Below are 139,002 nucleotides of genomic sequence, written 5' to 3' on the forward strand. Positions count from 1 at the left end.
TTTTCGATTTAATATGATCATATGAAAGTCGAATGCATGTAGGTCTCAGGAAGACAGCATGTGTAGTGTTTGATTTACTGCTTGGGTGCTTGCAGAAGTAATACGTTCAGGTGTTATGTTTAACTGTTGGTGTGATGTATTGTGGAAGGTGTTTTTTTCTTCAATGTACAGTCACATTGTAGCATGCAGAAGATGTTTATGTGTATTGATTTAAACTTTTTTATGTCTGGCTCTGAAGATTTGCCATCCATTACTGAACCACAGTAATGTCATGATATCCTTATATTATTACAACATTTGTGTAAATGGCAAGCTAATCTGTTAGCTGACATTCGCTTTTGTAATGCTATCTGCATTGCAAGACTAAATGAATCGTGCAAAGTGTGCACTGACTTTATTTAATGTAAAAGAGGGAAGCTTTACTAGTTTAGTTACTGCTTTGCCTGTTATGCTCGCATATGGAAACAATACTGACATTAGTGTGGCTGAAGAATGTACATCGCAACCACCTTTGCTGCCTCCTTAGTGCATCTCCAACTCCAATGTATGGCTATCATTTCCGTGGGGTGAGCTTTTATTGCGTTCTGTCTGCATGCACTTTGTCTTGTAGCGGCATCTAATGATGAGTTTGTTTTGTCTAATTTTCTCCTTGATCCAGGCGGAGATAGCACTGAACTTAATCTACCTGCTGTACAGGATCTAACATTGCTTCTGCTGACTGCTTGGGATCGGATGGCTCTTTTTGTGGGCAAAGAGCCTGAGACTACTATGTGCCTTTGTTAACCAGATATTTCTGTTAGAACTTAGAAGCAACCTGCATAATACGTAAGCAAATAAGCAATGGTAGGGTTTTGATATTTGCCATTGTGGTAGGCCCAACTGCCCAAGGATAATGAAATATACAGGGCAGGGCATGTGTTTGGCACTGGATGGCCTGGCCTATAGATAGCCATCATGTGTTTGGTGTTGCTTGTGGCATACTGTTCTTTTTTTCAGTTGAGAAGTTATCGTGTGACATGAGAATATTATTGATCTCTTTTGTGTTTGCCCCTACTGATCTTGATTGGTGTTCACATGAAGGTTTTATATAACCCGCTTTTTCTTTCATTCTTTCTTTCAGAACCAAGGTTTCCAAATGTTGAAAATATATATCTGGCTGAAATCAATTCAATCTTTCCATGCGAAGTGGGCAAAATTGGTGTTGCAGGGCAAGGGGACAAATGTGGATGGGAATAAGAGCAGGAGCAAAGGGCAAAGGCAGATAGAAAAGGCTTATAGGCAAGGAGGAAGAACAGAGCAAGCAAGGTATATGCATTCAACAACTCTTACGGGCAGCAGGTGGTATTGGTTTCTGGATCTACCTCATTGGTGGTTATGGAACACCCACATGGGTAGAGTAATGTATGATTTGGTAATCATCATGAATTTTAGTTTGTTTTTTGGTATGGAGCATGTTGTGCACGTAGAGCCATCAGTAAATACTCTAAAGAGAACAGATATGATCTCTGCTGGGCATAAAAGGAATCCCCTATTGCATGACACCTGTTTTGACTTTTGACTAGCATACATCACAGGGAATGGGCTTAAGCTTTTGTGATGAGGTGAGGTGAGGGACCCAAGAAAAGGCCACTGCAAAGAGCAGAAGAAAATCGGCCAGCTGTATTTGCTATGGAGCTGAAGCAGGAGCACTTGCACTGCACATGGTAGGTTGCCTTGGGTTGAAGCCAGAGACAGAGACCTTACCTGTGTCTGTGTGGTACACATGCGTGTAGCATGACCGTCCAGCAAGCAAAGCAAATGCAAATGCAAATGCAAAGAGTGTCACCTACTCAGCAGCTCCACTGAATGTCCAGCGGGTGCGGTGCAGGAGTACATTTCCTCCGTTCGCCTCCCAAGGGTCCAAGGACTTGTTGTTCAATATATATATATAAACCAGAAGAGAAGCTGCAGGCAGGCGTCTCCACTCCGTCTGATCTCAGTGACCTACCTCTGTCTCCACTACAACGAGTGCAGTGTCCACCCAGCCCAGCTCTAGCCTGCTGCAGTGCAAGAGCAAGATGGTCAGCAGAGGTGCTCGTCGGCCATCGGCGCGGCTCCTGCTCCTCTCCCTGGGGCTTGTGCTCCTCTACTTCACCTCAGGTAATTTCACTGCCGCTGCTGGTTACTAGTACCGATTCTGATTTCTTTTCCTCTGCTCTTCTCCTTGTTCCGTTTCATTTCATTCATACTAAAAGAGTAAAGGTTTCCCTTTTTGCATGGGGATTGCCGTGCCGTTGATTGGTAGTGCTCCAGTACCCTTGTGCTGCCTTTTGGGGGGGCTGGGAATTGCTTGATTGGAACTGTTTTGATTTTGTAGTAAGCAGCGTCGGCGTTGCTGCGGCCCAGAAAACGTGGTGCGTGGCCAAGCCGTCCGCGTCCAACGACATCCTGTCTCTGAACCTCAACTACGCGTGCTCCCAGGTGAGCTGCGCCGTGATCCAGAAGGGCGGACCGTGCTACTACCCGGACAACCTGGTGTCGCGTGCCGCCGTCGCCATGAACCTCTACTACGCCTCCAATGGCAGGCACCCCTGGAACTGCTACTTCAACAACTCGGCGCTCGTGGTGCAGTCCGATCCCAGCTATGGCTCCTGCACCTACTACTGATCGATTCGATTATATATATATATATATAGCCCTCCCTCTCTGATCGAATGGAAATCTAATCCCTGTGTTGTGTTGCGTAATAATTGTGTCGCGTCGTCCTAGCAAAAGTTACTCTCCCTTGTATTGTTCCATTCCATGCATCCAGTTGATATGGATGATGTTGAGTGCGCCATAGAGGATATATATAAGTATCACACCAGCTTACTGCTTACGTTTGGAGATGCATGCATGTGATTGTGTGTCCAAGGACAGGGTGATTGCAAATGAAAGAAAAAGAGTTTTTTCCAACCTTCTTGGCCTTGTTTAGTTTGAAAAAATGTTTGGTTTTGGCTACTGTAGCACTTTTGTTTTTATTTGAAAAACCTTGTCCAAATATAGAGTAACTAGCTTTAAAAAATTCATCTCGTGATTTACAGACAAACTGTACAATTAGTTTTTGTTTTTATCTATATTTAAATTTTGAAAAATTTTGGGATCTAAACAAAGCCTTAGCGAGATTGATGGTAATATGGTACATTGAGCAAAAGTGATGCATGGGCTAGCTTGTTTCTTTCTGCCATCTCAGATTGATCATGATACCAGACCAACCGCTGGCTGTAGCGTCCAGACAGATCACTGCCAAGCCAATAGTTATCCACAACAACGCATGGCATCCTAGAAGTGCAATAGATCGTATAATTTGACTGCAGAGTGGCAATCGCAATCGCAACAACGAGGAAGATTTTTCTTGGCTCGATCATATTTCTCTCTCTCTCTCTCTATATATATATATATATATATAGAGATAGAGAGCTCCATTGAGCAGTAGTCGATCTCAGCACTCCATGTTTCAAGCTTCTTCTCACTATGGTGGTTTATTTTTTAACATAAATAATAACCTGCTTCAATCTGCTCATCATCGTCCTATGGGGGCGTTTATGAGGATGGCTCAGCTGGGCTGTGCGCTCTCGGGCTGCAAGTGCACGTGTTTGCACACTTGGTTCAGCGCGCAGCCCAGCCACCCCGCAGCCAAAACAACCCTCTCAACCTGGCTCTAGAGATACGCTGGAGATAGGTGTTGTTTTGGAGCCGGGCTCCTTGCGGCGCACAGCGGGGGCAAGTGGGGGGGGAGGGGGCGAGATAGTTGTATTTGGTGGTTTAGCCCGGTCCTAACACAACCATTTCTGGATCGAACTGGAAGACGAACGTAGTCTGTTGCAGCATTTGGGGCTGGTCTAGCGTGACCTGAGCCTAACGAGCAAGCCAGACTAACCACAGTCACCCTCACAAACGCCCCCTATATATCTCCTCAGTAGCTCATCCGATGCCATCTCTGGAGGGTAACAAACAGATCCATGCCTAATTTCATAACACTACGACAGTACGTATGTAGCTCATCCGATGTACGTTTTTGTTCTGGAGCTAGCTAGTGCCAAACACACTACAACAGTACGCATGTAGTAGTAGACTGAAATCGTGTGGGTGTGGGTCTCACTCTCACCCTGTTAACTAGTCCCCTTTTTTTTTTGCACAATAGTTGGAGAAGCAAGTGCAGATGTTCCCAGCCCAATGGAGTCCCCATCATCATATGCATGGCCATGGCCCATGGGAGTCAGCCAACGATGCGATGCCAGCCATGTGCAATGCAAGTGGAGAGGAGAGGAGAGGAGAGGAGAGGAGAGGAGAAGAGACGGATGGAGGGCGGCGAAACGAACGAGAGATGCCGAAGGGTAGGGTAGGTAGGCCCCACCCCACACGCTCCGGCTCTCCGGGTTGTCTCTCTCTTTCTTTCTTGATCCAGATCCGGACCGGACCGATCGGGCACCGATCCATCCATTCCAATCCAAACCACCCTTCCTCTTCCTCCTCTCTTCCACCACCACCAGCAGCAGGCGGCAGCAGCAGCGACCTCGTCGTCGTCGTCCTCAATTCGATCAAATTCAAAATCCCCCCCGTGCTTGCTGACTGCTGTATTGGACTCCTTGCCTGCCGCCCCGCCGTGGTTGCTCTGTACTGAACTCGATTCCTCACTCCTGCCCCGTGCTGTGCTTGTCGACCAGACGGACCGCAGGAGATCCATCCGCTTCTCCTTGTGCTGCTCTGGTAAGCAACCGCCCTACGTCTGCTTGCAGCTTGCTTGTTATTCCTGTATACTGTATGAGCAAGCCCTCCTCACGCCAAATCTCCGATTTCAATCAAGCGGATGGAATATGGATGGATGGATGGATGGATGGATTACTTTGCTGCGTGGCATCCACGTTATGAGAACCAACAATTTCGCTGTGGACACCCAAACCCAACCGCGATTGGATAGATCCCCTTGTTAAATTTAACTTATTACTCTCACATGTGTAATATAATTGGGTTGGATTGGATCCCCCTGTTTTAACTAACCAAGCTCTTTCTGCCTGCTACTGCTAGCTTCCCCCTGCTTCCAGATTCAACAGCAGGCACCTGTTTGACTTCACATGCATCATGCATACATACTACTGGATCTGTATGCTCCAAGTCACCTTTCAAAGTCATGTCATACCAGTTTCCTTTACCACTTGTTACTAGTTGGTGTACTACTATCGATCGTACTGACTGATGAGTCAACATCATATATCTCCTTGAAACATCCACCACGGCCATGGCTAATAACTAATGCAACACACAGCCTGAGGCCTGAGGGGTGGGGGGGGGGGGGGGGGGGGGGGGGCATTCAAGAGCTCAAATAATGATACAGGATCTGCTTCTTCACTACTACTAGGCTAATAGCTCCTAGGAAAGAGAAGCCATCACACCAGAACTCAGAAAGCACCACTTAGTTTGCCTTTCTGTTCTAAGCCATACTGCATTGACATCATTGCACAATTGTTTCCTCCATCAGCTTCTTCGTCCTGTCTTGAGTTATGTATGTGTCCACAGCTTTATGTGAACGTTGACATGATAGCATTTGCTTCCTGCTTTTTTATAAAACAAAAACAAAATTAGCATCATGTCGGATATGAAGGACTCCAATGCGCCTGCTGCACTTGATGGAAATCCTCAACCTATGGACCAAACTGAAGACAATTCTATGCCCTCAGCTCAGCAACAGGTTATTTCCTGCACTAGTCCTGGAGATTATACAGTATTATTACACACAGTAATTTCAATGGCACTCCTGCACTCTTTTGGTGATGGAATAACCATCCATCCAAATTTCTTTAAGTAAGTGGCATGATAGGTTGTACTGAACATACTAATGTTTCTGTGGGCAGGAAGAAGCAATCAAGAAGAAGTTTGGAGGACTAATGCCCAAAAAGCCACCACTCATCTCAAAGGTTCCTTGCTCATTTTTTTTTCGCGTTATCCCAAGATAGATGAAATAGGGGTGGGGGAGCAGAACCAGATAATATCCACATAAGTGCTGTGATGAGTAATTAAATTCTCTTCTGTAATTGTAGGATCATGAGCGGGCCTACTTTGATTCTGCTGACTGGGCTCTAGGAAAGGTATTGCTGTTACCCTTCTTCTCTTTGATTTATGTGGCTTCAGTAAATTTAATCTAGTGATGAGTTGAGGGCGCAATTCTGAAACTTGCATGAATTAGTACCATGCATAACACTTTGGTTGTGTACAGCAAGGTGTGGCCAAACCCAAAGGACCGCTGGAGGCACTTAGGCCAAAGCTTCAGGTATCACTCTGCTATCTATGTGTAATGTACATATACACGGTCAGCACCCTAGCCTAAGTGATGCTAAACCAAAGCCAAAATTACTGACTCCGATCCGCTGAACACCACACTGCTGTACAGTACATGACATTATGTTGCTTCTTTTTTTCTGGTTTATTATTGTTTCAGCCAACACGCCAACAGCAGCAACAACGCGCAAGGCGCTCCATTTACACTTCGTCAGAAAACGAGGGTATGTACCTTAATTTGTTGACGACTCCTTAGCTTTTGATTCTGGTCCTTGTGCACATGAAAAGCAGAGCTAAGCAAGTATATGTGGGTGTAGTTCTCTGTATGTATTGTCCTTGGAGTTTTTTTTTAATTAAGTCTTCCATTATTAAAAAAAAAAAGGTTCTCTGTATCGTTTGTAACATAGTAACATACATGGTTGCAGACGGAGATGGTGCTGGTGCTGAGGAGATGAGCATCAACTGAAGTGGAGTGGAATCTGTAGGACGTGGGTACGGTTGTTGCAGAATCGCAGCTTGCTTTGGCCATTGCCAGAATTGATTGCTGAGTAAGTCGTCAGTATATGTCAAGTGTTGTATTTTGCTTTGCAATTGAAGGGCAGAGAGTGATTCATGTCTATACAGTTTCATGTATGACTGCTGGGTTATTGAGTTCAACATTGGATATGCATGATGGGATGGCCTATTATGTAGTGTATATATATAAATTACTGCATAGTACGTGTTCGCGTGAACTTATGAGCACTACTTTTCAGTTTCAGAATAGTGTTTTTTTTTCTCTCACAATGTATTGTTGAACATCTATTTGTTATTAGTGATTATTATGGATGGTGTTGCGTTGGTTAATTGAGTAGGATGGCGCGCGGCGCGGCCTGTTGCCTACCTGTACATTGGAACCAATCTCAACCGGTTTCGGACTCCTAATATATCGGATCGAAGCAGCACGTAGAAACCAAAACCCAGAGGACATCTGTAGCGGCGGTCGGAGAGAGAGAGAGAGGCATGCCGATGCGCAAGGCCAGCTTTGCATCCACCTGCCCTTGACGGCGATGTTGAGGGCGAGAAGAAATCCAAATCCCTTGGGTGCTCCTCGAAGACACCGCCTACGTTGCAGACCGCCGCAACGCAACGCCAGCACCATGCAAAATTTAAAGGACGACGAGGTCCGCCACCTCTCCTGCCATGGTGGATTTGTCGAGGGCGACTACTATGGCGACGCACGCCCATGGCTTATCGGGACATTGCTGCCGTTGAAGATCGCATCATGTACGTCGAGCACGACCTTCACCTGGAGCCTTGCATTGCCCAGCCCGTTAACCTGGTGGGATGCCTCGACCTCGAAGATGGATGGACATGGAGCAGGCTGATCATTACCAGTCCCGTGGATGCTCCTTGCATTGGGAGAAGCACCACCAAATCGAGTCATCCAACATGGAACAGGTGCTGCCGCTGCCACTCGGTTCCTCATCCTCCAACAGCCGCAGGAAGCATATCATCATCCCGGACCCGGAATCCTCAAGCCAAATGCCATCAGGCGCAGGATCCTGATATGGATGGAGATGATGATGATGATGATATGCTGCTGGACGACCTTTGATTTTTCTTCTTCTTCTTCCTTCTTACAAATGAAAAAGATCGATCTTTATATAGAAGAAGAAATGATCACCACCCTCTTCATCAACAAATTAAAGCAAGACTCCACCCAGGTGGTGTGCTCTGATGATCTTGTGGTTCATATTGGTACTAGTTGGAAATTCCGGTGGCTGTTGCTGTACGTGTTCGTGAATACCGGCATCCCATGGCATTGCCAACATGCATTGTGTGATGGTTGTTGTCTGTCCAGAGCAACAGCTGCTCGCTTAGGTGAGGTAGCATCCTGTCAGCGGCATCGCTGTTGCAGCCTCCACAACAGGCGACTCCACTGTAACTGTAGCGGAACCGGCAACAGATGAAGACGCTGAAGCTACTGAACTCAAGTTGGGCCTCCTCGGTCTGCTAGAGCTACGCACCCCGAGCACAGATTACGTGGGCCCTGAGTGACTTGTATTAGGCCCAAATTGCTAAGTGTATATATAGTATAACACAACACATATATGAGCATATATATAGCAGTGTAATAATACACACGTCGCCACAATCTGAACCATAATTAGCACGCAGATGTATTATTTAGGAAAAGATACAAAGCAAGTTCAAACATTTACTTGTGTTCTCATCTTGAATCTTGATGTGTTAGCAGCAGGCCAATGCAATGCAAGACTGCATTCCTCTTAACATATGGTTCTGTGATTGCCACCACCAAGTAGCACATACATAATGCACTTTAATTTCTTTCTTACACTGTATTATTCTTTCAGGGTGACCATGGATCAACCATACAAATTTAGATCCAATATGAGCACCAAAGAATAGAGTGGGCATGACTACACAAGTGTCACCACCAAATAATGGGGGCGACAAGGAATCCTACTTTGCCGCACCAAAACCAAATTGCTTACTCACGCAGGTGTTGCTGCCTTGCCGACTTCTGGCCCATGGACCCTTTTCAAGTTCAAGATTCCTGTCAAGCCTCGCCCTTTAGCAAGCCGCTCAATTTCACTAAGCCTCACTTTAAGATCTTCCAGTTCTTTAGCTAAACTCTCTTCCCTTAGTTTCAATTCCTTGATATCAGTTAAAAAAAAACAATTGTTAAACTAAAATAGCACTTGTAACATTGGAAACAAAGCTAACAAACAATCGATGTCTCTCAGCATGTGCATATGTCAATTTTCCAGAGGATATATATGATGAACCAATTCTTTTCTGCAGGCACTGAACCATACAAAAACGGTTCTCCACTCTATCACCTAATAATTCAGCTAGGAGCATTGCATTCATAAAAAACTTGAGTTGAAGACTTGCTGTTGGAAATGCCATCAATACCCAGTTTTAGGCAGTTATTAGTAATTCTCTATGGTTATGTGAATTCCCAGGCTATTAGAAACTGTGTTCCACAGGCAAAGCAGTGGTGACATACTTTGACTTGCTTTCGCACGAGCAGCATCTAACTTATTACCAACATTTCTGAACATGCACATATGAGTCATAATGTGTTCCTCTGAAAAAGGCCTGAATCCATAATAAATGTTCATAGTACTGAAGCATGTGTTGTGCACACCATCACACGATATATCAGTATAGATTTCGACCAATTGGCAGGCGAGCTGCACTCAGGATGTCAATTATTTCCTTCTGTAATAAATACTTATGACACTGCATATATCCTGATATCTCTGTATAAGTTTAGAAAACAAACTAGGATTATCAGAATATTTCTATTCCTGTGCTACATGGTAGGGAGACAGGTTATGTTTCACGTTTATCCTGTCTTGTGGAGGGGGGAAATAATCTTCATGATAGGATGAATGGAGTAGTGAATAAGTCAGGTAAAGAGCAGTTAGCATGGCACATTTGTGTGAGCTCAAACTCTTAAGGCACAGGAGAGAAATGGCATACCTCAAGTTCCTGTTTACGAGCTTCCTCCTTTCTAGCCTCAGACCTTGCACTTCTCTGTACCTCAAAAATTAGAGCAGCAACAGCAACCTATGATATAACAACAAGTAAACAGTGTACCATTAACTGAGAGTTAAAGACAGAGCATCCCTGTGGGGGAGCTGCAGATGTAATAGTAGCACAGATGATTTATGAATGGTTTAGACTTTAGAGAAGCACCGAAAAGATAAAGGCTTCCCCGATGAGATCTGTAGCAGCTTGAACAGCTTTCTGCTCGTCTAAAGGCCTGATCTCCACATCTGTAGCGTGCCCGTAAATGCGCCTTTGTATCTTGGTGGTGATACGATGGTTTATCTGTAACAAATGCGTATACCGTCAATATGTATGAACCGCTAGAGGAGGAGCAAGGATCTTCATTGAGTAGCATAGAATGCTCCCACGTAGTAGCTTATATTCTGCTAATAAAGCATTAAAGCAGAAGTTGAACAAGAAGTCGGACAGTGAGTTGTGCATATTATATTACAATTTATTTATGGGCAGGGATGTCCTCAGATCCCTCCCTCCCCATCGAGTTGTAAGATTTGGCAGACATTGGCAAGAAATGGAAGCGGGCTAGCCCTAATCGAATGGAAGGGGACGGAAGGCATCTCCATTTGAGTAGTTGATAATCTAGATACTTCCCCCAGAGAAGAGGACAGAGGAGAAGAGGAGGTAACGGCGGTAAATTTGATACCTGGGCGATGGCGATGATGAAGTTGCGGAATTTGGGGTGGACGGCGGCCTGGCTCTTGAGGCGGCTGGCGATGGGCTTGGACAGCGTCCGCAGCGCCAGGGTCCCCAGCTTCGCCACCGGCAGCGCCATTCACGGCGCCCCTCCTCCTCCTGCTGCTGCTGCTGCTGAGTGCTCCTACCTTTCCTCGCGAGGGCCAGAGAGGGAATGGAACCGAATCGAATCGAATCGAATCGAATCGAGTGGAATCGTGCGGGATCTCGCTTGGTCGATGCGAATGCGATGCCACCAATCCGATCGAATCGAAGCGATGATGAAGAGGAACTGTTGAGGGCCGGAGCCCGGAGAGGGGAGGGAAGGGAATTGAGTCCGTAGAACGCGTAAAAAAAAAAAGGCTTCAGCTGAAAACGGAACAGGGGATTTTGTTCCTGCTGAGTTTCATTGGCTATTACAATACTATACTACTCTTCTCCTTCTCTTGTTATATTATTATACTAGTACGTATAATCACAACATCCCTCCCTCTCCATAGAAAAGATGAAAAAAAAAATCTTCTTCTTGCCAGACAAGGCTACTCTTCTTCTTGGCACCCAAGGATTTGACCAACTACTACTTCTAGCCACAAACAACTCTTCCCAATAGTTTGACTTAATTTCATCGTCCATTGCTCCAAATTGTTGGCTGCCCTTCAAGGGGGATTACTTCTAGACCTCAATCCTCACTAAACGGAGATGAGGACCAATATGAGTTGAACATACAAACCAACCACAAGGATGTGACTATCTACCTCAGATTATTAGTTAATTTGATAGCAAATCAAATTGATGTTAGTAGAAGCTAACCTAAATACTCCCTCCATCCCAAATTGTAAGTCATTCAAGAATCTTGGAGAGTCAAACTTTTCTAAGTTTGACCAAATTTATATTATAAAATAATTATTATTATGGTACTAACTAAGTATCATTAGATTCTTTCTTAATTATATTTTCATAGTATACTCACTTTACGTTACAAATCTTAGTATTTTTCTCTATAATTTTGGTCAAACGTGAAAATACTTTGACTCTCCAAAATTCTTGGAATGACTTACAATTTGGGATGGAGGGAGTAGTTTTTTTCTAGTGCATACAAATTGTGGCAAATAAATCCTTATGGCAAATAAAAACCAATGATAGGTGTGTCCATGTCAATAGCCATTAAAGCACTCACATGAATCAAAAGTGTCCACTTTTATGATATCGCGATCCAAAGAAAACAAGTCAAGATGTCTCTAAGGCCATCTTAACTAGGTTTTCATGAGAATTTCATGGGCAATGAATATATTAACTTGTTGATGAAAAGAGATGATGAAAGTTCCGTGAGAGTAGAGAGAATTTTATGGAGTAAGACTTTTTTACACTGTTTTTAAAATATGAGTATTTTAAAAACTAGGACATGAAACTCCTATTTGGAGACTGGCATAAGAGCAACTTATGCAATTCTATATTTGCCCTTAAAAAAAACCGATTTAGTGATTATGGGCCATAATAAGACGCGTCCAATAGCTTCTCTTTCTCGTCTTTCCTTCTTTCGCTCACTCGACGAAATCTCGAGCATCATCGCTAGCCACATGGAGTACATGCTTTTAAGATATCTGTGAAAATATTTATATACACGGTTGTTAGGATTACTCCCATGACATGCAGGTTGTTATCCTAAGCGCGTGTAGAGGAGTACCTAGTTTGTAGCTTAAGTTGTTTAGAGTAGATATTATCTCAAGTTTGTTGTAATCTTCTTCATGTTGTGAGCATCTTCAACAGTTTTGTATTTGAGGTTTGCATTATTGTAATTTGCCAAAATTATCAAAATAAGGTATCCAACAGTTTTGCATTTGTGTTTTGTAATTTGGGCAACTTGGCAATTGAGGGAGAAAACTTGGCATAAATAAAATGTCGCGGGCCGCTTGGCAAACGCTGATCGGGCGCTCCTCCCGTGCTACTCCCGCGTGTGGGGGACTCTTCGCGCGTGGTGACGAACCTTGGAGATCGATGACGACCTGCAGTCCACGGCAGCAGGACGAAGGACTCTATGGCAGGAAGCTCTCGATGACGACCTGCAGCGTCTCGTATACAGATACCAGGAAACAGCGGCGACCTGGATGCTCGCGAACTGGTGGCGCGGCGACGAGAAAATGCCACGAAGAAGAAATGCGCGCGACCAAAAGTGCGGGACTAGATACGGCGCAGAAGAAAAGTCGCGGCAAATACGGTTGGGTCCACAATTTTGATTTTCGCCAAGTCAATTATGTCAAACACTTGGAGATGGCATTTTTCCACTTGCCATATCGTTTTGAGAGTTGACAAACTACAACAAATGACAAACAAAAAAATACCAAACGGTTGGAGATGCTCACGCAGGGTGCTATTCCCCGCTCCATATAACACGTAACTGAGTGCCCAGGGGGGTATTTTGCACTAGTACAGAAATCAATTTCAGCAACGCCTCCCGTTTTCATCAAAGGCGGCCCACATAGGAAACCGTTTCTAACCATATCGTTGTGCACTATAGCTTATGAACTGCCTCTGATGCAACCGTTTTAGAGGCGGTTCACTTAAGGAAACGACCTCTAAATTCTTAGAGTCGGTTCCTTTAAGTGAACTGCCTCTGAAGCTCTATTTTGAGGAGCGGTTGTCCTTAGTGAGTTGACGCTGAAGATCCATAATTTCCAGAGGCGGTTCACTTAACAGAACCGCACCAACAAATGAATAGCGCTCCCTTCATCCTCCACAGTTTATGTTGATACTTTTCTTGGTCTCGTGTTCATCCAAGTGACCGAGAAGCTCAACCACAACAACTTCTAGTCGTGGAAGTCACAAGTTATCTCGGCGATCAAGGGAGCCCATGCTGCAAAGTACATCTAGCCGAGGGCCAAGCCGCCACCAGAGTTCCTGGAACCCAAGTCCGGTGACAAGGAGCCACTAGTGACAAACTCAGAGTACGACATCTAGGTGCCCAAAGATCAGCAGGTTCTAAGCTACCTACTACCTCACTCTACAAGGAGATTCTCGACCACGTCTCTCACCATGTGACGACGTTGGTGGCTTGGGCCACCATCGAAGGCATGAACGCATCCTAGTCAAGGGCGCGGGTCATCGCCACCCACATGGCGTTGTCCACTGCATCCAAGGGATCTTCCTCCATTAATGAATATTTCGCTAAGATGAAAGGCCTGGCCGATGCATGGCATCGACAGGCAAGAAGATTGAAGACAAGAAGCTAGTCTCCTACATCTTGACCAGGCTAGACCTGGATTATAATCCAGTCGTGTCGGTGGTGGCAATGCGCGTCGAGCCCATCTCTGTCAGTGAGCTTTTCACATAGCTTGTGAGCTATGAGGAGTGCATAGATCTGTGCAAAGGGGGATAGCAGTCCTCTGCCAATATGGCGGCCAAGGGCGGTCATGGTGGTGGCAACACATCATACGATCGTCGTGGTGGAGGCCACAATGGTGGTGGTCGCGGCGGATGTGGTAGCTCTGGCCATGGCAGCAGTGGTGGCCGTGGCTAAGGATCATGCTAGCAAGGTGCCTTCTGATCTCTGCAGTAATGAAAGGCACATTGTTGTGCACTGCTTCAAAAGATTTGACGCCACCTTCACTAGACCCCCACACAAGAGCGCTACCTCAGCAACCAGCTCGTATGGTGTAGATACAAACTAGTACATGGACTCAGATGTAACCGACAACATCACCAGAGATCTAGAGAGGCCGACCATCCACGACAAGTATGGTGATGGTGAGCAAGTCCACACTGCAAAAGGCATAGGTATGGAAATTACACATGTTGGTCAGACAAGTTTGCATTCCCCTAGTAGAGAGATTCATCTTAAAAATGTGTTACGTGTTCCACAAGCACATAAGAATCTAGTTTTTGTGAATCATCTCACAAGAGATAATAATGTTTTTCTTGAATTTCATCTCGGTCACTTTTCCATCAAGGAACAGGTGACGAAGAGAACCCTCCACATAGGCAGATGTGAAGGAGGGCTCTACCCTTTGCGGTCATCTTTGAATAAACAAGTTCTTGGTGCCATCAAGTGGCCAGCTTCTTTGTGGCACTCTAGTCTAGGGCATACATCTACTCGCGTAGTTTAGCAAATACTTAGCTGCCACAAGCTTCCATTTCTTAGTGATTCGATCAATAACTTGGTTTGTGATGCTTGTCAACAAGGCAAAAGTCATCAATTGTCCTACCCTAAGTCAACTAGTGTGTCTGCTAGTCCTTTAGACTTAATTTTTTTCCGATGTATGGGGACCTATGCCAATTTCTGTTGGGTGCCATAATTGCTATGTCAGCTTCATCAATGATCATTCCAAATTTACTTGACTTTATTTATTGTGTTAAAAATTTGAAGTTTTTCAATGCTTTCGTAACTTCAAGAATTTGGTTTAACAACAATTTGATCATAAAATCCTCGCTCTGCAAACCAATTGGCAGAGAATATCAAGCACTTCATTCTTTCTTCCAACGTGTAGGTATAGCACATCATGTTTCATGTCCCCATGTACACCAGCAAAATGGTCTACTGAGCACAAGCATCGCCACATCATTGAAATGGGTTTATCCTTGTTGGCTCATGCATCAGTGCCACTTAAATTTTGGGATGAAGCTATCTCTATAGCTGTGTTTATCATTAATTGTCCTACTTCTAAACACTAAAACCAAAAAAATTTGGTGTCAGGTTTTTGGTGGGTTGTTTAGGATTTGGGGGGGGTTTGAGGTTTTTTGCAAATTTTTTCATAAACTAAACATATTCAAAGTAAAGAAAGAAAAGGAAGAAAAACCAAATCTACAACGGAACTTGAGTAGGCATTCACAACATTCTGGCTTGCTACATGATGTCACCTACAAAACAACTATTGTCGCCACACTTTAGGTGAAAATATATCCAAAGCGTGGGCTAAATCAAAGATAGGTGAAATAACAAACTCTGCCTACTAAACAAAACTATGACCAGCAAATTGAGGATTTGCTACCAAAACCTATCTACAACCCATGAGGATGAGAGTCTGTAGGACATCCTGCCACTATTGAAGACTCTAGATATTGAGCATGGCAATGTCACCAAGGCCTTGGTGAGCAAGGCAACCTCCATAAAAGTGACATAAAAAACCCTATGCCACCGATAACTCAGGGGTCTTCCAACATGACATCGATAAAGGGAGAACGACGTCCAAAGACAATGCCATCGCATGACTAGATGACCAGTATTGGGTTTTCAACCAAATAGGACCCTGCAAGAGAATTAAAAAAGGTAGTTTTGATGGCGCCTCCGGTGGAAGTGGCATCCATAGGCACCACCATCAACGAGATGGAACAACTAGCAACCCGATCGATCATTGCCAAAACTGTAAACCACCAGTCACCAGGAATATCATTGTTACACAACACTTCCAACAATGAGGCAACAAAATTACCCAAACATGTAGTACTAAGCATCCTTGATTGAGCTATCTTTTACCCATGACTCGAAGTGCATCAATTCTAATGTGCAAATTAGAAGTACTGAAACAATTACCCAAACATGTAGTACTAAAGATCAGGTATAGGTTGTTACTTATTCCTATCTATGAGGATATGTATATATCAAGGAAAGTAAGCTGATTCTGCTTTATTTCTAATAGCACTCCTGACAAAAGTTAATCGAAATATCTCTAGACAGGATCCTGGATTGTGTGTTTCAGCTCGCGCACACCTTTCATAACAACCAAAATGCACTGAGCATCCAATTAAGTTAACTAGCACTAAGCAGCAATGCAAATGTGTGTGGTAGTGTGGATGTGCATCGTCATTAATCAATATGTAATATTTGAGAGAAATATTATTTGTGGAAGGCCAAAACCACTGGTCGCGTCATCTTAATTGGATAGCCACCTCCATACCCTCCCATGTTGATGCTGGTAGGTTATTGGGCACCCCATTGTCCTGCTGCAACCTCCCATTAACCTACTCCAACCTTAGACCATCTGACATTTGGACAAGCACATGAAGACAGCTACTTCATTTTTTTCCTTAAATATTGGGAGCAAAGATCCTCCTTTATTGAATAGCACTATGTGTGTTAAATAAAGATAGATCAAGCTGCACTGAAAAGGTAATAATTAACTAATTATAAGTGTATTGGTTTAATTGGACAATAATAGAGTAGTAAAGTGCCCCCTCTTCCCATACTTTATTTTGTTATTAAGAGCACATAAAAAGTACTAGTAGACTAAATTAAGGGGGCTAGTCTTTCATCAGTGGTTCTTGCATCGAGACTATATGCATGGATATCTCTCCTTTTTACTTTGCTTGCCGTTGCCTCGCCTCCCCTTCTCCTTGCTCCACACATCTCTATATATCCCATTGCATCTATATACTTACTCCTCCAGCATGCCTGTCGCCAAGTTTTAACTCCCTGGTAAAGGAAATCTAAGAAAACATAACACAACAAGGCATGCAAGAAATGACAAAAAAAAAATATAGATAGTTGTTGTACGTGAACTTGCAAGCATCGATCCGTTTAAAATTGTTGCTCACTTTGCAACTTACAGTGCTTCAAATTCACACTAGCTGATCGCTAATCAATAATAATCCTCCATCTCTTAGTGGTGGCTCTTACTCAATGCGTGAATGTCATGAAGTTACTACTAATAAGGAAAGCTCATCATATCATATTCATCATGAACTAGGTAGTAGCTAGCTAAATCCAGCCATTCAACGACGATGAGCACAGCGCTTGCACGCCAACGCCCAAGAAATCCCTGGTCTCCTCCCTCCCGACGGCGACGGCAGCATCCTTGAGGCCGGCATGGCGCACAGCAGAGAGCACGTCGTACGGCATGTTCCCGGCGGCCGCCGCTGTGAGGTGGCTCATTATTAGTGTAGTATCTGTTCCCCTGAGCCTGAGATTAGTAGCGTTCTGCTGGCTTGATGCGCTAAACAGCAGACCTCCAGCACCGTCCGACGACTGATGATGACCAATATCGGCCGGCTCCAAGGCCCCCGGCGGCATCGACATCGCATTGCCGGACCCGGACGTGACAGCACCCATCTGCGCGGCCTTCTGCAGCAGCGCCGTCGCGGACATGTCGGCGGCCGGCGCCGTGGGCTTGGCGTGGTGCTGCCCGCTGAAGACGCTGTCCGTGTCCTGCTTCCCCGACGCAGCGGCGGCGCTCGTCAGCTCGCTGGCGTTCGACGACGCGAGCTTGCTGCCGTTCCCGCACAGCCAGCCCAGCTGCGGCGGTGCGGGCGAGAAGAGATCCGCGTACAGCTGCGGGGGCACCGCTGGCTCACCACCGGGCAGCAGGATACCACCAGTAGCACCAATGTGGCCCACCATGGACGGCAGCGCGTCCCCGCCCCCCCACAGCGAGAGGCCGCCGACGACATGCGGACCGAGCGGCTTGAGGTGCGGGCCCGGGGCCGGGGCCGGGGCCGGGGCCGGTGGCAGCATCATGTTGGGGTGCAGCCCCGGCGGCGAGCCCGCGAAGAGGTAGGACGTGGCGGCGCCGGCGCTGGAGGCGGCGTTGAGCCTGGCCGTCTCCTCGGCGAGCGCGTCGCAGAAGGCGCGGTGGGTGATGAAGCTGTCCCGCCTGTATTTTTACAGACCGATCGACGTGGTCAGTCAGCAACGACGCAGTGTGGACAAGCAGGAACAACAAACCAACAAGGAAGGAACTGGGAACGAACGACGACGACGTGCCTTGAGAATAGCGTGCCGCAGTCGCATCTGTACTCCCTGGTGCCGCATGTCTTGGCGTGCGCCTTCCAGTCGGACTGCACGGCGTAGCGCTTGTTGCACTTGTCGCACTTCCACTTCTTCTCGCCGTGCTTGCGGCAGAAGTGCTTCTTGATGCCGGTGAGGTCGCCCAGCGCGCGGGACGGGTTGTGGTGGACGCACGTCTTCTCCGGGCACACGTACACGCGCTTCCGGGGCTCCTTGCCGCTGCGCTGCCGGAGCTTCCAGGGGAGGTTGTGGCCGCGCCGGTGCAGCTGCAGGTTCTGGTCGCGCTGGAACCCCTTGCCGCAGATCTCGCACACGAACCGGTTCGTCGCCAGCAGCGTCCGCGGCGAGAGCGCGATCACCTCCGCGTCAGGGTCTGTAGTAACCAATATTGCAACCAATTAATCGATTATATATCGCCATGACTGGGCATGAGCGAGCTTGCTACCAACTTATTAACGACGATGACCAAGAAGAAGCAGCTAATTAACTAGATCGTCGAGCTAGAAGAGACACATACACTACTATATTATACTAGTACTTGCCTGGTGTGCCCGGGAGGCTGCGCTTCTTCTTGGCGGGAGGAGGGAGTGCCAGCTGCTGCTGCTGCTGCTGGTGGTTGGTGAGAGGAGCAGCGAATAAGCAGGGGTTGTTGTTGGAGATGATGGATGCCGCCGCCGCCGGTGCTGCTTCACTTGCCATTGTTACTTACAGTATCTTGTTGCCCTAACGTACCTTAATTAGCTTGTTGCTGTGCTTGGGATTGATCTGATGATCTGACTAGTTGCAGTTGCACTCCTGTCCTTGATCGATCTCTCGTTTGACCTAATTACCTAGCTTCTATATATATATCATCTGCCGATCGGTCTCTTCTCTACCAAAGCAATTAAATGAGCTACAACGAGTTGCTACCTCTCGATCGACCTTAGTCTCTGGTTGTGGACACAAGTTGTTCTTCTTCGGTACTATGCTATCTATGGTTAAGTTCCCTCTCTGTAACCAAGGCAATTATATATATTGGACAACTGAACTGGCTGTGGTTCTCTCTCTCTCTCTCTAGCTAGTGACTAGTGAGACAGTGATGCAGGCAGCGATAGGTGAGAGAGAATGAAGCAAGGCAAGGGAAAAGGGATCGCATCGGAGGAATAAATAAAAAATTGGAGATAGAGGTACGGTAAAAAAAGGAGTAGCGTTTGGCTTGGTGTTCGTGCATGCAGACGACAGCACAGAGACACAGAGATTGTGGCCTGCGTGTGCAATCTGCAATACTACCAACACTACTGCAAGTCTGCAACTGCAATGGAAATGGAATCAAACCATGCATGCATGATGACACATATGATGAGGGGAAAGGTAAAAAAGCTGTGGCTTGTTGCCTTTGCAATTGGCATCATTAGCCCATAATGTGATGCTGCCCCGGTAGATCGATCCATGAGTGTCATGCAGAGCATCCCACATTCTGCTCTGCTTCTCTTTGCAGGGTCTGCTACTCTGACCAGTAGGGCCCAAACCCACAGCTAGTAGGCACAGGCATGCTTGCTTACCACATGCAAACTCGGTCGGTCGGTCATTGTATACCGAGGCCGTTCACCTCAAAATTCAAAAACTTTTCAAGAATTTTCGTCACATTAAATCTTGTGGCACTTGCATGAAGCGCTAAATATAAACGAAAACAAAAACTAATTGCACAGTTTGTCTGTAAATTACGAGATGAATCTTTTAAGTCTAGTTAATTCATAATTAGATAATGTTTATCAAATAAAAACAAAAATGCTACAGTACCGAAATCTGAAATCTTTTCGGAACTGAACGTGGCCCTAGGTGTCCACTCCACTCCGTGCGTCAACTCAACTGAGCTTCCTCCCAAAACTAGCTACACTATATGAGATAAATAAATAATATATGTAATACATTGTGCAAATAATATATATATAGCAGATCCTAAGTCATAATTAATTAGATAGATCACTATATGCAGAGCTCCCCAATTTTTTTGACCCTGTCATTTTGATGGTTTTTAGCTTGCACGTATTAATCAGTTCGATCCAGAAAAAAGTACCTAGCTTGCACGTATTAATCAGTTCGATCCAGAAAAAAGTTAAGCCGATAAAAAAAAAGCCAAGGACTCTCTAAAAAAAACACCAAGGACGAGCAGTTACAGTTTCAACATGCATATCGTGATGCGTGGTTTGAATCTGCCCGTTTCTTCCTAGGGAAATGGTCCATGGCTCAAATTATTTTTTTTTCATAATAATAGTAGGTGGTAGATAGAATCACTGCACGGCCGGGCAGAGGTCAAAATCTACATAGGCCGGGCAGGCAGGTGCCCTATACTATTATCATATTATAGCATACGCGTTGCCGGCCTTGGATACCACCATCCAGCTCGTCCTCTCGATGCATACTATCGACCTCATGGACGACGACATAGTATGTTTCTCAAATCAATCAAATAATAATATACCTTAAGCTAGCTAGCTACGTAAACAGGGCCGAGCGGGCGAATTACAATGCGGCCGAGATAGATCGATATATATGTGGTGCATTTTTTTCGTACTTTCGAGAGTACGTAGTTACTCCTATCTTCAATAAACCATATTATATATATATATTTATATTTATTTATCAATTTTTTATGTTTATATACTTATATTAAGATACTCTTGATCTTATCATGTGAAAATTTTTCAAAAAAAAATCATATTTTTAATATATTACTAATATATTACTACTGTAGTATATATAATAAATATAACCATATACTCTATGTATGCATACATACTTAACATACATACTATCCTAGATGGTCTAGTATGATCATATACTTCGTCTATATCTATTTCATGGAGCCATATACATCCTAAATCTAGAGATATACACATAAAAATAACTACTACTAAGAATAAAAAAGAATTATATATATATATATATATTAACATATTCACATTACTAAAAAATCATCTAGCACTACCGCCTATATATATAACCATCAGGTGATCTAAAACTGGCAGTGACAAGATATCAACATTAAATAAAAATTGAAACCGGTTGTAGATAGATATAGGGGATGTTTGGTTGCTAGCTATAGTCTACCACAACTAACTTTAGGCAAGTATGGCAACCCACAAAAAGTATGGCTAGCAAATTGGTTGTCATACTTTGTCATATCTAAAGGAATCTTGCCACACTTTTTTACTCTATGATATAGTTGTCAGCCAAACATTTGCCAACTTGGTCAAACTTGTCTAAGATAAAGTGTGGCAAACTATGGCTAGCAACCAAACAGCTCCACAGTTAGAATCGGCAGTTGAAATATCACTGTCTGTTGAGAATACAACTTACATTGATAACTGGTATAGACAGTCTCTCTATTATCAACCGGCAGTTAATAATGCAAACTCGCTTGCCGGTCCCAGATTTGGACCTAAAACTGATAGTTTAGTTACTAATAAAAATTCAGTTAAGCCCTAGACCTAGGGTCCACACATATTTCTCATTCTTCTAGATAATTCTCGCATCCCTCTTCCATCTCTCCTGCTGGCCTCTCCCTCTTCTTCTAATCTACTCATCTTTCCCTCTCAGTGATTTGCTCATCCCTCTCTCTGAGGTGCCCGTTCTCCCCTTGGCTCCCTCTCATATACACTCTTCCCTTCTTCTCTACTTGGCCCTCACTCAAAGCGCTCGAGCCATCTTGGACGTGCAAGGCTATCGCTGAGGAGAGGAGCGCGAGGTTGAAACGGCCTAGTCGACCAGCGACCACCTTGCTCAGGTGAGAGCCAACAACGTCAATGTCTCGTGGGACGGTTCCCTAAACCAACTAAGATGGTTTTTTATAACTTAGTCAAAATGCATAACAGACTCCACCATTGCATTCGTCTTTTTGAGATCATAAAAAATTATATATAGAACACCCAATTTAGAGTTCAAATGAAGAAAGATGAGACTTTGGGGGGGGGGGGACCACACCCAGTGAAACCAATGTTCCAAACTGGCTAAGCTAGTTTTGTAAACTTCTCTAAATTGCATAATGGACTTCATCAGTGCACTCCTCCTGTCGAGATGGTCGAAATGCACATACATAATATAAGATTTAAAGTCTAGATGAACAAATTATATGCTCTTAGGAAGATTTCACCACACAGAACTAGCTTGGTTTTGGCACTCTAGATCCATTGAGTTGTTCTGGTATGATTTGTAAGGAATCTTGACCCGCGCGGATAAGTCCACCGCACTATATAAATATAAAAGACGACAACCAATTGAGGCATTCAATCAATGAAAACCCCAATATATTATTTTTTTACTCTTTTTGTCATAATCCCTTCAATGTCCAAACTTGTTCTATGACGAGATTTATAGACGTTTTAGGTGGCCATACCGGCCTAGAACAACCCTAGGTCTATCTCCCCCAATGGATATCTTCTCGGGAGGGGTTTTCATGTTTTCGCCAAGGTTGACCTATCAAAAGAAATCGGCTAAGAGCGGGTTTTCTCTAGCGATCCTAGCATGCCCTTTGGGTGTAGGACCATATTTACATAAACAAGATACATCCAAAATGGATTGGAGTAGTATAATATTGTTAGCTGCATCAAGCGAAATTACAGATTGGGCCTATTCGCTTGGCTGAAAAGTCATGGATAAAAGTATTATGCGTTGATTTATTGTAAGAGAAAAACACTGCTAAATGGCTGGCAGATTCAACAGATAAGTTCAAGCAAACAGGATCTTAATTGATTATAATAGTAAGGGACTAGCTAATGTAGTGTGTACTGGCTTCGTTCACAAAAGAATACAATTATGGTTTCTGTGCTGGTCAATCGAGTTCAACTTTGACTAAATGTATAGTAAATAATATTATTATTTATATTTCTAAATAATTTTATTATAAAAATATATTCTATAATTAATCTTATGATATTTATTTTGTACCATGAATGTTTGTACTATTTATATAAATTTAGACAAAGTTCAGATCGTTTTACTCTTCGAAATCCGAGAATTATATTTTCTTTTGTGGGCGGAGGTAGCACAATAATTAACGCGATAATAAATTGATCAATGTGCGCGATCATATCGCTGCCCAATGATACAGCCAAACAACCAAAACTTTTGGAGAAATAGGCACTTTTTGGAAGAATGGACCTAAACAGAGGTTTGTAAAACTTGGGTTGTAAAGATTTGAAATTTAACTGTGTAAACTTGCTTAGGGGCCGTGTGTTGTGTGTTGCAAACCAAAAAAATTGGGAAGCATCTAAGGCCTTGTTCAGTTCCCAAAATTTTGGGTTTTTTTTGCACTGTAGCAATTTCATTTTTATTTGACAAATATTATCCAATCATGGACTAACTAAGCTCAAAAAATTCACCTCGCGATTTACAGACAAACTATGTAATAAGTTTTTATGTTTATCTATATTTAATGCTTCATGCATGTGCCGCAAGATTTAATGTGACGGGAAATTTTGAAATATTTCGGAAACTAAACAAGGCCTAAACACCTATTTAAAATATAAAATTTACAACCAAAAATATTGAGATGTAAAGATTTGGGATGTAAACAAGCTAGCCGTGCTCCGATCCGGCGGGGGCACGTGTATGCATGCATGTGTTCTGGAGATGCACGCACCTCTGCATGCATGCAAGTTGCAAAAACAAGTTAGACCGACGCAATCGCAATGCTTGGGGAGTTGGGGACGGCCGGCCGGGGCGCGAGCGCGCGCGGGAAGCACGCACGCAGCAGAGCTAGCTAGCGGCCATTTAGATATAGACGACGCAAGAAACGACAGGCCCCGCATAATGCATGTAAGACGAGTCTCAATGCATAGTTTCATGGCACAGTTATCAAAACTATAAACTAGGTAACCGAGCCACGTAAGTTTCATGGGGATGAAACTCCTCTCTCATCTAATGAAACTCTTTCATTTAATGACTCTGCTAAGTCATCAATTTTACTTATGTGACACCCTATTTAAAGTGCATGCATGATTATATTATCGTCTGTCTGAATTACTATTCGTGTCGTCGTCGACGGCCTCTAGAATACGTAGTGACTCATGTACTCCCTCCATATCGTAATTAGATGACGTTTAGAACATGAGTACGATTACCAAGGGGTGATTAATTAGGGGTTAGATTTCCTGTTTTGCCCTTATTAAATACAGCTCAGGGTGCTGTCTGTACAACAATCCAATGTAGATCAATTGCCCAACACTTCAAGTCTTGAGACGTGAGCTCCATGGTTCAATCCCGGGTAGCTGTGGTGTTTTTTTTTTGTTGTCGCCATAATTTTTGCATGGCGCTGTGCGCACTCATGTTTGGGTGAGTTTTTTCAAGCGATCGTAATGCATTACTTAGCACTTGTTTGTTTGTTTTTTTTTTGCAGTTTTTTTTTCAGTTCTCATCACTTACGAGCCACAATATCATTGTTTTTTTTCACACGGTCCGCAAACAAAAGTGCCTGACGGCAAGTACCCCGTCACCACCTCCATGGCGTCCAGCGCGAGCTCCAGCAACTTCGGCGTGATGGAGTCCGGTGGCATATGCGACTTCAGCACCACCTCGTCCGGCTCCTATGAACCCTGTGCGGCAGAGAGCAGCGGGTCGGAGTCCACGGACAGCAGCAGGCGGCGACCTCCTCTGACTCCGGCCCGATGTCGTCCGCGGCGAGCGCCTCCGACTCCGGCGCCACTCCGTCCGCGACAACCAGCACCTGCGCGCCGCCGATCTCCATAGCGATGAAACGAACCAATACAGCAATGCGAACAGGCGGTGCGCGTGCCTGGGTGCTCTGCGAGCGTGCTGACCGCGACAATCTCTTCAGCCGAGGAGTCCGCGATTAATTACGAGGAGACCATGCGAACGTGTGGCGTGTGTGCGTGGCTAGGGGTATTCGCGTCCAAAGTCAGCCTCGATTCCGTGAACGACATGTTTTGCCGCACATAGCTGGACCTCCAGAACGTCATCAATTTACGATACGGAGGGAGTATATATGTATCATGCACATGGACCTTAGGTGTAGAATACTATTCTGCACGAAACTATTGTATTGAACAAAATTCAATATTGTTCAGTACTTGCGTTTCAGTATTTCAGTGTCCTAGGTGTAGTCATGAATGATACTGAACATTGTTCAGTACTGCTTAGTATTTTTTCTTTTTAGTTTTGACTTGCGATGTTGAATAATATTCTACACCTAGGGTGTAGAATAGCGCTACCGTGTGTATATATATATATATATATATATATATATATATATATATATATATATATATATATATATGTGTGTGTGTGTGTGTGTGTGTGTGTGTGTGTGTGTGTGTGAAACTTTTTTTCTACATTTCTACGCGTAATATAGTAGTGCTATTTTAGTAATATATTAAAAATATAAATTTCTTTAAAAAAATCGCGTGGTAAGATCTAGAGTATTTTAATATAAGTATATAAAATTCAAACCAATAAACAAGTATGAACACATACACAATGTAATTTATATATATAACTAGCAGCGCTACAGTTCATCACGGTCGCAGGCTCGCAGCAGTGTGGCTACCGTACTGTAAGTACTTCCTACATTCTAAATTATAAGTCATTCCAAGAGTCAAAACATTTAAAGTTTAACCAAAATTATAGAAAAAATTACAAAGATTTATGATCATAAATAGGTATAATATGACAATATATACCACTACTATATTACTATATTTACAAAGCATTCAATAATTAATATATGAATGTACTTTGTCACTAGTTGTCAGTACCTATCGGATTAAGATTTTATTTGGATCGATCGGTTAGAGCTGGATGAAAACTGTTAGAAAAGCCGTTCGTCTAGCGGCTGATCTAACAAATTAAATAGAGCAGGGCTCACAATGGGATTTTATAAGAAGTTTCATGTACATTAAATGAAATGCCACATCAGCTAAAAGAGAATCTTTGTATGAAACTGGGAGGAGAGAAGAAGAAGAAAGTTTCATGGGAATGAAACGTATCCGTGTTGTTTCCAACACCTTGGAAACAGCAAGAAACCCCATTGAGGCCCTCGGTCATTTCATGCCGAGCAGCGAGCACTGCAAAATCCTCTGCCGCGAAATCCTCCGCCGCGCAGTTCCAGCTGTTGTGCCTCGGTCATAGGCTCCGACCGCCCTGGGTGCGGTTCCGCCGCTCGCCGCAGTCGCGGCCCGCTCGCCGCTGTTCGGAAATCGATCCATCGCGAGCTCCGGCCGTTGTGCCCCGGTCGAGAGCTCCGGCCTCCGCGGGTGTTGCTCTGTCGGCCATCGCGGTCGCAGGCTCCGCCCATCGCTGGTGCTGCTCCGATGGCCGCCGCGGTCATGGCCCTCCCGCCATTGTCGTGGAATCTTCCCGAGCTCCGGTCGCCCTGCCCCGATCGAGAGCTCCGACCTCCGCAGGTGCTACTCCGTAGGGCATCGCGGACGCTGGCTCCGCCCATCACGGGTGCTTCCCCGCCAGCCGCCGCGGTCACGGCCCGCCCACCATGGTCGGCATCCTCGCGGTCGCGAAATCATCCGTCACGTGTGCGGTTACGGTAGGGAGGAGAGAGAAGAGAGCGGTGGGACCCATAGAAAGGATAAAATAATCTATAAAATTATGGCATGAAACTGTGCATTGAGAGAGAGACTCATTTTATATTTTGTTTCATGTTTTGGAAACTGGGAAGTAAAACTTTATATGAAGACTAGCCTAAGATCCCTGCAGGCATATGAATTGAATGCAATGATTCCTTCCATTGATGAATAACAAGCTAATTAAGCTATAGCTAGCCCTGAAGAGCATGATCGATGAGCTCATCAGCGCGCGTACTTCGTCGTCCATGAACTGAAGCCTGCATACATAACAGTCATGCGCGTAGGAGGACAGCGTCGTCGTTCCAGCGGGCACTGTAAATTACGCGCGCATATATATGCATGCATGCAGTTTTGTATATGTATCGTCGCGTGTATACGTGTTTTGGCTGCAGTGCCTGACATGCATGGATCATCAATCGGACTTCACTTAAGGCCATGCATCGATATACTAGAATTGAAAAGGCATGAATAAAGAGGGAACACGTATGCAAAAATGCTCTTTAATTTGAAAAACGAAGGCAATGGACAGAGATTGAAAAGTCAAGAATAAAATTATTGTTGGCTGATTTATTATGAGAGAAAATACTGCTGTGAAAAAATACCGCTAACGTGTAGCCGATGCATGCATGGGAAGTAGGTGGTGATAGGAACATGTCATGTCAGTGTGGCAACGTGTATTTGTTGACGATTGCAGGCGCAGCCGGAGAGATGCGATGCGATGCGAAATCCAAAGCGAGAGCGAGAATCAATCGGCTGGCCGAGGCCTGTTTAGATAGCGAAAAAATTTATATATGACTACTACGGTATTTTTGTTTTTAATAGTTATTGTCTAGTTATAAATTAATTAGATTCAAAAATTTTATCTCATAAATTATAATTAAACTATACTATTAATTATTTTATTTATTTATATTTAATGTTTTATATATGTCTAAAAATTTAATGTTACCGAAAATCTTAAAAAGTTTTTGAGATTTTGAGGCCTGAATGGATCGATCGAATCGCGAGCAATGCATGGCAGTTGGCAGGTGAATATTTGGAAGTGTGGGAAGGCGTCTGCTTGAGAGCTGACTTTAGTCAGCCCAGCCCTAGCTAATTAATTAGTACTAGCATAAACCAGCTGAGATGATTATATTGATCGATATTCTAATCTAATTGTTATTTATTATAAGTATGTATACTATATAAAAAGCTATGATCGAGCTGAGAGGGGTCCGGTGGTTTCCGGTCCGTGATAATTGGCCTTTTTGCCTTTGAGCATTGTTTAGCGCTAATCCCTTGGATTCTAGCGTATGAACTCTAGTAGGCCCTAGGATATTCTCCTCTCCTCTCCTCGTGCTCGTGCATGCATTTTCCATTGCAGCGTGCAGTGTGCATGCACACCCCTAGAGGACTAGAGGAGGCCAGGCTAGCCTCAGCCGGCCAGCCCCTCTCTCTCTACACACACAGCCTTTCTAAAGGGACACAAGATTCCTTTCCAAAGTCCACAGAAAAATATTTCGCTTTCTTTACCTCTCTCTCTCTCTCTCTAATTTGGTCCCCTTGTGCGGCCCTGCTAGCTAGGGAAGAGAGAAGTGAGATATGATACTTTGGGAAAAGAAATTTAAACTAACACATGGTGGTGGTTTGGGAAAAAGAGAAGCCTTGTCAACATGGGTATGTTTGCTTTTGCTTGAATTGCTTGGATTGACCTTGGCCGCTCCATGCATGGACCATGGGTGTTTCTTCTAGGACGACTAGGCTGCCACAACCACACACACATGGGTATATATATAAGTCATTGAGGAAGCAATACGGTTTTCAAAGTCTAACTTTGACTTTTTGTTTTTATAAAAAATATTTATCAGAAAGTGACATATGTAAATTTTTATAAAAATATTTTTCAAGACAAATCTATTCATATGGTTTTTACATTTCTAAAATCAGTAACTTAAAAATTATTTATGATTTATATTACCAAAAGCTTGTCTAAAACGACTTTCTTTGTGAGTACGGGAGTACATAATAAATTTTTTATTTCATTTCATATTAAACTAGGAGCAATTCTAGTGTCCCCTACCTAACTGGATCTATCCTATCTTTCCATAATCTTATGACTTAATTAAAAACTAAGGGTGTCTATGTACATATGTGTGGAACTGCAACACAGCTAGCTAGTAGTTTTGTTCTCATTTTTTTGTAACTGTTGTGCACCCCCCCCACTCCAGTGTTAAATGGTTGTCTCTTAAGTCTACTATCCAACTTGGTTCTTTGGAGGTGTTCATAGAGATAGAGCATACGTGCATTCATAGAGGTGAGTCTGTGCTCGTGTATATGAGTGTCTGTGTCTATAACTGGGTCTTGAAAAAAAAACCTACTATTACTAATTGGAGAACTCTTTTGCAGCCCAAACATGCTACAGAAAAATAGAGATATCCTTTTAGAAAAAAGAACAAAACAGTCTACCGTCGAGTCCGGCCCACAGATTCAAATATTGTCCACAGCCATTGTATTTTATTTGCTTCTAACTATCCACCTTTGATATGATGTTTTTCAAATAAACACTCAAATTTACATTAAGAAATCTCCCAAATCCGAGTATAAAAATAACGTGATGACAGGGTTCGAGACAAAGAAAGATCAAGGCAGCACGCCAGCACGTAATTTTGAAACCGTAAGTTGATAGCTAGGTCTGAGGACGCAGAGATACAACAGGGGGTTGTTCACAAATCCCAAAAATAGTCTTATTTTTTTGCAGGTAACATAAACTTAAGATTATTTATGAATTCATTGGCAACCTACTTTGCATCACTATGAGAGCATCATTTACTAGTTTCTGCACTGCAGTCCTAGGTCTGTACGGATGCCTCAGCTGGATCATTTTGGCATATAATATAGCAAGAATTTCAAAAAAATTTTATATGTGAAGGTCCTGTAGCTCAGTTGGTCAGAGCGTTGGTCTTATGAGCCGAAGGTCGCGGGTTCAAGCCCCGCCAGGACCATTTTTTGTAAATATTTTATGTTTTTTTTTGCATTTTTAAACATTTTTATACTTTTTTACCTCACTTATTCTCAGGCAAGTTTTTTTTTGAATTTTTACCTCTCTTATTCTCAGCCAGGACTATTTTTTCAATATTTTAATTTTTTTGCATTATATATTTTTTTACCTCACTTATTCTTAGGCAAGTTCTTTTTTCTTTTTTGCATTTTTACCTCCCTTATTCTCAGCCAGGTTCTTTTGTTCTTTTTTGCAAAAAGAGAACAAATGCATAGTGATCATCTTTTAACCTTTATACTCCTCTATATTTTACTCAAGTTTACTTTTTACCTTTTTTAAGCATCAGTTTAGCATTTTTTCTTTGCCATTTGTTGGAGTTTACCAACTCTGGAAAGCAAATGGTAGGAGAAAAATAAGACATCTCCAAGAGTTTTGTAAATTGTTGGCAAATCTTAACGCACACTGGCTAGAGTAAGATGTGACAAGTATCTAAAAATGATGGCGCCTAACCAGCACTGCTTAAATGCAAGCCTGAGTTGTTACTAGGATAGGTTGTCAGGCTACCCTGAGCAACGGCTCCAGAAATGCTAAGCAACACTAAGCTCTAGCGATGACGCAAGATGTACCAGGGGTAACTCTGCAAGCGCATAGATACCGATGTAGCACTTCGATCGTGGTGAGTATCCACGGTGTCGTGATTTATAATTTGTCCAAAGGAAAGCGTGCTAGAGGAGATAGCAAGGAAGAGAAATTCTATCCCAGCTAGGATCAACTAAGGTAGTGAGGTAACGAAGACGTAGAGGAAGGTTGATGTGGTTCTGGATAACTCTAAGATAACTAGTGTAGTGTAGCTAGGTGGGAGGACAACGAGTGAGAAAAGACTCATATGACTCTAACTTTACTCCTGTGAACCAATCTAATCTAGTAGCGGACACACACTAACGTCGTTAAACTTAACTGCTTGTTTGTTGGAAGTCGACTGCAATAGGAGGACGAAACTCCTATCCAAGCGGACTCGTTTCTTATGGGCGCCTACAGACCGTACTCGGCGTAAATAGAACCTACTGGAAAGCAAAGGCCTGTCACGCTTCGCCGCAGCCCGCTATCACGTTTGATACGGTGGTATTCAAGGGCGGGCTTTAGTCTAAGCACCACGCTTATGCTAACTCTTACTACTCAAACTAAGTATACAACCTAGTCCAAGCATCGTGTTACCGGTAGAGAAAATAACCCAAACACTTAAGACTAACTTAGCTAGTATATAACTACTATAAGACACATTAGGACACTACAATAGAATATTGCACTAAGTAAATACTTAGAAAAGTAATTATATTAAATACTCAAAGTCTTACAAGAGAAAAGATAAAGAGGAATATCAGACTCTCCAGAAGACGACTCCGGAGACTCCAAGCTTCGCTCGACTCAACTCTAACTCCCACACTAGACTAACACTCACACTTACAACTGGAAAGCTAGAGCTACATTGGAACACACCTTCCCTTTAGAGAGGGTGGATGCAGCCTCTATTTATAGGGGGAGTAGAGGGGGTGCTACGTCAGCGTTTCGTGTGCTTCCCGCTTTTCCACCCTTGGATAAACCGTTATTGGAACCACCTTAGATGGACGTCTAAGATCATCTACATGTGTTGCCAAAGTCGGTGGAGTGTAACCGACCTTAGGTGGGCCCACATCATAGGTCGGTCGACCTGATATTTTGTGAGGTGGGGCCACCCTGAGCCTTCTAGAAGGTCCTAGAAGTCGGTGGAGTGGAGCTAGCAGGTGGGACCCACCAAAGGCTGGTCGGCCGACTGAGATTTGGTGAGGTGGGCCCACCAGCCTTGCTCCATTGCTGTCCCCATCTGTCATGGAGTGTGTCTTGTGTTCATCTTCGGTCTAGTTCTTCTGGTGGGTTCATGGATCCTTGTACCTCCATCTTTCACCCTTGAATAGAAATACAAGTGTGATCTGAGGGTCGAGATGGACTTGAGTGTGTTGCCTTAGGCCTTGTTTAGTTCCAAAAAATTTTGGGAAATTAGCACTTTCGTTTGTATTTGACAAATATTGTCCAATCATGGAGTAACTAGGCTTAAAAGATTCGTCTCGTCAATTCCGACCAAACTGTGCAATTAGTTTTTATTTTTGTCTATATTTGATACTCCATGCATGCGTCTAAAGATTCGATGTGATGGGGAATCTGAAAAATTTTGCAAATTTTTTTGGAAACTAAACAAGGCCTTAGGATCCTGGAATTGAGCCAGCACCTGAACCACCCCAAGTGTAGGTCGGCCGACCATGACTTGGTGAGTCTAGGAGCTCATTTTCCCCCAAATGTAAATGTACCTCCATCCAAATACTTAGAGCACAAGTGGAACTTCTTAGTGATAAAAGATGGCTATGCTATGCCATTCTTTCACTATTTCCAGCCTGTTGACGGTGTTTTCATGTGTGGATTTTATAGCTTATCCATCGTCAACACAAATCTGACTTGCCATTTACCAAAATGTGGACCCAACTGCCGAAAGTTTTCACGCGCGGTCTCGGTTCGTTCGTGGGCTTTCTTCGTGTGTTGAGGAAGTCTGCCGCCACTCGTGTTGAGGCGCTCGAAGAGGATGAGAAAGAAGAAGGAGACGAGCCAACGGAGGAGGTGCGGGAACGCCGACATGTCTGGGAGCGGGCAGCGCAGGAGCGCAGCGCGTGCGTCAGCGAGCGTGGCGGTCGAGGACTAGAGCGCGGCGAGCGGCAACGCAAGCAGCAGGTAGAGGCCGTAGAGCACGAGCAGCGCGGTGGCGAGGCCCGCGTGCACCATGGCGATGTAGAGAGACGCGCCAGATTGGTGTTTGCCAAGTCGCGGACGGACTTGCATAAATGCCAAGCTTCCCCTAGAATTTGCCGAGTTTCCAAAAATGCAAAACGAATATGCAAAACTGTTGGAGAGATATTTTTGTGAGTTTTGACAAAGATCAAGAATGCAAAAGCAATATGCAAAACTATTGGAGATGCTCGTATTCTCAGCCAGGTTCTTTTGTTCTTTTTCCAAAAAAAAACACAGTGATCAAGTTTTCATCTTTATACTCCTCTGTATTTTACTCAAGTTTGTGCTTTTGCAAAAAAAAATATTAAAGGAAAAACATAGAAATGCACATTGGTCAGTTTTTTTATCCTTTCGACTCATATACATTTTACTCAAGTTTCTTCTTTTTGAAAAAAAAGAATATTAGATAAAAGGCATTGCCATCGAGGGGTATGCAGAACACTTGCATCCGGGACAGCAGGCGTAAGTTGCATTGATTGACACACGAAAAAAATAAAGAACTAGCATTTGGTTTTGACATAAAAAATTTACTTATCACTTTTCTCCTTACCTTCTCATTTCTCAACAATAGTTTACTGTGTTCTGAAACAAAAATGATATTGTTAACTTGTAAGCAATGAAAATCGTGTCATACTAGAAATGAGGTAGCAAATTAATTAGGGCTATGAGCCATAATTAGCAACTCATAAACAATTTAGATGTTGTACAAACCACCATCAAATTAAAGGAAGTTGATTGAAATACTCCACCTAGCATGAATGGCATGTCATAGTGTAAATGGTGTTATTACCTTCTGCAAGTTTAATAATGCAAGGGTAATTTGGAGTAAATTTTCAAAAAATATGTGGATACCGAGGCAATGAATTTGGTGTTACTCCTCTCTCTCTCTCTCTCTCTCTCTCTCTATATATATATATATATATATATATATATATATATATATAACTCGTGCTCATACGAGTTAGAATAGCCCGCGTCTAGACCATTATGGAGTAGAATCCTAATCTAAATATATTTGTTTCATCCTTAAGTACTCTAAATAGAACTCTTAATAATCAAATGGAAATGGATAAGAGTTGGGTTCTTTATTTTGCTCCCCTTTCTATATTTAGTTAATGCCTGTATAGTTGGAATTTTAATCAAATACAAATCTAAACACAAAAGGCTAAAAGTTTTATTCACGTAAAAGATTAGGAGTATGAGAGTGAAATAAAAATAGAAAAAGTAACAAAGAGTGACTTGTTGAGGTAGAAATATCACAAAGTGGAATATGGACATGTTGTGGTGCATTGTTAGGGCGTCCGTATTGGTAGGTCTCTCACCATTCTTGTGCAGCCCCTTGCAGTGGACCGGAGGCGTATAACACTTTCTCCACTTCATTGCACCGGGCATTGTTTAGTTGTTTCTCCACAACTATTAACTAGTCATCGCCTTCTAATGGGTTAGAAGTATGTATAAATACTATGGGACGTCCCTTTATGAACTCTCCCCTTTTATCATGAACCTGAATAAGGGGTGGTACGACCGTAGGTTGATTATCTAGGTGGTCCATCATGGCTTGCATCAACTGGGTTTGCATCCCTATGAGCTGCTCTACTGTCACCGGTTGTATGAGTGGTGGTGGCGGCGGGTCAATTGGTGCACCACGGACACGTCCACGACCACAACCACGACCACGTCCACAACCTCTTTCTCCTTCATCAACCATCTGTTTCCAACAAAGAAACAAGCTTTTTAGAGACCTTTCAATATTTATAAACCGCTTACAATATTAAATAAGCATTGCTGAAATTTTCTGGACAGGATGCAAAAACAGCAATGCAGTATTTAATTCATAATCGAGTTTCTGAGATCCAATAGAGGCATACCATACATCATTGGAAAGCGTATGAAATCTGTTACAACTTTTATTCTAACCGGAAAGCGTATGAAATCTGTCACAACTTTTATTCAGATTATTTTTACAGATTCAGACATTATCTTAATAAAAAACAGAGTTTAAGCGAATCTGTTATGAGTTTCAGTCTGTGCAGCAGTCTCAAATTGTAACAAGGATATCTCCTAGATCCGAGCAGGTATTGACATGGCTCTAGTTGCAAATGAGAGATACACCAGTCTAGTTTTCCCCACAAAAATTTCAGAATTTTTGGACATACAAATTTAAATATATGAGACAAACATCACATGCTGCTCTAGAAGACAGCACAACAACAACAGGATAGAACCAACCCTTATTCATTAATTAAAACTTAAAATCTAAGACAACAGAAGTTTGTGGATAAGTCCACAACCTTCCAACAGCCATTACAAAGATCTAACTCATACAATAAAATAAATAAGTTCAACTGACACATCAAATTGTTCAAAAACACATAAGACACAACAAGACTACAAAATAGAACTCATATGGCATCCTACTCCTATGGTGTGTTGTCGGAGATGCTAGGTGGCACAGTCTTGTTATTGTAGAGCAGTGGCAATCCAAGCTGCTCTCTAAGGTTATCGGTCATTTCCTAGAAATGATCTAGGGACTTTTGCTTGTTGTGTAGCTCCTCCTATAGGTCCTCATTGGCCATCTATAAGACATGCATATGCCTAACAGTGACATCCAGGGGCGTGTCAACCTCCTGCGTGTTCTCAATGGACCAAGTACCAATGGTGGAGTCATGGTGAGGGAGAAACTTGTACTGATCTGCTCTCATGGCCTCATAGCGAAGGCCATGGTAGTGAGTGTAAGCACTCTGAGCGGCGTCCTCCATGTTGTCTTGAACCTCAGCACGACTGACAACTTGACCATGGATGCTCTCTATCCTCTGGTTATCATGTGTCTCATTCCATACAGTGATGGTAATATCAAACCTCCTATAGGTGGCCTCATATGGATGTATATACTTTGCACAATAGTATCTTATGTCAGTCTCCTGATCTGCATAGTAGGTGTCCAGCATCTCCCAAAGTAGGTTGTGGTAGTAAACTGTCTAAGAAGGGTACTTATAGTGAATAGTGGTGGTCCATCCTAGGTCTTCCTCCTCATGACCATCAGGGGAGACAATATCTACCACCACAGTAGGAGCAGGTGCAGCTGGTGAAGCAGGTGGAGTCGGTGCAACAGGTGTTGCTGGAACAACAGGTGGAGGAGGTGCAACTAGTGCGGGAGAGTCCATCCAGTTCTCATCATCCTCATCAACCTCCTCCACAATCACCGGACCTTCTTCCTCATCCATGGGGACAATCTTGTCGTTAGAGATATCCACCACCGACTGGGACGACTGGGGAGTGAACTGGGAGAGGTAACCTCTAGTGCTGGTGTGGCGAGACCTCATGACAGTCGGCATCTATAAATTTTATTTTGAGATTAGATTAGAATCAACATTTTGACAATAGAATAAGTGACATCTGCATACTATTTTTTTTATAAAATAACAAAAGTAAGGTAGAAAGAATTAAATAAATAAAACAAAGGTACTAAATCGACCATCGCTATCTAGGCTTGCGTCCTACAGTCAACATGGCTTTGATACCAATTTATCACACCCAATTTCAAGGATGAAATTGAATGCATAAACTCTCATGTGTTCCCAGGGATCAATCACACACATAAGTCATAAATTACATATCATCATTGCAATGTTTATAACAAACATAGTCATAACAACACATAGTCTGGTACAACAGCGGAATATAAATAAGACAACTCTCTCGACCCTCACACAGGGAAGGTTGACTGGTGAAGCTGAAAGCCCAAGTTTGGTTTTGGTAATTAATGACACCAAGTTGCTAATGCCTTGTGTTTAAGTGATTTGAGTTAGACATAGCAACACATGTGATGAAGGTGCATGGTGGCATGGAAAGGTGGCCACATGATCACAAAGGGATGAAGCATGAAGTGTAGATCATGGTGATAGACGAGGAGCGAAGTTATCAAGGCAAAGGTATAAACATAGGATTTTACTTTTGCCGGTCAAAGATGAGTAGAGAAGTGATTGACCGGGTTTAGGATAGATAGCCGACTATCAAGAGGAGAAATCACGGTCATCTCTTGAATCAAGTGCTACTAGGTCTATATCTTGAACATATGCATTAGGATCTAGTAAAGTGCTAACTTAACTCCTTTGGGAAAATGTTTGTGAAAAGCTAACACAGATGCACTTTAGTGGTGGACACTTGTTGGTGTTAGCACTTTTGCAAAGGAGGTGGTTTTCCTAGGGTTGAGAGGGGTGTGGGTTCCTCTCATTCGGCGCTTTTGAGAAAAATAAGTGTACATTCTCTATTGTGCCGATGGGAAATTTGGAGAAGTCGTGAGAGTGTTTCCTCCCTGAGAAACACTCACCGGACGCTGAGTGCAGAGGCACCTGACGCTGGCCTCAGAGTTCGGTGTGCTTGACCCTGCTAGGGTTGAGCACCGGGCGCTCTCTGAGTGCGTCCGGTGGTGTGCGTCCGGTGTGAGGAGGTTTTGCAACCCTTTCTGCGCTTTAGTCCGGTGAGCACCAGACGCTACCGGTGCTGAGCGTCCGGTGACCCTGCAGCCTGCAGGTTTGCGGAACTCTCTGCGCATGAGTCCGGTGTAGACTTGTAGAGCGTCCGGTGTTCCGCAGGTAGCCGTCAGAAACTGACACGCGAGATTCAAGAAGGACACGTGGCCAACCCCTAAGCACCGGACGCTGGGGGTCGAGCGTCCGGTGATCACTTGGTAGCGTCCGCTGCCCCCGTTTTCTGCCCAATGAAGGTAGCCAACGGCTAGTTCCTTGAGGGGGCTTATAAATAGTTGGTGGCCGGCTTGGGGGGTTAACTCTTGCACATTTGATTACTTGAGACATATATTGAGCTAGAGAACACTCCCTCCACTCATCTCCTTGCATGATTGCTAATCCTAGTGAGATTGAGTGAGATTCAAGTGCATTGCTTTGAGAGTTGCATTTAGTGGCACTTGATTCTTGAGTTTGCTGCAGATTTCTTGTTACTCTTGGGTGTTTCCCGACGCCCTAGACGGCTTGGAGCAGCGGTGGTGTTGAGCTCGTGATTGAAGATTGTTTCGAGCCTCACCAAGTGATTTGTGAGGGGTTCTTGAGCCTTCTCCGCGGGAGATCGCAATTGGCTACTCTAGTGGATTGCTCGTGGCTTGGAGGATCCCCATCTTGTGAGTGGATGTGTGGCATCCGCTGAGGGTTTGGCATTGGATTGCCAATTAGCTCGTGATCCATCAAGTGGGTGTATCGCCACAACGAGGAGTAGCTTGCCGGGAAGCAAGTGAACCTCGGTAAAAAATCTTGTGTCATCTCTTGCCGAAGATTCTCTTGTGATTGTGAGTGATTGGTTGGATATATCTCTACTCTATAATGTTGGTATATCAATCACTCTCCACTCCTTTACTTACTTGTATACCTTGCTAGTTGTTTAGCTTGTTTAGTTTAGTCTTCTCGTTTAGGAGTGTAACTAGCCTTCTCTTGTTGTTGTGCTTTAGTGTTTAGCCTTGTACTAGTTTGTATAGGTGGCTTGCATAGCTTAGTTGAGCTAGTGCTAGAATTGCTTCGCCATTTGTTTTACTAACTCACTTGTTTAGTAAAGTTTGTAGAATTTTTAAATAGGCTATTCACCCCTCCTCTAGCCATTTGGACCTTACAGAAGCACAAGCCTAAAAGTCCTCTGGATAGTCCTCATAGCTACATCATCTGTTACCCATCCAAAGTTTTTATCCCAAAAAAATATAAACAAACGTGAGTACATATCGTACTCCACAAGCATAGCATGAGGATTCATGAAGCTCAAAAGGCTAGACTAGGTTTAGTGCATTAGCATTTTAGTAGGGCAATATTTTAACATTAATCAATACCAAGTTATGCTTAAGCTCCCAAATAACCCATGATCAGTTGTCAAAATCATAACGAATCATTAAGTCACAATATAACATATTTATGAATCATCAAGTACAACATCATTTTAAGTAACCAATTATTCTATGAGTTTTTCAGGCCACTCGTGATCATGAGCACAACTGTTATAACAGTTTTACACTCTGTAGAGGTGGTGCACTTTCACCGTGAGTCATGTTGCCTATATGTCCGAGGTCCATCAACCCCCAAACACTACCAAGGTGAGCGGGTAGGGTGCTATGAAGTCTTTTATAGGCCTATTCTAACGAGTTAGGGCTACGAGGTTTCCTCGACAGGCAGATATAGAAAACCCTCTTTTCTATGGCACAAATCCATCGCGACTATACTCATAAAAACAGGGGCAACACTACACCCAAAGTGGCAAGCTCCTCTTGCACCCTTTCGGGTAACCTCTAACGAGTTAGAAAAAACCCTATTTCTGAGTCAAAGTCAGAGCCATGTGACTCTCCCGATTACACTGTAAATCCCACCTTTTATTGATAGATAAGTCCTTATAGAGGGTCTAGGACAACATGACCAATAGTCATCTGTACCATAGCCCTAGGTTCCATTTATCATAATCATGTTTTATCAAATAATCCATGGTTCAGTATGTACAGATCATATATATAGAGAGAGAGAGTTAGAGCACTAGCATTTCTATCCATATGCAATAAATCCCTTTAGGAGTCAAGGTGTTATGTCAACAACAACTAGAATGTCCTTATAGTTGACAATATTAGACACATGCAGTATGAAATATTTAAAGTGAGTAGGACATAAAGATAAGCCCATGCTATACTTGTCTTGGTTCATAAAATCGTACTAGTCCTGTTGCTCTTCGTAGAACTCCGGATTCTCGTAGAACTCCTCACCGTCTGGACTCAATCAATGTTGGTATAAATTAACTGCACCCTATATAATAATTATAATCAGATTATCTGCAAGCGTATAGATATTTACTGATTAGCACTTCACCAAGATCAACCCGGTTTTAATATTGAACCTAAAGGAACAGTAGGTGATTTATGACCTAGCCTATGACTCTTAATCCAAGGGGGTTACAAACAATCTAGAAAACTATTGAGAATGAGGAAATAACTAATGTACTCTGGTTCTAATAACTGGTAACTTTGTATAATATTGTCTTATCGGACAAGTAACCCGAATAGGAGAAGAAATAGTGTAATCTCCTACCAGGAACCTATAATCCTATCAATCCTATCAATGGGAAGTGGACTAAAGAGGATTCAACGTAGCTATAAAATCACCTACGTGAGCTACCACTGTCCGGTAGATTAGGGACATCTACAAGCAACCATAGCCTAGACACCACGTCTATGCTACGAATCACTACCCAACCTAGAAGCTACCTAAATCGAAGTACTCAATATAGTATGAGTTGCAAACCAAAGAACGAATAAAAATAAATTGTTTATTTGAATCAGAATGGTAAATACAAAAGTACCTCAGAACGCAGCTCTGAGTGAGGGAGCCGAATCCAGTTGAATACAGCTCCTGAGGAAGCTCCGATAGGCCGGGACTCCTCTGAATCTCTACTCCTCTACTCTATCTCTCTAATCTCTATCTTGATTGCTAGCCTAGATCTAGTGGATCTCTATCTAATGCTCTGACTCTTCATCTCTTGATCTGGCCTCCACTAGGGGGGTCTGGCCCTTTATTTGTAGCCCAGTAGGATGGATACGCGTCGTTGGATCAAACCGACGTAGCAAGCGGCCAAGATGGCTCCTTGAAGGCGGTGGAGGAAGACTCCAGAAGGGGGGGGCAACCCTAACCCTAGGGGCCGCCCGGCGTAGGGGTGGGGTTGGCCAGCCCTACTTGGCGGCTGCTGGCTCCCATGTTACTTCAGGTGTCTTCTAGAGTATTCTTGATCCCTCTGGTGATATCCTTTCATCGTGGATAAGTTTCATGGTAGATTAGCACTTAAATCCCTCTTTTTAGGCTTTTCTAAATAATTTCCTGAAAATACACAAATCACCAAAACTCGTGGAAATTGTGAGTGATAACCCCATTGTAGTAGATATTCATATATGGTGGAGAGATAATTGCTAACAAACATTGTGGGTTAACTGGTGTCAACAATCAACACGTCACAACAACACACACTCCAATGCCTGACATGCAAGCAAAATATTCCTAAAGTTAGAACAACACACTAGTAGTAAATAAATATAAATAAATGGTTCTCCACAATCATCTACTCGCTGCAACGATCACGTCAACGCAAAATTCATGAAAAATAGAGTTACAGCGCGAAAACTATGCATTAAACTAGACCTCAAAGGCAATCTATGGACTTGTAATTTCCTTAAAAATCTAACAGTGTAAAACCTATACAAAAGTGGTGCCAACGCGAAGCTTACGAAAATACAAAACTAACACAAGTTGAATGGATCAAAATGGAGCTAAAACGACACTTTTATAAGTGAAACAATGCAATGACAATGTTGTAAATACTATAAAGAATAAACAACTTTAAATAAATCAAGAAAATCCTAGAAATCCCCTCGACCAGGGACTGCGCATGTGATTATTCAAAAGTCGGGGGTCTCTAGCAAATCGACCCACGAAGGGGTACGGGGTGATATCGGCCGTCGATTTGGCGATGAGTTTCGACCGGGATTAAAAGAAAGGGGGAGAGAGGGGGCTGGCGGCCGGAGTTGAGGGAGAGGCTGTGGCGCTCCATGGCTGGCGCGATGGAGCTTACCGAAGTTGGCGGTTTGGGCGCTGCGCCGTGGATACCGAAAGAGAGAGGGAGTGCAGGCGAGTTCATCCGTGCCCTCTACGTGGCTGGGGATAAGCCTGTGCGGTCTGCGCCATGGCCGACGACCATGGACTTCACCAGAGCTCGTGGCCAGGGCACTAGGAGGCACAAAAACGCGTGGGATTTGATCGAGAAGAAAGCAGGGAAGGAGGAGAGCTCACCAGCGTGAAGAATGGGAGTGGAGACGACATGGTTCGATGGCGCGGTGCACGGCGGATCGTGGCAGCTTCGGTGTCCACGAAGTGCTCGCGGGGGAAACTGAGGCAAAGAAAAGGCAAAATGAGAGCGAGGCAGTAGGTTCGACTCAGGCACGTCCAAATGAGAGCGAGGCGCGCGGGGGTGTGGGGACATGGGGAAGTGCGGAGCGGAGCGCGCTGTTGCGGCACCAGCGAGAGAGGAGGCAATTGGTGGAGGTGGGGGATGATACGCGGGCCCCGCCTGTCATCGAGCCAGGCGAAAAGGGAGGGCGTGGCCTCCTGTCCACCCGAGTTGGGCCGGCCCAGAGGAGGGAGAGGAAAGCGCGCGGGCCTACGGAGTGATGGACCAAGGAGGCCAAAACTAGAGAGGAGAGAAGTTTTCCTTTTTTTAACACTATTTTCAAATTGAATTTGAATTTAAATCTCTTTTGCACAATACCACACATCACATAAATAAAATGCTACATCATGTATGCATCAATATATATTTAAAATTATAGTAAATTTTATTTTTAAAATGTATTTATTTTTCCTGTATTTTAATGATTACAAAATTGACTCAATAAATCAAATTCAACTATTTTTCAAAGAAAGAATTTTTAGGGTGTTACAAACGTAAATATAAAAAATATAGAACATCACTTATATACACATGAACATCAAAAAACAACATAAAACATCACAAAAATAATAAAAAACAAATAACTTTTAAATAATAATAGTAAAAACACATAAAACAAATAAAATGAAGGATGCACAAAAATAAAAAAAGAAAAGGAAAAAATAAGAAAGCTTAAAAATATGAAATACATGAACAAAAGGAAAACAAAATTAGAAAAAGTAAATAAAAAACAAAAAGTAATTTAGAAAATCACATTTATAATGCGCGAATATAAAAAATATTAAGAAAAAAGGAAATAAAAAGGTGACATAAATCTAAAAATTAAAAGAATAACAAAAATCACATAAAACAAAAATAAATAGTTCGTATAGTAAGTGAAAAAGAAAAATAAAAATAGAAAATAAAAGGAAAAATAAATAGAAAAAATAAAGAAATAAAAGAAGAAAAAATATGAGTAAAGAACAGAAAAAAATATGAGAAAGGAAAGAAAACGATAAACACACCAACCTATGGGTGAACAGAGGAAAAAATAGAATAAAAAATATTTAGAGAAATAAAAAATTAAAAAGATAAAATAAAATGAAGATAAAAAGGATAGCATAGAAAACGAAAAAGAAATATTAGAAAAAAGAAAAGAAAGAAATATACGTAGCCTCTGGTTTGTTTAGTTTTGAAATTTTTTTTGTTTGGAACAATGTAGCAGTTTTGTTTTTATTTGGTAATTATTGTTTAATCATGGATTAACTAGACTCAAAAAATTTATCTTGTGATTTACAGATAAACTATATAATTAGTTTATGTTTTCGTATATATTTAATGCTTTATGCATATACCGTAAGATTCGATTTGACGGAAAATTTTATAATTTTTTTTATGTGAACTCAACAAGGCGAACTGTAAAAGCTGACACGCACAAGGAAACGTGTGGAAACACATCAGACGGGAAAAATCTATCTCCACGGGACAATCTATCAGCGCAACCTTGGACGGCAAGATTTCCAGATGAAATCGGCGGCGTCCACCGTCGACCATGGTTAGAGCAACTACTTGACTATTCTTGTTGTGAAGGTTATTTTAAAATTTGCATAACAAAAGATGGACTTCAACAGATGTGCTATCTAGTTTTATAAAATAAAAAGTTGGCTATTCCTTGATTTTCGTTGGCCATATATAGCCAACCACTGACACAAGCTATATGATTTTATAAAATAGCAAGACTGTTGTGGATCTCTTCTTTTTAAAAAATTTTCTACTTCACAAAATAGCTAAACAATAGAATTTAGCTACTAAGAGCAACTCCAACAGATATACTATCCATGTTGTCTAGGCTATTTTTACATTTTTAAAGCAAAAGTTAAACTCCAACAAATGTGCTATCTGGTTTGCTAAAATAACAAGTTTGCTATTCCTAAACTTTCGCTTGTCATATATAGCATGTCGTCCTCACTAGCTATCCTATACAAAGACTGTTGTGGAACTCTATGCTTTGAGTGAGTTTTTCATTTTATACAATGGCTAAATCTTGTAATTTAGAATATAATTTTAGCTAGTCTCTTGGAGATGCTCTAATTTAGCCCAGTCTGTTAGAGTTGCTCTTAACATTGAACCCGCTCGGCTCGTCTCGTGTCCTCGCTATTTTTATTTTAGGGGGTCACCCGCTGCTTAATTTGGCCCTGATCGTCCCGTCACTATAATCTAAGCAGGGGCAGGCCGCAAAGCCAGAAAAGGCCAGTGGCGTGGCCCAGCCCACTAGCCTAGGCCGCGCCCTTTGGTCGCCTTCAGCTTTAGCTTTAGCGCCGCGCCGCCCGCCGGCTAAAACCTTTCCGGTCCTCAAACCTCCCGCCCGCCCCCGCCCTCCGGCGCCGCGCCGCCACACGACCTACTCCTACCTCCAGGCCAGGCAGTCTCCAGAGATGGTGAGGGACGAGCCCCTAGACTTCGAGAACGAGGACGATCCCCTCATCCCCACACGGCGCCCCGCCAAGAGGTACACAGATCCACCTGCTCCGCTCTTTTCCCCCTCCCCTCCCCTCCCCTCCCCTCTCCGTCCCCATCGGGCGCGGGCGGAGCCATGCGGATGGCGATGTTCGATTAGATGCCGTGCTTTTAGGTGCCCGGCGCTGGAGCAATCGCGCTGTTCGCCAAGTGTCAACTCCACCCCCATCGTCTAGCTGCTGCGCTTTAGGGTTTTACTGCCCCGCGGAATGATTGATAACTGCCATTGCCGTCCAACTAGTAGCGATTTTATTTTATGTGGTGACATGTAGCGGGAACCTGTCTAATCACCGTGCCGGACCAAATGCCAAATATCGGTTTGGATGATTTACCGATTCCCCCCCAATACTTTCAGGAGCAAGGTTATCGGCTTGGATGATCTCCTACATGATTACTTGCAATCTAGTAAAAAGGACAAGCTCAAAGTTAAGGCCGCCAAGTCTAAGCATGGCCCCGAAGGAGGATATGATTCAGCTGAGGAAGACGACAAGGCTACACAGCAAGAGAATGTGGTTTGCAAAATATTGGAGGAAGTTAAGGAAAAGGTTATTCATCGTCTTCCTCAACCTCTACTACTACCGGTTCTGTCCTGCCTTTTTCTTATTTGATTGATTGATGTTTCTTCTCCATCTTCATGAGTTTGCAGGGCAAAGTGATGGATGCTAGAGATGATGTACCCCCATGGGGTCAACAAATTTTTGGATGCCAGGTCCAATGACCCTAACTGTTTGTTATTTTCAGTTCTCCAGATACTTTCACTTTTGATTACCAACCGCTAAATTATTTATCCTTACAGAAGCCCCCCTCAAATCTTACCAATGTCGGAGTTGAAAATTGTCAGCTATTTCAATCATTCTCTGCGATTGAAGATCTAGGTTTTGATCTAGAGATGCATCAAGGTTCGTTCTGTTCCCACTTCCCACTGTGAAATGTTCTGATTTTTAACTAAATAAAACTCATCAGTGTTTGAATTGGTTCAGCCTTTTGTTTTGTTTCACTGCGCCATATTGTTATATCTGTTAGTCAACATTAATGGCTGTCTTCTGTCTCTATTCATCTCCTGTTCCAGGTTTTTGCTTTGTCGCTTGCAGCTAATTTCAGTGTCTTCCTCATATTATTTGTGCAGGAGAGGGTTTTCTCGAAGGCATGCTATTGGATGGATGGCTTCTGAATTTGGTTCGCATATGTGGTTTTGTTGAAGACTCTATAGCATCGTGGACGCTGACCAACTGTAAGTATTGGTTTCTGTACTCTGTTTAGACCGGTGATCTGTTCTCTCATTATGCTGTATCCTTATGCCACTACATGTCAGTGTTGCATTCATCCAATGAGAAGTTACAAGTTTCTGCAGCCGACTTTTGGGATGGCATTCTTTCCTTGGATGAGGTAATATAATTATAGAAACATGTTCTCCTTTTGCTCTTTCATTGAACCTTCAGCAAACAGATCTTCCTTTTACTGATTGCAGGCTGGTAAACTGCTGGTCAACCTTGGGTATTTTCCAAGTTACTCTGTTCTAAAACGTGCTATGCTGAGCTATGGGTATCTGTTTGATACTCCAGGCACTGAAGCTTCAACCTCTGGAAGTCCTGCTGCAGGTTGTTTCCATAGAAGTTTTCTCCCTTTTCTAATTAGCTGTCAGCCTGTCACTCCATTTCGGAATTGTCACCCTCAAGATGTTGAAGGTTCTAAAATATTTGGCTCATTTTTAAATAAAATATTGTGCAGTAGCTTGCATATTTCCAATTAAGGTTATGTCAATTCATTACCAGGTAGAACTGATGATGGTCCACCTCATAACATCATTGCTTGGTTAAGAGTTGTATCTGCTTGTTGCAAAATCAGGTATGAAAACTTAACACACTGGATATTTTTATCAAGTATTTCAGCATGCATGCTTACACAAGCCTAAACTGGTAGACACCACTGTAAAATCAACCTTTAATTATTTTGTTATGAAATTCAATGTATACTCTTTGGTGATTTGTTTGTCAAGTTCTGTCTACAATAGAATGTCCAGGGTGATACTTTTATTTGTGCTTTTGTTTTTTGTCAGACATTTTTTTATGTTGTATTAATACTAGTAATTTGTGCGCGTAAGGACGCTTCATTTGATTTGGATTTCCAGGGTAAATAGTTGTATTAGAATGAAATAGCAATATAAAGAGAAAGACCATGTAGTACTAAGGTTTGAATGGTTCAAGTTGTTGAGTGGAAGATATGTGGTAGCTGGTTGTCACATTGATCTGAATTCCTGTATATATACTTTAGGTGGCACAATCAGTTTAGCAAAACATTGTTGCCGTGGCTGTTTCAGATAAAATTACATCTGCATAGGTAGCCGCGCCCCAAAGAAACTTGATGTTTAGTTGAAGACCAAAGCAGAAGAAATCTTCAAGCTACAATACTGCTCCATTTCATTTCTTACAATTACAAAATCTGTCTTTCCTTGGTCCAAATCGCAGAATACTCTGAATAGTGTTTAGGACATCCCTACTCTTCTTTCCATATGCTGATCCAGAAACCTTAGCTGGTACTTGCTTGAATTATCAGATAATCAGCAGATTAATATTTCACAAGTCACCCAGACCTGATTAAATATTGGAATTGGCGACATAGTTGAGCTCACCATTTCATCTGGATATAGGATTATTGCCCAAAAGACATCCTAGGCCAAACATCCTGCAATAATATGTAAGTTCAGAACAATATATTATAAAATGCAAGCCTGAACTCAACATTTATTTTTGCCTTTTCAGTAGAGGGATGTTACCTTTGAGCTAGAAACATACTGACATTCAATGTACTCTCCATGGCGGATTCAATAAGGAACTTTGCCATCCCAATTTGTAGTGGGGTTTCTCTATGGTGTAGGGGATGAAAAAAAAGGAAGAATTAGGCACATTTACTATCTGTTCCTGGAAAGCAATGGCAAATTCAAAGATCCAAACCACTTAGACCAGATATGCATGTCTATTGAAACAAATTAAGTATTCTGTGTGACTGGATTCAGTAGGACATCACCATCTTGCATCTAAGCTTGCTCTCCTCCCACCAGTCCTCCATTTGGTAGTGGTATATATTGATCTGTATGTACCTAATCAAGTAAGAAAATAAACAACGGGCCAGAAATCAATCAATCAAACAAGCAAATAAACAGCAGGCCCCAAAAACTGACTATAGTCACTGAATCACTGGGATACTAATCAAATTTCTGGCATGCATGTGTAACTGGTCGAATCAAGCAATATGCTAGAACAGGCAGGGGGTAGATATTTGTAAACTGGTCCAATCAGATATCTAGAAAGGCATGAGCATATGCATTAATCTTGCTATATTTCTGTGACTCCATAGTTGTTTGTCAACTCTAGAACATTTATGTTGTCCCCATCAGCATAGCGAACATGGCAGCAGCATATCAGACAAAGCTAAAGTGTTCAATCTACTAACCTGAAAGAATGTTGTCATATCTCTCAACACTATGAAATATAACAACATTCTTCCACTACCGGAAATCCGGAATCCCGGCCTTTGCCGAGCGCTGGATGCTTTGCCTAGTGCCAAGCATCAGGTACTCGGCAAAGAGACCCTTTGCCGAGAGCATGCCCTGAAACAACACATGTCATGTCAAAGTAGCACATACTTTTTTTTTTGTAAATTGATAATGCAGTAAATAACATCTGTATTTCACCATGTATAGTCTTGTTTTTTTAAGGAGAAAAATCTCAGCTCTTATTGAAAGGTAATAACAGTCTGCGTCATACAACTGGGTAAACCACTTTACAAGAAGAGCGAAAAACCCGACCCACTCAAACCAACAAGGAACAAGAGTCTACAACGCGCAAGGTAAACTATCATCAGAGCTCTTCTATGTCCGTTGGCGTCGCCATCATGGGGTGGGAATCATGCAACCACTTGCATGGTGTCAACATCACAGACTCTAGCCAATCACGGTCCGAGAATGTTTCCCTAAAAGCACTGAAAGGAAGCAGAGTGATTCGCTGCCGTAGGACTCCAATCGAAGGGCACGTAGCTTCTTTTTTTTTTTAATGTGTCGATATGTTCTATGGTAAATGCTAGGATTGTCCCAGTTGTATCAATCCTAGTGGACATTTTCAAGTTTTATTCTTTATTCCATAACCTGTGATAACGATTTATCCTTGAGATATATGGTAAATATTGTGATATTAAGAAAGGCTCATTTTTTCTTACCAAGTTAACTCTAATTCATTGTTCTATTCGTTTAATGTGCAGAAAAGTGTGTTCCATCTTCTCGCCCTCTGAGGCTGAAGAACTCCTTGTTATTGTCATTTTCCTCTTTTTGGACCGTCGTCTTGAAGGGTTGCTGCTTGTTTTGGGAGACTGCCTGAATTCACTTATATTATATTTCGATACGAGTGAGTGGGAAACTAGTTGTGTGATGGTGGCTGAATCAGTCGCCCGGAGGTAATACTTTTCTGTAGATGCCTGAATGCCTGATTGTCTGTTATAAAGTAGTATATTATTTGCAACTCAGGAAGTGGGCTGTAACTAAATTAGGCATGAAAGCTGGGTAGGACTTATTGTTTGTCTGCAACTTATTCCACCAAAGAATTTCATTAGCTCACAAATAAGCCTATAATAAGGATTTAAGCTACCACATTACATAGGTTGGGGGGCATCAAGAAGTTGCATACATACACAGTATGAAATACTGATACTTTGTTCAAGAGGCTGCCTGAAAGTTTCCCCATGGCTTTCTCCTTATTTTCTCTACTGTATGGCCGATGTAAAGTGAATTTCATAACATTGCAGGGTCACAGTGGATCTCAATTGTTTAAGGATTGTCGACTGCATTACTGGTATGAATAAGCGCAGCAAATTCCTAAGGAGTCAGGTGGCACTTCAGTTGCTGAAGATCAGCTTTGGCCTTAAGGTAAGCATGGGAATGCCTGCTTGTGTTGTGTTTAAGAAATGTGCTTCCTTGTGCCCCTTTTGGTTGGGTTGGTGGCGTGACTGTTTGTGTTGTATGTTTGTTATATAGGTGGCAAACGTTGAGAAGATGTTGAAGCTAGTCACATCCATCAACGTGAAGGAGAAAGAATGTGACTTTTTCAGGCTCTATGTGTATCTAGTATTGATGGACAACCTGCTCTTCTCAAGCGATGCATTCAGAGAGAAGACTGCGATCGTTGATGCTTGGCGGAATTATCTGCGCAACTGTTCCACACAAATTGGGTGCACGGACTGGAGATTCTATGCTCCAAAGGTAGAGAAAAAAAAAATAGATGATGTGAGTTTTTACATGCCATCTTCCTTCACTTTGTGTTTTGAGCTTGTTGTTTGATGCAGGCCCGAAACAAGGCTTCGTATCTTCTGCAAGGTCCAATCCTGAAAAAAACCAGTGGCGATGCTAAAGGTTGTGCCCGGTAATCCAAACGATGAATGTCTGCAGCAGAAGTAGCAGGACCTAGTTCTGGTGCCATTCGATGGGCAACGGCGAAGTGCTCATAGCTTTTGTTTACGGTACTATTCCAGGTTTTTGTATAGTATATATATGGCCCTTGGCCCCCTTGCCTTGTTATGGAAGATGCTTGCCTTGTTTTATTAAATGAACTTGTTCTTCAGCGAGCGGAGCACTCCTTGCTATTCAGCTAAGCTAGTACTGCTTCCGCAACTTGTGTGTGTTCAGCTTCCAGTGGTTGCGTAGGTGTTTATGTCTGGCAGTTATTAGTACATGATGTTAGCCTGTTCGCCATCCACCATTTAACAATGTTTTTCTCTTACAACAAATCAGTGAACAGCTATCATGGTTTATCAGTCAAACGAACAATGTGCGTGGTGGATTTACATCCCCAAATACTATCCAATTAGCCATGGCAGAAACAAAAACAGAGCAGCAGCAAGTCGTCGGCCGCAATCAGCGCCGAGGATAGGAATAGTGGAATAGAGGATGGCTGCTGCTGGACTGGATCTATTGTTTATGATCGCATCGCATGGCATGGCATGTTAGGTTTCTGGCGCCCAACTGGCCAGATTCCGAGCATCGTTTTCCGACTTGTCTGCTGGTGACTGGTATGCACATGGGCTGGCCTGGACCTGGAGTCCGGACAGATAGCCAGGCATCCCCCTATATCTATCTATCTCTAGCTCTTGCTCTTGCGTCCCCATTCTCGATTCGATTGACACTCACATATACTGCTGCTGCAGGCCAAGAATAGAATAAAAAATGTATTGCATGCTCTATCTTCACGAATAGAATCTTTACATTGTGTTGGATTCATGGCTGTAGCTCAAGCAAGTGTATGTGTACCCGATGATGCTCTATGTATATTACTATATATTGTATTATTATCTTTATTATAATCCATGAATGAATGAATATATATATATATATATATATATATATATATATATATATATATATATATATATATATATATATATATATATATATATATATATATATATATATATATATATATATATATATATAGCATGAAATTTGAGAGGAAAAGTTGATCGATCAGGGTCCGGTGTAACAACAACAAAATTGGCATATACTACTGTTTATACTGTATGTATGTGTAACAAAGAAGCTTTCATCTGGTTGCTCTTGTGGTGTGTGCGTTCTGGTGCGACTGTCTCTGTTTTCTTCCTTTTTTTTTTCCTAATATAATAATAATAAATAAATAAATAATGTACTAACTAGCACTCCTGTCGCACGTTGCACGCGACGGCCTGCGCCCACATCCTGAGCTGGTCCTTCATCTCCGCCGCCGACTGCACCCTCGCCAGCGCCGGCCGCCGCACCTGCTGCCACGCCTCTGACAGGTAAGGCCGCGGGCGGGGGCTGGTGCTGGTGCTCTTGGTCTGCTGCTTGAGGCCCGGGAGCACGTCGGCCAGGCTCTCCCTCAGCTCCTCGTGTTCGAAGACGAAGCCAAGGTCCCTGAACCCCTGCACCTCGATGGACTCCAGGTCGCTGGAGCTCTTCCACTTCTTGTCCTGCAACTGCAACTGATGGAAGCCGCCGCTCGTCTGCTTCTTGCTGCTGCACCGGGCCACCGCGCTGTGCTCAGCCTGGAATCGTCTTGTCAGTCGTGCAGGCAGCCTGGAGCTATGGAAGGTCGGAAGGAACAAGCTACGAACCTTGGGCGGCGTGTGCCTCCCCAGCGTGCTGTGCGAGTGCCGGAGCAGCCTGGGCATGCTGGGCGTCGACTTGGTCTGCCGCTGCCCGTCTCCGTCTCCGTCTCCGTGGTGGTGGTGGTCCGTGGCCGTGGCGGACGAGGGGACGACGGGCATGGACGGCGCCCGCCGCAGCGCCGACGACCTGCCGGCTCCCTCCGCCATCCGTGTTCGCAGGACGCCCTCGTAGATGGAGCTCCAGTTGAGGTCATCGTCGTCCACCTCATCCGCTGCTACAACTTGTAGTTGCCGTCGATGGGGCTGTTGATTGGCACCGGCAGCGGCAGCAGCACCTGCTCCGTCCTGATGCACCTGCTCCATCGTCATCCCGACGCGAGACGTCGGGAGCGACGGCGTCCGGAGCAGCCTCCGGCCCCCTATCCTGGACGGCGGCCCAGCCGAGCCCGAGGCCTTCTCCCCTGTGCTTGTGGCTGAGGTGGAGGTGGACGGCGACCTGGGCAGGTGTGGCGGCTTCTTCTTGGCGCTGTTATTGGTGACGAGGGTGTTGCTGAAGAACCAGTACTCGTCCAGCAGGTCCAGCGCTGGGGCTCTCGTCCGGCCATCGTCGTGAGCGTGATGCTCGAGCGGCGGCGGCGGCGGCGGCGAGCTGCAGCTCATGCTGATGGTCGTCAACTCAGATGGCTTGGGGTCGCCGCGCCGGCGGGCGGATACGATGGTCTCTCTGTCTTGTCCACCAGCTTAGCTGAACCTGGCCGTATGGTATGGTATAGCCTACAGGAAGGCAGGCAGCTGCTGCTTGTTTTCTTGTGGCAACGCAAAGCAACAGCAAGAGCAGGAACAGGATGGGCAGGTCTCTCCTCCTCTGGTTTTGTTCTGCAACCAAACCAACTGGTCCCCTGGAGGCCTGGACGGAGCCAAGGCCAAGCCATGCATGCCACATGGGATTCCTTCATTGCTGCACCGGACCGGATCATTGCGTGCTCGCTCGCACATGATTGATTGCTACTCCTGCTACGATGCTGATCTGATGACGAGGCATCCATCTATCTATTACCATGCATCATGTGTCCTGATTCCCTGATGCAACTCTCAATTATTATACACTAGTGAAAGGCACGCGCCCTCGCGCGGATGGATAAGTGTATATAAGTTTTTGAAGGCGGGCAAAATGTGTTGGATTTGGATATATAAATTGAAATATAAGTAAAAACGGTGGTAAATACACATTCAAACTGTATATTTACATGTATATACTGGTGCATAGGTATATACTACATGTGGTTGTTGACACAATAGAGTAACCTGCAGTTTCTATGCGGTCTTTGGTAATTGAAGGTTACTGGCATTGGCCATCTAAAATACTGAAAGATCCTAATATGGTTAGAGGGGAGGGTGAATAGCCTATTTAAAAATTCTACAAATTCACTAGAGCAAGAAGTTAGTAAAAAACAAAGCGAAGCTTTTTACTCTACACTACTACAAAAAAGATTAACCGTGACCTTTTGAAAACAGGCTCGGAGGCAAGCAGGATTTTAAACCGCCTCGGTTAATGGTCTAGATTAATCGTGGCGGTCACTTTTTATTAACCGTGACGTTCGCAAACAACCGTCTCGCAAAATCGATTTATCGAGACGGTCGTCTTAATTCATCCGCCTCCAAAATAGTCTATTTTCGGAGGCGGTTACACTATAACAACCGTCGCTGTAAATCAATTTCTGGAAGCGGTTACACTATAGAGCCCGCCTCGATAAATGATGGCCCAATGGCCCAAAAGGCAGCCCATCTCGGCCCGATAACCAACTGATTGTATATATACTGGATTTTAGGGTTCCTTGGCACTCCCCCAGCCCCCCCCCGACTCGTGACCCTGCCCCACTCCTCTCTCTCGCACAACCGCGCCCTCCCCACTCTCATCTCGCACGATCCGGCAGCAGTGGCGGCGACGTCCTTCCTCCCTCCCAAAGCAGTGGCGGCCTCGCACACCGGCAGCGGCGCCCTCCCTCCCAAAGCAGTGGCGGCGACGTCCTTCCTCCCAAAGCAGAGGCGGCGGCTCCCTGCCAACCGAGTCGCGGCGGTGGCTCCCTCCCTCCCGAGCAGCAGCACAGTGGCGTCTCCTCCCCCCTTCGACGAGCTCTAGATCCGATTGGTGGGAGGCGGATCCACCGAGGGATGACGACGGCGTGGTCAGATCCGGCGAGGGCTACCTCTACTTCAACAGCCTCTTCCTCTCCCCTTCAACGAGCTCTTCCCCTCCTCTCTGATGCGGTGGAGGTAGATCCGGTCTCAGCAGGCAAGCGGATGGCCTCATCGGCGAGCAGTAGCGGCGGCGGCGGCGCGTTGATGGGCTCGGTGGGCCCGTGGATGGGCTCGGCGGGCTTGTTTATTGATTTTTTTCTTTTTTTGTTTGATTAACGGAGGCGGGCAGCAAACCGCCTTAGAAAATAGATCATTTATCGTGACCTTTGATCCGAGGCGGTTATGAAAACCGTCTCGGTTAATCGTTTTTGACCGCTTCCAATAAAGATTATTGTAGTAGTGCTAGCCCTAAAGGGGTGTTTGCAAGCCACCTACTCAACAATTCTAGTTGCTATGATCACTATGCACACAAGAACTAAGTCTCTACAAGGAACACTAGTGAACTAGGCTACACAAGACTAAGTAAGCAACTAAACTAATTACACTACTTTGCGGTAAGTAAAGGATGGGATGAGATATCTATACCGCTGTGTAGAGGGGATGAACCAATCAGTAATATGACGTCCAATCACCGTGAGAAATCCACAGAACAAGCACAATGGAGACAAACAATTTTCTCCCGACCCGAGGTTCACGTGCTTGCCGGCACGCTACGTCCCCGTTGTGTCGACCAACACTTGGTGGTTCGGTGGCTAAGAGGTGTAGCACGAACCTCGTCCTCACTAGGACACCACAAGAACCTGCCCATAAGTGAGGTAACTCAATGACACGAGCACTTTACTAGAGTTACCTTTCGGCTCTCCACCGGGGAAGGTACAAGACCCCTCACAATCACTGGGAGATGGCCACGAACAATCACCAACTCGTGTCAATGCTCCTCCGCTGCTCCAAGCCGTCTAGGTGGCGGCAACCACCAAGAGTAACAAGAAAACCGCAGCCAAATTGATCCCTAAGTGCCACTAGATGCAATCACTCAAGCAAATGCACTTGGAATCACTCCCAATCTCACAAAGATGAATAATCTATGAAGGAGATGAGTGGAAGGTGTTTGCTTAGGCTCACGAGGATGTCAAGTATGCTAGAATGCCAAGTGTGTGAGCCCCAAGCTGGCCAACAACTATTTATAGACCTCTCAAAGAAATAGAGCCGTTGGCTCTTTCACTAGGCAAAACTCGGGGTCACCGGACGCTCAACACCTGCGTCCGGTGCTCCAAAGTCAGCCACGTGTCAGCTTCTGAATTTCTCGCGTCAGAGTCTAACGGTAACCTGTAGAGCACCGGACGCGTCCGGTGCACACCGGTCTTAAACGCAGGGAGGTTCGCAAAACGCGCAGGGCACCGGACGCTGAGCACCGGACCGTCTGGTGCTCATCGGACTTAAACCCAGGGAGGTCTGCAAACGGACCTCACACCGGACACGTACCACCGGACGCACAAGCCTGCGTCCGGTGCCTGTCGTCCGGTGCCTTACCCTAGCTGGGCTAGACACTGACTACACCGGACGCACAGACTCAGCGTCTGGTGCCTCAGTGACCAGCGTCCGGTGAGTGTTTCTCAGCGTCCCGTGACTTCTCTAAATTTTCCCACCGGCGCAATAAAAGATATGCACTTCAATTTCTCAAAAAGCGCCGAATCATATATACCCATCCTCTCTCTACCCTTCAAACTCCACCTCCTTCTCAAAGCGTGCCAACACCACAAAGTGTAAACCAACATGTGCATGTGTGTTAGCATTTTCACAATCATTTTCTTTGAAGGAGTTAAGTTAGCTCACTAGGTTCTAAATGCATGCACATAAACAATGACACCTAGTGGCACTTGATAACCGCTTAGCCAAAGAATTCCCCTCTTTATAGTACGACTATCTATCCTAAATGTGATCACACCCTCTATGGTGTCTTGATCACCAAAACCAAAACCCAAAGCAATACCTTTGCCTTGATCTCCATAGGGTTTTGTTGTTCTCTTTCTTCTTTTCCAAGTTGAGCACTTGATCATCTTGTGGTCATCACCATCATCACCATGATCATCACTTGCTCCATCACTTGGCATGTACCAACCTCATTAAGTCTACACATACTTAGTATAGAGGTTAGTACTAGGGTTTCATCAATTATCCAAAACCAAACTAGGGCTTCCAAATACAAACTACAATATCAATGCACAGTGGAAGCAAAAATACTTCATCAAAGTCGGAGAAATCATTTGAATCTTCCTAGTATTATCTAGAGATGGCAACCTCAGCTCTGCAGGTTACAATAACAATTGTTTAGAAAAGATTAGTATCATAATTAGAGTCTTGCATGGAGGAAAAAAATCTAGGCAAGGTAGCAAATGATCTAGGTGAATAACCTTAAAATTCTCATAGCATGAGTCAAGGTGATCATTAACCAAAACATGACTGAAGAGACCAAGTTCATTGAATTGATGAAGTTTAGCCCTAGAATTTGAGTTGTTTCTCTTATGTGGTCCTCTGTTATTTTTTTAGCTGAACAAATTGCAGTGATTAGTTGCAATTGAATTATTACATTATTTATACCGGATGATGCTTTACATATTACGTAAATCTTAAGCATGTAAGAAGTAATAGATAGAAATGGACATTGTACTTCTCAGATCATGGCAGTGCTTAATTACATGTGTGATTTCTTGTTTCAGTATGTAGAAAGAGGGAACACCTAGGTTGCGTAGCTGATTTTTCCATTGCCAGTAGCATATTCAATGCAAGTTTTTTTGGAACTCTTGGATCATAACACTGAAGCAACATTTTCCAGGTGAAATTTAGTATAAAAGAAGCAGCATGTCAAAAATAGAAAGAGTTCCTTACTGGCTTAGGCTAAACCACATTTGATAAGAAGCAAGCAACCACTAGTGCCACCTAAGCAGGATTTTAACCCAACAAGCAGCTGATGCATGGTATTTTTTTAGGAAATGACCGGATACCAATAGAACATTTGAAAATAACTTATAATTATATGCTGTTCTTGATGCAACCCACGACACTATATGGCAAAAGTATTTTGAATTGATTCCTGCTTGATTGCCAAGGACCAAAAAATGGAGCTGCACTAAGTTAAAAATATCGAGCAAATAAATGACCTTCTAGCCAATGTGAGCCTAGGAATGCTTAAGGCCAACTTGGTGCGGCATGTAAGTTAAGGTCAATTTTAAAATTGGGTTTTGGTCCACCATTTGATGGGACTTTTAATGACTCGTCAAAATGGTCATGTAAAACTGCTAACCACACAGAACTATGAAGCATAACACACTGCAATCCGTCTGTAGTTTTAGCACAAATCCGAGGAATTATCTCACAACCTTGTTCCGCCATGGAACACCAAATTAAAAAAAATATTTGAGTCGAGTGAGTAAGATAGCGTTTAAGATTAATGGGATAGGCATCAGAGTGAATTTTCACCTATCTGATTAGGCATCATGAATATTCTTAGAAAATGCATGGAACCAAACTAAAATTGCAAATAACAAAGTAAAGAAGGATCTTACAAAGATATTGGGCAAGCACATGCAACTATTAGTACAGTCTTGCTACTATTTATTTATTACTTACAGTTTCTATATAAAGTGTGAACAACAAAGTTATACTCAGTTACTAAGTGGTATTTATAGAATAGGAATCAAAGAAGGAAACCAATAATAGTTATAGTTTAGAAATTAAAAAACAAGCAAATAAAAATACATTGATATTGAAAAAGATCCATGTAATAGCTTCCTTGCTTACCTCTCCTACAGCCATGAAACCCTGGGTGCCTAGACGTGAGCGTAGTGACCTTGTTCATCCACGTCACCTGCCCTAGGGCCACCACACCGGTAGTCGGGCCGCGTCGAGGCTGCCGCCGCCACCTCTATGCCGCCTCTGTATAAAAGGGGAAGGGTTTTTTTCATTGCAACAGTGAACCGGTGATGAGGTTGCTAGCGTCTCCTGCTGGAGAATGTCCCAGGATAGAAGAGGACCATTCATCATCCATTAATCAACTTGGAGCCTGAAGACATGCTTAGAAAATGTGTAGTACCTCACAAGCGAATGGATATCAGACCACATCCTTTAGCAATGGGTATAAATTTTTCATCATAGATTGAAGAAGGGAAGGAAGAATAAATAAAAAAAATTTATTGAAGATAGGATTTATTTTTGATGCCTCGGAAACATACCATTCATCATCTGTTTATCAACTTGGAGCCTTAAGACATGCTTAGTACATGCCCAGTACCTCACAAGCGAACATATATCAGATCATATTGTTAGCAATGAATATAAACTTTTCATCATAGGCTGAACAAGGGAAGGAAAAATAAATCAAAGGTTTTCATCGAAGGTAGGATTCTTTTAAGCCTCAAAAACATACCATTCATCATCTATTTATTTATCAACTTGGAGCCTCAATACATGGTTAGCACATGCCCAGTATCTCACAAGCGAATAGATATCAGATCATATCGTGTAGCAACGTGCATAAATTTATCATCATAGGCTAAAGAGAATAAAGAATAAATTTAAAAGGTTTTACCTTTTTTAAGTGGAAATATTTTTTTAAGCCTCAAAAACATATGAATCATCATTTGTCTATCAACTCTGAGCTTCTATGCATAGCGGCAATGGAGTTATTCTCAGAAATTGAGCCAGATCCATATGTCCAAGACATGAACGAACGGGGCATACCAGTTTTGCTAAAGTGGGCAGAAGGAGAGGCTGCAGAATAACATAGGATTAGAGAGGATATTGGGTGCTAGAAACAGTTGCTAGAACCAGATTCGGACATCGAAGCCATGGTCGAGCGGACCAAAACATTTTACATTTTTGCTGACGTGTCCATTGTGAGCTCCCAGAAAATTCCTGCAGATTGGCGGAGAATAAAAATAATATAATAATATAAAGCGCGAGCAGGATACACATCCAGGTGTCTTCCCCTTTACTACCTATATTCCTGTAACTATGTACACAAATCAGAGAAGAGCAAGATGCATTTGACAAGCACGGATCTGCAGCTGAGCAAGCAAGACTAAATGAAAACTTCACACATCACTACCAAAGTTTATCTGCAGGTAGGGAAGATGAAAAGATGAGAAACAAAGGAAACTTGAGTGTAGGGTACACGTCCGACGCTGCTATTCCAAAATCAAAGGCTAGAACCGCGGCCGTCGCTGGTACGGCTGCGGCGGAGGCCTGCTCGTGTTGGGGCTCTCGCCGTCATCGACGGGACTACCACACCTGAGCCCAACACCGACGGCCGTGTCTGTGAGAACAGAAACCTAGGGTTTCGAGGAGCCTGCGTTGGAGAGCACCCGCGGCGCCAGCCACCGGAGGGCCCTGCTCGGAGAGCCCTGCTAACGCCATGCCGTGGCCGGGGACGGCAACCGGCAGGTCGCACGGGCGGCGCTCCACCATAGCCTGAGGACACCGTCGCACCACAAGGATGCCCCGCGGTCAGGCGGTGCCGTTGGGGCCCGGCCTCCAAGCCACCACAGGGGAGAGAGGGGAAGGAAAGGGCGACGGGAGCACGGGTCACGGGAGGATGTTCGTCGCCGCGGCCGCCGCGTCGGGAGAGATCGGCATCGGGAGAGACGAAGAGACCGAGGGGAGGCCGTGAGTCTGTGTCCTCTTTTTTTTTTGCCAGGATGTGGGGCAGGGGCTGATATATATCTAGTGTTGTCCACAGTAGCTCGAACCAGATCGGAACGTCCAAACTGCGATCCAACGGCCGAAAATATTTTGGGTGACGTGTCCATCGTGAGCTTCCGGAGAATACCATAGAAATTATGTGTAGAATACTATATGTGTATATCTGGTTGCTGTGGCATCTGTTAATATCAGCCTTAGCCCGTTCGCTTGGTAGGAAAACCATGGCTGAAAGCACAGTTCGCTGATTTGTTGCGAGAGTAAAACACTGTACAGATAACCTCAAGTGAACAAACAAGGCTGCTTGGCTGAAAAATTATGGCTGACAGTATTGTTCGCTAATTGGTTATGAGAGAAAAATATTGTTGGATGGCTGACAAATTCGACAGATAAGCTGAAACGAACGTTCTTACCAAGTGACCGGAAATAGTAGTAGTATATACTCCATCGGAATATACCCTTTCCAAATTACAAATCGATTTAACTTTTCTTTAGATACATCATAAGTTTTTGGACATCTAATAACTTAGGGTGTTTCTTGATGGTTCATCGTTAGGGACACTATATCATGTCGGTTTTTGGTCATCGGAATTAAATAGTTTCCCAGTAATGTGAGTGAAAGAAAAAAAAAGGGAAGTTTGTCTTCTTGAGCAAAGGCCTATACATGTCCCAACAACCCAATTGACATACCTTCAAAATGAGCAAAGCCCAAGATGCAACCCAAGACATGCCAGTTGACTTGACTTGATCGATGCCACTTTCATCATCTTCCTCTTCTCCACATGTCTCTTGCAACATCAATGTGAGGGTGTTGATTGCGTATAGCTTCGCTCTTTTGGATTTAGTTGTTCTTAGCCATTATATATCCAGTTAAATTTAAATAAATCCTAAGTCTGATAATAAATCTATACGCTATGCTCCGTCGTTGAGGCTGTGCATATCACCTCCCCACCTGCCTGTGCGGCCGCGTTGTGCTGCCGAGAAGCCACAATGCTCTACTCAACAACCGTTCACACCGTACTGGCAACCACTTGTGTAGGTGCGTCTATGCCACCTTGCTCGGATGCTTGCCCCCTACCGGCCATGGTGGCCAAGGATGTCATGGTCATCATAACATAAATTATATATTTAATAAAATATAAATAAATATGCATCATTCCTATAATGTTTTATGAACGTTCAATAGCTTTTTATCTCCCGTTGCAACGCACGGGCATTTTTGCTAGTATAATATTAAAGAGGTAAAATTTTTCTTCACCTATTTTTTCTTTTCGTCTGGTCCTTCTTTAACTAACTCTGTGAATATAGAAACTATCATCTACGACCCTCCTATCTTATATGAAATATATGTTAGGCTTCTTAAGTACTTCCTCTGTCCTCAAATAAATAAATTCTTATAATCCGTGCAAGTCAGGCTTTTTTAAATTTGACTAACTTTATAAAAAAGAGTACCAACATATATGACATAAAATGAGCACAATATTAAAATAGATTCTATGGTGTATCTAATGATATTAGTTTGATGTCACAAATATTCATGTTTTTTTTAAATTCAGTTAAAGTTTTAAAAAATGTTTTAATAATACAACTCTAGAAATTTATTTATTTAGAAACAAAGCGAGTAACCTGAATAAGAATTCTAATCATAATCCATTTTTCGAACCCTAAATGTCTAAATAGGAATCCTAATCATAATATTGATGGGTGAACGTGGAGACTGGAAAAAACCAATGCGCTTGTATGCACCACCGAATTCTGAACGGCCTCGGACAGTCCACCAAACAGAAATGAACCGGACTCTGGGACGGTCGATCGAACAGAAAAAATAGAGGTATGCACACGGCGCGACCAAACAGAACAAGGACGTACGGGCACGACGCAATGGAAAATTGCGAATGTGACTCTTGAGGCTGCACGGATATGGTAAATTTAGATGACTTTTTTGTCATGGTTTACACAGGTTTTCACGAAGGTTGTGGTTTGCAATATATATATATATATATAAAAGTAACACTCATAACCCACATACACTCATCTCCTACAGAAACCCTACCTTATGAGCACCTACAAACGACTAAGCCGACAGACCACGAGAGATTCAAGTACGGTAATGATAGCTATAAGGCGTCCGTCCGTCCGGACGTTGCTGTCCACTCATTTTGTTGCTCCCCCACACCTTCTTATCCACTCATTTTTTTCATCTCCACTTTTCTCTCACATCTCGCTGCCACTTCCACCGCTCGCACCATGCGGCCGCACTTTCTGCCATGCGCGAGCCGCTCCTCCCTCTTTTTTCTCCCTCCCTCCCCGCTGCGACCCACACGCCCTCCATGCCGCCGGAGTAGAGCACGACGGTGACAGCTTTCAGTGAGCGGGGCAACTCCCTTCCTCCCTGCTCTTTTCTCTCTCGCTCTCGTGACCTCCATGCATCTGGAGATGGAGACAACGACGCGGCTCCTACGACGACGAGGTAGGTGGAGAGGGATTTGGATCCGAAGCCTTTCTCTCCCTTTTCCCTCTCTCCTCTTGTGGATCTGGATCTGAGCCCTCCTCTGCTCCTCCTCCACCTCTTGCTCCTCCTGCTCTTCCTATGGATCTAGATCTATGGGATATTGTGTTGGTTAGGGTTTCGGTGAGCTCTTGGAATTCAGTGCTCGTACGTGTTGTAATGGTGTTCTCTGGTTTTTTGCAGTATGTTTTTCAGGTGATGTTGCAGTAGGATAGGGTTCCGGCGAGCTCTCGGGTTCAGATCTCGTCATTGTTGCAATGGTTCTATCTAGACGTTGCAGTAGGTTTTAGTCGTTGTTGCAGTTTTGTGTTTTGAGATGTTGTTTCAGTTGCTTCAGTCTGCATATTGTAGTAGTTTGTTTTATGTTGTTACAACATTTGTTCGGTGTTGTTGTAGTACTATGTCCATGGTGTTTTAGTTGCTCCATCCAATGCTTTAATCTGCACTGTTGTATTAGTTGTTGCAACAGTTGGTCGATGTTGTTGTAATACTATGTCTATGGTGTTTCGGTTGCTCCATCCAATGCTTCAACCTACGTTGTTGTATTAGTTGTTACATGTTGTTGCAACAGCCGTTTTTTGTTGTTGTAATACTATATTTATGGTGTTTCAGCTATTCTATCCAATAATTCAATCTGTATGTTGTAGCAGTTGTTTGCATGTTGTTGCAGCAGTTGTTCTTGTTTGTTGTAATACGATGTTTATGATGTTTCAGCTACTTCAACTTGTTTGTTGTAGCAGTATGTCAGATATTGTTGTACTATTATACATATTGTGTTGCAGCGTCAAGTGTGGGGATAGGTTGTAGGGACGAGTTAGCGGCAGGCAGATCTGTTAGGGGCCGACAAAGCGAGGGGCAGGGCGGATCCCATGCTCATGGGGGCGGAGGATGGGCTCCTTGCGCGGGGAACGGACGAAGTGCTGTCCTCTGCGCGGGGCGAGCGGGGTAGGGGTAAGTTGGTTGGGAGAGAGCGGATAAGAAACGGTCTTCCAGACGGGGCGAGTGGGGCAGAGGTGAGTTGGTTAGAGACGGATGGGGGGGTTTTTTTTTTCTTTTCGGTAGCGCGGGTGGGGGGCTCGGCGTCCGGACGCGTCGTTGGCGTCGGACGTCCGGACGCTAGCAGTACCCATTGAAGTAGTAACTAGAGGCGCCTCGTTGTCGACGAAGACATCATTTATCACTGAAAGCATACCACCGTTAAATCTTAAAATAAATTCAAAAATATAAAAACTAAAAAAATATATAATATCTATCTATATCTACTCGTTCATACAAGATTTGATTTCTATATGTTTTGGATTTCATTGCAACACACGGATATGATTTATCTATAATACCTAATGTTAATTTAGTTCTTCGTCCGTTCACTGGTTTTGCTTTTTCTCTGTAAAAATAAAACTGCCTCCATACTATCATTCTCTATTTTTGTGTTTTCTATTCAGAATTTTTATATCTGTGTCTTCTCTTTTTTTCTATTTTTCCTCCGTTTTCATCTTTTAGTTCTGAGATGTTATCCGCAAGTTACCTAGAGTAGCAAAGGATCCAACTAACCTAATTGCAGGCTTTAATTAAGTAATAGAACCATGGATTTTTATAGGTCCTCAAGGCACTTATAATGCAAGATTCTATCACAGAGTCCAAGACAATTAGTTACATATTATTTATGGTATTTTGCTAATGTGGCAGCATATTTATTGCAGAAAGAGGTAGAAAAAATAAGACTTCAAGTCTTATTTAGACTCTAAGTCCACATTGTTCGAGGTAATAAATAACTTTAGACTCTATGATAGAGTCTGCATTGTGAGTGCCCTCATGGTATTTAACATAACACATAGGTAGTATAAAAATTAAAGTTAATAAGTTATGATATATCTAAATATTTCCATGCTTTGTAAATATATCAAAATTGTATTTGATATATGTTAGTAGGATATTGATATATTGTTACAATTATTAACTTATATTGTTGTGTGTGTGAGCGCGTGCGTGTATACTGTTTGTGGTCGTTTTCGTAAACATATAATAGTTTTTGTCATTGCAATGCACATGCATGTTTTGCTACTTAATTAATTATTATGTGCAATAAAAGTGGATTTCTGTACCAAAAATTGATAAGAGGTTGACTGAACCTAAATAGATGACTATTATGTGTATTTGCTGTCAAGCCGTGGTGTGTGTGTGTGTGTCATGTCGAGCACGAAAACTGCCACGATATATGGTGTGGTGCCGCGCTTCCGTGATGTCCAGATTCATTCTCTTCTATTTGTCTTCCTCCTCTAGCGTCTACAAGAAAGACACCATCATCCCACCTCCCATGCACAACCAGACACTTTAATCTTGTGCGTGCAGGTGTTAATTAGAAGAGCTAGCCTCTAGAACCACCATCCCCTTTGATGGCATCTTTGTCTTCACTGCAACGACCAATCAACTATATTGAACAACCCACTACGTTGACTAATGAAAATAATATCAATGGGCTGCCCACGGTACGAAATCCTTCTTATTTTTTCTCTAACTTTGTCCCTAACTGTGGAGATGGTGGTGAGGGAGAGAGCATACATCGGCGACACGTGTGCGAGAACAAGGACCTATCTGGTAGGGTTCATTCTTAGCTCCGGCTCTATCTTTTCTAGATGAGCCATACTAAACATTTTGTAGGAGAGACTAGTTTTCCAATAAAAAACAAAGGAGCCAGGAACATTTTAGAGGAGCCACGGTGGCTCCTTCAAAATGGTTATAACTCCTCAAAAAAGCCCTGCCAAATACCCTTTAAGTAAATCAGCTCATCGAGAGGAAAAAAAATTGAGACCTTGAAATATATCCCTCATCCATCCATTAGTGTGATACCCGATCGATGCAAGCAACCATAATTTTCAATCGTCTATTCGTGTAGAGAACTAGGAGGATTCTCCGTGTGTTGCCGCGGATATAAAGAAAGAATATAAATATATTAGAGTGTTAATCAATAAGAATTAGGAGATGTATATATATGTTGTTAGTAATGCAGTAATATATGTCGATAAATAATATGGTTTGTTAATATGAATAGCTTGAATGCACACATAATGTCATGTGTTAGTGGATGCTGATGTGGACACTTTGCATGACGAAATAGTTGAATGTGCTATGTACTAGTGGAATGTTCTAATAGATGCTGATGTGGACACTTTACATGTCAAGAAAAATAGCTAGTGGAGTTTATCTTTATAGATAGATGTAGTTCTAACAATAATGATATATATTGCAGCGTCAATCAAACCATGACAGCGAAGATAATTAATCGTCACCAATAAAACTAAGCGGCACAATTTAAGAATCGATGCCTAACTCGTGGCTAGGTAGCTACAACTGCAAGTCGTCTTTAACTTCAACGCTCTGGCGGAGGAGCTGCATTATAAAAAAAAATGAGAAAGAAATAAGAAAAACGCTCGGATGCTGCTGCTACCGGTTTGCAGTTGCAGGCTGCATTTTTTTTTTTTTGAGAACACAGGTTGCATTGTTTAGCCTGCTGCTGACATGGATGCACCTTCTCACCTCTCACATGGTGAGTTACCATACCTAGCTAGGCGTTGTCTTACAGAATTACCAATCACAGATTAACGTTAACACATCTAAAAAAATATATCGATAGAGAATGTTATAATGTGACATCGAATAACACAAGAAATGCATTCAGGGATTCCGTCTACTGATTTTGCCCCGATGTGACGTGACCATGTGTTGCAAGACTCTAGTCTAGTTACTGGGCTGGTTTTTCAAGCTCACTGCAAATCCTTGATTGTCTTTCTTCTTGGGCTTTCTTTATCCATGGGCCGACCGCGCGAGGTGGGCCTCGTCGGTAAGTACAGACCTCCCTCTCTCTACTATCTATCTACCCTACTAATGCACCAACATTTTCTTTCCTACATCCACACCAACAAATGTCCCCCGCTGAGAAGTTCTCCTTCCATCCACCCCAAAAATTGTATCTATCTACCCTACTAATGCACCAACATTTTCTTTCCTACATCCACACCAACAAATGTCCCCCGCTGAGAAGTTCTCCTTCCATCCACCCCAAAAATTGTACCCAATAAAATGACTCTATAGAAATCAACCATCCAGATTACTTTTTAATCTTCTCTCTCCTCACTCACTCAAATCTAACGTACAGAATTGTGCGTATGGTCCTCAGCCTGCCCATCTCTCACCACGCGCACCATCCCTCTCCATCGCTTCCCACGCCTGCGCCAAACGGCCAGGGGGGTTCGAGCCCTGTTCTCTTTTTTTTTAAAAAAAGAAAATATCATCCCCGCGGCCACCATGACCTCTAACCTGATCCGTCTGCGTGAGCGCGACCGAGCAAGCAGCGAGGCAGAGAACCTGCCCCCGCCCCAACCGGCTGACGGGCACCACTGCGCCGCATTCCCGCACGCCGGGCGCCCGCACCACCATCGTGTGCATGGACCCGCCAGGCACTGGTGTAGGTGTGCCAACGCTGGCATCCAGTTGGACTTGCCGACGAGTGGCCGTCTAGGACTCCAGGTCCTGTCCGTCATGCGCCGCCCTGCTCTCTTCCCTTTGGTGGCCTAGGGTTTGAATATTGGAGAATGGACGACGATTAGTTAGGCTCAGGGGATTGTCGATTTGTGAGGCTACAATTTAGTGAAATTTCTTCATTTTCCAGGAAGCTGTGCGAGGAGATGGACTGGGCCGGTGGAGCTATGTGGTCAACGCTGCCGGTGCCGCGGTCAAGCCAAGGGAAGGGTGTCGGTCGGCGGCGCCTTCAAGGCTGTCCCGCTCCAGTACCCGGTGCCGCCCATCGATCGAGGTGAGGCCAACTAGAAATTCCCCAGTGCAGTTCCTTGCGTGCGGTTTGATCTCGTCGAGGCAGGTCAAGTCCTGGCCGCGGTTCTCCAAGTTGCCATCCAATTCAATGGTGGCCAACGTGGGGAACAAGCTCCGCAAAGGCCAAGCTGGTGCGAATTCCTGTCCCGAGCACTCGATTTCATTTATGGGTTTCGCCACAGATCGAATTGCAGCCAGCAGGATCTTGATCACTATTCACCAGTACTTATTGGCTGCGATCGTATTCTTTCTTTGACTTTGGATTATTGCCCCCGGACAAATAGATAGGGTCCTTGCGTTTACGGTTGTTGGTAGAAGTTTTTAATAATTTATTTATGCGAGCTCTCCAATTTATGTTTTTGGATAAGTGTCTTGGCTTCTTGTTAATTTATGCACAGAGAAACAGTAATCATAATTTTAGCTGGTAATTCAAATGTAGAGTGATCATTTTAGTTGACCTTCGATGTTAGTGGTAATTGAACTGTTAAATGATCCCTTTTCCATTATATTTTGATTTGTCAGGTTCTTCTTGGAGATGTGGTTGCTAGCAAATATAGCTTGGTTCTTCGGTTTGTTAAGGGACAGTTTGGTGAATTTCAGGTGAACCTATAGAAATACTTGTGCTGAGAGACAAAGACTAGATCATTAGCTTTTGGCGTCGTCAACTGACGACCAGCCTGAGCATCCCTCGCACGACAACGATGACGACAAAGACGATTCAGCGGCGGCGGTATCCCCATGACAATCTGAGGATGACGAGCACCAATACTTGAGATCCATGGCGCTCGCAGTGTAAGCTCTTCTGCAGCTGTGCAACGTTCAGGTATAGCTGCTTTTGATGCCATGCCAGCGTGTATATGTGCTTCTGGGTTCCTTGTGGCAGCATGTTATTTGTATCAATAATGGTTGTCAGGTAACCTGCTTGTTATAAATTGCACTAAAGCTGCTATGTGGTGGTTTGTTTATCTTGGGGTTCCTTCTATTATATGGCCGCAAATTCAGATAAAGTTAAAATGGTTAACTGCACATTCTTAGGTTCTGTAAGAGCTCTATGCATATGTCATTCTTGGAATTGTTGCCTTTTCAGTTATATTTTGAGCTTGATGACACAAATGAATTTAGCCTTTTATTGTCTGGTTACATACTACCGTAGCGTTAGCACGGGCACTATACTAGTAGTACTAAATTGTCGACGTGATCTGATTTTACTTCATGAACTTAAAACTAGACATTTGCCCTGAACTCTCAAAACCATCCAAACTACATCCACCCCTGTTTTGAAGTGGTTTTGATGGCGATATTCTTCCAATTCATATAGAGTTACATGCATGCTTTGGTCTGTTAATACGCAAATATGAGATTGCTGGCATTATTATGTGTACTGAAAATAGACCAAAATCAGACAGTGGTGGATTTAGGATTTTAATTGTAGGGGTACGGACAAAAATGATATAGTTCATCAATATGGATATAACATAATTAGATCACTAAACGGTGATAAAATAGTTGTCAATGTAAAATGTTAAGGTTATTGTATGAGCTGAAGAGATTAGCAGTTATATATAACAATGTATTACACATGTATATATTATTAAGGCAACATATCAAGTGCAAACTAAGTAAGCTGTGCAAACTTGCAAACTCTCAATCGAGACCACTAGATCCCCATCCGATGGCTAGCAACAGAGGTGGGCTATTTTTATAAAAAAACACCCACTAGCCATCATTGCTAATTACTTCTTGGCAACTGCTTCGGTACTCCTTGTGAAAAATACACGAATCTCAAAACAGTCAATTAAAAAAATTAATTATTTTCTATTTTGATTTGTTGTCTGAATCACGGCTGGGCTTAGCCTGTCCAACCCACACCCTGCCCCGAGTCCAGCCCGTCCACCCTGCACCCCTGCTTTGTTAATTCATCAGAGATGGCGAGCAGCTGCGGCTGGTGGACACTCTCTACTTCTCCCCTCCCCTGATCCCGTCGTGCTGCTCCAAGGAGCTTCGGCGGTGGCGGCGGCGCCGGCGCAGTTGAGGAAGAAGAAGCCCCTGCGAACCACCGAACGTGCCGGACGCGCCGCACCCATCAAGCAAGGGTCGTACCAGACTACCAGGCTATCGCTGAAGACGACGACGCTGGCGAGTCCGGCAACGCCGAATACCAGCACTATGTGTGATGCGCTGAGGAAGAGCATTACGCCTCATCAACTTGGCCACCGCTGCCAACGTCCGGCACGTGATCCTCGAGCTGCTTGCCAAGAACCTGGTGTACCGGCGTGTACTGCTCTACCGCGCCCTCCTCATGCCCTTCGCAACGTTCGCGGCGGTCGTGAACAATAGGCTTCCATGTGTCGGCCGGCTCCGCGTCAGGTGCGCCCATGCTAGTGGCAACACTCACCAACTGGCAGCCACGACCGCGTTCATGGCGCACCTGGTGAACCAAGGCGTGGCGCACAACCTACTGGCACTCGAGCTCTTGCTTCTTGACCGGCTGACGGACGTTGTCGTGGGCTTCGCATGGGAGTGCGGCACGGGCACGCCGCACTCGATGCCGCCTCCGATGAATTAACGGAGCAGAGCGGGCGTGCTGGACTCGGGGCTAGGTTGGACAGGCTAAGCCCAACAGCGACCCATGCAACAAATCAATAGAAAATAATTATTTTTTTCATCAGCTGCTTTGAGATTCGTGCCATTTTTAGAAGAGGGAGTACTGGAGCAGTTCTCTTACTTCTTTTGTAATTGACCCATCCCCAATCTCCCGTAGCTGATTATCCTGTCGCTTGGTTCCTCCTCCTCGGTTTCCCTTTTACCGTGACTAGCCGCTGCCGCACATCCCCACACGCGCCATGGACTTTGACGCCCATCCCCATCGAGAAGGAAGCCACGAAGCTCGTCAGGAAGGAGAGCCCTACGTCGACGCCGCCCGTCAGCGCGCTGCACTTGAGCAACGACAGCGACACGACCAGCAAGGTGAGGCACGTCGTCGTGCCGACTGTGCAAATGTACAGATGCTGCTTCCGAACGACGCGGCTGATGAGCCGCCGGATCCGGGAGGGCGGGCGCTATGGTTGCCGGGAAGCGCAGAGGGACTCCAAGGACCGGCCTCCACAAGTCGTGGCCGTCCACGAGCACGAGCTCGAGTGCCGGCTGGATGGGAGGCTCGGCGGCCGGCTGGCTTGGCAGCTGCCCAAGGGATGGGCGAACCTAGTGCGACTGGGCCGACGACAGAGGAGAAAAGAATGAGGAGATTGACTGGAGGGCACGAAGGGGTCTTTTTTGCAAAATGGATAGAGGGGTGGGGGGCGGTTGTAAAATTGACCCACCTCTGTTGCTAGCCATCGGATCGGGATCTAGTGATCTAGATTGAGAGTTTGCAAGTTTGCACAGCTTGCTTGGTTTGCACTTAATATGTTGCCTATTATTAAAGGGTATTATATATACTAGATATTTTTCAAGAAATTTTGGGGAGACAGCTGTACCCCATGTTACTACTCTACATCCGCTTGTGACCATAAGCACTGTGGTTTATGGTCTATATGAACCATTTATGCAACCAAAAAAATCCAATGGCTGGTTGAATATTTATGTATTTCTACGCCCGCTATCAAAGACCCAAGGTCACTATTTTCGTGTACCCTAGAAGCTGGTTACATGGCTTCTAGTCATTTTCACACGGAAAAAGTCTACTTCTCCTCCCCAATTTTCACGAAAGTCTATTTTTTCTCCCTTAACTCCAAAACTAAACAAACCAACTTTGTTAACTTTTTAAACCGTGTATTTTACCTCCCTAGAGCGGTTTCGAAGGTAGTTTTGCTACAGCGAATGGTGGTTTTGCTACGGTGATGATGGTTTTGTCTTTGTCTTTTTCTCAATTATTTTGGCTGAATCTTTAAAACATCATAGTAAATCATAGAAAAATTATAAAATAGAAAATCTAATTTTGTTGGACTCTACATAAGTAGATCTACACAATGAACATATAATATGGTATGCTTTAGTATAAAGTTTTTGCTATAAAGGTTTTGTCTTTTTTTTTACTTATTTTGGATAAATATTTGAAAAATCATAGTAAATTATAGAAAAAATCATGAAATAGAAACCCTAATTTTGTTAGACTCCACATGAGCATATCTATATAGTAAATATATAATATGATATGCTTTACTACATTTTTTGTTGTAGCTTTATATCTACGCTTTTTCTGTAATTAATTGAAATAATTCATAGTTGTAGCTTCTATAATTATTTTGTTAGACTAAAGCATACATATATTTTATGTTCATTGTGTATATATACTCATGTGGAATCTAACAAAATTAGATTTTCAATTTTATGATTTTTCTATGATTTACTATGATTTTTAAAAGATTCAACCAAATAAATAAAAAGAAGAAAAGGATAAAACCTTTATAGCAAAAACTTTGTACTAAAGCATACTATATTATATGTTTACTATGTTGATATACTTATGTGGAGTCCAAAAAATTAGATTTTTCATTTTATGATTTTCTTGTGATTTGCTATGATTTTTCAAAGATTCCAGCTGAAATAATTAAAAAAGAAAAAATATAAAACCACCATCACTGTAGTAAAATCACTATTTATTGTAGCAAAAGCCGCCTTCAAAACCACTCTAGTGAGGTAAAATACACGGTTTGAAAAGTTGAAGGAGGCTGCCCAGTTTTGAAGTTGAGGGAGGAAAAGCAAAGTTTTGTGAAAGTTGGGAAAGAAAAATAGAGTTTTCATTTTCACACGTCTACTATTTCTAGGCACTCTGTGGTCTCAAGTAGTTTTAAACCATCTGACTCTCCATCGTGGATTTTCACAATTCTACGTCTTTTTTTGATCCACAGCTCAAAATTTTCAAGCATTTTAGGGATAAGGAATAGCGGGATGCTAGACAATTCAGATGCACTTTTTGTACGACCAAGATGTTTAATAACTGGGAGAAGATTTTTAAGCAAGTTTCAAGTGCCATATAACAAGTTTGAGGGTTTCTATGCCACCAGCCTCTCGAAATCCCATGGTCATGAATTTTCGCCATTTCTACTTTCTAGGTCGTTGTTTCGATGGCTTATATATTACTAGGTGGCGTGCCCGTGCGTTGCTACGGGATACCTAACATCTTATATTTAAAATACACGGATCGCATGATAAAATAACAATACCGTAAAAATTAAATATTAACATTAAAAACTAATATTTAATTAAAAACAAAGTTTGTGAAATTAACACATAGTATCCTGCCAGCAATAACTCAACTCAAATCATCTTACAAATAGTAGCATGTAGAATCATTGTAACACGCAGACTGCTAGTATTTCTTGGATGCACAGGAAAATTATGCATCATTATATTAAAGTTGGTTGGGTGTTTCTGGTCTACATAGTCAACATTACAATGCCCGCCATCCACTAAATAATACTTAAGAGTGAGTATTGCAATAACAAAATCACATAACACAAAATGTGAGCCTACTCTCCCAACACATTGAATAATATATGTTCTAAATTACAGTGAGATACCACCAAAATACCAAATAATTACATGTGCTTGTCAGGTACATACAGTGCCTCCTCGCTGTTGTAGCAAATATCTATCATTGCGGCCAACTTTTCCTTTGAAGTGCTAGCACATCTGTGGAGAAATACATTACGAATTGAAGTGCTTATTTACTCATATCATACTCCATAAGTTAGAGAGCAGTAAATGACTTACTCTGAACTATTGGAAGTATTCATTTTTGCTGTTGCTAGAACTGTTTTGCGTTTTAGTTTGCATTTCAGACAGTAATAATCTGTCTTTTCTAAATCCTATGACACAATGCCAAGTTAAGAAAAGGTATTTATCAAATAGTTGCATATAGATATCAAGCAATAAGGACATCAAAATGTCATCATACAATAGTAAGGAAATAACCTCCACGTTGTTGCATGTCAGGTCACATTCAATGTGAACCCAAATGTGGCACTCATCATAACAAACCCGGGACAAAGTGCCTTTCAAGCCAGTACCCAGAATATTCAAGAGGATATACAACCAAAGCATGTATTCTTCTAAGCTCTTACCCAGTTTCCACCATCTGTGTGGTGCTAAATTTTCTTACATATGCCATAGTATTATTTCAACTACAATAACTACAGAGTAATTCTTATAGACATGGGTCATCAAAAGGAAGAAAGGATGTGTAAAGAATACCTGAGATGAAGTATCTCACAACTCAAAAGGTTAGCCACAAACCTTTTCGTAGTGCCGAGCACCTGCTCATCCCTTGCTTCCTTTTTTTCGGAACCTTGGATGGTAGGCGATTATCACAGCTATCACAAGACAGTGCCAATTTTCGAACAACCTACAATTTAGCGAATTAAATTGAGGCCAGCTCAAAAGATGTATCAAGGGAAGTAGCTCCAGACTGGACTTGTACATTTTCACCATATCAGGTTACCTGAGAATCGGATTGGCACTCTTGCTCGTTATTTGAATTCGCCTCTTCCTGAAAGCTATTAGGATCAGACTGCTTATTTACAGACTTCCGCAGTGAGCATACCCCATCCATTTTTTGATAAAAAATCACGTTCAGTGAGAAAAGCTGCCTCAATTGCTGCACGGAATTTGCTTGGTCTGAGCTTATACAGCGGCTACCTTTAAAAGCTGACAGAACAAAAGAAGCATATAGATACCAAATTAGAAACATAATGTCTTCTAGAATTTGAGTCTACATAGCCTAAGCAAAAGAACCAAACGGCCCCCAAATCAATAGCACTGCTCCGCACTAACTACACATGAAACTTGGGCATTTGACGATTGAACATTTGTCTGCATTCGAATCCACAGTGTGATCACCTTTTTTGACAAACGGAATTGCATTCGAGACTCATCGATCACCCAAAAACCATTACAAGATCAGTGCCAATTTAGCAGCTAAAGCAACCATCAGAGCATCGAATACACAGAATGAATGAAAATAATCTAAAGCAGAGTGCAGCGCTGCTTACAATCTAGTTCCTGGTTTTGGCTTGTCGCGCCGGGCAAGCGCATGGATGCAGTACGCGACATCCGCCCGTGGCTCGCGATGGACGTTGCTGCCACAATCTCTGCAACACCGACACCAACAAACCCATCAGACAAAAACTCAAACTGAGAAATGCTAGAAAAACCACAACACGCGACAATCCGACTATACAAATGCCCAATCTTGAAATTCAAAATGCATAAGAAGGGAGAGGGAGCTAGGAGATGAACACATATGCCAATGTGGTGGCGTGTCGATGGGAGGGCGGCCAAGGCATCGATTTGACTGGCGACGACATCGATCTGATCGCCACAACGCAGATCTAGTTGGGGGAGACAAAGGAGGGGGCACATCAACTGGAGGGCGACTATGTTGATGTGGCTGGGGGCGGCGCCAATCCATGTGCCCCAACACTGGTCAAGTTAGGGGAGACGAAGGGGCGCAACACATCGATGGGGTGGCGCCCATGATGTCGATCCGGTTGGAGACGACGTCGATCTAACCGCCCCAACGTTGATCTAGCCAAGGGAGATAGAGCGAGAGATCGGGGCGTAGGGGTTCATCTTGTTGTCGAGCCGGCGATGCTCGTTGACGTTGGCCGCAGCTCCTGCGGTAGCAGTTTGATGATCGAAGGCAGGGGCAGTCTGACTTGGCGAGGTGCTCGGTGCAGGTGCGGAGTGGTCTCTGATGGCGACCTCTACTTATCCCACGCGACGGCATCTCCGACGGCAACCTCCATGTATCCCACGCAGTGGGCACGTGCATTGGGCCCGGCCACCGGCGAGCGCAGGCAACGAGCGCGTGCGGTGCGAGCTGCACGTGCAGAGGTGTTGGGCGGAGGAGGAGGCACGAGCGGGCGCGGCGAGCCACCTACGAGCAGGCGCGGGCGTTGGGCATGGCCACCTGCGAGCGCAGGCAGCGGCGTTGGGCGGGAGGAGGAGGCGCGAGCGGCCATCTAGGAGCGGGCGTGTGTGGCGTAGCGAGCAGGAAGGGGATCGCGAGCGTGTGTGGCGGCGCGAGCAGGGAGAGGATCGCAACGATTGCGGGATGGAATTGTTGTTTCCTAATACGGGTCATGGTCGCACGCGCGAGCAGGCAGGACGAAAGAAGATTGTTAGTCTTTTTAGTTGTATATATAGGAGATTATCCAACACGTCCCACAGAGCTTTCTTGGTGCTATCTAGTCTTTGTTGTTTTTGGACTGTCTACTGCACTAGTGCTGGCACTGGATCCTTCCTCTAGACGCTCAGAGTAGTACACGGGCGATATGCCATAACTCCCTTTCCTACCGCTTATTCCCTAGATCCTTGATTCCCCTTTCCTTTAATCCATCTTTTTCCATTCGATCTTTGCTACGTCCGCTGGTTTGCCTTCGATCTGTGCTGTGTTATTTTCTTCCGCTGATTTTTTCAGTGCGTTTCTCTTTGGTGTCTTGCCCCTTTTCCCCCAAATCTCCATTTCCCATTCATTCAATTCGCTCCCATCTTCTATCTGTCCGAGTTTCTGCTCCAGTTCTGGGGAATTTATTCTTCTGAGGCCTTTTTCCTCTCCGATCCATCTTCCTTTCTTGCTTGGTTCGTCGTTCTCATCTGACCTTCCTTCATGCTTTATCCTCTGGATGAAGCACCTGGTTCCAGTTTCTTCTCTGGTTCCAGTTTCTTCTCTTCGACTGTTCGTTTCCTTCTGCCGATTCCTGCCATGGCTAGCGACAACCCTGAAGTTCCGATCCCCTCTGCCATGGAGGATGTGCCCCCTGACCCACCACCACCCATCATTCCACCAGATCCACCTCATCCCACTACTCCTCCTGATATGCTGTGTAGATCTCCAATCATGCATGCCCCTGCTGCTCCGATTGGACCGCCTGACCGAACTAGCGCTTGGTCCAACCGCTCCGATTTGGATCGAACCAACATCTCCACCACCATGCCGCGGTGTTATCAACTCCCCCATGCCCAGCCGGCTCTGCCTGCTGATGACAATCTTCCTCGACACCATCATCAAGCTACAGGACAATCTATGGGGCCAGGCGTTTTGACACACCTGGCGTGGAATTGCAGAGGCTCGGGTGGAAACCTTGGCAGTTCAACCATGAACCATCTCGGCCGTCTCCTGATGTCTACCCGAGCACAGGTATGTTTTCTATCAGAAACTAGAAATTCTTCTATCAATAAAACTGCCATTAAAAATCGTTTTAATTACTATGATGCCTTTGTTGTCCCCGCTCAAGGCCAATCTGGTGGCCTCTGGCTTTTATGGAATGATGATGTTGATCTGAATGTTGTAGACCATAGCCACCACTTCATCTTTGCCTTGTGTAACAATAAAATTACCTCTTCACAGTATGGTCTAGTGTGTTTGTATGGAGACCCTCATCATCGTACCACCAGTTCTATCTGGGCCCAAGTGCTTGACTTTGTTGGTCTTAATACCAACCTGCCTATTATTTGTATGGGTGATCTTAATGAACTGATGCATGCTAAGGAGAAATTAGGTCCTAATTCGGCTGACTTGAATCGTATTAATGAATTTTGTGCGCTTGTTAAACAGTGCGGGTTTATTGATCTTGGTTACAATGGGCCTGCCTATACTTGGACTAATAAGCATTTTTCCTCTGTTCCCACTTATGAGAGACTTGATCGTTGTTTAGGCAATGCAGGATGGTGTCTGATGTTTCCTGCGACCACAGTCTACCATCTCCCTATGATGTACAGCGACCATGCGCCCATCCTTGCGGTTCTCAACTCCCAGCGCCCTCGTATTACTAAACCTTTTTGATTTGAAAATTGGTGGTTAATGGATAATGATTACCATGACATAGCCAGGCAGAGTTGGCATCGCTCTTCTACACGTGATTTCTCTCAAAAAACAAAATTTCTTGCTGCAGATCTCAGGAAATGGAGGAAGAAAAAACCCAACAATAATGACCTGATTGCTCAAATTGAGAATCAAATTCTTGTTCAGCAAAGTCTGCCCCCATCCCAACAAGACCACAATCTGCAGCAGCACCTTCATGATAAACACTAAGATCTCATGGGCAAAGAAGAACAGTACCACATCCAAAGGGCCAAAAAGAATTGGGCGCTCGCAGGTGATAGAAACACTTCCTTCTTTCACCATGCTATTATCAAGAGAAATAGGAAGAACAGAATCTCCCACCTCATCAATCCTGACGGTTCTCACTCCACCACCCCTCAGCAACTGGCTGACAGTTTCATCACCTACTTTACTAATATTTTCTCGTCTCATAAGAACAGTCAGCAGCCTACTGATCACACCCACTCTAATATTTTCAATAATAATTGTGCTTCCTCATTGCATCTGCATTCTCGCCCTCATGATTGCGCAACCAACTTTCTTATGATTAACCGAAGCTTGCAGGAAGAGGAGGCAGTCAACAACAATGACACATTCAGGTACACTTATTCCACTCCTACCTTAAATGAAGTATATGACATCATTAAGCAGATGTGGAGCAATGCAGCCCCTGGCCCTGATGGTCTCAATGCAGCGTTTTACAAATCTACCTAGCACTAGGCTAAGGAGGATATTTATAAAGTGGTAAAAGATTTTTATACACATGCTTATTTGCCGACTGATTTCAACCAAACTTTCATTTCTCTTATTCCGAAAAAGACTAATCCGGTTGCTCCTCAGGATTACAGGCCGATAAGCCTATGTAATGTTATTTATAAAATTATCACCAAGTCTTTGGCTAACAGAATCAAGAATCACTTGCCTAATTATGTTTGCCACTCTCAATCTGCTTTTATTGCTAACAGGCATATTTCATCCAACATCATCATTACACAGAAAATCATCCATTCCTTCAACCTGACTAGTTGGAAGGATAAAGCCTTCATTCTCAAAATTGACTTAGCCAAGGCTTTTGATAGATTAGAATGGGGTTTCATTTTTGAGGCTCTCTGCAGATTGGGCCTCACTGAAAATTTTATTAATCTCATCAAAGTCTGCATCTCTTCTCCTACATTTGCAGTGCTAGTCAATGATGAGCCTACTGCACACTTTAACTCTCAACGAGGTTTAAGACAAGGTTGTCCCCTATCCCCTTACCTCTTTGTTATTGCGATTAATGAGCTTTCAATAAGATTGCAGGCAGCGCTTCACAACAGTAACCTTGCGGGTATATCACTTGGGCCCAATGCTCCTAGCATCCATTCCCTTTTATTTGCAGATGATCTTATCCTTTGTGGCAAGGCAACCTTACAAGAAGCCCAAGTGATCAAGACCATTCTTTTTGATTTCTGCCAACAATCTAGTCAGACTCCTAATCTCCAAAAGTCCTCCATTTATTTTAGCAAAAATGTTTCTAATCATGTTAGAAATCAAATTAAAAATATCTTTCCTGTTCCTGACCTGCAACCTAACACTATGCACTTAGGCCATCCCCTGATTTTTAGTCATAGAGATAAGAACAGAGCCTACAGTTTCATATTTAACAAGTTCTTTGCAAAATTTGGAACCCTAAAAGCCAATAAACTTAACCATGCTGGTAGGTTACAGTATATTAAGTCTGTGCTTTCTTCTATACCTATTTATTATATGTCCACTGTCCTCTTCTCCAAATCTTTCATTGAGAAAATTAATACTATCATTAAAAGATTTTGGTGGGCAGGTGTTCAAGAGGAGCAACACACCAATCCAATAGCTTATCGCTCTTGGGATGACATTTGCAAGCCTACTGAACAAGGTGGTCTTGGCATTAGAGATATGGAATTGATCAACAAAAGTCTCATCATTCATTCTGCTTGGAACATAGCCACTAATAAGAATCCCCTCCTATCTGATATTCTTAAAGCCAAATACCACCCTTCTGATTCCTTCTGGAATTCTCCTGCCAAGGGCCCCAGATCCATCTATTGGTCTTCTATTATGCAAATTAAACATCACCTGAACTCCAGTTCTATCTACCAAATACATTCTGGCAATTCCTCCATTTGGTCTGACCCTTGGTCTTCTGTGTCGAATCAAGTCTATGATCACCTCCTCATGCCAGTGGTTAATTCCCCTTTGCCTGCCAAAGTCTCTGATCTTTGGGTTCCTGGCAGACTTCGAACCACCAACTTCTCTCCACCACCTTCAGTGCTCAAGCTGTTCATTCTATAGAAGCCACTCCTGTTGTCAATTCTAATTGTAATGATATTCTCAGATGGACTCCTGCAAAAAATGGAATCTGCACTTCTAAATCTGTTTACCCTTATCTTGCTCATCAGCAGGTACATTACCTCCCTAGTCATGGATCCAGAAGTATAACTGATGATGCAAGAATTATTCTACACAAATGCTGGAAAAGTAAGTCTATTCCTCCTCTTCTCAAAACCTTCGCTTGGAGGCTCCTTAGACGAGCAGTTGCTACTGGTGAGAGAGCTGGGAGGTATTCTGTCCATATAGACAAGCATTGCTCTTATTATGGGGCTATTGAAACTGACCAACATTTGTTTTTTAAGTGCACTTTACCTACTGAGATCTGGTCCACAGCTAACCCTCCCCTCATAACTAATAACATTCCTGCAGAAGAAGACGGAGTCCAATTGTCCCTACCTCTACTAATTACCCCTAACCCAACTGATGAAACTTTATATAAATCTCTATTCATTCTCTGGTATATTTGGAAGGCTCGCAATGATAATATGTTCCAAAGGAGAACATGGACTTCTTCCCAGATTCATCAAGCCGCAAATGCCCACATGAACACTCATCTTGCTGCTCTCAATGAGCAAGATCAGAATCAGCCAGGTACAATTCTACTTTCTGCAGGTCCTAGTCGACTCCGTCAACAGCAGCAGGATGCTCCAAGTGGGACAGAAGCACACACATCATCACCAGTTCAGCCACGAAACAATGAAGCCTCACATCAGGACAACAGTTGTTCCAGAAACTTGCTGGAAAGGTTTTTAGTTCCTTTTCCAACTTTGATTCATGGGACGCGATGTTACACGGATGCCTCAACACAGCCAGACCTAGCTGTCTCTCTTCCCAGAGATGCTGGGATAGGTGTTTTCATTATCAATACTCAAATGTCCCCTCCATTAAGCATTTTCATCAAGGCGGCAATGCAAGATTCCACTTCAGTTCTGATGGCGGAATCAGCAGCTCTTGCTTTGGCAACTGTCCTGCTGGAAAAATTGGAGCTACAGGATGCAATCTTTTTATCAGATAACCAACAGTTGGTCCATTTCTTAAATGGAGCAGATCTCTCTAACCCCCCTGATTGGAGAATTAAACCATATACGCAAATGATCAGTCCCCTCTTGGCAGGCACAAGCTCTTCCATCTGTAAGATCAGCAGATCTCAAAATCAAATGGCAGATTCGCTGGCTCGACAGGCACTTACTGTTTTTCATTCCAATTTCCATAGTTTCTCAGGTGTTTGTTCTAATCCAGAACATGTTCAAGAGTGCCCATTACTTGTGGCACTCCAATCTGTAAACATTAAGTCTGTAATGATTCTAACAACTTCTTGCTGTTAATCAATTATTGAAGTTTCTTGTCAAAAAAATGTTTTGTCAACAATAGCTCGTGATTTCTAACTTTTTTTTGGGGGGGGGGGGGGGGGGGGGGTTCGAAGAACTGTTGAGCCACACGAGATGTTCTAGAGGCTCGATTTAGGCAACCAATATGTCCACTGGTTGATACATTTTTATTCCAATTATAGCTCCCAGATGATGAGTTCTTTTGGTTTCTCACCCACTTGTCACAAAAAGTCGAGGTCACGAATTTGTGGTGTTTATTGGTGTTTATATGGCTATATAAGGTATTATTTTTTATAAAATCTACAACAAAAAATTTATACTAAAGTATGTCATATTATATATATTCATTGTGTAGATCTACTTATATGGAGTCGAACAAAATTAGATTTTTTATTTTATGATTTTCTATGATTTACTATGATTTTTCAATGATTCAGCTAGAATAAATAAAAATGAAAAAGACAAAACCTCTATCACTCTAGCAAAATCATGGTTATTGTAGCGAAACCACCATCGAAAACCGTCTAAGAGGGTTATTTCAACGGTTTTAGAAATTTCAAAAAATAAAATGTCCGATTTCAAAGTTGAGAGGGTTAAGTAGTCCACTTCCATAGTTGAGGGAGGGGGTGAAGTAGACTTTTTCTCATATAGTTTAACCCTTTGAGATGATTTTCTTGTTTCTACCATGTTTTGAGCTATAATTCACCAAGGGTCCAGGAACAACTAGATTCTAGATGACCTGTATGCACCATGATGTCATGTGTCTGGCAGAACATTCTTCAATCCAGTCTCAACTCCCATATAACGAGTTTCTTTTGGGATTTAGAGCACTCCCAATGCAGAAACTATTGTGGTTTCTATAGACATTAATTGCAATGCCACCTAAGCATTTTGCTGATGTGACAATGTAGTTATTGAAGAGAGAGTAAAAATCATAGAAACTGGGTCTAAGTTAGAAACCATGTCTACACAAAATCCAAAATATGAAGTGATATGATTGGCTAAAAATAGAGAGAGAATGCTTGTGATTGGATATAAAAATATTTTATAGAAACTATCCATTGGGACTATAGTTTCTATATATAGTGTCTATATAAAAATTAATGAGTATAGAAACTATATATTGCTCCATCGCCTGTCGTCGTCGTGAACGTGGACTCGCCAGCCATTCCTATCTGTCCTGCTAGCTCTCTATCATCTCAGTCATCATCGATCATCCTATATATATGACCTATTATTTCTATATATGTGGCCAATTATTCAGGTCGTTGGTTGGAACAATGTGACACGGTGTTCTTGCTTACTACTCCAGCTTGTTAACTACTGGCCTGGGGGACAGCAGGGGTAACTTTTCTTGTATTGTGGACCAACACTTCTACTTTCTGATATCAACCGCTTCCCCTCGTCATCTCTTTCCTTTCAGCCCTGTTCCTTTGATCATTCCAAAACCATGGGCATTGGGAGGGACCTCAAATCCCCTTCATTCCCTTCGAATTTTTTTCTCGAATACGCAAAAGGCTTGCGTATCTTTTGTATTAAGTAGAAGCAATTGTTTTTACAGGCGTGCAGGGGCGCGAGGTGGGGCACTGTCCAAAGTTTTTACAAGGATTGCAGCCTCGCCCCCCTTTTCATGCGCAACCTATTACTCCCGAATGAGACAACCCAAATTCCTTGCCGCGGCCTCGATCCATTGATCAGCAGTGTGCTTGATGGTGGACAGGAGCTGGCTGACGGTGGAGGAAGCGCTTCGGAAACAACATGCATTCCGTTCCTTCCAAATTTCCCACACGGCCAAGGCGAAGAGAGTGTCGGCTCCTTTTTGCTTGTCTCCGTGCCATGCCTCCGCCATTGGTCCCACCAGGCTAGCAAGGACGTGCCACCCACATGGGATGCGTCTGCTCCGAGAACCGCTAGCATGGTCCACTAGACCTGGCGCGAGTACGAGCACGAGGCGACGATGTGGTCAATGGTTTCGGGGTCTTGGTCGCAGAGGTAGCAGTGGTCGTATGCGTGTAGCCCATGTCGTCTCCTCCTATCCGCGGTCCAGTGGCGTCCCCGGATGGCAAGCCATAAGAAGATTTTGACTCGAAGGTGGGCCCATGTCTTCCATATCCTGGAGCATCCAGGGATCGAGTGTGAGGCTGTGAGCAGCACCTGGTATGCTGACCTAGGGGTGTACTTGCCATCCGCTGTCCAACGCCATATCAGGCTGTCCTCGCTGTCGCCTAGCTGAATTTGGGACACTAGGTCCCACAGTCTGTGGTAGTCTAGGATGGCCGGGGTAGTGATCCCTCTGGAGATCTGGCGTACCCAAGCTCTTCCAGCCAATCCTTCGGCGACGGTCGTCGTCTTGATGTCCCTTTGGCTGACGAACTCCAGGAGTGAGGGCGCAACATCCTTCACCGCCTGGCCCTGGATCCATCTCCCTGTCCAGAATGTCGTGGAGCGGCCGTTCCCGAGTATCGTGTATGTGAATTATACAACAACGACTGAACGAGTTGATAAAATGCTTTAAGAGTGGAAGAATTATTAGCTCTGAACACAATTATTATGAGATTGAATTTCTCCAGGGGACATAAGTTTTAGGAACTCCTGTTTAATTAGTACCTATAACTAATCAAAATTACTTCTCTTTCCGCTTGCCTCTTTGTTCATTCTGAACGCAATTCCCATGTAGATACCATGTAATCTTATTTTTTCTGGCTGTGATTGAACTTATCGATCATTGTATATGTTTTTTTTCCATCTATATATGCATATATAGTTGTAGGAATTTCCAGTTTTTTTTTCTCTAGCGCATCTTATGTGGAGTCGTAAAAATAAGAGTCTTAGTTTTGATGAAACACTGAAAAAAACAAGTCTTAGTTGAGATCTCCAATCAGTAATAACTAACAAAAGTGCCAGTGCGTTGCAACCCGGGATCATTATCGATTTCTAACTTTTGTCCGTCTCATTGTTTACATTTAGCGGTGGTGGCCTTGATCTCATCGTACGGTAGGCAGAGACAACCATCTCTGAATGTAGACATTTTCTTCCTTAAGAATTATATCCTAAGTCTTAGTTGAGATCTCCAATCAGTAATAACTAACAAAAGTGCCAGTGCGTTGCAACCCGGGATCATTATCGATTTCTAACTTTTGTCCGTCTCATTGTTTACATTTAGCGGTGGTGGCCTTGATCTTATCGTACGGTAGGCAGAGACAACCATCTCTGAATGTAGACATTTTCTTCCTTAAGAATTATATCCTAATCTAAATAGATACCTCTTCTCTAAGTACTCTAAATAAGAATCCAAATATAAAATGATAAGATATAAATGTAAAAAAGTTGACGAGGCCTTTGTATTTGGATCTGAAAGAGTAGCCAAACATGTCTTCTATTTGGATTGAAAAAGCACTTGTGGTTAGTTAGTTATAATAGAAGACAAATTATTGGGCACAAGAAGATACTACGATCATGAGCCATGATAGACCTATATATACTTGTTTTTTTTCAAAAGACAAAATAACCATTAATTAAGTTCTCAATAATATATGATGTATCTGAAGTATTTCTAGCTATTAGTCTATGTAATATATGTATGCCCCGCCACTTCGCCACCACATATAAATATCTATTTAGATAAAAATATTTAAAAACGATATATGTATACTTTTATGAAAGTATTTTTAAGACAAATCTATTCATATAATTTTCACATCTGCAAACTCAACAATTTAAAAGTTATTGATGATTTATATTTCCAATGTTTGACCCAAACCTTGTTCAAAACGATTTCTAAATCCTATACGGAGAGAGTAGTGTTTTGAAATTCTAAAATAAATTTTAGAAAATATGATAGATTGAGAATTTTTAAATTTAGGTGGTTACATAAGAAACTAACCAGTGCATCTACGATGAGTTCGCATCGGGCCTTATTTTTGTTAACAGAGATACACATTTGTTTTTAAAAATATTGTTGGAGGCGTTGATTCCAATGCGATTGTGACTGAGATCCGCGTGGCATACACACAGGACTAAAAAAAATATGTCGGGATAAAGAAGGTCTGGTTGCGCGGCTGAAAGAGGAAAACCGAAAACACAAGGCGATCCGGCCCACCCAACATAGAAAGACGGTCCGAACCGAGGAGCACCCGCTGCCACGCTGCCAATCCTACTCCAATCTCAAGTGAATTGGCCAAAACCGAGTCAATTTATGATTATAGGTTGGATGAAAATTTAAGATGGACTGAAATTTTACTTCTTTATTATTAGGTGTAGATAATAAGATATAAAAAAACCAATGAAAGAAAAATAGTTTGTTATGTTGGCCGGCAGGGCAAATACCAAACGTGTGAGAATCTACCTCCACATGTAAAAGGAAGTAAGGAAGATGCTATATGTTCACATCGCTCTCACCGTCAGGAGTAAACCTGAATCTCGTCTCACACTCGGCGTGTGGCCTCATTGAAGCCACCCGCGATGTTCGTTTGTTTATAACAGATAACAACTTAGTCCCCCATCTGCTATGACCTAGCTACCTCAGCCGGATTTTTCTGATGTCAAAACTTTTCAGTCTGATTTCCTCTACTAGCTAGCTTAGCTAGTTATGGAAGTACATTAATTTTATATTATTCGGCAGATATATCAAGAGATGGACATGCACATGTTCCTGAACGCAGAAGCAATGTTGTGGCTAAGATCAGAAGAGCGACTGCATACATATATATACCGGTTGGCGGTCGCTGTCCATCAGGTGTCTTGTTTTCTGCAGAGATACGATTATATTATATATTGATTTGATTTGATTGGATAACTATGGTGAGAGGAAGCTAAGGGTGTTTCCTACATGGAAGTATCATGTAATAATATATAATCACAGCTGCAGGGTTAATCAGTTTGGATAAACTGCGGGTCCCGTCCGGTCCCATATCATTTGCGCTGTACCTGTAGTATGGAATTGAACTGAAGCAGGTGAGGAGAAGTTTGTGATGACCAAACAAGTGAGAGAAATCAGAAAAGGTCTGCTGGTAGAGATCATGCAGACTTTCATACCTAGACAGGGACAGACACATTTCAGTACATATTATTGGCGAAAGAATTTTAACTACAGAGTGCAAAATGATGCTCAAGCAGTCTATAATAATCATATGATTAAACGGATTTGGATACAGTTGTAATTTAATTACTTGTAGAAAAAGATGCTATATATTATTAGGACATTTCATTATGTACTCGTCATGCTTCATGCTTGAAAGAAAAGAAAAACTAGTATGCTTTAAAAAAAGAAAATCACATATATAAATTGGACAGGGTCTCCCAGCTAGAACATTGTTGTTCGTTGTTGGGCATGAGATAGAGTTTTAGTTGCCCAATTATTGCTTTTATTACCAGGTCATGCATGGCCATGCATGAACGACGAAGTAATGCAAAACAAGTACGTCCGTCCAGGCGTCCACGCAGGTGGTTCCACGTGTTGGGCAAGGAGTATACATACATACACATATACAGACAAATTAACAAACAACATGGAAGGTTCCTAGCTATGAATGCAATGCAATGCGTCAATGGGAAACGAATACTTGGGCAAACAATACAACTCGTTTTCATCCCGTGGATATATATATATATATATATATATACCAAACTTTTCGACGAAGTCATCCCGTGCGTAACTCTGCAACAACGACCCTCGCACACGTATCTTTCATATAGCAGCTAGCTAGCTAGTACCTGTCGCCTGCTTGGCAATATTACCGCAGTATATCCGTCCGATCCTGCATAGACTCTCTGCAGTTACCGTGCATTATTCAGAGTGAGTCAATATAATTAATGTTTCTAATATACGAGTAAGTTATATTATTACTAGCTAGGATTTGAACATAACCAACGCATATATACTAGCTTGATCTGCCATTATCGTTTGTTCTTGCTTGCTCTACTGTCGACGACTGCACAGATCTGGACTGAGCTAGCTAGCTACAGAGATCCTCGATCTTTCGCGGAAAATAGAAGCGTCTCTGTACTGTTCTTGCTCAGTACTTGCCGCCCGGCATGCTAGTTTTTCTCAGTACTAAGGCTTCAAATTAGTCGACAACTAAAGCATGCATGGCAATGTGTATTATTGTGGCATGTTGGTGCATCATCATCTTGCGTTCCATTGTTAACTACTCCCTCTATCCCTATAAGCTGCAACTTCTAAAGTTGTCCTAAATCAAATTTTTAAAACTTTAACCAAATTTATAGAAAAAATGTTATGATTTATAGTACCAAATTAATACCATTAGATTTATTATAGAATATATTTTCATAATTAAGATACTCATTTATCATAGATATTGATACTCTTTTCTATAAAGTTGGCCAAAGTTAAAAAAGTTTAACTGACACGGATTCTAGGAGTTTAAGCTTTCAGGGACAGAGGGTACCGAATTGCACTATAAAGTTTTTATTTTTGACGTAATAATGGAGTAACATGTTTCGCAAAATAAAATAAAATAAAATAAAATAAAATAAAATAAAATAAAATAAAATGGAATAGCATTATATATATCGGCCTCATCATCACAGCTAGCTGTGCACACACATATTAGGTTCCTCCTATATTCAGGTTCAGCATCTTATTGCATTCCATTATTGCTACTATTCAGTGTGTCTAGCTGAACCAGAGAATCAAGCAAAATTCATGGACTGCCGGAGCTTTGACGACATTTTGCATGCAGCTGAGGATCGGATGAATGCGTGTATGCGGTGTGTCGATCGTCATGCATTCATATATTGCCACTGGAGCGAGGTATAGTAGTACACCTCTTGTTCTGTTTTTCCTCAGCTAGAAATACCATACAGTAGGGGAGATTCCTAAACTGTGTAGACGTCCGTCGTTACGACTGCATCAGACAGTATTTTATATATAAGATACACGAGCTAGAACCTGTTATCTGTATCTCATTAGTAGTATATATACAAAAAAGGACCAAATGACAAGCTCGTTACTAGCTTTTTAAACATTTTCCAAATGACGAAACCCATCAGATTGATGTCCCAAATGAAAGCACATCATATTTATTTGGAAAATTTTTTTGTTGCTAATATAGCAAAACTAACAAATCAAATAATGCACTAGTATCATACTCCCCCTTTTCAAATTATATAGCACTTTATGGTTGTCCTAAGCAGGGTTCTCAATTCTGGTATTAACAAATTTTGGGCCACCCCAAAATTACCAAAATTCGTAAAATCCGGCCGAAATTTCACAAACTTTTTTTATTAGACTTACACATGAAGTATACATTTTTTAAAAAAAAATAGATCTAAATAAATATTAGCATGATTTATGACTACACATCTACTAACTACAAGAATATGCAATATAAACAATAAAAAATATGAGTTTAGAGTTATATAGCACAAGAATTAGTGTATTACAATTTTTTTTCTTTCAGCCACCACCAAAATTCACTAAATAATTTGGCAGAGTTAATTAGAGAAGTTTAAATTAGAACAAAACTATAAGGTGACTTGTGATTTGGAACCGATCAGTACTAATATAATTTGCTTGGTGGAATTATATATCACCGGTTATATATATGTGATCCGATGAGATTAAGACCTGAGACCAATCCAGCAGTTTATATATGTATTTAAAAGACCGAGAGGCTTTGTTTGCATCGTCTAGGTAATACACGCTGATGCCATATCGGATCTTTCTCTGCTAGCTAACAACTGAGATGTGGGGATCACTCTGTACAGTGACAGTCCGAAATCAACAAAACAAAGCAATGTTTTTGTCCCTATAAAAAAGAATGGTTTTTGTCGCCGGTGGCTCAGCTCATCGTTTGCAGTTCATATATGCATGTATGCTAGCTGCGATTAGTTACCTATTAATTTAGTCATCACCAAAGCTAGCTATATATATAGTACTACTACTCTATGGAGTGTGGTAGCAGAGAAAATGCCTGCTGGGAACATTATTTGAAGGCCTGCGGATATATGTATTTTGTGCAAATACTAAGGTTTCATTAGTGTACCGAATTTATGGTTTGATGCTTATTATGTTTTAATGAAAATATCAAGAATTATTTGTTTGCTAATGCGTCTTCAGAGAATTAATCATACTTGATGCAGCTGCAGGTCAATCAACCATGGCCAACCATCAGGGACATTGTTTTCAGTCAAAAAAAAAAACCATCAGGGACATAAAGTGTTGACGCTAAAGCACACCGTTACACAAGCACATCCATGTGCACTCACAAAGGTGCACCTCAGCCTCTACTGAAATCACTTTTGGCAAACGTACAAAAACCAAAGAGAGATCGCCTAGGAGTGACCCCGTCAAGACAAGCACACCTTGGGGTTCCCTATAGCGGCGGCAAGCTAGCTAGAACACATTCCATCATTGTTTAGACAAAGCAACCACAACAAATAGGAGATTGGAAGAGATTAGGGCTTGAGAGGTTAAGCATGTAAATCGTATTGTTTTTTGATTGATTGTATATGTCCTTAACCGGCCATATGACCCTTTAATTTATATTTACACGGTGGGAAGTTCTTGCCCTATTTGGATTAGAAACTCTTACAATTTTCTGTTATAACAGAACTATTAACAGGTTGTCAATACTGGCTTGGCCAGTTTCCACAAGTGTGGATCTTCCCGAAGTTATAATTCTAGACTCCAAATTAGATGTTCCATGTATGCATTTCAATCGTCTCGATGACATCTACTCAATGGTGAAGTACAATTGTTGATTTGACTAGTCTTGAAAAATGGGAAACCAGCTATTCTGATTTTACAGAACACTCAAGGTTGGCTAACTTTGGGTCTGAATGTGTATATATGTCCCCTAGTTTTTTCAAATTATTAACTCCTAGAGTAGAATTGCTTAAGGGTCATGATTAATTATAATTCATCGGCCATATTTGTTCTAAGGTTAATAAACATCTCATCAGCCATAACATCTGATCAAGCTTCAACAGATGTACAAATAACTTTTTTTGGTTTCTATACTTGCTTGGTATATATAGATTTTGTAGGAATCAACTCTACTTGTTTCTCCATTGATCCTTCCTTGTGCATTTGCTACAATCTTCTTTTTTTCTTTTTTTTTGTGTGTGCATGAGATAAGCCTAACAGGCACCACCTTGGTTGTATATACGTAAACACCTCTTTGTTGCACAATCTTCTCAGTCCTTTTGTCATCAGTAAATGCAATCATGTTCAGATTATTGTCAACAACAATCAGTCATGGCTACCTTATAGCGATAGAGGACCAAAGGTAGTGTGCTGCTTGGCCGATTGTTGTTGATCCACATGAATAGTAGCCATATCTTAACAACAACAATAGTGGCTACCTCATCGCTACAATGGTTGATGATCCAATTATCTTCATGTCTTGATGGTCAGTTTGAGTTCTTTGCCAATTCATTTGCTTCTAAGTATCTGCGAACACAAGGTTGAAATGTGCCCTTGTGGTTCGATTTGTGATGAGTGATTGTCAACGTGATCCACGACCTAGGTTGAGTTAGTGACTAACCATTAGCGTGAGTTGGATCGTGCGACGTGTCTCTTGGCTTGTGATGTGCAGGTGTGGAGCTCGGAGGTGGTGGTCGACGGTGAGGAGAAAATCAAGTAGAGACATGTTGTGCCGAGGACCTGAAGCGGTGAAGGGAGGACATGAGGATTGGATTGGCGGACCAGGAGGCCGGGTGACCAGCTGCAGTGGCTGACATCTGGGACATCGACAAGTGCAACTGTACCTGGGAATGACCGTGTTGACCAAGTCAAGACGGCGGACGTGCGAGTCGGGCGAGGCTCAGGAGGACTTGGTGGGCGTGCTGGCCGGTCGAGGATGGCGGTGACACATGTCGAGTGGCGGGAAAAGCATATGGAGTACGCTACTCGCGGCGGGTTTCACGGGTTTGGGCCTCAAAACCCGGGCGGAGGTTCCGAAGAACAGACGGCACATGGCGACATCGAGGAGTTAGCATCGAGGCTAAGATACCTCATGAAGGGCGCGGTGGCCGTCGGATCTAGGTTATATTGAGTTGGACTAAAATGTTCTTGTGGCTAGCTAGTTCGCTCAAAAATATCTAGGGGCATTTGGGAATGTTCCAGTCATCCTTTCTAGGTTTTTTCCCCTCCCCTTAGTCTTCTACTTGTGAGAGAGGTCCATAAATCCAAGAATTTGTGTAAGCACTGAGATTTGCTGCGGGAATGGAGGCCTTCACCTCCTTGTGTCCTTTGGGATTTGATTTATGAGTTGATTGTGTTCTTTGCGTTTGTGTTCTTCGCGTTCTTGTTTTCCTCCTTCTCGTTCTAGCCTCGATTCGCTGTTTTGAGACCGATTTGATTCATTCTTTTTGTGTTGGCTTGAGCTATGACATGAGTTGAGCCTTTCCACTGAAGGAAAATCAACTAATTCCTCACGAGCTCATAGATCAGGTCGATTTTGTGGCTAGGTTTTAAGAAACCCTATTTTCCCTTCTCTTTTGATTTCTCGTTGATTGGCTTCAAATTAGACGATGATCTCCTAGAAGTAGCCTACCTATTGCCTCGTGACCATATCTTTAAAATTTTGTGGCAATTGGTTTTGATTTGATAGCCTAACAATCGGATTTTTGGTTGGAGGTGATTTTCATACCTCTCTGTTCTTGCTGATTCGCGATTCGCGGACAATCCGCCAGTGAACCGCGGACAGTATAGGTGTCGGGGACACTTTTGTGTCGTTTCGGGTGTTTCTAAATATTTGAACTGTGGATAGTCCGCGAATTATTCGTGGATAGTCCACTGTTTATTTTTCCGCCAAGACTCAGAACCGGTCCAGCAAGTTTGCGTTTCTGATTTTTGAACTGCAAATAGTCCACAGCACTGTAGCAGCAGTCCGCGGTACTGTAACAGACAGTCCGGGATATTGTAGCGGACTGTCCGAGAGGTACTGTAGCAGACAGTTCGCCACCTCCAGTTTTATGCAATTCGATCTCTTTATTTGGGAGTTTGTTTCCATCGGTGTTCGAGTATTTTTTGGTGTGCCTAAAACATTACGTGTGGTATTTTGCTACCCGTTAGCACGAATATCTCACGTCTTTGGTGAGTTTTTGTTTTGGGTTGTTTGTGTGCCAAGGATCAAAAGTTTCGAAAGAAATTTGAGGCTGCCCCTCTGATCATCATTTTGGGTCCTTCAGTATCCCCTCATTTATTCTTGTATTTTGCATAAAGTTCTTCGAAGCTTGGCTTTCCCTTAACCATTTTAGAAACTATAACTTTGCTGTATCCAAAACACCTAGCGGATTTTGGAAACTGAAGTATTTTGCAAACCCACATTATAAGTCATTCCAAGATTAATACTCTAAAAATTTGCAAGCCCACATTATACTCTAAAAATTAATACTCCCTCCGTCCCAAATTATAAGTCATTCCAAGATTCTTGGAGAGTCAAAGTTTTTCAAGTTTGACCAAATTTATATAGCAAAATAATAACATTTTTTGTACCAACTATGTATCATTAGATTATTTGTTAGTTATATTTTCATAGTGTACCTATTTTATGATATAAATCTTTATATTTCTCTCTATATTTTTTGTCAAACTTTAAAATGCTTTAACTATCTAAGATTCTTGGAATGACTTATAATTTAGAACGGAGGGAGTAGTTTGCATCCAAACGGGACCTTAACCTTTACGGTAACTCGAGATATGATGTTTTGAGTTGACGAGAGATGAGCATGCATGCAGGTGAGGCGAGGTGGCCACAATGTTGCTATTTGTATATCATCCCTTGTTGAGAGGTTGAGACGACCACGCATATATATGGATGCATGATCATATATGATGTATCATCGATCAAGCATCTTGAGCTTCAGGTGCGGATCGTCTACACACGTACATACCGTCGTTGTTCTCTTCGGTGATGAGCATGAGATGGAAACTTTTAAATTAATTTAACAGTACGGCGCTGTCACACATTGGCACATACTTCATTATATATAAGTAAATAAATGACAACATATATACATGTATAAATTTGTGGACGGCGTCCGTACTGTTGGCGCTGCACATAGGAACTGGGGGTAACGAGGCACCTTTTATGGAAAGCTGACGAACGGTTGGGCATCAGCAAAATTGGATCTGCTGCTGCTTGCGATATATAGATGCAGGGAAGCCCCAAATCCGAACCGGATCCAATATCATGAAATGGATCCGATCCTTTATCGGCACCCGGCCGGCCGGTCGATGAATGGATGATGTGCACGTGTACATGTGTTGCCCCCGGCCGGCGGTAACGTATGTGGTAGGAATCTCGGGGACACACGCCACGGGCAGGCCTATATATATCACTTGCTCTTAGCTTACTGAGCTCAAAAGTTTGCAGCTGGCTTATTGTAGCTAGTGCCATAGAAAGCTAGCTATAGTTGTTGGAGCAAAAACGCTAGCAAAGCTAGCTTGCTCCTTTTTCTTTTTTGCATCCTCAACAATAATCCTGATAGATAGACAGAGACAGATATATATTGATAGTTATGGAAGGCGCAGCAGCAGGGTCAGGGTCGGGGGGTTCGTCGTCGTCGTTGGTGTTCCGTGGGTGTCATCTGCCGCCGGGCTTCCGATTCCAACCCACCGATCAGGAGATCATCGTCTGCTACCTGAAGAAGAAGATCGCCGGCACCGCCACCTCCGTCACCTCCATCATCGCCGACGTCGACATCTACAAGTTCGACCCATGGGACCTCCCTGGTGAGTCCAGTCGTCCGTCCTGATCTAGCTGCTCACAGCATCCAACAATCCATGCCGGCCGGCCGCATCATCATCCTAATTAACTTCCATATGTATACTCAAAAAATCGATCGCAAATGTATCGATCCGGGTGGCCGTCAGCAGATGGATCATATCATTCGCCTGTCTTTTCGTTCCCGGTTCGTCAGTGAAATTAGCTAGCTAGCCGATCGATGCATGTACACTCGATATCCTTTTATTAATATTGGACGATCTCTTATGGAAATTTCTCGCCCTCGCTCATCAAGCTAAGCTAGCAACGGCACCGGTGGTGGTCGTTGAGAACAAGGCCGACGGGAAGCACCGGCAGCAGCTAGCGTCTCTTCTCTTTGTCTTGTCCGCTAGATACAAACTATGCAAGGACAGGCTGGTGATACGGTGACAGATGAGGCCGCCCGCCGTCGATGACTTTTGTTTAGTCGCCAAATTTATCAGCCATTCAGCAGTGCATATATGATGATATATATGTTTCTTTGATAAACACAGCATGCATTATATATATATATATATATATATATATATATATATATATATATATATATATATATATATATATATATATATATATATATATATATATATATATATATATGACTGATATATCAATCGTTGGGAGCAACTCCAATAGTTTGCTAAAACTCACTTGGCAAATCTATATTTTTGCCAAGTCTCAAAACCAAATGCTAAGTGAAAAAAGAAGTCTTCTCCAATAATTTGTTATTTGGACTTGGCAAAAGAACTTGACATCCTAGTATTTTTGCCAAAATCACAAAATTGAGGCTCCAACAAGTTGGCAAAACTAGTTGGCAAATTGTGATACACATAATGCCAAGTGATGGAGGACTTGGCATATTTGCCAAGTGAAGGGAAAATTTTGTCAAGCTCACAAAATTGCCAAGTAGTTTTGCCAACTTGTTGGAGGCTGTTTTTTATAGTTTTGGCAAAAATCCTAGAATGCCAAGTACTTTTGGCAAATTGTTGGAGTTGCTCTAATATAATATAATTGCAGACAAGGCTATGTTCGGCGAGGGCGAGTGGTTCTTCTTCAGCCCTCGTGACCGCAAGTACCCGAACGGCGCCCGGCCAAACCGCACGGCGGGGTCGGGCTACTGGAAGGCGACGGGAACGGACAAGCCCATCCTGGCGGCCGGCGGCGCGCACTGCCTGGGCGTGAAGAAGGCGCTCGTCTTCTACCAGGGGCGGTCCCCCAAGGGCAGCAAGACGGAGTGGGTGATGCACGAGTACAGACTCCTCGACACAGACGCCGCCAGCAGGCCAACCACCGCCGCCGCCAACTCCATGAGGCTTGACGACTGGGTCCTCTGCCGCGTCCGCAAGAAGGGCGTCTCCTTGGGCCCGGCGGCGGACATGGAAGACACCACCGACTACCACCAGCAACATCATCATCAGCTGGTGCCCGAGCCCGAGCCTGACGCCGGCGTGTTTGGCGACGTCGTCATCGACGACGACTGGAACAACAGCGACGACCTGCTGCAGTACTTTATAGCCAGCGGCGCGGGGTCCCCGTCCGCCCACCATATGCCGCAGCAGCAGCATGATGATCAGGGGCCCGGACACGGACACGCCGCCGCCGAAAGCGCCGCGCCGCCGCACGCCCACCACCACCACCATGCTGGGCTGGTCTCCGTGCTGGAGTCCATCAAGAGGAACCTGTCGTTCCAGGCCATCGACGAGCTCTACCTCCTGCAGCCCAGCAGCAAGCGTGCCAACTACATGACGGCGATGCTCGACGCCGCCGCCGCCGCCGCCCACGAAAACCAACGTCGACACAGCAGCATGTCGTCGTCGCCCTCGCCCACGTGCTTCTCCATATCCGACGACACCGACGAGGTGTTCTAGCTAGCTAGCTACTCCTATATATAGCTATATATAGGTCCTGGCCTTAATTTCTACACCACGCTGCATTCTTGCTCTGGAGGGGAGGCGCTCTATGTTCGTTGACGCTCGCTACGTACCTAGCAGCGGACCGTACGTTGCCATACATCGATCCTACGTGTCTAACTACTCCGCCGGATTGATATCGGGTCTAAATTAAATGATTAGCTATAGCTTGGTACTACAACAAAGTATATTATTATATATATTTATAATTAAACTGGTACATATATATGTGCACGTAGTATTACTACAGATATATTTGCATCAAAATGTATTATTAATAATAGATCCCATGTACTTAATTAATGTTAGTCATGTGTGTATTATTATTCATGTTCTTGCTAGCTACCTGTACGTTTCTTTTATTTACGAGTGTACTTGTTAGTAGAGAGCAGCAAATTTCTTGCCTCAACTGAACACAACAGTGTAGCTTGAACAAGTATATATATGATATATCTTTATTTATTTTGTATGTTTGTGACCTGAAAGATGGCTTTATTTATAATAACAGTGCAAATATCATAATTTTTTAGTGTTATATTGCAGCCTAAAATGATTGTTTATGCGCTATTGTAGTAACCAAAAAATGTAGCTTGGGATTAGGATCTCTATTTTGAATTTAGGACATGAATAAAAAGTTGCAGCAACTAATAAACAGAAACTAAGAACAAAAACGTAGATTCATAATTAACGCAAAAAAGGCGAAACAATTAAAGAGCTATATTTATAACCTAACCTATGGTTTCTACTAAATACATATTAGGAACCCACCCAGATGCAATGCAAAGGATGAAAACATATATAGATTGCTTGGTAAATTAATCACCACTAGATAAAGATATTAAAGTATTCTAAATAATATGGGTATTGTGTTATTAGGAAATCAATAGAGAGATAGATAGAGTAAGCAGGTCATGATCATCAATAATTTTGATTTAGCCGTACGTGTGTCCTGAATTTACCCATTATAAAAAAAAATAAATACTCACATCACACGTATATATATAAGATTGTAGATTATATGCTAGAGCGCGGAGTCGACGGCTAGCTAGTAAGTACTCTCTGTTCCAATTATATATAAGTCATTTAACTTTTTTTGGTATATTAAATTTGTTATATATGTACACATAATATTGTCAGATATATAGTAAATTTGATGTACCAAAAAAATAAAGTGACTTATAATTGAAAATAGAGGAGTAGTAATCATTCTTTTATAGAGAAAAATCCTTATTTGACATCCAAAAAACTTCTCTTTCCAATTTAGCACCTAAACTTCAAATCTTCCTTATCTAGCACCAACTCAAATTTTTGTTCCCAAACTAACACTACCGTGAGTTGAGCACTTAACGGTGGTAAGTTGCATTGTGAAAAGACATTTTTACCCCTCCAAGTGTTCTAGTTATTTTTTGGCTATTTTTTCCCGAGCACTTGAACAATGGCATGCGTGAGAAGATAAACTAAAGGCATGAAAAAATGCATACACCTATTGCGATGACACAAATTATATATGAAGCAATGAGTGAACAATATAGGTTGCACCTCTAATCTGAAGAATAGTATTGCTATTCACTAAAATACATGCTTTTCTTAAATCTGCTTGGCCCATAAACAGCCCACGTCAACAGCTAGCTCAGCAGCAGGAGGCTTCCTTGTTCAATCAGCCCTACCCAGCACTGACTTATCGTAGGATTTTTAGCTTTTTTTTTACTATTTAGCTCTCCCCCTTACATCATTTCTAGATCCGCCACTCGGGACATATAAGTCTTTTTATATCTATGGCCCCAAGGTATAGTATGTCTAAAATACTGTAGTGTTAGATAGGAAAGAAAAATTTGAAGTTTAGACAAATTGGAAACACCTAAAGTTTTTATGCTAAATAAAGAAGAGTAAGTTTTTTAGTTCTTTTGTAATAGCCAGGAGGTGGCATGGCATGTGCGAAATGCATGGAGAGGAAAGTGGGGAAGACGGCATGCATTTAGTTTATCATTGACATGGGCCACGTGACCCAACACGAGGCACGTGGACAGACCCGGCCCAGCCCGGCCCAGCAGCTTGTCCCTTTTATAGCATACTCCAATATATCGACTATCATATAATGTTTGGATATCTTTCGAGATTCAAACGGGCCGGACACACTAGTATCAATAAGGTACTGCCAGAAGGCATTTTCTCCTGCCGCTGTTCTGTTCAGTCCTTCAAGCTAACACTACCATACCAATTAAGTAGAGTATTTATATATTCTACTATCTCATCAAAAAGAAAGAAGTAGGAGATATTCTAAGGGCTTGTTGGCACAGTTCAACTTTATTGGTAAATTTATTTTTTTAGAAAATAGCTTTATGATCAATTTTATAGGTGAAGTTGAGCTATTTTGAAAAAAAGTGTTTGGTAAAATAGCTTTACCAACCACTTTATGTATAGATGAGAGAAAATGGGAGAGGGTTGCAATAAGCTACTGTTTTGAGTTTCATTCCAACTCATGCCTTTGTGAGAGGAGAAGAAAAACAGCTTCACCGATGAAGCTGTTTTAGAAATAAGTATTTGGCAAAAAAAACAGCTTATGAAGCTGTTGTGAGCTATACCAAACAGACCCTAAGCATTTTCAGCACAAGATGTCACAATCATATACTCCCTTCATACCTATAAAGAAAGCCATTTAGGACAGCAACATGATCTCGAAAGCCTAACTTTAACTTCTTATTTTTATAAAAAATATTTTATCAAAAATTGGTATATGTATATTTTTATGAAAATTTTTCCAAGACAAATCTATCCATATGGTTTTCATATTTTGAAACTCAACAACTTAAAAGTGTTATTTATGATTTTCATTCATAATATTTGATTTAAACCTTGTCCAAAATGACTTTCTCTATACTCCCTCTGTCTCAAAGCTTCAACTTATAGAGTTGTCCTAAGTCAAACTTTTAAAACTTTGACCGAATTTCTAGAAAAGACGCTAAGATTTATAGTACCAAATTAATACCATTAAATTTGTCATAAAATATATTTTCATAAAATACTTTATGTCATAGATATTGATATTTTTTTTCTATAAATGGCACGGATTATAGGAGTTGAACCTCGAAGCAAGTAGGTATAGAGAGAGTATATGTACGACGTTCATCAATATAATGCAAGGGATCGGAGTGCTAATTAATGAACCGGGAGATCATCATCATCAGAGCACGCACGCACGTGCACGGCACATATGTATGCTGTATGCATGCATGCAGTATTGCAGTGCAAATAACCCCGGCCCGGCCCAAGCAGGTAGCTCCGGGTTCCGTTTTTCATCCAGCAGCACAGCAAGTATATATACAGTACGTAGTACACATGATCGAAGAAATAAATAAAGCAGGAATGAACTGCATGCACCATGCGTCATCTATCAGTACGACGTACGTAGTAAGTACATTATTGTCTCAAACTAATCCCAAACGTACGTGCGCAAAACTGCTCATCATGTCGTATCTAACAAACAGATTAATTAAGAAACATGAAGCGATCCATCATCATCGATCAGAAAGATATATAGCATCCTCTCCTGGCGTTTTTAATTTCACGCAGTTGAAGATACACTCCGATCCTTACTTTGCAGTCGTACGTCTGCAGAATAATATATCCTCGATCTACTATACCCTTGCAGATGCATGACTCTAGATGCTTCCTTGATTCGCACCGGCCCCGCCTGCCAAACCTGCAATCACCACAGCAGATGCGGCTGGATACCACACCACACATGTTACACCAATATAGGACTTAATTGAGCCCATTTCTTTAATTTTTTTACAAGATATATATATATATATATATATATATATATATATATATATATATATATATATATATATATATATATATATATATATATATATATATATATATATATATATATATATATATATATATATATATATATCGAGCACAGATGATGTTTCAGGAAAGAGAAATGTCCATATATGTTAGTAGTGGATCGAAGTGAGAAATCAGGACATGCATCTATACCCGAACGAACCTATATATATCTTGAAAAGTTGAGAACACCTCTACTCAAACAAGTCTTTATTTCATTCTGGATCTTGAATGACGAAGCTGATCGGTTTCAACGACGGCATGCAGTAGAGGAATTAGTAGTACCTGCGGGTGCGGGGTGCGGGTGCGTCGAGTGCGGGCGGGCGGCAGCTTCGTTCCAAGCGAGAAGCAGGGAGGAGGGTGCGGACATACCACCGTGCGATCGTGGGCGTGCACGGTGCAAATTAAAGTTTCCTGTTTTGACATAAACTTGGCAAAATTAAACAGGAAACAGTACGTTTACTCGCCGAGCATTCTACGATTCAAAAGATCACGCTCAGTCAACTTGTTTTCCCGCCCTGCCCTAAGCACAATTCAGTTCCCCGGCCAGAGACAGCTATTTGCCGTGCCACTGAAATTCTCTTGCAGTCTGGTAGATAATACATACCACTCTGATATCCAAACACCAAAGCAGAATGAGATCCAGTTTGCTACAAAAACATGTCCATTGCTCATCCTGACATGAGCGATATATATAAACTAGATCTGAACTACTACTAAACACCAAGAGCATGCATTCTGGCCATGGAACATATATATATATGATGCCACATCCTAACACGCCTCTGGTACAAACTTGATGCCGGTCACATATTGCTTCCTAAACCTGCAGCTGCAGGACCAAACCAAAACTGTATAAGTTATTAAGAGGCTTGCTATATTCATCCTTCCTCCAGCAGGAAAACAAGACCTAGGCACGTACAATCACCTGCCAAAAAGGTCAGCCACTAACAGCACTTCAAGTTGATGTTGCTGTTGTGGACTCATCATTTGAAGCATTGACAGTGCCATCCCCACCGAAACCTTCAAAACACAGCAGTCCCTTTAGAAAATAGAATATTTGGGGTTCAACGAAAATAAGACAATATAGATGCTTAAACAAAATGAGGAATTAGAATGTGCAGTGTAGAGAAGTACTACTTCAGTTATCACTTCTGTACATGCCTAAGCATCATCCTTTAAACCAATCCAAGCACATTTTCAAACAAAACAAAACTATTCCAAGCAGAAAGATGTTCTAGCTAGTACCAAAGCTTTCTTATCAGGTTGCAATTTCCATTTGGAGAGTGGAGACTGTGGAGTATAGCATAGCCGACAGAGACCATTATTGTTATGATCGACTACCACACATCTTGCTTCAACAAATATGTTGAGAAAACTACTGCTACAGGAATTCAGTCCAAAAGGGATGTTACGTTAATGCCACAGTTTGATTTTCTTTGAAACAAAAATATCTCGGTGTTGCCAAACATTTGGAATCATGGACAACAGACAATACATGGAAGTAAGTAACAGTTAAGCCAGAGATCATTAGTGTACCAAAAATGTCTGGACAGATGGCATAATAATAATCAAAAGTGTAAACTCTACACGAGTGTATATGCATTGGAATGAAGGAATATTCAACTGGTCAAGACATGACAAATTTTATTATGATAGTATACATTGTTCGCGAACTGACAGCATCAGTAATTGGAAAAACTTCAAACCAACAAATGGTCCACATCAACAATTCAGATAAATGTGGTCCATACATACATTGCATTCTAGGTCTAGTAACACTCTCTTGGCATGGCAGTAAGAAGCGCAATTGATTTGAACTATGTGACATTATATATATGTGATGAGGAACAAGTTCAAATCTGAGCAAATTGCACCAAGAAGAGAAGCAAACCATTCCAGTTTGCCTTGTCTAGTAGAAACAGGAACTCCTAACTCGAAAGCCATAGCATCCATTAGACCTCTAGTAAACATCAACAGGAAAAGATTTACGTTAATTGTATTTCTTATAAGAACTGAAATTCATCACTTGCGACATGTAACTGGTAGCAGTGTAGCACTGCAGGACTGCAGGTTGCTACAACATGCATGATGATCCATACGCAACTAGTGATGGATTGGAGTAAATTTGAGGAAACATCTAGTAGCAGAGCAAGGGTGTTTGATCGCCAAGTAATTAAATTAGAGGCGGATTCGTGTTTATACCTGGGGCTGCGGCTGTGCGCGCGGGGGCAGCTTGCAGGCAAGAACAGAGGACGAAGAGACGCTGTCTGGGGCCATCCCGTGAGCCTCGCACTCGACCACCTTCCTCGCACGCACGTCGACGCCGAAGAGGTGGCCATCGAGCAAGCAGTAGAGGACGTCGGGGTTGGTGGGGTGGATGAGCGCGACGACGGGTTCCTTGTCCGGCAGCCCCGCGGCCTTGTAGGTGTCGTCTGCAAAGATGTCGGCGAAGGACACCTGGTAGTCGAGCGTCCAGTCGGCCGTCTCCGGGTTGGCGAGCGTGCGCATGGTGACGGTGGGCGCGGTGCCGTGGCGCGCGGGGGTGATGTGGACGCAGCGGAAGCTGTCGTTGCTGAGCTGCACGACGCGGCGGGAGGCGATCATTCTCTCGGAGCAGTAGTAGCAGGAGCAGCGTCATCCTGGTAGTCGTCCCTAGGCCTGGGGAGCGGGGCGTAGGCCATGTCTGGGGTGTCCGCGAAGGGGTCACAGGCGAGGAGTCCCGCGGCGGTGTCGACCCACCAGAGCTTGCCGCTGTGGGAGACGACGTCGTGGAAATTCCAGATCCAGCGCGGGAGCGGGTTGCGGACGGGCTTGGTGACCCAGGCGCCGGTGTGGGACGAGAAGCAGTGGAGCGAGGCCCGGTCGCCGCCTAACATGGACTGGAACTCGACGACCATGAGGTCGCGGGCCGGTGCGGCGATGACGCCGAGGCAGGCAGCGCTGAAGATGTCGTGGGCGGGGAGGCGGTGGGCGGTGGCAGAGGCGAGGTCGAGGACGGCGTAGTCCGGCTTGGAGATGTAGCTGATGGTGAAGGTGCGCTGGACGCCGTCGGGGCCGCGGTGGACGCGCTCCTCGCCGGGGTCCTGCGCGGAGAGGGGCGGAGGCGTGATGGCGAGGAGGAGGCCCGAGGCGTCGGCGGCGAGGACGTGCGGGGAGTGGATCCTGGCGTGCGGGTCCGGGTCGGCGGGGGAGACGCGCGTGGAGACGGTGAGGTGGGAGAGGCGCGGTGGCGCGGCGAGCGCGAGGGAGATGTCGGCGCCGTCCGGGAGGTCGGCGTCGTCGGAGACGCGAAGGAGGGTGCGGAGGATGGCCCAGATCGGCGGCGGCGCCATGGCCATGGCTAGAAACGATCAGGATATCGGGTGGGGGTGAGGAGCTCGTGGGATTGCAGGGTTTGTTGGTTGGTTGGTTACCAGGGTTTTAGGCTGCAGAGCAAGCAAATTTCCTTTAATTTGTGGCTGTCTGGCTGGCTGTTTTTTTTTTTTTTTTTTTTATACAAGAGTCTGGCTGGCTTTGTTGTCGCGACGCTGCCTGACGCGCGAGGTGGAGAGTAGGAGTATGCTTTGCTGACCGGTCAAGGTGCCACTGCCCGTTGCCATTGCGTCCTTCTTCACAGCGAAGCAAGGGCAGAGGTGTGGAAATGGAAACGGAAATCGAAGGAGCCTTGTAGCTGGCTTTGGACGTTACTAGTCCTATTGGGTTTAGGTCCTGTTTAGTTCTCTACCTAAAATTTTTTCGTCCATCACATCGAATCTTTGGACAGATGCATGGAACATTAAATATGTATAAAAAAATAAACTAATTACACAGTTTGATTGAAAAACGTGAGACGGATCTTTTAAGCCTAGTTACTCCATGATTAGCCTTAAGTGCTACAGTAACTCACATGTGCTAATGATAGATTAATTATACTTAATAGATTTGTCTTGTAGTTTCCTGATGAGCTATGTAATTTGTTTTTTTATTAGTTTCTAAAAACCCCTCCCGACATCCTTCCGACACATCCGATGTGACACTCAAAAAAATTTCATCTCCAATCTAAACAAGCCCTTACATCGGTAGACAACCACAATTCCATTCTTACGGTAGTTTTGAATCAGCGAACCATACATGCCGATCGCCTACCCTTCTTCTTCTTCTTCCTCCCACTTCTCTTTCTACTTGACGTCATCATGAAAAAAAGTAAAACATTTATTTCAAATTACTATAACTTTTAAGAGAATTTTTACAATGGTTGTTTAAAAATGGACGGCTCACGAGGACCAATCCGACGGCTAAAAATACATAGGAACCAAGAGGAACTAATTAGAGATGCACCTAGTGCATATTAAATGGTGGGACCATATGCACCAAGTGTATACTAAAATTGATGGGATCAACCCTTTAAAAAAATTGAGATAATTCTTTTTGTGAAATTATTTTATGTAATTAAGGTTACAATAGTAAAATTTATAATAAAAAATAATGTTTGAGTAGTATATAAACGATTGAAGTAGTATAGTTTGTCACATGTTTATTTCTCAAATTCAATCTTATCCACTCTCTCGTCTGTCTGTTCTTCCTTTTCACCGAGAGTGTGTGTTGCGGCAGTGCCGGCTGCCAGGGCGAGGGCGAGGGCGAGGCAGGGCTGCGGCGGCGCCGGCTACCAGGGCGAGGGCGAGAGCGGACAGGAACGGGGGCATCGTGTAGATCTGGCGAAGGCGGTGTAGGAGGTGAGATCCGGGCCCGGCGGCGTACGCGCTCCTCTTCACGGCGGCGACGGCTGTCCTAGCTGCCCGGAGGGTGCAAGCGGCGTGGTGCACGCGTCCGCGAACGCGGTGGTCCAAGGTCGGTTAATCAGCCGCCACAAAGACGGTGGAATAGGGGAGATCCGGGCTCGGCGGCGTCCGTGCTCCTTGCCGAGGCGGCGGCTGTCCCCATTGCTAGGAGGGTGCGGGCTGTCCATTGTGCGCTAGGAGGGCCGGTACGCGGTGGACATGGTGTTCGACGATAGGAAGCTGGGGATCGAGCCGCAGGCCGTCCAGATCACCTCTGACGTGTTCGACAATAGCAAGCTAGGGATGGGGCCATGAGCTTGTTACCTGTTTAGCACCCACAGGTATTCTCAGAACCAAATAATTATTTGGAGATATCCAACAATGTCCAAGGTATGGTGCAAGATTATTATTCTAAAATTATGCTATACTTGCCTACCTGTATTAATCCCATTCCCCTTTGTTATTTGCAGCTTGCCACTTCGAAGGAACTTGCATATCAGGTGTCTGTAGGTGGCTGCTGGCCTTCAACTGGAAATTAATATTTCACTCTCTTCTTTAGCTTTAGTCATTGATATAGGAACTCTACTCATTGATATACGATGGGCAGCAAATGAGCAAAAGGTTCAGATCATCAGACGAACCATTCCTTAGTTATGTATACCTTCAGTTTAAGTTGATGTCTGCTTGTAATTTTTGCTGAGTTACTCCCCAATCTACCAATGTTTGAGGTAATGTGAAATGAATGCAAAAACAAATTGTTTAAGTCTATCATGTCTCAGGTCCAGAAACAATTCTCGTGCTTATGATTTTTGACATAAAAAATGTGACCACATTCCTGTAATACGTGGGCAACCATATATAACTCCCTTCTGCAATTCAACAACTCGAACTCACTAAGATATAGTCCATACAACTAGAGAGAAATTTTTGTGAACTTAATGTGTGACCTCAACCACAGTAACAGCTCATAGGGAGACACAAATTTGATCCATAATTACCTGTCCTCTATAGCCGGTCCCTCCAAGATCACGTATACTCAACCACCTAGCTGATTCCTTGATCGGAGTAACCGGCTTGTTGTCAGGCGGAGACACGAGATTGTGTCCTTCAGGTGCGTGTGGGCGAGGCGTGCGTGGGGAAGGGGTGGAGGAGGAGCCGCAACTACCATGTTAACCTTCCACTCATAAAAATAATTAGCACTAATTAATTACTTAGGAACCAGGAGGAACTAAGAGGTACTCCCAACCACTGTAAAAGAGCTCAACTTTTAAATAATGTATCTATTTTTAATTTCGTCTACACCGGTGTGTTCAACGTGACGAGGCGAACAAAACTAGACCCCACTTCTGTATGTTTCGAAGTTTTTTATTTTTCTAGTAGCAATTTATTTATATTAACTTATAACATATAAGTTATATTGCTAATTTATTCTGCTAAGTTATGCTGCTAACCTATTATGCTAAGTTGTATTGTATAACTTCTGTTTGTGTATAATAACTGTGTAACTTTCTATATACACTAGCGTATTAGTTGTGTAACTTATATACATAAGTTGTATTGTGTAAATTATGTCTTCCTCTATTCCAAATTATAAAATATTTTGATATTTCTACATATATTGATTTTGTTATGTATATATATATATATAGTTGTGTCTAGATACATAGTAAATTCAATTTAGAAAAGTCAATATGCCTTATAATTTGAAATAGTGGGAGTAAACTTATGTACATAAGTTATATAGTATAACTTTTTTGAGAACGACTAAGTTAGCAATGTTGAGTTATTCCTCGAACTTATGTTGTCTAGAAGCACTGCTAAGTTAGTACTGTTAAGTTTATCGTGAACGTTATGCTTTTAAATTCCGTTTTATAAGTTATGAGCACTGCTTCTTAAAAAAATAAAAAATTAAAGAACAAGTGATCTAGCAAAAAAAAGTGAAAAGAGAATCGAATGCCTTAAAAGAGAAAGAGAAACCATTATTGTTCTGTCCAAAAATAAAGTAACATATGCACTTTCCAAAAAAAAGAAAAGAAAATAGCTGTCGGAAATTGACCGCTGCTTTCATTTCCGCTGAACGTTCGTAAAATAGTGGCGTCCATATTACTCCCTCCATCCCAAATTGTAAGTCATTCCAAAAATCCTGGAGAGTCAAAGTATTTTCACGTTTGACCAAAATTATAGAGTGAAATCTAACGTAAAGTGAGTATACTATGAAAATATAATTAAGGAAGAATCCAATGATATTTAGTTGGTATCATAATAATTATTATTTTATCATATAAATTTGGTCAAACTTTGAAAAGTTTGACTCTCCAAGATTCTTAGAATAACTTACAATTTGGAATAGAGGACTTACATTAAATATTAAATATGGATAAAAAAAATAAATAATTATACAGTTTGTATGTAATTTATAAAACAGATATTTTAAGTCTAGTTAATTTATGTTTAGACACTAATTAACAAATAAAATAAAAATGCTAAATACGCTCTTAGGCGGGTCAAGGTGTACCCGTGAACCACCAGCACGAGCACTGACTGCACTGAATTGAACAAAACACATGTACCGACTCCAGCAGAATGTTACAGTCACAGAAATCCATCGAGGCCTTGTTTAGTTTCAAAATATTTTGCAAAATCGACACAGTAGTTTTTTCGTTTGTATTTGACAAATATTGTCCAATCATGGACTAACTAGGCTCAAAAGATTTGTCTCGTCAATTTTGATCAAACTGTACAATTAGTTTTTATTTTTGTTTATATTTAATACTTTATGCATGTGTCTAAAGATTCGATGTGACGGAGAATATAAAAAATTTTGCAAAATTTTTTAGAAACTAAACAAGGCCCGAATGCAAAACACACACACACAATCTTTCCTTCATCGCCATGCCTCCGAAATAATATTGCACTGTGCATTAACGCACAAACAGCAGTAACACAACAAACCAGGAAGCAGATCGAGATGCCGTACCCTTACACTAGCTACGAGAACATGTCCATTTATCTATACTGGTATAGTATATTCATCGATCCTTAGTAGATGATGAAATGAGATATAGTAGGTAATACTCCATCATCAAGCTTATACATAGATCCCAGCCCGTACTAGCTTCATCTACCGACTCCAGCATCATATTATTGCTTTCCTAGCTAATCCTGCAGGGCAAAAGCAAGATACATACTATCAGAGATCGCAAGTGCTTGCTCTTGCTATGTACATACACTTGAGAATATCATGCAAACTGTGTCATGTTGCAGCAAACACAACATCTAATAAACAAAACTTCACCTCACCTGCCAAAAAACTGACCACTGTCCCCAACTCCAACTCTTCTTGTTGATCCAACCTTCTGTAGTGACGAAAAGCTTCAATGACAAAATCAAAGATCAGTTAGAGAATAGGAACAAGAAGCCATCAACATGCATACATGCGATGCACAAACTTGTTGGTCTGCAGAAAACTGTGTTATAATGAAGATCAAACAACAATCTCTCGCACTGAATATCTCAATTGGGATGTGCAAAGGGTTCAGTACACTACACTTAAATGATATAATTACCGAATTACGAGGACTACAAATAACAGCCAGCACAATGTTGCCAAAATTCTATCGGGCATCCTAGAAATGTACTTTAACCACCAACATGTCTATCAATCCTTGCAGAAAAATACCCATGTAGCAAAGTTTACTATCTTATTATTGGTTTATTATAAGGTTGCGATTTCCATATCAAAATATGCAGAGTCTAGGCCAACAAAAACATTTGTAGTACCCCGCTTCCACAAATCTACTTCCTAATAAGAAAACAATAGAAAAAATGTTGCTACGAAGAGAGAAAGGGACAGTGACATCCTAGTTTGACAAAATTCTTTAATATTGCTACTAGGACAGAAAGGAATGATGATACACTATGTTAAATGTCATAGTTTGAAAAAAATACTTTCCATCATGCTAATGCTATGGAATCATGGATTTCAGACAATCAACAATTGACCCTGGAGAGTAACAGTCTATTAGTAAAAGCTCATGAGCAGTTCCACATTTCCAAGCTAGAGCAGCAGAGGTGACACTAAGGCCTTGTTTAGTTCCCAAAAACTACCAAAAATTTTCAAGATTCTCCGTCACATCGAATCTTACAACACATGCATGAAGCATTAAATATGGATAAAAATAAAAACTAATTACACAGTTTATCTATAAATCGCGAGAAGAATCTTTTGATCCTAGTTAGTCTAAGATTGGACAATATTTGCCACAAACAAACGAAAGTGCTACAGTATCCGAGGCCAAAATTTTTTGTAAACTGAACAAGGCCTAAGGCAATCGAATTCTGAGCCAAAGGATACCCAAAAATGTTCAAACATATACTCTGTATAAGATATGTTTTACTATTCCAAAACTTTTCATCAGACGGCATATATCATTCGTGTCAAAGATGTTATAAACCTGAATGTACAAGCATCACAATCAGTTCACTCGATCATCAGGTAAAAAGTACAACAAAGTTTATGATAAATACAATACTGTGCATTGTTAATTTGACACCATTAGAAACAAAACCAAAAATAAAGTAAAGGAGCCAACACTTATTCCAGCCATATATCCGGCCTCCAATAAACTACAATAAGCTTTGCATCATGCTAGATCCCATAGAGTATATGACACTACCTTTGCAGGCACTATTCCAAAACTTTTAATCACATTTCATATTAATCGACTCAAAGATGTTATGAACCTGAGTGTACAAGCATCGCAATCAGTAAACTCATCAGGTAAAAGTACAATAAAGTTTGTGATAAATACATTCTCTGCATTGACAATTTGACACCATTAGAAACCAAAAATAAGTGAAGGAGCCCACACTTATTCCAGCCATATATATCTAACTTCCAAACTTGCTAGATCCCATAGAGTATATCACACTACCTTTGGAGGCACTAAGAGGCACAATCGATTTCAAGTATGAACACTTATATAAGTATGTCTGAAGTTGCAACAAGGAGAGAAGCAATACGTGCCTCTGTGTCAGTAGAGACATGAACTACTATATGCTAGTATAACTGAACCGGGGATTTGAATGAATTCGACGATCGTGATCCGAGAATAAGGCGAGTACCTGCGGGTGCGGGTGCGATTGCTGCGGCGTAGTCGGGCGGCAGCTCCCAGGCGCGAACGGAGGCGGAAGATGGGTTGTTCCCGAGCCCGTGGGCCTCGCACTCGATCAGCTTCTTGGCGCGCATGTCGAAGGAGAAGAGGTAGCCGTCGAGGAAGAAGTAGAGCACGTCGGGGTTTTTTGGGTGGATGAGCGCGAAGACGGGGTCCTTGTCCGGTAGCCCGGCCGCCTTGAAGGTGTCGGAGGCCCGGATGTCGGCGAAGGAGAGCTTGTACTCGGGATCCGTCCAGTCGCCCGTCTCGCGGTCGTCGAGCGTGCGCATGGTGATGAACGTGGGTGCGGCGCTGGCGCCGTGGGCGTGGCCCCTGGGCTTGCGGATCTGGACGCAGCGGAACTTGGCGTCGCTGAGCTGCACGTAGCGGCGGCCGATGATTCCTCTCTCGAATTTGGATTCCAAGTCAGAGGAGAAGCGACGGTCTTGGTCGAAGTCGACGTCGACGTCCGGGAGAGGGACGAAGCTGAATGGGGGAGGGGGTGTCTTGCGGAAGGGTTTGCAGCAGGTGAGGAGGCCGGCGTTGGTGTCGATCCGATCCACCAGATTTTGCCGTGGTGGGAGACGACGTCGTCGAAGACCCAGTACCTGTCGCGCGGGCACCTCATCGTGCTGGTCTGGTCTGGGGAGGCTTCATACTCGGTGCGCCAGTTGCGGGTCCTTGACCAGTAGCGGACGAGGGTGTCCTCTTCGCCTCCACTGCCCACAGTGAAGTGGAAGTCGGCGAGAAGGAAGGAGACCGACGGGGCGAGGGTGAGGAAGGAGACGCGCGGGGGAGCTTGGACGTTGAGGGAGAGGGCGAAGTCGTGCGGGAGGGAGGGGTGTGTCGGAGACGCGCGGGGTGGTGGAGAGGATAATCCACGACGGCGGCGGCGCCATTTTTGCTTGCTTGGGAGTTGGGAGTCCGTTGGGATTCCGGCGCGCTCTTTCGATCTCTGGTGTGGCTGGGGTGGGAAGCGGAAGTCTGGGAGGGGGCAAATAAAGCCTGGGGCCCCCTCCTTTTGTGTCGTGGTGTGCCTGATGCCCTGTGGCGTCAAAATTCCGTGGGGATCATTCAAACCATGCGGGGGCAGCCAACAAACATGCCACAGTAATAATCGAATGAAAAAAACAGTAATAATCCGCTGATGCTGTAGTGATGCCATTTGAAATGAAATTGGAGTTTCTTTTCCAAAAAAAAAAAGAAAGAAATTGGAGCGAGGATGAAGAGGCAGACGGAGGAGTAATCGAGTAATCAGGGCGCCTCGATCGTCTGGCAGCGCCAGAGAGCCAGCCAGGCAGAGATAGCACGGTGTGCACTGGATGGAATCCGATCAGAACAGCAGCAGGCAGAGCAGAGGCAGGCACGCACGCATGCTTTTTGCTTTTGCGCCGTTTGCCAGTCTCTCTCTCTACCCTTCTCTCGCTTGGTCGGTACGGTCACCCATGGCTTTTGGCTGTTGCCGTGAACCCGTGTGCCGTGGCGCGGCCGCAGCTGGACACGGGAGCATTACAACCATTCCCTCCTAGCGATCGAAAATAAACTAGATCCCAACCAAAAAAAAAATCTCAGAGTAAATGCACTCTTATAGATAGCTTGTTGCGTTACGCATATAGGCATACTAATTCATAAACGACCACTCACGTTCAAACTTCAAAGGGATCCCCATACGCAGTCATACAAGATAAACTTCGTCTCCAGCAGTCAAATTACCAAAACATGCATAACATGGTACTAGTAATTCCATCACCAAAAAAAAAAAAAAAAACAGAGAAAACTAGCTAGCACCCTGGGTGCAACGCCAGATCACAATATATATTACGCCCTTCAACAACTTGATTGCTTCCTCAACCTGCAACACAGAGCTGACCAAAATCGCAGTGTAAGACAACGATGCAAAACCAAAACAGTACCGTGCAAGACAGCGATTCTTTACATGTAATGATGTTGTTCTTATGTTCTACAAAACAGAATCTACTGCAGATTGTCATCCTAAACAACTTGAGCCTCACCTGCCAAAAAGATAACACTAGTAATCCCCAGCCTCAGCTCTTCATCTTAGATATTCACTGATGATGCTAGTGTCGCAGCGACATCATCTGGTCCATCCTCAGTACTCTCCTTGGCAAAATCTTCAGAAAACATAATATATCAGTCACACTATAAATAAGACCATTACACCTTTTCTTTTGAAAACACGATATATAATAGTACCTTTGAGATAATACTAATGTGAACGCAAGGCTATTAACATGATGGCGAAAAAAATTGGTTACAACATAAGATCATTTAATCTTTTCTACCGTCTTTTGTGGGAAACAAGAACAAGAAATCAATCCATACAAAGTAGAAAGCACCAATCTCCTGGGTAGAGGATATTTTGATGTCATTGCGCGCACACCTAAGTTTATGCCAGATTAGAAAGAATTATCCACTGAAGTTTCATTGCAGCTAGGCAGTGAAACACAGCATTTCAAAATAAACTGAGCAACACAACATTTGAAACCAAACTGGCCATCTTAAACAATTTACCTAATTATGTCTAAAATGTACAAGTACCTTGAAGCATTGTACTTTAATTTCTTACAATTCAACCAAAAAGATATCCACCTAGCTAGCAGGCTAACAAAGCTTTTTCTTATGGATTTATAAGGTCACACAGTTTAATTACAGTGGAAAATATGCTGCACATTCAAGGCCAACTATGACCATTTATAGGATCAGCTAGCCCAATCAGCCTCTAAGGCATACATCAATCAGATAGGGAAAAAAATGCGAGTTCAGCTCGAAATACTATGAATGCTCTGTTCATGTCATTTCAAAAAAAAAAAAAACTTGCTTATTAGCGAAGTCAAGTATGTGAATTCTTGGATACATAGGCAACACAGCAGATAATTACAACTGGGGAGGCAACTTAGAGTAACTTGCTCATGAGCAGTATTCTACAATACCAGATCCCAAGAGCAACAGATGCCACATAAAGAGGAGAAGCAAATTTAGCAGATAAAGTAATTAAAATAATTCAACTTGTATACTTTCTGTAAGATATGTTCCACATTAATGAAGTATTCTAAAATGTCCCATCATATGACACAATAATCAAATCAAAGGTGTCCAACCTAAGTGCATGTGCATTATTGCAATCAAAGAATTCAAGATATTCTGTAGCTGAAACTAACATATTTGTTAGTATGATAAACCCACTGTTGTGTACTGATGCCAACAGAAATTGGAAAGAGGATGAAGAAGATAGCAGTTCAGTAGTTATCAAATTAACCTACAAGCAGGAAGTTCCAAACTTATTACTATAGATGAAATTAATGCGTGCATTGTGGCATCCTAGATTTGATCAAGCTATCGTATCAGGCACTAAAAAGTAGGAAAATAGTTTATTGAGATAAACCAAGTTGTTTATGAAATGCCATCTACTCTTAATAAAACCATGCATCACAATCCTCGGACCAGATCAAGTCAAAGATAAAGGCCTAATGTAGAACCAGGATTCCAGGAGATATCCATATGTATATGTGGCAGCTGCTAATAATTAAATAAAATACCATGCATGCTAGAGCTTTACATGATAGATCAAGACATGTAAAACTGTTCTTTGATTAACCAGGTAAAAAAAAACTACTCCTATTTGGTGTAGGATTACACATTTGGGATATTAGTTTCAGGCTTAAGCAAAGCAGTTGGTAAACTGCATGAGATGGTACAGCATGAAAGTGCAATCATCGATATGTATGCTCGAAGTAAGTAATTAACTAGTCTTTTGGTACAATTGCAACGAAGAAGAGCATGCAACCCAATCCAAGGCATTGCTAGCTCATGCAGTGTGAGTAAAACTAGATCAAGCAGAGACACTCCAGCATCAATATAATGATCGAGTACTACAGCAGCATGCAAAGTGTGGAGTGGTACCTGGTGGGGAACGGGAAAGAGGTTGCGGCAGCTGCCAGGCGTAGACGAAGCGGGTGGAGACGAGGTTCCTGGGCGGATCGACGAGGTGGTAGAGGTCGCAGGCGACGACGGCGCGGTCACGCAAGTCGACTCCGACGAGATGGTCCTCCAGGAAGAAGTAGACGACGGCGGGGTCGTCGGGGTGGATGAGCGCGAGGACGGGGATCTTGGCGGGGAGGCCAGCGGCCTTGTAGGTGTGGTGCTCCCAGATGTCAGTGAAGCTGGCCTCGTGCTCCAGCGCCCACTCCGTGGAGTCGGCGTCGGGCAGCGTCCAGACGCTGACCTGGAGACCGCCGCGGCTGTCACGGTTCCTGTACATGTCGACGAAGCACAGCCTGCCGGCGCTGACTCTGACGGCGCGGTACCTGTGGATCACCCCTGCCGCCTGGCCGTACGGGATCTCCTTGGCCGGCGGTAGCGGGACGACGGCGAGGACCGGCTTATCGGAGCAGGGGTCGCAGGCGACGAGGCACCACGAGAGGTCGACCCACCAGAGCCTGCCATGGAGCGCGACGACGCCGTGGGTGCCCAGGGGACGGGCGGGGAGCGGGTAGTCGACGGTCTTGTCGACCCACTCGCCAACGTCGGAGGAGAAGGAGATGAGGGTGGCGTGGTCATCGCCGAGGAAGGTTTGGAGCTCGGCGACGACGTAGCCGGAGCCGTCGGGGGAGGCGAGGATGCCGAGGTGGCCCGCGTTCATGACGAGCTCGGGCTCGGGGAGGGCGAGCGCGGAGGGGTCGGCGACGGAGTCGGCGTTGGCGTGGAGGACGAAGTAGCCGGCGACGTTGGCGAGCCAGCAGAAGGACTGGTGGTCGGGGCGGTCGATGATGGTGGGTCCCTTGGCGCGGCCCTGGTCGGCGTGGAGGAGGAGGAGGCCGGAGGGGTCGGCGGCGAGGAGCTTGGGGTAGTTGTGGGGCGTGACCTTGTCCGGGAAGATGCGCTTGGGGATGGTGAGAAGGGAGATGCGCGGGGGCGCGGCGAGGTCGATGGAGGGGTTGGCGGCGGCGGCGGAGACGCGCGGGATGGCGCCGAGGATGACCCAGGACGAGCGCGGAGGCTCAGAGGGGGACGGCATTTCCGGCCGGAGGCGGAGGCGGCGCGGCCGAGGAGAAGAGAGAAGGGAGCCAGGCCCTCGCTGTCGCTGGCAGGGCAGTTGGACGCAGCGCAGGTCTGGTGCGCAGCGTGCTCTGCTCTGCTGCCGGAGCCGGAGCCGGACGGACTCCTTTTTGATTGCCTGCAAAAAAAAGCTGCAATTGCAACCAACCAGGGAATCACCTAGACCGAAAACCAAAAACTTTTTAAGATTATCCGTGACATCAAATCTTGGAACATATACTTTAAGCATTAGATATAGACGAAAATAAAAACTAATTGCACAGTTTACCTGTAAATCACGAGATGAATCTGTTGAGCCTAGTTAGTCCATGATTACATAATATTTGTCAAATAAAAACGAAAATGCTACAGCATCAAAATCCAAAAAGTTGTTGGATGCCTTAGTTTTCGTCCAATAATTTTTCTGTTCTATCTCATTCGAATCTTTAAGTTATAATTTAAAAAATAACTAATTACCTTGGATATGGTACCAATTATCAACTTTGGTGGAGGATGGATGGTGGGAAACTTTAGATGAGATGAAAAACATGTTTTCTTATTTTTCTTGAATGAAGAGTAACAAAGAGAAACTGTGTATATACTAGAAAAGTTAGTGAATTTTAGATAGAAGAAGATATGAAACTAAAGTTGAGTAAAATGAGGGAGGGTTTGTCATGGTAACTGTAACGACAAGTCATCATGGACGCTGCCTTGTATCCATTTAATCAAGGAAATTTAGATCGTGTCCATATAGTAGTACTATCAATTAGCCAAGTTAACGGAGTTTTCAGAGGTGGCAGGCACCAACGTTTAGGTAGGGTTATTATAACTATGGTAGCAACACACTTACTGTATGTGGACATTGGTAACTTCATTACTCAGCTATGTCATTAGAGACAATTACATCAACATATTTTCAGAGACAAAGTTAGTTGGTCCCCTTGAATGCAACCATGCATATATAACCCAAAAGCAGCAGGTATAGCATTGCCAACTCTACTTAGGAAATTACAATCAAAATTACTAAAGTTCACATGAGCTAAAAACTCCGGCAGTGCACCTTGAAAAGCATTGCATCAAAGATGTCCGATCTCATTGCTTGCTTGACCATCCGTTTCCAGGATATAAGTTTGCCGCTGCCTGAACAGGATAGGATTAGGGTTTAGGGTTTAGGGTTTAGGCGGTAGTGCCAGCCCCAGTATAAGTTTGATCTTGCTCCCAAACCACCTCCGATTCACGTCGCAAGTACTACCTGTGACTGTGACTGGGTTCCAGATTTTGTGCCATCTCCAAGGTCCCGCTCCCGCCACACCAGCACCAGCCGTGTGGTGATGGATGGATGGGATTCCTGGTTCCCGACTTGGGCCAAAAGTGTGGGCCTCCACGCGGCCCTATAGTGACGAGTAGCAGCAGCAGCGCAATGCCACAACGAGGACGATGACCGACCGACCGACCGATCTGTCGGCCCGATCCGAGCTGCAACTGCAACTGACCTGGAGCCTGGAACCAAATCAAATCCTAAATATGGACCCCCATTGTCTATTTGCTGTATTAAGGTGGTGCTTGGTTACCAGGAGATTTTTAGAATCCAGATAAACAATCTAAGCATGTTTCATTAGATTTCATATCTGTGTGTCAAAATCCAACACAACCAAACCCGTTCGGATGGGATTTTATTTAGGTTTTTAAGATTTTTCTATTTATCCAGATTCTTAAAATGTACTAGTAACCAAACGGGATACTAGTATTTGCCATGCGACGTCTATACCAGTGATATATACTCTCTCACTCACTCCTGGAAGCGCCGGTTAAAATTTTAAAGTTTAATTAACTTTATAAAAAAGAGCATCAATATTTATGATATAAAATGAGTATCTTATAAAAAATATATTTTATGATAAACCTAATGATATTAATTTGATATTGTAAATATTAACTTTTTTTTTCTAAAAATTCAGTTAAAGTTTTAAAAGTTTGACTTAAAACAACTCTACAAGTTAAACTTTTAGAACAACTCTAGAAGTTAAACCTTTTAGAACAACTCTAGAAGTTGAACAGTATCTCGAACACGATGCAGGTACTAATTTCTTACTTTCTACTGTATATACAAACAAGAAGAGCTGAATAGGTGGCAGCGGCTTAACTGTAAAAATGCTGCCGTGCCGCGTGCGTAAATTTAACGTAATTGCGTTGTTTAGTGTCTTTTTTTTTTCAAAAATGAACATCGTACCATTTTTATTTGTATTTAACAAATATTATCTAATCATAAACTAACTAGGGCCTTGTTTAGTTCCAAAAAGTAAAAAGTTTTCGGTACTGTAGCACTTTCGTTTGTTTGTGATAAATATTATCCAATCATAGACTAACTAACTAGGATCAAAAAATTCATCTCGTGATTTACAGCTAAACTGTGTAATTAGTTTTTGTTTTCGTCTATATTTAATGTTTCATGCATGTGCCACAAAATTCGATGTGACGGGGAATCTTGAAAACTTTTTGGTTTTCAGGGTGAACTAAACAAGGCCTGGGCTTAAAAGATTCATCTCACAAATTATAGGTAAATTGTAAAATTAGTTATTTTTTTTATTTATATTTAGTGCTCCATGTAAAATTAGTTATTTTATTATTTATATTTAATGCTCTATATATGTTGTAATATTTGATGTGATTGAAAATTTTAAAAAAAAAATTAAACTAAACCCAAACCTAAGAGTACAGTACTTGTGATGGTGTGTGTGAATTGTGATGGCGAGTGATGCAAATGCAATGCAACCACCATCCATCCATGGGATGGGAACACCCAATTACTGCACACACCTACATCTGATTGGGAATCAACGTGCAATCATGCAATGCAAGACAGCAACAGCAACTAGTGCCGTGGACTACCATACCAATTACTAGGAACCAACCACTGCACCCCACATGCATTTCCTCCTTCCTCCTTGCTACTCTGCCCACCAGCCGGCTTCAGTCAGGGCTTGAGCCTTCCCTCCACTCTTTCGTCAGGCCTGTCCACCGCACGCACCTCCTGCAGCATCTTGACCACCCTCCGCATCGCCGGGCGGTTGATCGGCAGCGAGCTGGCGCACAGGAGCCCGATGTTGAGCACCCGGACAATCTCCTCCTTGAACGCCGCCATGTCCAGCTCCAGCCTGCTGTCCACCACGTGCTCCACGCCCTTCTGCTCCTCCATGGTGCTGCACACCCACTTCACCAGGTCCTTCTCCCCGAACTCGGGATCCACCGGCGGCTTCCCCGTCACAAGCTCCAGCAGCACCACGCCGAAGCTGTACGTGTCGCTCTTCTCGTTCACGCGAAGCGTGTATGCATACTCTGTAGTACGTTGCGAGCTCAGTCAGTCAGGGTACAGCAGCTTATTATTATTTACTATAATTAGAAGATAGATAGAGGAGAGTACGGTTTCAAAGAAGAGAAATAACGCATAGCCATAGCATACCAGGCGCAATGTAACCGCATGAGCCGGCGATCACGGACATGGACTTGCCGGTCCCCCCCTGGGTCTCCACCACCTTGGCCACCCCGAAATCCGCCACACGGGCACTCAAGTCGGCGTCCAGGAGGATGTTGTTGGATTTCACGTCCCGGTGGACGATGGCCGGGACGCAGTCGTGGTGGAGGTACGACAGCCCCTCCGCCGCACCCACCGCAACCTTGTACCGCGTCGCCCAGTCCAGCAACCCCGCCTTGCCGCTGTGCAGCACGTCCCCGAGGCTGCCGTTCGGCATGTACTCGTACACCAGCAGCTTGCACTCCTTGCAGCTGCAGCTGCAGCTGCACCACAGCTTCACGATGTTCTTGTGCCGGATCTTGCCCAGCGTCCTCACCTCCGCCTCAAAGCTGCTGTCGGCGCCGGCGGGCTTCTTCCCCGCCGTGCTGCTCCACAGCTTCTTCACTGCCACCACCTCGCCGTTGCTCAGCACGGCCTTGTACACCTTCCCGGACGCGCCGCTGCCGATGACGTTGTCCTCGTCCAGGCAATCAAGGATCTCGTACTCGCTGAACGACAGCTTGTGGAAGGACGTCAGTGTCCATTTCGAGCGGTCGGCGCGCAGCTTTGACTTGCGGCTGAAGCTCCGGTACCGCCGGTAGAACCACGCGACTCCAGCGACCAGGATGACACCTGCAGATATGAAGATGGACCGCATCATCCAGGTCCAGGCGAAGCGGTTCCTCGACCTTCCCTCCGACCCACCACACAGCCCAGGGTTGCCCAGGAAGCTGTTGCGGTACGTCTCCGTGGCGTACTGCGGCGGCAGCGGGCCGCGCAGCTGGTTGTCCGAGACATTGAATTCGTTCAGCTTCAGGTTCTCCAGCTGCATCGGTACCTCGCCGGTCAGCTCGTTGCCGGAGAGGTCGAGGTAGTTGAGCACCGGCAGGTCACCCAGCTCCGGTGGTATGGAGCCACTGAAGCCATTGTCCGCGAGGTTGAGCTCGCTCAGCTTCCTCCATGATTGGATCCCCCGGAGCAGCTGCCCCGACAGCGAATTGTTCCGCAGCACGAGGCGGCCGAGCTCAGCCAGGTCGCCGAGAGAGCCCGGCAGCGGGCCAGACAGCAAGTTGCCGTCGGCCGACAGCTCGTACAGCTCGGACACCGACCCGATCTCCGACGGGATGCTCCCGGTGAGCCGGTTGTTGGACAGCACCAGCTTCGACAGGTTGGCGGCGCCGGCGATGACCGGGGAGATCTCTCCCGTGAGTTGGTTGTCGTTGAGCTCGAGAAGCGACATGTGCGGCAGGCCCCAGACGGCGTCGGGCACGTCCCCGGCGAGCCTGTTGTTGGAGAGGCGCACCCGGCGCAGCCTCCGGCAGCGGGCGAGCCCCTCGGGGATGCGCCCCGACAGCTGGTTGTCGAGCATGAGCAGCTCCTCCAGCTCCCCGCGGTCGCATACACCCGGGGGGATCTCGCCGGAGATGGCGTTGTCGGAGACGTCGAGGCAGACGAGCGGCGCGTTCTTGCCGAGGTCGGCGGGCAGCGAGCCGTTGAGGCTGTTGGCGAAGATGCGGAGCTCGACGAGCGACGGCGCCGTGGCCACCGAGTCCGGCACGGGCCCCGTGAGCTTGTTGGAGTAGAGGTGCGCGGTCTCGAGCCTGGGCGCGTGGAAGAGGTCCTCCGGGATGGCGCCGTCGAGGCGGTTCATGGCTAGATCGATGGCCCTGAGCTCCTTGAGCGTGCCGAATCCCCTGGGGATGGGTCCCGTGAGCGAGTTGTTGTAGAGCTCGATCTGGAGCGCGCTGGTGAGGCCGGTGATCTCCGGCGGTATGGGGCCGGTGAGCCCGTTGGTGGAGAGGTCGAGGTCGGTGAGGTTGGTGAGGCGGCCGAGGGACGGCGGGATGGGGCCGACGAGGTTGCAGCCGGCGAGCCAGAGCACGCGCAGGTCGGAGAGGCCGCCGAGCGCGGCAGGCACGGGCCCCGGCGCGAAGGGGTTGTAGGAGAGGTTGAGCTCCCGGAGCGTGGAGACGGCGCCGAGGAAAGGCGGGAGGTCGCCGCCGAGCAGGTTGTAGACGAGGGAGAGCGACTGGAGCTTCTTGAATCGGGCGAAGGAGTCCGGGATGGGCCCGGAGAAGTTGTTGCTGTCGAGCCTGAGGTAGAGGAGATCGGGGAGGTGGGCGAGCGCGTCGGGGAGCGGGCCGACGAGCGAGTTCATGGAGAGGTCGAGGTACTGGAGGGCGGCGCAGCGGGCGAGCGCGGCGGGGGCGGGGTCGAGATCGGGGCCGATGTAGTTGGTGCTGAGGTCGACGGAGCGCAGGCGCGGGAGGCGGCAGAGAGCGGCGGCCGGGAAGGAGCCGGCGAGGTTGAGGTTGGGGAGGGAGAGGTCGGTGACGGCGGCGGTGGCGGCGTCGCAGGTGACGCCCGTCCAGGCGCAGGGCGTGGCGTCGCTGGCGTTCCAGTCGGCGAGCGCGTCCGGCGGGACGGTGAGCGCGCGCTTGGCGTTGAGCAGGTGGACGCCGTCCTGGTTGAGCGCCCGGGCAGCATTGGCGAGGAGGAGGAAGAGGATGGGGAGGAAGGAGGTAGGGGCAGCCATGGTAGATGCCGTTGGTTGGTGGCTCAGAGTGCTTGTGGGGGCAGAGCAGGCGTCGGCATCGGCACGGGGCCGGTGAAGAAAGAATGGGAATGGAATGGTGGGCTGCCGCCTGCCTGCTTCTCTTATGGTGGTGGTGGTGGTGGTGGTGATGGAGATGGCCTGTCCAGAAGCAGATGATGCGGGAAGAAGAGAAGAGAGAATCGGAAGCGAAGCTACCCAGCACTGCACTGCAGATAGAGAAAGCAACGGAAAGCAACAGGGAGGGAGGGAGGGAGAAGGCGGCGGCCCCCCGACCCGACACAACACAAGTGGCTGGCATGAGAGCTGCTCCAGGGCAGAAGTAGTAGTAGACACTACTGTCACTCGCCGCTTGCGCTCACCGCGGCACAACACAGCAGAGCACATGGTCTTGTTTACTTACTTCCAAAAACCTAAAATTTTTTAAGATTCTCCGTCACCTCGAATTTCTAGACACATGTATGAAGTATTAAATATAGACGAAAATAAAAACTAATTGCACAGTTTGGTCGAAATTGTCGAGACAAATCTTTTAAGCCTAGTTAATCCATGGTTGGACAATAATTACCACAAACAAACAAAAATGCTACAGTGTCGCGAAATTTTTTTCTTACAGAACTAAACATGGCCCCACAGAGCACAGAGCAGGAGCGAGTGAGAGTACTGTACGTTAATTAATTAATTAGACCTTGTTTAGTTACCAAAATTTCTTTTGTAAAATAGACACTTAGTACTTTTGTTTAACTCATCCAAAAAACAAAATTTTTTCAAGATTTCTTATAACATCGAATCTTGCGCCCATATGTATTGGCATTTAATATAGATGAAAACAAAAACTAATTACACAGTTTGACTATAAATCAAGAGACGAACCTTTTAAGACTAGTTACTTTATGATTAGACAATGTTTGTCAAAAACAAAACAAAAATGCTACAGTGTCAAAATCCACAAACTTTTTGGATATAAACAAGGCCTAAATGTGCTTAAAAATTTTGTTTTATAAATTATAGATAAATTATATAATTAGCTGTTTTTATTTATATTTAATACTTTATGTATACTATACCGCAATAATTTGGTGTCACGAGGAATTAAAATATTTTGGGAAATAAAAATGGCCTAAATGATGTTGGCTCGGGACGGGAGTAAAAAACGAGTCGTCGGCGTTGGGTGACACGACGACTTTGACCTGCGTGTCGGTCTTGTTTTCACATTCTCACTGCCAAATCCTGTCGTCTGGCGCTGTGGTCTCTCTGCCCAGTGGGCTCCTTTTCGGTCAAACCACTACTGTGCCTCGTTCAACGCTTGCTTCCGACACCTGTCTGTCGGTGACAACGCTTTAGAGCGTCGAAACAGGTACTCCTCGTAAGAGCAGGTAGACTAATAAATTTATAGTCACGCTAATGTTGATACAGAGAAGAGAGAAGAGAGATAATAACTTAGCTCTTATTAGGCCAGTTTTAATAAACAGTGTCACTCTACGATTTTATACAGAGACGAAGCTAGCGGTGGGGCTAGAGGGCTCTAGCCCCCCTACCGTTGCTGATTTAGTGAAGCTCCTAGTGTTTTTGCTTCTAATTTTAGACACAAATCTATAAGGTAGGGTGAGCTGAGACCTTTATTCTTAGATATATTTTATGAATTAATATAAGACTACTTCAAGTTAATATATTTTTTCTATTGTAAAGGGTTATAGTAAAGTTAAGTCGATGTAGCAATTTTGTTCAGCCCCTCCTACATTTTTTTCTGGCTTCGTCCCTGATTTCATATATCAACACGTTATCAAGATTAAAATGAAACCATCTATGAAATAACCCCAGCAATGAAGCATTTTACTTTGTTGTTTCTAAGACTAAGTAAAGCATTTAATTGCTGCAAAATAATTGGATCACATGTAAGATGGTGAAACGATCTGAACCTCGGTGGGGATTTCATCACGTTTTACCGCGTGGAAAACAACGCCCATGGAGTTTTACCATGGTGAAACTACTTCCTTCTGTCTCCTCTTCATTTCATGCAAAAAGTGTAGTTTTACTGACATGGCGCTCTAATAAATGTGCATGACATCCTGATGAAACCCCACTGAGACTGGTCTTATATAAGCACCAAGCCGAGCACGGATGCATAGGTAGTGGTGTGCCTAAATAACAAGTATTGTGAGAAAGAAAAGGAAAGAGAATGTGTTTTAGAGACAAGTATGAGACAACTTAGGGCAGGTGCAATAATGAGCTTATAGCCAAGCTAATCCTGATGTGGAGGAGAGAAGGGAGGAGAAAGATGATAGCTTGGCTCTTATGTAAGCACTAAGCTGGACACGGATGCATAGGTAGTGGTGGGCCCAAATAGCAGTGTTGTGAGAATAAATAGGAAAGAGAAGATATTTTAGAGACAACTTATTGTATAACTTGGCTCTAATTACTTAGCTTATAGCCAAGTACTTGGCTCTATTATTGATCTTGCTCTTACTGTATAACTTGGCTCTAATCACTTGGCTTATAGCTAAGCACTTGGCTCTATTATTAACCTTGCTCTAAGAGCACTCCGATGCAGACTCTATCATAGAGTCTAAAGTTATTTATTATCTCAAACAATATAGACTTAGAGTCTAAATAAGACTTAGACACTGTGTAGTTCCTACCTAAAAAAAATTCCATCCATTCCATCGAATTTTAGACACATGCATGGAACATTAAATATAAATAAAAATAAACTAATTACACAGTTTGGTTGAAAATCGCGAGACGAATCTTTTAAGTCTAGTTAGTGCATGATTAGCTTTAAGTGCTACAGTAACCCACATGTGCTAATGACAGATTAATTATGTTTAATAGATTGTCTTACAGTTTCCAGACGAGCTGTGTAATTTGTTTTTTATTAGTTTCTAAAAACCTCTCCCGATATCCTTCCCACACATTCGATGTGACACTCAAAAACTTTTCATCTCCAATCCAAACAGGGTCTTAGAGTCTTATTTTTTCTACATCTTTCTTCAATAAATATGCTGTCACATTAGCAAAATACTATAAATAATATGTAATTAGTTATTTTGAACTCTGTGATAGAGTCTTGTATTGTGAGTGCCCTAATGCTTCTCATAATGCCAGTGTCGATGGAGGTTTCATGACTTAGTTTTCAAAACACTTGTATTTTAAGAGTTTCATCTCTATAAAACTATTTCTCCTCTCATGAAACTCTCATTATCTCTCTCTATCAATATAATGCCACATCAGCATATTTAATGTATATGAAACTTCTACAAAAACCTCATTGAGACTGACCTAATAAAAGAAGTTGAGTTAAATATTAGAAATATAAATCATGAATAATGTTTAAATTATTAAATTTGAAAATATAAAAACCATATGAATAAACTTGTTTTAAAAAATACTTTTATAAAAAATATATACAACATTTTGATAAATATTTTTATAAAAGTAAGGAGTCAAAGTTAAACTTTGGATACCGTGTCATTATGTTAAATAACTTCTTTTAGGGATACGGAGAGTTGCTATTTAGCTACCACGTGAACCAGTTGGTAGAAGAGAGAGTAGTTATTAGTGATTAGTAAATAATTTATCTATTTCACGTATTTCAAGAATCTAAAGGAGAAATATGTGAGTTCAATCATATATAGAAAAATAAAAATATATAAAATACTCTTTGTATTTGTCTCACTTTCAACATCAGCTAGTGCAGACCTTAGCAGCTAGGGAACAGGAACCTGGCCACGTTCCACGTTTCGGAAACATCGTTTTGATTTGCGGAACTGAAACATGACGGAACGCCGTCTCAAAATTTAGTGGAACATGACCCGGGCAAGTTAGGGGCACCCACATGCATCAACTCGTCCTTGCTGCTTGCCACAAGAACTCCACCACAACGCAGAGAGCGGGGAACCAGGGAAGATGCAAGCAAGCAGCAAGGACAGAAAGCGAGAAGAAGCCTGGATGGGATCACAAGGGAAGCGGCAGGCGGGGATGGGCGACGGTGATTTCCCGTAAGTTTGCCTGGAGTCCCGGACACTGAATGGGCTTTAGCGATACACAGTTGCCATGCAGCGGTCCAATTTAAAAAAAGAAACAATAGGAAAAAAGAAGTAGATGTTGTAAGGATTTGAAATCCAAACATTACACTGTTAAATGAGTCTAGATTGTATGGACCAACCAACTCGTCCCCTGCACGTTTCTATTTAAGTGGTACGTGTTCCAGTACTTGAAAGGACTAGTCGAGGCGATATACCCTCCGCGTTCCGTCATTTCAAAGTGTGTCGTATCATGTACCATGTTCGCGTACCACGTTCCATATGTTCCGAGAACTTGGCTGCTAAGGTGTAGTCGTCCTTAGTACGAGTACAGTACTAGAGTAGTAATTTTTCTCACTCGTTTCCACATATAAATGTTAATAATGTCAACTATAATTTTGGTTAAAAGTAAGCTACTTTCACTTACATAAATCTTATAATTACATTATCATTCTGTTGAGAGAGAGAGAGTACAAGGCTAGAACAACTGGCCCTATTTGCTTGAACTTATATGCTAAATCAGTTAGCTATTCACTAGTGTTTTTCTCTCACAATAAATCAGCATTCGGTGCTTTCAACCATGACTTTTCCGACAAGCGATCGGAGTCAATATGTTGCATTTGCAATCTCTAAGGGTCACCAGCACATAAAAGGGCAAATTGAATCCTAAAGTTTCTGAAAAGTAATTCCATTAAGGTCTATACTCAAGTCCCCATAGCTAAATGTGGGTGCCTAGACAAAAAACGCGGGTCCAACATGGCCCCTATTAGAGCCCCTAATTTTGGGTGGGCACCCAAATCTCTCCTCAGACCCGATTTTTGTTGGCCCAACAAGCCAGCCCCAATCCGCGCTACACCCTACGTGCGTGCTCCTCCACCCCTCCGTCATCCAGACCACTGCAACAATGCTGGCCGTTGCTCTGTCGCGCTGCGTCTCTTCCCACGACGACGCTCCCTCCTCTTCTATGCGAACCGTGACGACGCTCCCTCCTGCACGGATCTGTTGTAGAGCTACTCCTTCACCTCATCGACACTGGATCTGCTATAGGGCTAGTGCTCTCCCCTCACCAATATGATGCCGAGGAAGATGGATGCAGGGACGGCTCCTTTGCCACGCCGGCACTCCGCCCGTAGGTGCCCCTGCTGTTGCTCTTTCTTCCCTGTTGCGTTGAGATAGCTCTGTTTCAATTGTCATTGTCTGTTAAAAAGTATTTAGGCGCTTAGGTTTGGGGGCTGCTACTCGAGAAGATTGCAAAATAGAGGACCAACAAAAGTAAGGGGAGCATCCAAATCAAATATTAGGGCCCTCATTTAGGTGCTTCTACTCGAGTTGCTTTAACATGAGCAATATGTATGTCCAAGCTAATTACCGAACAACATAGGTAGATGCAACCCTAGCAAAAAGAATGAATTGATGCATAGGATGAATTTTTTGTAAACATTACCTCCCTCAACTTTTGCAGAAGTCTACTTTTCATCCCTAATTTCTATGATCCAATTATGGTGAAATTTTCATGGTGAGCTAACTATTGTGTCGGTGTTTTAACAACAGGGGTAACACCAACGAGTGAATTTGTGTGCGTGTTTCCATTTTCTGGATGGTGATGCAAGAACATAGAGATTTATCCTGGTTCGGGCAAGGGAAGGCCCTACGTCCAGCGGGGGAAGAGAGTCTGTATTATCTCGCACCTAAGTGCTTGTACAGAGTTGAATACAAGAGCGAGTGAATGTGGATCTAAGTCCTAACTGTATGAAGCTAAGACGACAAAAGGTGGTGTATGCGAGTGCGTTGTTCTACGTATCGTGTCTGTCTGTCTTTACTTCGACCTTGGCGTCCTCTTTTATAGTCCAAGGGGAGGCACAAGGTTACATAGAATAGAGGCTAGGGTAGGCCTCGATAGGGGTATGGGCTCAAGTCAACTCGAGGCCTCCGTACCGGCGTGGCCTCGACGGGTCTTGTTACGGCGTACTTGACGATGATGGCGCATGCGTTCCCTGGGCTGACCTCCTGTATATCACCTAGTAATTGGCCCGCGTATACGCACGCCTGTACATCCTTGCAGTCGCTGTGTCAGGAGTCGTTGGAGTGCTGACTTCCTCCGCTCTATCCTTCTCTAGGAAGGATGTGGAGGCCTCGAGGGTCTGGCGGGTCTGGCGGCGGCGTCTGTATATGGAAACGCTGACTATTACGCCTCGAGGGGCCTCCTGACGGGACGTCACGCTGGCTGCAATGGTAGTAGCGTGTACTTTTCTTTGTATTCTGGGCTAAAGCTGGTGGAAAGTGAGATTTGACGGGCGCACGATCCATAATCACGGTTGTTGTGGCCATGGCGTTAGGTGGGGGTTTGTCAGTCGTATTAAATGCTCTGGGAACCGTACCCGCGATAAGCGGCGTGGGCGCGCCTTTGCGCTCGAGGCAGATTGATTTGCTCGACTCTGTTTTCGTAATCGAGGGTTGTTTGGCCTCGAGCCTTAAGCATTCACTCGAGCTACTTTCCGTCATCGAGACCAAGGTCGATCGGCGTATGTATTGTAGGTCGATTTAAGGTTGCGATCAGGTCATGTTTTATTGGGGGTGTCGAGGCCTGCTCTGGGACTGGCCCTTGGTTCTTTTCGGGGATATCCGTTTGGGTATCCTCTTATTGATATCCTCGACATATTGTATGCTTAAACTATAGCAAAAATTTCATACTTATTGGATCATATATACTTGGTTATATACATGATCCAACGAGTATAAAATTTTTACTACAGTTGAAATATATAATAATTAGTCCACGGTCGGCACAAATAGTGCTAAGCCATCCTATATTGCGATATGAACATGAGACCATGACAACGGCCATGACGAGGCATACATCAACCTTAGGACAAAAATCCAACACTACGCAAAGTCATTCTTGGACTTACCACGATAATGGTAGGCACGCACCTCCCTCCCTTTGGTGGCTCGGCGGCGTACGATGATGCGGGTGGCGATGGGGTCGCGCAGAGTAGGCGGGCTCACCGGCGAGCTTCGAAATGGGCTCACCGGCGGGCATGAGCTTTTTTTAATTCTTTTACTCTATTAACCGAGGCGGGTAAGAAAACCATCTCGGTTAAGGTTTGATTAATTATGACCTTAGCACTGAGGCGGTTGCTTTGCTTGCCTTAGTAAAGCCAAAACACCCGCTTCTGTGCAGTAGTGTTAAATACAAACAAAAGTGTCAGTAGCCAAAATAAAAAAATTTCACCAACTAAACAGCCTCTTAGTTACATCTTCCCTCTCTCAAGTCCCAACTAACGATTTAGGCCTTGTTTGGTTCAACCCAAAACTCAAAAACTTTTCAAGATTTTCCATCATATCGAATCTTGCGGCACATGCATGTAGTACTATATATAAACGGAAACAAAAACTAATTGCACAATTTACATGTAAATCGCAAATCTTTTAAACCTAGTTAGTCCATGATTAGACAATGTTTGTCAAATAAAAACGAAAGTGCTATGTGTCAAAATTCAAAAAAAAATTGGTTCTAGGCCTTAGTTAACTGAAAAAATAGTTTAATTAATTACTGCTTACTCCGTATATCATAGGAGTATATCATCCATGCATGCATCACTAACTAATACGAGTATAATCCACATGGCAGGCACTCAGGCAGGACAGGACAGGACAACATCGGGCTTAGCTTGCAGGTAGTAACAGAGAGACACAGATAGGTGGCACTGTCTCCTTTATAATTGAGGTATCCATCGCCTCCAACTCTATTTTTTTTATTTTGCGCCCTCTCAGCCTCTCGTACGTGATCTGCCGGTTAACAATTATTTACCAACCAATGCAATAGTATATAATAATGCATCAGTTGCAGTTGCATACGATGCATGCTAATGCTGGCAGGATACAAGTGTAATAATGTGTCGAGAACAAGATAATATTCCCTACACATGCATATATGGATTTGCCAGCAAGGACGTCGACGGACGAACAATGTCAGCAGAACGAAGCTGCGGCAGCAACAACGCAACAAACTAATATATAAATAAATACTGAATTCTTGTTTAATACTCATATTTTAATATTATTCAGTATTTCGTCACGAAAAAAATTACGGGCTATCAAAAATAGCGCTGGCTGATTCTGGCCGCTATAGCGACCGCTATACGACGTAGCGGTCGCGCTATAGCGCCGCTATAGCCCGCTATTTAAATACAGCACACACCAGATGAAAAGTTTAAAACTAAAATCTCACAAGTGACAAGTAACTCACAAGTCACAACCCATGATCTAATAGTCTATTTATTACAATCCAAATTCAAAAGCAAACGGCATAAAGCCACAAGTGCCACTGTTCGATAAGCAACTGAAAGTCTGAAACATAAATGAAATGACAAGCACTAAGCACACAAGTTACTGCATCTCTTCATCAGAAACAGAAATGGAATCAGAATGCATCATAGTGTCATTTTCTCCATCAGAAGATGAAGCAAATAACTCATCATCACCAGTAGGAATCAGTCTCTTTCTCTTTCTGCTCTGGTTACCTCTCTTCCTTGGTGGTGGTGCAGCTACAACCTCTTGTGAGGTACCTCCAATTCCTCCTTCCTCATCCTCTTCCATTTCTGTTTGCTCAACACCAGTGATCCACTCATTGTCTTCATCTTCTAAGACATCACTAACAGGTTTCTCAAGTGGATCTCTATCTTTGTTGTCCTTCTTTTGTCTCAGTTTTGAGTTCAATTTGACAAACACAAGATCCCTCATTCTGTCATGCAGCAGCCTATTGCGTCTCTTGGTGTGGACCTACATACAATTGGAATCAGTAAGAGACTAAGAGTCTAAGAGACTAAGAATGTAAGAATAAGAGTGCAAGACCAATTCTTACTTGTTCAAATGAACTCCAGCATCTCTCACAAGCTGATGAACTGCATGTCAAACTGAGAATTTTAGCAGCTAGCTTTCTGAGGGTTGGTGCACTACTTCCATGATTCAGCCACCACTTAGCTACGATACAACAAAGAAGTGGAAAATAGAGGACAATGTAAATTATTTGCCAACAAAGAAATTTATTTGCTAGAGGTAGAGGACAATTTTTCATACCAGGATCAAAATGAATATTTTTGCACTGCCTTTTAGCAATTTCTTTGCCAAAGGATCCTTCAACATCTTGCAACTTTTGAAGCTCTTCAATAATCTTGTCCTGAGTCTCTATATCTGGAACAAGCTTTGTAATGCAAGTTATGACACCATCTCTAAATGTTTCATTGTCCTCTATAGCCACCTTGTTTTGATAATAGTAGAAAGGGTTGAGGTAGTAACCAGCCCTATGCAAAGGAGTTTGCAGCTTACTGTCCCACCTCTTGTCAATGAACTGAAAAACTTCCTCGAACTTTCTCCTGTCATTATTGAACCTCTTAGAGATCTCATTCTTAGCCTCTTGTAGATACCCATATAAGAAACCCATTGCTGGCACATCACTGTCCATTCTCCTCAAGACATGAGCTAATGGCTCAAAGTAATTAACGGCAGTCTCAACATCTCTCCAGAAAGTTTCAGATTTGGCAACCTTCTCTGCTTTCTTCCCTTTGGCACTCTTTAGGTAGCCTAGTTCATGGAGCTCCTCCTCCCTAAAAAGCCTTTGCAATTGCTTCTTGTTTTCTAACATGCTTTTCAAGTTGAGATAAGCTGTAGCAAACCTTGTAACACCACACCTCACCAAATCTCTAGAAAGGTACTTCCTCATCAGGTCCAAAACTCTAGTATGGGCATAAAGAAAAACAGTCAAGCACTTTGCTTTGCTAATTGTTGCAGCAACTCTGGGCATCTTTCCTATATCTTCCAACATTAAATCAATGGTATGGGCTGCACAACCATTCCAGAAAATAGAGGGGTGCTTTGCTCTCAACAAACTAGCCGCTGCCTCATTTGGTCTTGCATTGTCAGTCACAACTTGAACTACATTTTGCACCCCTATTTCCTCAATACACTTATCAACCAACTCAAAAATGTATCTGCCATCTTTCTTCACAGCTGAGCAATCCACAGAATCAAGAAAATAAACACCATATGCACTGTGAACTACCAAGTTCATCACACCTCTACCTCTCTTATCTGTCCAAACATCAGTCATAACTGAGCATCCATGTAGCTCCCAAGACTCTTTGTGAGCCTTTACTAATTCTTGCACTTTCCTCTTCCTTTTTTGCAAGAATTTCCCACTCATCTCATATGGAGTTGGACCTCTCAAGCCCCTGCCAAAGTCTCCAATAGCCTCAAGCATGAGCTCAAAGCTTGGAAGTGTCGTCACATTGTGTGGGATGCTAGCATCATAAAAAAATTTACAGATGTACTCACATGCTCTGTCCCTCTTCTCTTCTCTTTTTTCAGTTGATATCTTGGATTGAACCTTCTCAGAAAGAACACCTTTGCCCTTCCTTGCAGCCACTATTTCTTCTGTTGTTAGTCTACAGAACTTATCAATAGGACCTGAATGACCTTTGCTACTCATCTTCTTCACCACAATAACTGAATTTCCTTCTGCATCACTGTGTTCCTCTCCTTCAGAATGACTCAAATCAACTACAGCTCTATCTTCTTCTTTCTCCTCAGCCTTCTTTTGCTTGTTATCTGACTTTATGGCCAGCACTTCAAGGATTTCTTGTTGCACATCAGATGGAACTTTTTTACACTTTGCAACATTGGATTTAGGAACTTTACCAAGGTGGTACTTGATTCTTGTTATTCCACCATGATAGATGCTGCTACAGAAGGTGCACTGGAGAGAACCTTTCTTGTTCACATCTGGCATTGTGCAGTACTTCCAAGCTAGGTCAGTTGGTTCATTTGATTCAATGCCCGTGGATGCAGTGCTAGATAAGCCTACAAAGTGGACATAACAGGGATAATAAGTGCTTGCTCATTGTAGGACTAACTGAACTGCAGCAGATGACTAAACTAAGACAGTAGAACAGGGGAGATTCGGGAACTTGCCTACTGTTGGCGCGGGCGCTGGCGCTGGCGGTGCACTTCGCTCAGGGCTTCGATCGTTTGCACCTGGGGTATTCATGGCGGAGTCAGTCTGGCCCTGCTTCCTCGGTCGCGCTGGGTGGCGATCCTTCCTTGATCCGGCTGGGTGGCGCAGGGCGCTCGCGCTGGGGCGATCCGGCCGGCGGTCGCGCTGGAGCCGAGGCAGAGTCGCGGTCGTGCGGTGGGGCGGGCGGAGGCCGCGGTGGTGCGGGCGGTCGCGCGGTGGGGCAGAGTCGCTGTCACGCGGTGGTGCGGGCGGAGGCCGCGGTGGGGCGGAGGCCGCGGGAGGCGGGCGGTCACGCGGTGGGGTGGAGTCGGGGGAGGAGTTGGGGGAGCAGAGTGACTGAGTGTTGGATATCACGTTAGGGTTACGTTTTGGGCTCCAGTTTGGGCTAAAGTTCGGGCTCAATTTCGACCCAAATGCCACTTCAGGCTTAGCGGAAAAATAGCGGCACTATGCCGATATAGCGGTTTAGCGGCGCTATAGCGGAAAATAGCGAAGATAGCGCTGATAGCGGGAAAATGACTGATATCGTCGCGGCGTTTTAAATATCCCGCTATAGCAGAAAAATAGCCCGCTATTTTTTTCGGTGGTATTTCGTGATCCTGGATGTACGACTGAATGATACTAAACGTTGTTCAATACTGCTCAGTATTTTCTGTACTCAGTTTTGACTTGCAGTGTAGAATAGCACTGACGTGTGTGTGTATATATATATATATATATATATATATATATATATATATATATATATATATATATATATATATATAAGGAAATGGAATTCAGCGAGTGACTGCGATGATTGCCAGAATATTTGCCCCTAACGACTTGGATTCTGCTGCACATGCATGTTCGAGCTAGGACTAACATGTAGGAGTATCTATATAAACTAGTAGTACTAGTACTAAGTAACTACCGCACTACATGTGCGTGTCGCCAAATTTGAATAATTTTAGTTACATGTTTCTAGAAGGTATATAAGTGGTTAAAACTACACATTAATAAAGACCATATGTTATACAAAGTCACTTTTTCACTGAGGGGGTGTTTAGTTAAAAAAGATTGGGTTTTGGTTCATCATTTTGCAAAATAAAATTAAACACCATGTAAAATTTTTGAAAGAAAAGATAGTTGTTCTCCATTTCGGATTTTGGCCACAAGAGACCGAAAAACCCAATTAAGCCTCAAGAGGATTCATGACAACAATAAATTGTGTATTTTGGATAGAACTAAACATGACCTTAAAATTTTTGGCATTTTGCATTTCATCACTCCAAAATAGTTGGCATTTTATATTTTGGATTCTATGGGAAATTCTAAATTAAGAATGTTGTACCATATGGGTGTGTTTGGTTTTCTGGCTTATTTCTAGCCTGGCTATGGCTAGAATCCTAGCCTGGGCAACTTTAGCAACTTTACCCTATTTGAGACATTTTCACAAATAGACACCTCGGTTCCATCACGACATCAGCACACACCGATGCACCGAGGTTCAATCACGACATCACCTCCATCGAAGCGAACACGACATCACCTCCATGGAAGCACATGACAGCAGCACACAGGTTCAATCACGACGAACACGACGTGCGTGGGCAGAGCCGCAGCGGCCACGACGAGGGAGCGAGGAGCACGGCCACGGCGAGCGAGAGAGGAGCACGGCCACGACGCGGCGGCCACAGGCACGTTGCCGTAGGAGCACCGGTGGGAAATTGGGCGGTAGGCGATCGATTCTGTTCCGGTAGCCGTGGCTCGGCGTTAGCACGGAGGACGAGCTTGGTCCTGTCGGCGTTGGCTTCGCGGCTCCGCTGCTGGTTCGCATCGTTGTGCGGCGGCCTCGCGTCCCCTCCGTTGAGGCTGACGAGCTCCATCTCGGCGCCGCGGCCGTACGTAGAGCCCGCGCCGCCATGCCGGTGCCACGAAGGTGGAGATGGAGTAGGTGGAGGTTGGAGGCGCGGCCACGGGGCAGGGGCGAGAAGAACGGACCGGCGCCTGCTGAGGAGGCAGAGCACGTGGTGAGGACGCGGGTCGGTGACGAGAACGCAGGAGGTGGGTGGTTAGAGCCAGGCCGAGTTGGGAAGGCCGATTTGGCCGTTCAAGGCTGGCCAGGCCAGCGCGGTACGGCTGGCCCGTCCTAACCATACCTTAAGCCTAAAATAAGTAACCAAACACATATTTTCTGGCCCAACTAAGCATTAGCCACACCTGGGCTGCAACCAAACACACCCTATATTCCCACCCACAACCTTCGTGAATCCATTTTTTACTGCTTGCATATACTCCTATCTAGGCATCAGCGAGATAGTGTAGTAGTTGTATTTTAGTAATAATTAATCGATCGTCAGCCTCTTTCGATCGTTTGTTAGAGCATCTCCAACGGTTTTGCAATTTTTGTTTTGGAAAATAAGGAGTTTGTCAAGTCTTAAATCAATATGCCAAGTCACAAAATTGAGAGTCTCCAATAGTTTTGGCAAATTGAGTTGTCAAAACTAAATGGTGGACCCGGTCGTTATTTTTTCACGTGTTTTTTCTCTTCGCGCCATCCGTTCCGTCGCGCGGGAAATCTTGTGCGTTCTCCCGCACGTTGTGTTGCGCCGCCATCTCCTTCAGTTCGCGCTTGTGCACTGCGTTCACTTCAAGGAAAAAAAGTGGGAGACGGAGTACTGCAGGCGAGGTTGTTGTTCCAGGGATGGTGGCGCGTGTGGAGGGGTTTCTTCGCAAGGCGGACGGCGGCGCGCGGTGAGACTTTGTGTCGGGAAGAGGAGTCGGAGACGCGCGGGAGACCGGAAACCGTGCGGGAGGAGAGACCGATCGGTCTTTGCCAAGTCATCTGGATCTGGCAAAAATACCAAGTTTTCTCCCTCATTTGCCAACTTTGCTAAAATGCAAAACTCAAATGCAAAACCATTGGATACCTCAATTTGAGTTTTTTTTGGCAATTTAGTTAAATGCAAACTTCAATTGCAAAACCGTTGGAGATGCTCTTAGCACACAGAATCATGATTACGCATGCATATATGCTGCAGCAGTATGCGCCAGTGCGATTTTTCGTCATGAATTGTTGGTATATATATACTCTCTTTGCCAAGAACTGGGCTTTACCCAGTGTCGCGCGGCCCGACACTAGATAAAGATGGATTTGCTGAGTACCCGATTTTTAGCATTTGGCAAAGTAATCGGCACTAGGCAAATCGATCTTTTCCTTGTAGTGCTAGTATAATGAAGCTCCGTACAGTTGGTTCCAAGGCCTTGTTAAACAAAAAACTTTTCAAGATTTTCTGTCACATCGAATCTTGCGACATATGCATAGAGCATTAAATATAGATGAAAACAAAAACTAATTGTACATATTTCTACAGGCATTTCTTAGATCCGCCAGCGTTGGGGCCTGTGGAAATAGATCTTTCCACTAGCGGTTAACTGAGAACTGTCAATGAAAATCTATTTCCACTGGTGGTTGGTTTAGCCAACCGTTTGTGGAAATGTAATTCCACTGGCGGTTTGATTAAGCCAACCGCTAGTGGAAACAGATTTTCAAGCCAACCACCTGTGTTAATTTTTTCAAATGTTTCCGTCTTTTTTCAAATGTTCCCACCAAACCTATTCTATAAAATTTTTTAAGTAGTGTATTTCTACTGGTGGTTTCATTAAGTGAACCGCCAGTGAAAATGATGCATTTCCACTTATGGTTCCATTAAGTGAATCGCATGTAAAAAGTGGTTTACACAAGCTTTTTAAATTAGGTCGGTTGTTTTCTTTGCACCGGCGCGCTATAACTAAAACCTCCCGGTATATATATCATCTCGTCTCGCTCGTCGCTACGTACCGTACGTACATACTGTACTGCTGGAACACAATATAATGCAAGCTCTTGCATTTTAGTTTTGGACGAACAATATATATATATGCAAGCTCTTGCATTGCATTCGAGCTAGCTAAGGGGTTACGGTTCGTTTGCAACTTTGCATAATAGTACCGATGTGTACTGGCGTCGGTATGTGCAGTGTTGTCGTTGGTTAACACAAGGGACAAGTATGCATATGCTTCGAATTATAAGATATTTTTCGCTCAATTCTATCCATACGGAAAAAAATCATCCATACATGCCTTTTTAAGCCTCATCTCGTACAAAATGACTTGTGTAAAATTGGCACGTGCATGCGTGACTTGTCCTGATTGATAGGACTCCTTTTCAATTTCGGTTTCTCCTCTAGCTCTTCCGGAGACCTACCAAATACACTCTATGAGAAGCCATTTTTTTTTAAAAAAAAACTTTTCTAAAAAAATGACTCTGACTCCTTCGACGAAGCCCCCTCTATCTAGATGGAGCCCCGATAAACACCCCTTAAACTATGTACTAATTGTAAACTAATAAGTAAGTTGACAACCAAACTAAGTTATTAGTGAAGGACAAGTTAGCCTTTTGCTAGATTACTTTTTTGTCATAAAATTGCTTGAATATCCGTCATGACTAAGTGTATTTAAAATTAATGAATCAAATGAACCGTTGAGCACAAGTACAGAGCGAAATTGTATGTACGATCTATTACAATTAATAGGATGTTGAATGAAATTAAGGAGCGAGTACCACAACCTTATTAACATATTTCATTTCCCTGGCCGGGTCCTTTTTATTTCTGCTCCGATGCTAGATGTACTAGAGATGATTGAAGCCTTGTTTGAATCAAAGGATTCACAAAAGAATTTTGAAGGAATAAATGCAAATATGCAAACAAAAATAATCAGGTCGATCACTCAGAGTGCTGCATGCAGCTACAGTATATTATACGAGATATATAATATCTCTATCTACAACTAAAAAGAGTCAAATGGTATTGTCATACCCTTCTATCGGAGGACCGGGCGACATGGCACATCGTTCCCGAGAACCGCCACACGCGACCTCACAGCCCAACTCCCAGCTCGTTTCCTCCAAGGAACCGCCGACCGTGACCTCGAGCCGCTGCCACCGTCGACCTCTACGCCATCGACCGCGAACTCGCCAAGCTATGGCAGGAATCGCCGCCGTCGCTGTGTTGGATCTGGAGGGGACACCACTCCTGCGACTGGCAACAGCGACCTCGCCAAGCCGCCATCACCGTGCCGCGCGTGTGTCGGAGGGGAGACAACTCTTGCGCCTGGCAACCGCAGCCGAAGCCGCCATCAACCCCTGCACGGCTGCGCCCTCGACGCGACCTCGCCAAGCCACGCCAACCGCCGTCGGACGACGTCGTCATGCCGCTGCTGGAGGCGACGCCACTCCTACCGCTCTCGGACGTCGGACATCGGATGACCTCACCGCGGCATGCAGCAGACCCTGACACGCCACCCTGCCACTTGACCTCCGTCGCCGCCTCCCCGGACCAAGCGACGCCTGCGAAGCCTCCGCCTCCCTTGCCAAGCCGCCGCTGCCTCCACCTCGGCCCTAGCGGCACCTACGATCTATGCGACCGCGACCGCGAAGCCGCAGGACGACCTCGTCAAGCTGCCGTTGTCGGACAGGACGCGGGCGCCCGCGACTGCGAATGCGGAGCCACTAGACGATCTCGCCAAGCCACTGCCGGACGCGACGCGACGCCTGCGACCCTTGCATCTGTGACTGCGAAGCCGTCGGCCGACCTCGCCAAGCCTGTGCCATCGCGACGCACCGACGCCGTTGCCGCCACGTCGCCGCACTTCTGCGGCGAAGAGAAGAACCTGGTGTGCCAACTGCTTCTCTTTCCTTCCAAAGATTACCATGCATACATGTGCACACCCATGTTCTTTAATGGATCTGCAGCTGCAGTCTGTTTGCTTTGATCTGAATGTTATGTGCAGTGAAAGTTTCTCAATCAAGAAAAAATTGCTTATGTGCTGATTTCAGAACTTGGCATTAGGAGCATGCTGATGTTGAAATTAGAGTTAACTTAACATGTGGCAGCAGCAACAAAATAGGATCTTTTTTCCACACAATCAGTTAGTTGTTGATGCTAAGGTCCCCCTTTTGGAATGCTGCATTTTTCTTGTATCCTGTGCGCTGTGAAATTCCTACATTTCAAAGAGGCCCTAATGCAAGCAAGCTAGGGCCTGAATCAGTGAAAGTTTCTCAATCAAGAAAAAAATGCTTATGTGCTGATTTCAGAATTTGGCATTAGGAGCATGCTGATGTTGAAATTGGAGTTAACTTAACATGTGGCAGCTTAACAAAATAGGATCTTTTTTCCACACATTCAGTTAGTTGTTGATGCTAAGGTCCCCATTTTGGAATGTTGCATTCTTCCTGTATCCTGTGCGCTGTGAAATTCCTACATTTCAAAGAGGCCCTAATGCAAGCACGCTAGGGCCTGAATCTGTGGTTGGGGAGTTATTTCAAGTGATGATATTCGACCTTCTCTAAATTGTATGCCATTGACCAGTCGATGCAGCTGCAAGTATCTAATTAGAGCTAACCCCTCCCCTCCTGAAGCCTATTTATTCTCTATTTATTTTTAGCTTTTCAGCCATTCAAATATTAATCCACCTTTCTGCATTAGTTGACGATGGGGCGAAAAGAATGTTGGACATTGACATGATGGTGCTTCCTTTACTGCTATATCAAAACGAATTTGGTTTCAGTCGCATCTTTCTACCACAACAAAATAACCTCATATTTTAACAAATACCAATCTAAAATTCTAGAGTGGTAGAACACTTTTCTGTTTCACATGGTAAGACCATAAGAGACGAAGCTGCTCTCTGCATGATGCATGTTTGCTTTCGTTGGTCTTTTTCTGAACTGAGGTTGCCTATCTTTAAATAATCATTTACTGTAGTTTATACAAGATCTTTGCAGGTAAACAAACAGATGTTGTCAGTTTTTTATGTTAAAAGAAACATTTTGGGTTTATTTATTCATCTATTGGGCTCTTAATTTTTCCAGGCTCTTGAATTATTGTGGCAGAGTGCTGGCATATCCGGGGTATTTGTAGGGGATGACATGCTAAGTGAATATCACAAATGGATGATCATGAGTTCATGGGAACCATGTCATCAAGTAAAAAGAGAACAATACTAAACTGACTATATTGTATTCTTCTTGGTTTGCTGAATGGTAGCATGTATTTTTGTATTATTTGTATATGTTGTAATATTTGCTAGCTGCACTGCCTCAAATGGAAAAATGTTTTTTAGTGGAGATCAAGTCATTTCATCATAATTTATTGACAACTAGCATAGGGCAATATTCACATATCTCTTTATGCTTCACTTTATAATGCCCAAACCGTCTGTAATGTTTTTGACATGCTTGATAATTGATATTGACAACTAGCTGGTTGAAAACCTTTCATCCAAGGAAATAATTTTTTCTTTTAAGTGGTTTTACAATTAAGTACATCTATGTCTTTCTAACTTATGATGACTATTTTTACATGTATCTCACACTAACGGGTTTGTGGGAAACTATAGAACCTTAGTAGCAGTAGCATGCTATAATTGGCAAACAACCTGCTGACTACCCAGTTGCATTGAGATGTTTAATTCTGGATGCTTGCCATAGGTTTGTATGTAAGCCTTCCATTTTTCATTATGCAACACTATTATTGTTCCATAAACATTTAGGTTTTTGTGGGATTGAGATACATCTTAACATTCTCTGAATCTTAGGTTGAGGATTGGCGCAATGCGAGGTAGTCTCCGAGATTGGAAAGCACCGCCAAAAGGACTCGATATTGATCGTTAGCCTCAACTATGCATAGAAGGCTCTTTCAACCCACCTAGCTTTGATAGTTTCATCTTCTTTGTTGTCGTCTGGGAAATTTCTCTATCACGATCTAGGAAATAAAGCTTGTGTTGGTACTTATTGGAGCCAGTGAACCTGTGAGTGTTGTGGACACATGCTCATCTAGGCAAGGAGATTTGAGGATACATCCTATGCCACGAGCTCAAGGTGAAGCAGTCGTGTGGCATACAATTCAGACAATAATAATATTATCTTTGTTCATTCAATCCGCCAACGCCAATGTGGTTTGTTACGGGAGGATTCATGATTTTTACTATTCTATACAACTGAGTTTTCATTTTGTCAAGGTTATAATTGTCATTTAGGTTATGGTACAAAAATATAGCTGATGAATACTAAACTTTTGGTTCGGTAAATTGGTTGTATATAGAATTCTACGCTACCTTAATTCACAAATAGAAGGAATTCAACATTTATTGCATGTTATAGAATTTTATATATGTTTTACCCGTAGCAACTAGTATGGTATAAAAAAAATGAAATGATGATTCGATCATGGGAGAGGTGATCGTGATCGAACGCACCTATAAATCTATAGCAGAGTGCTATATAGCTATAGGTACAAATCTCACGACATAAGCTCAGTTTTGATGGAGTTTTATTAGAGTTTTATGTATATTAAATATGCTGATATGACACTGTATTAATGAAGTGAGAGATGATAAGAATTTTATAAAAGCATAGAGAGTTCCATCTTCATAAAACTCTTTGACACTGTTTCTAAAATTGAAAACTGAGTCATAAAATTCTCACTGAGGATTGCCTGACTGATTCTCTACAAAAGTGCA

General features: G+C 43.5%; 16 protein-coding genes, 1 long non-coding RNA gene and 1 other non-coding gene across 28 annotated transcripts; 8 read left to right on the top strand and 10 right to left on the bottom strand.

Moving 5' to 3' along the window:
* LOC8077540 (glucan endo-1,3-beta-D-glucosidase) lies at positions 307-2,934 on the top strand. Its single transcript, XM_002454818.2, has 2 exons — positions 307-2,139; positions 2,357-2,934. The coding sequence occupies exons 1-2, from the start codon at positions 2,058-2,060 to the stop codon at positions 2,644-2,646; spliced, it is 372 nt and encodes a 123-aa protein (XP_002454863.1). The 5' UTR covers positions 307-2,057; the 3' UTR covers positions 2,647-2,934.
* Positions 3,775-7,140, top strand: LOC8077541. 3 transcript variants are annotated; one of them, XM_021456793.1, is made up of 7 exons: positions 3,775-4,360; positions 5,602-5,707; positions 5,871-5,933; positions 6,057-6,104; positions 6,233-6,286; positions 6,455-6,518; positions 6,720-7,140. In XM_021456793.1, exons 1-7 carry the CDS (start codon positions 4,218-4,220, stop codon positions 6,758-6,760), a joined length of 519 nt encoding a protein of 172 aa, XP_021312468.1. In that variant the 5' UTR covers positions 3,775-4,217; the 3' UTR covers positions 6,761-7,140. The 3 variants fall into 3 exon arrangements, with proteins under 3 accessions (XP_021312468.1, XP_002454864.1, XP_021312469.1); XM_002454819.2 differs by having other exon boundaries at positions 3,784-4,728; XM_021456794.1 differs by having other exon boundaries at positions 3,785-4,364.
* LOC8077542 (optic atrophy 3 protein homolog) lies at positions 8,504-11,154 on the bottom strand. Its single transcript, XM_002456991.2, has 4 exons — positions 10,520-11,154; positions 10,006-10,140; positions 9,790-9,876; positions 8,504-8,954 (listed from the first exon to the last, which is right to left on the bottom strand). Exons 1-4 carry the CDS (start codon positions 10,646-10,648, stop codon positions 8,793-8,795), a joined length of 513 nt encoding a protein of 170 aa, XP_002457036.1. The 5' UTR covers positions 10,649-11,154; the 3' UTR covers positions 8,504-8,792.
* LOC8078068 (zinc finger protein NUTCRACKER) lies at positions 17,027-19,377 on the bottom strand. Its single transcript, XM_021455904.1, has 3 exons — positions 18,805-19,377; positions 18,239-18,635; positions 17,027-18,128 (listed from the first exon to the last, which is right to left on the bottom strand). Exons 1-3 carry the CDS (start codon positions 18,959-18,961, stop codon positions 17,237-17,239), a joined length of 1,446 nt encoding a protein of 481 aa, XP_021311579.1. The 5' UTR covers positions 18,962-19,377; the 3' UTR covers positions 17,027-17,236.
* On the top strand, positions 29,746-29,819 carry TRNAI-UAU. Its single transcript has one exon. It is a non-coding gene; the product is annotated as a tRNA-Ile (tRNA).
* LOC8078069 lies at positions 43,919-49,870 on the top strand. The gene is made up of 12 exons (XM_002454820.2): positions 43,919-44,090; positions 44,454-44,643; positions 44,745-44,807; positions 44,895-44,997; positions 45,225-45,329; positions 45,411-45,484; positions 45,567-45,696; positions 45,871-45,943; positions 48,353-48,544; positions 48,893-49,013; positions 49,122-49,346; positions 49,430-49,870. Exons 1-12 carry the CDS (start codon positions 44,017-44,019, stop codon positions 49,508-49,510), a joined length of 1,431 nt encoding a protein of 476 aa, XP_002454865.1. The 5' UTR covers positions 43,919-44,016; the 3' UTR covers positions 49,511-49,870.
* LOC110433998 lies at positions 46,325-47,883 on the bottom strand. Its single transcript, XR_002451444.1, has 4 exons — positions 47,549-47,883; positions 47,123-47,195; positions 46,872-46,961; positions 46,325-46,780 (listed from the first exon to the last, which is right to left on the bottom strand). It is a non-coding gene; the product is annotated as an uncharacterized LOC110433998 (long non-coding RNA).
* LOC8077543 lies at positions 50,596-55,398 on the bottom strand. Of its 3 annotated transcripts, none has more exons than XM_021457906.1 (3): positions 55,350-55,398; positions 51,227-52,300; positions 50,596-51,157 (listed from the first exon to the last, which is right to left on the bottom strand). In XM_021457906.1, the coding sequence occupies exons 2-3, from the start codon at positions 51,878-51,880 to the stop codon at positions 50,786-50,788; spliced, it is 1,026 nt and encodes a 341-aa protein (XP_021313581.1). In that variant the 5' UTR covers positions 51,881-52,300; positions 55,350-55,398; the 3' UTR covers positions 50,596-50,785. The 3 variants fall into 3 exon arrangements, with proteins under 3 accessions (XP_021313581.1, XP_021313582.1, XP_002457038.1); XM_021457907.1 differs by lacking the exon at positions 55,350-55,398 and adding an exon at positions 53,945-54,092; XM_002456993.2 differs by lacking the exon at positions 55,350-55,398 and having other exon boundaries at positions 51,227-54,093.
* LOC110434030 lies at positions 65,793-67,428 on the top strand. 2 transcript variants are annotated; one of them, XM_021457555.1, is made up of 3 exons: positions 65,793-66,086; positions 66,229-66,372; positions 66,990-67,428. In XM_021457555.1, exons 1-3 carry the CDS (start codon positions 65,865-65,867, stop codon positions 66,999-67,001), a joined length of 378 nt encoding a protein of 125 aa, XP_021313230.1. In that variant the 5' UTR covers positions 65,793-65,864; the 3' UTR covers positions 67,002-67,428. The 2 variants fall into 2 exon arrangements, with proteins under 2 accessions (XP_021313230.1, XP_021313229.1); XM_021457554.1 differs by having other exon boundaries at positions 65,803-66,086; positions 66,912-67,428.
* On the bottom strand, positions 71,705-74,485 carry LOC110433575. 4 transcript variants are annotated; one of them, XM_021455981.1, is made up of 5 exons: positions 73,631-74,485; positions 73,382-73,480; positions 72,832-73,037; positions 72,627-72,735; positions 71,705-72,023 (listed from the first exon to the last, which is right to left on the bottom strand). In XM_021455981.1, exons 2-5 carry the CDS (start codon positions 73,440-73,442, stop codon positions 71,986-71,988), a joined length of 414 nt encoding a protein of 137 aa, XP_021311656.1. In that variant the 5' UTR covers positions 73,443-73,480; positions 73,631-74,485; the 3' UTR covers positions 71,705-71,985. The 4 variants fall into 4 exon arrangements, 2 of the variants coding, with proteins under 2 accessions (XP_021311656.1, XP_021311655.1); XR_002451063.1 differs by having other exon boundaries at positions 72,585-72,735; positions 73,382-74,485; XR_002451062.1 differs by having other exon boundaries at positions 72,105-72,735; positions 73,382-74,485.
* Positions 74,503-79,901, top strand: LOC110433574. Of its 2 annotated transcripts, none has more exons than XR_002451061.1 (2): positions 74,503-75,531; positions 76,058-79,901. XR_002451061.1 is itself a non-coding variant. In XM_021455979.1 (2 exons), exons 1-2 carry the CDS (start codon positions 75,001-75,003, stop codon positions 79,887-79,889), a joined length of 1,785 nt encoding a protein of 594 aa, XP_021311654.1. In that variant the 5' UTR covers positions 74,503-75,000; the 3' UTR covers positions 79,890-79,901. The 2 variants fall into 2 exon arrangements, 1 of the variants encoding a protein (XP_021311654.1); XM_021455979.1 differs by having other exon boundaries at positions 78,636-79,901.
* LOC8078070 (NAC transcription factor 25) lies at positions 92,272-94,494 on the top strand. Its single transcript, XM_002454821.2, has 2 exons — positions 92,272-92,595; positions 93,644-94,494. The coding sequence occupies exons 1-2, from the start codon at positions 92,382-92,384 to the stop codon at positions 94,492-94,494; spliced, it is 1,065 nt and encodes a 354-aa protein (XP_002454866.1). The 5' UTR covers positions 92,272-92,381.
* LOC8077544 lies at positions 100,885-101,794 on the bottom strand. The gene has a single exon (XM_021456004.1). The coding sequence runs from the start codon at positions 101,730-101,732 to the stop codon at positions 100,995-100,997; it is 738 nt and encodes a 245-aa protein (XP_021311679.1). The 5' UTR covers positions 101,733-101,794; the 3' UTR covers positions 100,885-100,994.
* On the bottom strand, positions 106,030-109,973 carry LOC110434112. The gene is made up of 6 exons (XM_021457833.1): positions 109,949-109,973; positions 109,768-109,847; positions 108,868-109,349; positions 108,276-108,790; positions 106,452-106,523; positions 106,030-106,313 (listed from the first exon to the last, which is right to left on the bottom strand). The coding sequence occupies exons 1-6, from the start codon at positions 109,971-109,973 to the stop codon at positions 106,288-106,290; spliced, it is 1,200 nt and encodes a 399-aa protein (XP_021313508.1). The 3' UTR covers positions 106,030-106,287.
* On the bottom strand, positions 109,873-113,398 carry LOC8078071. Of its 2 annotated transcripts, XM_021456486.1 has the most exons (3): positions 112,226-113,370; positions 110,317-110,436; positions 109,873-110,169 (listed from the first exon to the last, which is right to left on the bottom strand). In XM_021456486.1, exons 1-2 carry the CDS (start codon positions 113,337-113,339, stop codon positions 110,363-110,365), a joined length of 1,188 nt encoding a protein of 395 aa, XP_021312161.1. In that variant the 5' UTR covers positions 113,340-113,370; the 3' UTR covers positions 109,873-110,169; positions 110,317-110,362. The 2 variants fall into 2 exon arrangements, with proteins under 2 accessions (XP_021312161.1, XP_021312162.1); XM_021456487.1 differs by having other exon boundaries at positions 109,873-110,436; positions 112,226-113,398.
* LOC8078072 (receptor-like protein kinase HSL1) lies at positions 116,084-119,816 on the bottom strand. Its single transcript, XM_002456996.2, has 2 exons — positions 116,820-119,816; positions 116,084-116,695 (listed from the first exon to the last, which is right to left on the bottom strand). Exons 1-2 carry the CDS (start codon positions 119,809-119,811, stop codon positions 116,334-116,336), a joined length of 3,354 nt encoding a protein of 1,117 aa, XP_002457041.2. The 5' UTR covers positions 119,812-119,816; the 3' UTR covers positions 116,084-116,333.
* On the bottom strand, positions 127,836-131,969 carry LOC8078073. Its single transcript, XM_021457835.1, has 5 exons — positions 131,964-131,969; positions 130,479-130,794; positions 128,526-130,304; positions 128,311-128,429; positions 127,836-128,228 (listed from the first exon to the last, which is right to left on the bottom strand). Exons 1-5 carry the CDS (start codon positions 131,967-131,969, stop codon positions 127,836-127,838), a joined length of 2,613 nt encoding a protein of 870 aa, XP_021313510.1.
* On the top strand, positions 135,312-138,428 carry LOC110433810. The gene is made up of 2 exons (XM_021456488.1): positions 135,312-136,155; positions 138,079-138,428. The coding sequence occupies exons 1-2, from the start codon at positions 135,691-135,693 to the stop codon at positions 138,103-138,105; spliced, it is 492 nt and encodes a 163-aa protein (XP_021312163.1). The 5' UTR covers positions 135,312-135,690; the 3' UTR covers positions 138,106-138,428.

Source organism: Sorghum bicolor, chromosome 3, assembly GCF_000003195.3.
Source record: "Sorghum bicolor cultivar BTx623 chromosome 3, Sorghum_bicolor_NCBIv3, whole genome shotgun sequence".
NCBI classification, from domain to species: domain Eukaryota; kingdom Viridiplantae; phylum Streptophyta; class Magnoliopsida; order Poales; family Poaceae; genus Sorghum; species Sorghum bicolor.

What these genes read in the sequence shown, in the direction of transcription:
- LOC8077540 (XM_002454818.2), top strand. Translation starts at nt 2,058, where the DNA reads ATGGTCAGCAGAGGTGCTCGTCGGCCATCGGCGCGGCTCCTGCTCCTC. An exon ending in GCTCCTCTACTTCACCTCAG is followed by an intron (nt 2,140 to 2,356) that starts GTAATTTCACTG and finishes TTGATTTTGTAG; the next exon opens with TAAGCAGCGTCGGCGTTGCT.
- LOC8077541 (XM_021456793.1), top strand. Translation starts at nt 4,218, where the DNA reads ATGGCCATGGCCCATGGGAGTCAGCCAACGATGCGATGCCAGCCATGT. An exon ending in CACTTAGGCCAAAGCTTCAG is followed by an intron (nt 6,287 to 6,454) that starts GTATCACTCTGC and finishes TTATTGTTTCAG; the next exon opens with CCAACACGCCAACAGCAGCA. An exon ending in CACTTCGTCAGAAAACGAGG is followed by an intron (nt 6,519 to 6,719) that starts GTATGTACCTTA and finishes ACATGGTTGCAG; the next exon opens with ACGGAGATGGTGCTGGTGCT.
- LOC8077542 (XM_002456991.2), bottom strand. Translation starts at nt 10,648, where the DNA reads ATGGCGCTGCCGGTGGCGAAGCTGGGGACCCTGGCGCTGCGGACGCTG. An exon ending in GGGAAGCCTTTATCTTTTCG is followed by an intron (nt 9,877 to 10,005) that starts GTGCTTCTCTAA and finishes GTTATATCATAG; the next exon opens with GTTGCTGTTGCTGCTCTAAT. An exon ending in CTCGTAAACAGGAACTTGAG is followed by an intron (nt 8,955 to 9,789) that starts GTATGCCATTTC and finishes ACTGATATCAAG; the next exon opens with GAATTGAAACTAAGGGAAGA.
- LOC8078068 (XM_021455904.1), bottom strand. Translation starts at nt 18,961, where the DNA reads ATGGCAAGTGAAGCAGCACCGGCGGCGGCGGCATCCATCATCTCCAAC. An exon ending in CAGCCTCCCGGGCACACCAG is followed by an intron (nt 18,636 to 18,804) that starts GCAAGTACTAGT and finishes TGGTTACTACAG; the next exon opens with ACCCTGACGCGGAGGTGATC. An exon ending in TGCGGCACGCTATTCTCAAG is followed by an intron (nt 18,129 to 18,238) that starts GCACGTCGTCGT and finishes GTAAAAATACAG; the next exon opens with GCGGGACAGCTTCATCACCC.
- LOC8078069 (XM_002454820.2), top strand. Translation starts at nt 44,017, where the DNA reads ATGGTGAGGGACGAGCCCCTAGACTTCGAGAACGAGGACGATCCCCTC. An exon ending in CTCTGGAAGTCCTGCTGCAG is followed by an intron (nt 45,697 to 45,870) that starts GTTGTTTCCATA and finishes ATTCATTACCAG; the next exon opens with GTAGAACTGATGATGGTCCA. An exon ending in AGATCAGCTTTGGCCTTAAG is followed by an intron (nt 49,014 to 49,121) that starts GTAAGCATGGGA and finishes TTTGTTATATAG; the next exon opens with GTGGCAAACGTTGAGAAGAT.
- LOC8077543 (XM_021457906.1), bottom strand. Translation starts at nt 51,880, where the DNA reads ATGAGCTGCAGCTCGCCGCCGCCGCCGCCGCCGCTCGAGCATCACGCT. An exon ending in GGAGGCACACGCCGCCCAAG is followed by an intron (nt 51,158 to 51,226) that starts GTTCGTAGCTTG and finishes AGACGATTCCAG; the next exon opens with GCTGAGCACAGCGCGGTGGC.
- LOC110434030 (XM_021457554.1), top strand. Translation starts at nt 65,865, where the DNA reads ATGACCTCTAACCTGATCCGTCTGCGTGAGCGCGACCGAGCAAGCAGC. An exon ending in GTGGCCGTCTAGGACTCCAG is followed by an intron (nt 66,087 to 66,228) that starts GTCCTGTCCGTC and finishes TTCATTTTCCAG; the next exon opens with GAAGCTGTGCGAGGAGATGG. An exon ending in GGTGCCGCCCATCGATCGAG is followed by an intron (nt 66,373 to 66,911) that starts GTGAGGCCAACT and finishes TTGATTTGTCAG; the next exon opens with GTTCTTCTTGGAGATGTGGT.
- LOC110433575 (XM_021455980.1), bottom strand. Translation starts at nt 73,751, where the DNA reads ATGTGCCCCCTCCTTTGTCTCCCCCAACTAGATCTGCGTTGTGGCGAT. An exon ending in CCAAAACCAGGAACTAGATT is followed by an intron (nt 73,038 to 73,381) that starts GTAAGCAGCGCT and finishes TTGTTCTGTCAG; the next exon opens with CTTTTAAAGGTAGCCGCTGT. An exon ending in GTGCTCGGCACTACGAAAAG is followed by an intron (nt 72,024 to 72,626) that starts GTTTGTGGCTAA and finishes ATTTCTCCACAG; the next exon opens with ATGTGCTAGCACTTCAAAGG.
- LOC110433574 (XM_021455979.1), top strand. Translation starts at nt 75,001, where the DNA reads ATGCTTTATCCTCTGGATGAAGCACCTGGTTCCAGTTTCTTCTCTGGT. An exon ending in TGATGTCTACCCGAGCACAG is followed by an intron (nt 75,532 to 78,635) that starts GTATGTTTTCTA and finishes GCTCATCAGCAG; the next exon opens with GTACATTACCTCCCTAGTCA.
- LOC8078070 (XM_002454821.2), top strand. Translation starts at nt 92,382, where the DNA reads ATGGAAGGCGCAGCAGCAGGGTCAGGGTCGGGGGGTTCGTCGTCGTCG. An exon ending in CGACCCATGGGACCTCCCTG is followed by an intron (nt 92,596 to 93,643) that starts GTGAGTCCAGTC and finishes ATATAATTGCAG; the next exon opens with ACAAGGCTATGTTCGGCGAG.
- LOC8077544 (XM_021456004.1), bottom strand. Translation starts at nt 101,732, where the DNA reads ATGGCCATGGCGCCGCCGCCGATCTGGGCCATCCTCCGCACCCTCCTT.
- LOC110434112 (XM_021457833.1), bottom strand. Translation starts at nt 109,973, where the DNA reads ATGGGGATCCCTTTGAAGTTTGAAC. An exon ending in TCCCACCACGGCAAAATCTG is followed by an intron (nt 108,791 to 108,867) that starts GTGGATCGGATC and finishes TCCCCCATTCAG; the next exon opens with CTTCGTCCCTCTCCCGGACG. An exon ending in AATCGCACCCGCACCCGCAG is followed by an intron (nt 106,524 to 108,275) that starts GTACTCGCCTTA and finishes TTGTCATTGAAG; the next exon opens with CTTTTCGTCACTACAGAAGG.
- LOC8078071 (XM_021456487.1), bottom strand. Translation starts at nt 113,339, where the DNA reads ATGCCGTCCCCCTCTGAGCCTCCGCGCTCGTCCTGGGTCATCCTCGGC. An exon ending in TCTTTCCCGTTCCCCACCAG is followed by an intron (nt 110,437 to 112,225) that starts GTACCACTCCAC and finishes TGTTTTCTGAAG; the next exon opens with ATTTTGCCAAGGAGAGTACT.
- LOC8078072 (XM_002456996.2), bottom strand. Translation starts at nt 119,811, where the DNA reads ATGTGCTCTGCTGTGTTGTGCCGCGGTGAGCGCAAGCGGCGAGTGACA. An exon ending in ATGCGGTTACATTGCGCCTG is followed by an intron (nt 116,696 to 116,819) that starts GTATGCTATGGC and finishes AACGTACTACAG; the next exon opens with AGTATGCATACACGCTTCGC.
- LOC8078073 (XM_021457835.1), bottom strand. An exon ending in CTCCGCCATGAATACCCCAG is followed by an intron (nt 130,305 to 130,478) that starts GTGCAAACGATC and finishes TCCACTTTGTAG; the next exon opens with GCTTATCTAGCACTGCATCC. An exon ending in AAATATTCATTTTGATCCTG is followed by an intron (nt 128,430 to 128,525) that starts GTATGAAAAATT and finishes GTTGTATCGTAG; the next exon opens with CTAAGTGGTGGCTGAATCAT.
- LOC110433810 (XM_021456488.1), top strand. Translation starts at nt 135,691, where the DNA reads ATGCCGCTGCTGGAGGCGACGCCACTCCTACCGCTCTCGGACGTCGGA. An exon ending in GCGGCGAAGAGAAGAACCTG is followed by an intron (nt 136,156 to 138,078) that starts GTGTGCCAACTG and finishes TCTGAATCTTAG; the next exon opens with GTTGAGGATTGGCGCAATGC.